This window comes from Ctenopharyngodon idella, chromosome 7, assembly GCF_019924925.1.
Source record: "Ctenopharyngodon idella isolate HZGC_01 chromosome 7, HZGC01, whole genome shotgun sequence".
NCBI lineage: Eukaryota > Metazoa > Chordata > Actinopteri > Cypriniformes > Xenocyprididae > Ctenopharyngodon > Ctenopharyngodon idella.
Window position 1 is genome coordinate 3,205,299 of NC_067226.1, and position 144,179 is coordinate 3,349,477.

Here is a 144,179-nt window from a genome sequence, read left to right on the forward strand (position 1 = left end):
AATAAAGTCGTTTTTTTTGTTTTGTTTGTTTTTGGACACAAAAAGTATTCTCATCACTTCATAACATTAAGGTTGAACCACTGTAGTCATGTTGACTATTTTAACCATGTCTTTACTACTTCTCTGGACCTTGTGGTAATTTTGTTGCTTTCTATGGAAGATAAAAAAAAATCTCTTGGATTTAATCAAAAATATCTTAATTTGTGTTCCGAAGATGAACGAAGGTCTTACGGGTTTGGAACAACATGAGGGTGAGTACTTAAAGGGTTAGTTCACCCTAAAATGAAAATAATGTCATTTATTACTCACCCTCATGTCATTCTACACCCGTAAGACCTTCGTTCATCTTCGGAACACAAATTAAGATATTTTTGATTAAATCCGATGGCTCAGTGAGGTCTGCATAGACAGCAATGGTACTTCCTCTCTCAAGATCCATAAAGGTACTAAAAACATATTTAAATCAGTTGATGTGAGTACAGTGGTTCTACCTTAATATTATAAAGCGGTAAGAATATTTTTTTGTGCGCCAAAAAAACAAAAAAACTTTTTAACAATATCTAATGATGGCCGATTTCAAAACACAGCTTTATGAAGCTTCAGAGCTTTACAAATCGAATCAGTGGTTTGATTTCAGCAGTTTGGTGGTTTGACACGCGATCCGAATCACTAATTCGACTCAAAAGATTCATAATGCTCCGGAGCAGTGTTTTGAAATCGGCCATCACTAAATATTGTTAAAAAGTCGTCTTTTTTTTTTTTTTTCTTCTTCGGCGCACAAAAATATTCTCGTTGCTTTATAATATTAAGGTAGAACCACAGAACTCACATGAACTTTTTTAAATATGTTTTCAGTACCTTTATGGATCTAGAGGAAGTACCATGTCTATGCAGGCCTCACTGAGCCATCGGATTTAATCAAAAATATCTTAATTTGTGTTCCGAAGATGAACGAAGGTCTTACGGGTGTAGAATGACATGAGGGTGAGTAATAAATGACATTATTTTCATTTTTGGGTGAACTAACCCTTTAATGACAGAAATTTCATTTTGGGGTGAACTAATCCTTTAACATAATCCCTTACATTCCACAAATAAGGTGACAACTTATAGATTACTTTTACCTAAGTTGATTAGGGTTGGAGCTGAACTTTGCAGGAAGGTAGATCTCCAGGAACAGGATTGGGCACCCCAGATCTAGGCTATTTATTTTACAATTCGATTGAATGAATTGTTCAGTGACTCAATCATAACACACAAAAAGACCCTCGCTATAACCTACAGAACGATTTTTTTGGTGAGCGGATTTAAAAGATTTGAGTCGCAGGGATGAATCAAAATCCCCAGGCACTATTGTGAAAAGCCCATAAGCGTGTGAACTAGTGCACAGAGTCGCCAATCAGAATCGCCGTGGAGGGACGTAATGTCCCTTTAAGTGCAGACGGCAAGTGGAACATCTGCGTCTCCTCCTCTGTGACATCGCGCAGAGGAGCGTCCTATGGACGGGCTGACTCCGCCCACCAGTCAGGAAGATACAGAGCTCTCTGATCGTAAGTGGCCGTGTAGAGCGAGAGCTGATACAGACGTTTGTGTTATTAGTCCCTGTTCAAGAGAATCAACATGACTGGCGCTTGAACGGAATGTCAGATTAGCTTTCATTTGGACACAGTCATCATTCCTAGTTACTTATCGCACACACAACTGGGCGATAGCAAAGTTTCCAGACTTATATTAACCATATTTTAGTAGATTCCCAATCAGGCTTTTCTTTGTAAGACAGTTTACACATACTGAAACAAAGTGGATTTAACAGTGGCTACGTGGTTTACCCGCACTCCAAGATGCTTCTGGTCTCCCAGCGGCTAGACTCACCTCGCATGGACCCATTAGTGAGTTTATGAGTTTCATATTATTGGATTGCTTTGAATGGTGGCTCGCTCTAATGTTACGATAATTTGGTGTTTACAACTACCCTGCTTATGTGTCACTTATGTGTCACATCCAAACACTAGCTTTTTACGCAGCAGTGCTTTTTAAACTGTAACACTCCTACTGTTATGCTCGAGTTCCACAGTGAAGTTTGGAAACTTGAGTGGAGAAATCCCGGGGTTTTGTGTGTGTTAGATGGGGCAGACAGAGATTAGATGACAAGCTTGAAGACTGCATCAAAGATTAACTGGCGATGTCTCACGCATTTACGCACACAGTCCGAGGAAGCTCCATTTACTAAATTGATTTTGCTAGTATTTTTGTTGAATCTTAAAAGCAGCCATTCTGACTAGTCATGACAACTTACTCATGAAAGCTATTGTAACAAAAGAGATAATGTGTAGCAACTGAGCCAGATAGAAGACGAGGTACTAGCATGTCTTTTAAATCAGTAGGCTACCAAATATACTGCTGCTATATACAAATAAAACTACTACTTTTAGGCAAACATGTGCAGTTTGTTACTATTAGCAATGGAATGGTTATTTGTCACGATTGGGATAGGCTAGTGACTAGCAGGCAGAGCAAATACTAGTGACTAATTGAATAGATTCCAGTCATTATTGGAATAAGTCGGCTACTTAGCTAATGAAGAGATCAATTTGATTACTTTATGCACTAGTAATATAAATAATAGATACTAGTTAGTTGAAATGCTTGCCATAACTGCTATGACGACCTCTAATTCAGAAAAATAGCAGGTTAAGAGCGACTAGAGATCCTATCAGCACAGTCATTTAAACGGGTGGCTTGCTTTATCGATGCATGTAAGGCAACTTGACGATTGATAAAACCTTTGTTTTCATACATACGGCTGAAGGCAATGTGGAGTCAGAGAGGTAAAAGCCCCACACTGTTAAAGCAGCATGTGGTCTGCTTGTTGGAATGAAATGGCATTTATCAGACACCCAGCGGGGCTGCGCTCGCTAACAAAAGACTGAAAACTGGGGACTTGGACGAGAGCGCGGCTCTGGGGCTGCAGACGCTGTGTAAATCATCTCAAAATGAGCGATAATGTGAGTTTTCACTGTCGGAATTGCGGCTGCGTTTAAGCCTAGTGTTTAACAGTTAATGTGGATTGCTGAGAGATAAGAGAGACAGACGGTGGATGAAATGCGGGACAGGACTGCCAGTGTGTTCAGGATTAAGCCGAGCTATAGCAGAATACGTAATGGGATTATAAAGGTGGCGGAGGGCTCGTTCACTCTCAGAATAAGAGACTAGAAGGCAGCATATATCACTGCTTTTCATATAAATAACAGCAAGGTGTCTGTATGTCTGTCTGTTTTAGAACACGCTTGAGATCGCATGTAATTCAGTTTCTTGTCGATCAATAAACTATAAAGGAGAACGTTCAATGACGAGCCTGATTTACGCGCTGCTCCCCTTCGCTTTGTCATGGATTTGCCCAAACACATTTCCGAAAGCTATTATTGTATTTCCACAGATACGGCATGTTTACCCCCGCTGGACAGTCCCAGATTGTCAGTCTCATAAGTTTCCCTTTAGTTCAACAGGGAGTTTCCTCTGTAGGGATCGTTCTCTGTAACATTTGACAAGCGTGATGTGACTTAATTGTCACAAATAATAAAATTGCATATGATTATTAATAACATAATCCAATGCAGTTGTGGTTTACAGTTGGCCTATATCGGTAATTTTTGCAAAATGTTTGTTGACGTCATAATAGCTCATTTTTCTAATTGTTAGCCTATATATTATTATTAAATATAAATTATTAAAATAATAATGAATATAATTTTAAATAAAAAAATAAGCTATATGTGTTATATAATAACTATATTTAGCCTATATCGTATTAAAAATGTTAAAATTCGGAGCTTTTCTGAGTTAAGCTAGTTGTTTTTCTGAAAACAAATATCACAGTTGTAGATTTCCCGCACCGGATCTTTCTGCTCCACTCGATTTGAACTGATCTGTGGCCAAATGAGTCAGTGCGCTTTGAAGCTGCTGTTGACGGATGAATAAAAGGGCCGGAGTGGAATGCGCGCGCTAGTCTTCAGATCTCGTGCACGCACAGAGCGGTTCACTGTAATGCGAGCAGCGCTCGTGAATACACTTGGATCTCACCTCAAAGTTAGGTGAAAGTTTAAAACAACACATCCAACTTTTATCTTACCGACGTTTCTAGGATGAGATCACTGAGTCAGGGCTTGTGCGAAGGAATTTAACTCTGAGGGGTTTTTTCTTTTGTAGAGAGACGATGTTTGCGAGTTCAAAAGCAGTCTTCAAAGAGCGAGATTCAGCACACCCTCATACCACAAACAATCGCTCTGTCATTTTCCCGCGCTAACTAAGAATCGTTCTCAGTGCATCACCTTGAGTGACTCGTTTTTCCTTCGTGAGGAGACAAGGATGAAATTGTGCTGATTTGCAGAGAGAACCATATGGTGGATCGAGGAGACAGATAAGGATGGGAGGGAGAGATAGAGATAGCAGAGTGTTGAAGGGATTCTGATCTAGACAAAGAAGAAGAGAGAAAGGTTGGGCTGTCCTAGGTTCTTCCTCATTTTCACGAGTGTTTATGCTCAGGATGGACGTGAGTACCTGAGTACTTGGAAGTGATGTCAATAATTAATCATAAAAATACTTGTAATTGTGTCTTCCCAACTCAATCTCATGAGAAAACATAACTATTTTAAGAGTTGGCATACTCGTACACCTTTTTAAAGACCCACCCGTAAACCTGTCAGTAAGCAGATCGTATGAAAACATACAAAATGAAATTGTACAAATTCGTACAAATTAGCTACCAATTTGCCATAATGTAAATTAGCTATAAATAATTGTCATGAGGGTTCTTTTCTCAGCTTCAAAGCATCTGATTTAAGTCTGGAAGCATCTTCTTCTGGGATACATTTAAGATGCACACCTAGTTTGTGGTCTATAAACAAACACCTTTTCATAAGTAGATACATATTTAATCGATCAAATTGTCCACATTAGTCATATATAATAAGACAAACATCTTAGATTCATTCATAGAGCGTCTTTTTCCAGCATCTTTAGTCCTGTTTACCCTTGTATGTACATTCTAAGCATTTTTAGACATATTCAGAGAAACCCGGTCAGTTCCAGAGCAGTTCTTTGGTATTGACGCTTTGTAAAGAAAGGGAACTGAGAAAACGAGAATGAGAGAAAAAAACGCATAGGCTGTTGGCCCGTGAAGGGAAACCCTCATGTGTTTCTGCTATCGCTCTGGCTTCCTGATTTAACGTCAGTTGGCGAGAAGGACAGAGAGAGCGAGTTAAGGTGAGGAAAGGAGAGAAAAACTGCGTCACTGTGATCAGGCAAGACCTCACCAGGAAATAACAGTGTTGCCTAGGGATGAAAAACAAACAGGAGCACATACAGAATATTTGGTTGAGTAAGTTCTTTTCCTCTTTCCAACACTTTGCACAAAAACTCAGTCAGAAGTACTAGACTGAAGAACACTCACCTCAGAGCTTTGTCAGCTTTAAGTGACTCTCTCTGGAAACCCCTGCGTCTCTCTGACACATGGAGGAAAGCTTACAAGCACCTGATTTTTCTAAGAAATGAATGCGAAATCAGTGGCACAGCAGTGAAGTCTATATGTGTAAGCCCATGCTTACACATACATTGATGAATCAATAATCTGATTAATCAATTATTGAATGAATCAGAGAAGCAGAGCTTAACAACAAGGAAACATATGCTGCCTCTGGAGAAAACGTCAGAGGACGTGAGGGCTATAAAGATAGAGACTGCTTACTTTATCTCTGACAATCAACTACTGTAAAGCCCCCTGTGAACCCGGCATCTGTTATGGCTCGAGTGCCCAAAGGAACATCATTCATTTGGAGCCTCATTTTAGCTGCATCAGCAGCTGAAATGCTTTAAAAAGTTGCTTACTCTCCACACACCGATTTGGGAACAACCTCCGCCAAGTTTCTGTTTCTGTGCATACATGTGGGAAATTTATGACTGATTCCAGACCTCTGAGTGGAGTTGTTCTCCTTCTCAAGGTATTGCTTGTTAATTGAGGGTGAATTAGGCTAAAATGTTCTAAATTTTAAAAATTAAAAGTTCCCCAATTCAATTCTTATGCTAGTTTTACTTGACACCAGGAAAAGGGGTCATTTGAACTTGTAGATTGAAGTTAGGATGTAAACTAGAAAAAACAACTGAAATCAACCTAAGCTGATTTGCTGGTTTCCCAGCCTGCATGGTTTTAAAGAGATTTCAAACAGAAAGCAGCTTTTAACCAAGTTTAAGCAAACCATCTTAGGTTGGAATAAGTTTTTCAGCATGGTATAGCCCAAGACGACTTGTTTTATAAATACTGTCCTTGTAGATGCATTTTTCACAAAATTTACAACCATTTAAGAAGCTAATGTCATCCTCCACTTCCATACAGTCATCTGCAAGCTTACAGTCAGCTCTGCCTCCTTCCAGTTAACAACCAATGAATAGAAGTCCCCATGCTACATTGTTTCGATAATCCACTACACTTGGATGTCTGTCACAATACGGAAGAAAAGATCTGCCACTACATCTGTTTTTAATCATGACTTTAAGTTCAGTAGCATTTTAGTTTGTAGAGCATGCAACATATTCTCCAGAGTGGAGCATTTAAATGAAAAAGGGAAGGTCACGTGTGAAAAAGAGAAGGGGAAAAGCAAAACAAAACAATGAGAAATGGAAATCTCCACATACCCACTGAATCACATCATGCCTACAAATTTGCTTGGATACAGTTTGTTCTGATTATTTGTATTGCTCTGGGGGAACAGGACAGTTGCTGTGGTTAAGCTGTGTTGGTGTTTATGTTTAGCATTCCGTTTTGTCTCTCTCCCTTTCTTTGTGTGTATCTCTTAGTTTCATAGACCTTAGCAGCACACCTGATTTGCATGGCTAATTTAATAGTCAACATAGAAGATCATTCAAGACCGCCTGATTCCCTCTCTTCTCCTCTCATTATTAGACTGTTGCAACACTGTCTGTCTATAGTCTCACCGCATGGAATACAGGTCTTTGTTCGGCACCAGCAGTGGCTTCCCGCTTGCATCATCATTACACACTCAGACTGTAATGAACCTGTGGCTCCTTTTGGAGAATGTAGGCATGTGCTCAGGGTAGATGAGATACAGTTTGTTTTACCTTCCACTATAAGCCCTATAAGTCGCTAACAGTGATGAAATTAACTGCAACCGTTCTTTGATCAGACAGACAAGTGAGTATATTGAACATTCCAGAAAGCATTCTCAGAATATCATTGCAGAAAGTGTGTCGACTGCTGAAGGGCAATACGACAGTAATTGAATGAGTGACAGAAAGAGCAGCTCCAAATGTCTGTAATGTGTTTGAGTATGTTCACTGCTCAGCACTTGATTGATTAGCCATGTTTCAACTGTTTCCATTTTGTGCTGGCCAGATTTTCTAATCTACAATCGACTATCTAATCTATGTATCCGACTGTCTATTCACACTCAGAAAAAAAAGGTACAAAAGCTGTCATTGGGGCGGTACTCTTTCAAAAGGTTCTAATATGTACCATTTAGGTATTAATATGTGGGTCAGTGACAAATAAGGTTTTTAAAAGTGTATAAAAAACATAATGGGGATATGATTAATTTTGAAGTTTTATTAAGTGTTAACAATGAGATTATGTGGTTTTTATAATCAATTAACACTGCTTTTGTCATTTTTTACAAGATGGACAAAATTTGTCACCAAAAAAGTCATTCGGTTTTACCAAATGACACTTTTGGTTATACCGAATGACGATATTTTCGAACAGTGCTGACAGGCTGATATCTAGCTAGCTATCTAGCTAGCAAGCAAAAGGACAATTAAACATTTTATATTTAGTACAAGTTTTTAAAATATTACAACACTTTCCATGTTTTATTAGCGGTTGTACCGAATGACCAGGGCCCTCATTTATCAACGGTGCGTATGGACAGATTTGTGCGTAATGAGTGCGTAAGAACAGTTTCACGCAAAGTGTGGGATTCACCAACTTGTACTTATATGTAGAAATGTGTGTAAATAAAAGCACACCTCTGAGCATGCTTACGCAGAGAATCTAGTGGTAGAATAACGACACTACACATAAAAAGCATTTAACAGTGTCACAGTATGCATTAAGCAATCCACATGTCCTGTGTTTCTTTTAATTATAAAACACTCAATTTATAATTTGTCTAGTTTTAAACACAATGCGTAATTGGTGTCAAACCCTATAAAAGATGGCTGTGAAAAATGTTTGTCTCAGTGCAATGGCTTATCTTGCGTTATTGGAAGACTTGGCAAACAATGCGCTCCGCAGAGAGCGCGTTTTCCAAGATTGTGCTGATCTGCTTGGCGAGAGCACAGAGTGCTCTCTTTGTCATTATTGCGGTGAGGAAAAAATACAATCACGTGATTTTTAAAGGGAAGTGTTGTCACCATATATGGTTCATTGGAGGCGTTTCATAATGCTAATGACCGTGAACGAGCATGGTACTTACGCACATGTGGGATTTATCAACAATGATTGCTTACTCATGTGCGTAAGAACTGCGTGCACACATTTGATAAATACGGATTTTCTTGTACTTAGGCACATTCTAAATTTCATTCGTAGGACAAAATATAGAACCTTTTCTAAGCACTGTTGATAAATGAGGGCCCTGATGTTTCAGGAGCAAGTGAAAACATGAATTTTTCAAATAGTTAGTTACTTTGCTTCACAATTATGTGGTCCTTTGCAGGTGTCTGAATGATTTCACAACCTGTCACATGATACTGACCGCATGACTTGATCCAAAATGGTCCCTTTATATTGGTTACTCTGAATGACATCAATGAAATTCATTTTTCCAGACATTCTTTCTCATAACAAAGCGACGACTTCATAATTTTAATACCATTTTGCACTATGTTGATAAAAAATATATACATTAAACCTAATGACCTTTTGATACTTCAAAAACTTTAAAATATCTTTATATGTAGCAAAATATAATTAAAACCTTTTGGATTCAATAAAAGAGATCTAGTTGTACTACCTTATATACTTTGGATGTCATATCTTTGTTTTTTATTATTATTAAAGCCTTTGGACAAATAAATGACCCATCATGTCATTGACCCATGTACACTTCTGGTACCAATAGGGCTTTTCACACCCTGGGTTACTGTCATTCTAAACACTGCTTTTAACCCCGGGTAAAGGAACATTTCACACTTGTAATTCAAAAGCGGGGTTGGCACCACTTTTTACCCGGGGTTATTAAACCCTGCTCTGGAGTGGAGTTAACCCTGCATTGTAGTGCCATAATTTGTACAGTGTGAAACAATGCTTTGGACAGTCACGGAAACACTGCGTGTTGTATATAAACAGTAAATTCAGCATTTGAGAGGAAAAATATCAAATGCTGACAGAAAATGTGACAATTTGAGTGAAGAAGAGACTGTTTCATTCTTACCTTTTATAGTCTGAAATGTCCATTCACTATAAACTCAATACAGTCGGCAATATGAGGATGCGCAATGCTAGAGCTATGTTAACAGGTCGTGTTTGCATTTATCCAATCAGTGACACTGACGCCACAAATATGCAAATAAGAATGTTAACCCAGGGTTTAGGAATGTACAATGTGAAACGTCAGCTTATGAATACCCAGGATAAATTTTTAACCCCGGGTAAATTATGAGCAGTATGAAACGTGAAGCAAGATAACCCAGGATTACATTTACACAGGGTTTAGAATGACCTAGGGTTAACTATTTCAAGTGTGAAAAGCTCTATCATGTATCTTTGAGGTACTAATATGCACTCTTTAGGTACAAAGGTGTACCTTTTGATAGGATACTGCCTCAGTGACAGCTTTTGTACATTTTTGTACCAGCTTTTTAATCTCAAAGAGATAAACAACGTTTACAGTGCTTCATGCCTGTATGATAAATTGTAGCCAAGATATCTAGCCATGATTCAGCATTGACAAAATGCCGGTCCCACACACTGGACAAAAAACACTGTGATGCAAGACAACTCATACACACACCGGACGAGTCATTCTGTACTTGCGTTCTCAGGTTTAAAACGTAGTGAATATAATCACCAAACAGGCAAAAACAGAGACTTTATTCAAGCTGTTGTGCATTTAATGAATGCACAACAGGCAATCTTCTAGCCTAGGGTGAAGTCATTATGTACATTAACAATGATTTGGGACAAATATTTAGTGGAAAACTCTGTGGCGCAGCAGGACTTTCAACAGCCAGTGTGTGTACACAGAAAAAACTCATCAAAATTCATCAGCCCTATTGGTTCTTCATTGCACATGAGCTGTATTAGGAGTGCAACCTAAATTTTCGGACACTGTCAGAACTTTGTCAGAGGCTAAGATTCATCAAAAGACCATTAATTCACTATTGATGATCACACTCGCGATCAAAGATTCATGATTCCCCAACGTCAAAGTACTGACGGTACAGTATGCATCGGGCTTAAGTCAACATGACACTACAAATGCAATCCATGTCACTTCACATAATGTGAAATATTTCTGAGTGAAACGGGATACTCAATGAGCTAAAAAATGAAGGATTGGAAAATTCAAGAGCTTGGTGTTGTCATCTGAAAAGGAGACCAGAAACATGTTTCAAAAAAAAAAAAAAAAGAAAATCAACTTTGATTTCATGTTGACTTTTAGAGAAATGTAAAAACTGATGGTTGTTAAAAGTTTTTCCAAGAGTGCAGCTGAACACAGATGTGTCTGAAGATTAATCAGTACTGAGACTCATACAAGACTTCAAAGAAACCATGTTGCAACAAAAGGACAAGTAAATGTTTCTCGTTTGAACGTGTCACTACGTTACACCTTGATGAATGGTCCTGCAAAACAGTGATCATGCCCACTAGAACGCACGCGAATGGCTGCGCTTTCATCTGCGGTCCAAAGTAAAAATACCCAGAATTCCTGGCACTTCACAATGCACTCATTCCCAGAAGCAGTTGTCGTAGTAACCTTGGCAGCTTTTCACAAGTGCGATCTTTTTTTCTACTTCTTTCTAAGGGATACAAATGGAATAGGGTGTAAATTATTAATTAGTGGAGATGGTAGGGGAAGGATTTTATTTATTCATACACATAAGACATTTTTATCTATGTGTGTTCTCAGTGAAAGAAACAAAGTAATGTATGTGGAATTAAAATGATCTATGACCGTGCGATCGTGATCTTGGTAACAATCTATCTGGTAACTGCATTAATTTAGTGAGTATTATGGGCTGTCTTCTGCATTGTTTCGTTGTTGTCTTGTCTGCAAGTGGTATTCTAGGTCACTCCCTCCTCCCTTGTGTCATCCATTAACAGAGCGCGCGCATGTGTGTGTGTGTGTGTGTGTGTGTGTGTCTACGTTTGATCAAAAGTGTGTGTGCTTGCCACTTTCATGTACTTGCTTTTTGTAAAGATGGATAGACACCTACTTTTTCTAGGTTTTTTCATTGTTCCTCTATAGCCTTCATCAAATACACCTACATATATTTTCTCTTTTCTTTATTTCCCTCCTTCCTTTTATTATTTAATCCGTCATTTTTTTGTCTGTATGTGCTACAGGTCAGCGAGAGTGCCACTATGGCAGTAATGGGCCCATTCTGGAACACAGGTGTCCATTTGCAAGCCCATAGTAACAGATTGTGGTGAAGGGTTCATTGAGTAACTTGATCCAGACATAATGTTTTACCACGGTAGGCTGTGGTTTGCCCAGTGACTCGGGTTACATACACATACAGGTGTCTCCAGCCATCTTCATCCACAGAGCATGATCTTCTTGACCCTGGTGACCCCAGCCAGTAGAAGGGTGGCGTCTCCGTAATTGATATAAGTGATTAATAACTCTCCATTCACTCTGTTCAATTTAAACATAATTGCCTTTTCATTTTAGTGTCAGCTTGAAGCCTCTCAGAAGGCTAAACTTAATGATAAATGCCTGGTCTTTCTGTGTCACACCTCTCCATTGCATCTCAGTGTAATTAAGTAAAGAGGTGTGATGAGAATCCAGCATAGACTATTAGTGCATCAGCATATGTAAATGGTTTTTGTGTGTTTTGTTTTCTGTCTGTCCATAAGAAGTGTATGAGACCATGAGATGATAGAATTGCAAGGTCCAGATGAAATCTGTTAAAACTGCTTTTTGTTTTAAAGAAATGGACACTTTTATTAAGCAAGGATGCATTAAAGTGATCAAATGTGACAGTAAAGATTTCTATTTCAAACAAATGCTGTTCTTGAACTTTCTATTGATCAAAGAATCACCAAATCAGTGTATTAGAATGATTTCTGAAGGATCATGTGACACTGAAGACTGGAGTGATGGCTGAAAACTTACTTTAAACTGCAGTAATATTTTGCAATATAACAGTTTACTGTGTTTTGTATCAAATAAATGCAGCCTTGGTGAGCATAAGAAACTTACCAACCTCAAATGTTTGAATGGTAGTGAGTGGAATAGATTTAAACATTGTAAACATGGGGAAAACACATAGCCTCGGGAAATGGGAGGAAAAACAAGTCCACCATTAATTGTTTTTAAACAGTCCACATTAATCACAGAAAATAACACATTTTATTAAAATCAACACCTGAATTATTGAAAAGAACATACAATAGTTTGGGAATATGCAGATCTTTGTGAAAATGGCATTCCAATTCTGTGGAAATCTTTGTCCTTTTTTTTTGCAAAGTTCTGTGTGCGGTTTCCAAAAAAATCGATTGCATGTGTCAAGAAACCAGACAAGAAAGGTTGTAGAGACCATTGTCTTAAAGACCGCAAGTGTTTTGGCCACATTACACTTTGCATTCGCTTAAATAGCTACAATGTGCGTAGAATGCAAAACCACTGGAAATCCTAGAGAGAACAAAAGCAATGGTAGATAAACTGTTTATTGCTGGAATCATTTGTTTGAGAAACTCTACACATATCACTATGTCTCTGTGGCTCGTGTTTTTGTTTTTTTTTTCCTCCACTGTTTAGTTATTTTTAGAGAACATGGGAATTGAGAGCGTGAGATGCTCATTTTGTTGGAGGGGCAAGCTCATGTCACACTGTGATTGCATGCCAGCGATAGAGTCTCCTTATGACAGGAAAGACAGAGTGAGGGAGAGAAAGAAAGAACATGTGTGTGTGAAAATGAGAGGGGGGGGGGGGGGGGGGGGGAGATAATGAATCATTCACTACAAAAACCATTTAAAAATCAGTCATACTTGTCTGACTCTCTTCCCTCTCCTGCATTCTTCAGCCATTACCAGAATATTAAAACATTTGTTTCCAGAAGCAAACTAAGAATTCCTACTTGGGCTGATAAAAGGACCGTAAATCTGATTGTGTTTGTATTAGTCTGTATATACTGCAGGTTGTGGTTAGAGGGGTTTTATAAGTATCTTAACCTCTCGTCCCATGAGCCCTACAAACGGATGATGATGTAATTGAGAGCTGGGTCATTAGGTAAAGCTGGGTTTGCCAATGCTCTGGATTTTATGTGCACTAACACGTATAACTGCATGTTTTCTATTACACGCTTTATTGAATATGCTAGGAGTTCATCAATGTAGACAATCCAAATAAACATCTAACGAATCACCTTTTGGTTAAAGGGGTCAGACTGTTGTGAATAGAGGACAGTCAGTCATTCATGCTCTTTTTTCCCTCTTATTTTTCCATCCTCTACTTCATCTCATGTTATCATGCACACCCTAAAGTGTTTTTGAAGGGTTTGCTCTAATGGCTTCAATCACTGTTTGGCCCAGATTTCCTAAACCCCGGAGAGCTCTGAGATGAATTAAATCGCTAAAGACCCTGCCGAAACCACAAAATAGGGCGAGACATCAAAGTGGAGGATTTCTTGTGCGTTTGTTATAGTGCTCACTTCAGAAATTAGTGTAGCTAAAAGTCAGCGGCGGTGTTTTGCAAGTTTTTTAGGAATGAGACAGCACTTGATTTTTATCTGCTATCAATTTGATGTGTTGCTCATAAAGAGTTTATAATTTGCATTACGGTAAACATTACCATAATTTGTGTCAAAACCGAACGCCCAAAAAAAAAAAAAAAAAAAAACGTGTCAGCTCGGGAAGGCGACCGCAGACGAGCATCACTTCAACCACTTGGCTGTCAAATGTAAGATCAATATCTGTCTTGATACAGGTGAAATTTCCTCGTTGGAAACAAAAAGCTTATCTCTCACTTATCTCCTCATAGTCGGCTTTATTCACCCCGAGTAATTGGCTTTGAGTCGAGCCATATCCGCGCTAACAGCGTGTCTGTGAAAACGCGCCGCTGGAGCGCGAGACGACGCTCTCTGAAGTGGCGTAGCGGCTGTCTCGCGGTGCGTTTCAATGTGCCGCACGGGGTTGTTTGCTGTTGCGACAGAGCTGTGGGTGGAAAGGAGGAACATATTTCTACCTCGCTCAGATGTCCAAAACAAACAGCGCTATGAAGGCTGGAGCTACTCTCCGTTAGGACCAAAATTCCACAGCTACCACGCAGCCAGGGAATCTTATTGCTCCCTTTCTCTCTCTCTCTCCCTCTCACTGAGATTTAAATAATTTTTCCAGGGGGGTTTGAAAGGATTCTGCGAGCAACATCAACAGTTATGCACCTTGTTCTGCTGCACTAGCAATAGATATTGCTTTATCTGTTCAATAGGACAACCGCTAACAATCATCGGTCAGTCAAAGGACAGCATAGGGAAAACATGATGGGAAAAGGGGGTAAATGATATTAGCTCTGTAAAGCTCCCGCTACATCAGCTTGACAGGGCATCATCTAATCCTACCTAAACAGCTGTCTGAACATAGGGATGGGGGGGCTTTATTGACAGCTTTTTTCCAGAGGTTCAGTCAAGGTAGGGAAATATTCTGAAAGAAATGAAGGGATAAAAAGTTTTAGTTGAGTGTGTGAGGGGAAGAAAGAAATGTCTGTCCTATCCACAACAACCTCTCTGAGGATTCAAATTTGAATTGGCATAATAAACAAAAACAAGTGTTTATGTCCCTTTAGGTTAGACCAAATCAGTCAGTACACTACCATTTAAAATGTTAGTGATTGTTTTTTTGTTGTTGTTGTTTAATGTGTCTTATGCTCACCAAGGTTATAAAATACAGTAAAAAAGTAATATTGTTAAATATAAATGTAACACTTTAAAATGTAATTTATTCCTGTGATGGCAAAGCTGAATTTTTAGCAGTCATTACTCCAGTCTTCAGTGTCATGTGATACTTCAGAAATCATTCTAATATGCTAATTTGTCACTTCACTGTCACTTTTGACCCATTTAATGCATTTAGTATCTGAATAAAGTATTAATTTCTTTAGGGATACACAATATATTGGCCACCATATGGGTATTGGCCGATATATGTTAATTTTTAATGTTATCGTTATCGGCCCAATAAGAAAATTTGGCCAATATTTTAAAGCCGATAAATAATGGATTATTTCCTTCAGCTGAGACACTTAAGATGTGCATTGTTCACTATGATGGTTTTAAATTGCTTGAAATATGATTGGAGTCACTTTAAAACAGAAAATACAGTTAAGTGCAACATGTGCAGCACAAATCTGTCATATAGGCAACATAAAATTATAATGATCATCATTATAATCGTGTGCTTGGGACATGGCTTTTAAAGGGTTAGTTCACCCAAAAATGAAAATTCTGTCATTAATTACTCACCCTCATGTCGTTCCACACCCGTAAGACCTTCGTTCATCTTCGGAACACAAATTAAGATATTTTTGATAAAATCCGATGGCTCAGTGAGGCCTGCATTGCCAGCAAGACAATTAACACTAACAGATGCCCAGAAAGCTACTAAAGACATATTTAAAACAGTTCATGTGACTACAGTGGTTCAACCTTAACGTTATGAAGGGACAAGAATACTTTTTGTGCGCCAAAGAAAAACAAAACAGTGACTTTATTCAACAATATGTAGCGATGGGCGATTTCAAAACACTGCTTCATGAAGCTTCAAAGCTTTACGAATCTTTTGTTTCAAATCAGTGGTTCGGAGTGGCAAAGTCACGTGATTCCAGTAAACGAGGCTTCGTTTTTGTGTTTCAAAATTTCAATGGTTCACCACTGGGGGCCGTGACTTTGGCAGTTTTATACATGCTCCGAACCACTGATTCGAAACAAAAGATTTGTAAAGCTTCGAAGCTTCATGAAGCAGTGTTTTGAAATCGCCCATCACTAGATATTGTTGAGTAAAGTCGTTATTTTGTTTTTTGGCGCACAAAAAGTATTTTCGTCGCTTCATAACATTAAGATTGAACAACTGTAGTCACATGAACTGTTTTAAATAAGTCTTTAGTAGCTTTCTGGGCATTGAAATTGTTAATTATCTTGCTGGCAATGCAGGCCTCACTGAGCTCTCGGATTTTATGAAAAATATCTTAATTTGTGTTCCAAAGATGAACGAAGGTCTTACGGGTGTGGAACGACATGAGTGAGTAATTAATGACAGAATTTTCATTTTTGGGTGAACTAACCCTTTAATGGTGAGACTTTTGTCTTTGTAATCAGTCTCAAAAATTATATAAAAAATTTGGATTTAGATTTATCGGCCAATATATCGGTTATCGGCTTTGAAATATAAAGAATTATCGGTATCGGCCAAAATGTTCATATCAGTGCATCCCTAAATTTCTTTTAAAAAAATGATCCCAAACTTTTGACTGGTAGGCTGTGTATATGTAATTCAAAAACAGCAAATGAGATGTATACAAACTAGTATACATAAAAAAACTCAACCTGTCATTAGCTGGACAGATCCCCTAATTTACTCCATTTGGTAATTTCTGCTGAACGTCTTAAGTATTTTCTTCTAATAGTATGTGTTCTAATAGTTTCATTGAGATTCTGCCCCAAGGCAGTTTAATTTGGAAACACAGCTCTAGGACTAGCTGGCTGAGGTTATGTCTCTTCTCCATGTCTCGTTAGGTTAGTTCTTTCTGGATTTTTCTCACTCACACTGCTTTCTATTATAACAGCTGGGCTGGGCTTCTCTATGCTGCCACATCAGGACCTAATAAATGTGCCATACGCTCATTGATTTCCCTGTGCATGTTTGTGCAGCTGCTGGTAATGACATCACTTTCTGAGTACATGTGGTTGTGTAGGAGTCAATGAGTAAGACAGCTACATGTTGTTTTTCAGTAGGAACAAAACGATGCAGCTAGGGTAGATGCCATCATTGCCCCTTCAACCACCCAGCAAGCAGTAACAGTAGCATCGTCTCGCAGTCTCTGTTATACAACAAGACTAAATGCCACTCAGGCTATAGAGGCACTTTCTCCCATAATGCTCCCTGTTCTCTGACCTACTGACACAACAAAATATTGGCAGCAGCGCAGTGGTGCAGTCGTTGTGTGTGCGTTTGTGCTGATACAAAGCATTTTTGTTTTTTGCCATCCCCCTTTAAAGAGTTGCTGGCTGCAGGAATACATTCCTCCTCTTTTTATCTGTCAGAACTCCCCTCCTCCCTCTCTTCACCTCCTCCTTTTTCCCACTATGTTAAATTGTTGTGACACTGTAGCACTTGAGCGTCTGGTGTTAAAATATTCCTTCTTAATGACAAATGAACATGTGGATAGATTCCTCTCCCTGGCAGGTCATTAACATTTGACACATTGGAAGCGGCGCTGATGCCGTGGTGCGGGCACAGTTCTCTCTGCATTGCAATGGGGTGATTGCGACGCTAAGCGCCTGGAGTATTAATGCATTTATTCATTCCATCAAATCCCTCTTCATACAGATTATCAGACCTCTCTTTAACCAAGAAGATGATTTTATTTTATCCCACAAGTTAACAACTGTGTGTGGCTGTCTCTAGTATGTGTGTTCATACTCGAGTGGTTCATATTTCTCTTGTATTGCCTTATTGCTGTGATTTCTGTGATGATTTAAGGCTTTCAAACATGTCAAACTATCATTGCTGTCAAATAAGTGCATAGATATCCCAAAATATTACCACATATGGAAATAAGAGTAGTTATGAGCTTTGATAGACAGATATATCAGCTTAGGCCGATTATGGACAGTATTTTGGCATTTTGAGGGCATTGACTGATAATAGTGTCCACTATACAAATATGGACTTTTTAATCAGCCTCTTTTCTATCTAGATACCATTGATCGACCATTACTGACTAGTGTTTTATCAACATTTTGGCATGCTGGTATTTTAAAGATCATTGGTATTGGCATTGGCTTGTTAAAGGGATAGAAGATATTTTGAAGAATATGGGTAACCAAACAGTTGATGGACCCTATTGACTTCCATAGTCTGGAAAAAAAAAAAATACTTTGGAAGTCAATGGGGTCCAATCAACTGTTTGGTTACTGATATTCTTCAAAATATCTTCTTTTGTGTTCAACAGAAGAAAGAAATTCACAGGTTTGGAACAACTGGAGGGTGAGTAAATGGGTGAATTATCCCTTTAATGTTTTTTTTTGTTGTTGTTTGTTTTTTGTGAATATTTAGTTAATTTGAATATTGAGTTAATATTTAAGCGTATATGTACATCTAAATATATTTGCTTTTACCAGATATATTGGAATTATATCAGCCGTTGGCCACATGGTTATTGCTGTCAGCATTGGCCATTGGAAAAAAATCTATATTCATCACCCCATAATAGGATCCATCTTGTGATACCTGTTTGTCACTAGAATATTCAGTATACTGCATGATGAAAGCTCCTTCCTTATTGCTGTTTTAATAAGCGTGGGCCCCACACTACATCTGGTGCGAGACATATGCACATCCTGGCTAGCTGCTGTAAAGGAAAAAAGTCTTTGGCAGCTTTTATTAACAAATGTTACTTCCTGTAGACATATGTGGTGCACAGTTCTTTAAACAATTTTACTTTACCTGCATTATGTTACCTTACATTTGCATTGTATAACAAAATATCATGTGCCATTTATTTGACATGCCAACATGAAATGATTTTGAAAATGTATGTTATAGATCTTATTGTGAACTATTCATCCATGCATCTCTTTCCATTTTTATTCATTTCTTTTTTTGACCTTATAATGTGAAATCAAAATATTAATCTTCTAGTGAAAATGACTTTTCTTCGGTGACTTCTCCAATTAAGTAGTCCGCTTAAACCCCGCCCCTCCACAATCGACTGCATTAATATAGTGCAGTGCCTACCTTTCAAAATCCAATCAACAACTGGTGAAGCCAACAAGTTTTACACCATACGTTTTTAAAATTTTTATAAAAAGTTTTTCATTTTTGATAATTTATTACACTCAGATGTACATCACCATATGGCAGAAAAGATCTATCGCTACTTCTGTTTCATTGCAACTTTAAAGACATTGTCACGAAAAGAGATTTAGATACGTTTCAAATACTTTACTGTCCCATGAGGCCACGGGAAAAAAGTTTTTATAATTGTTAATGGCTGCAAAAAGTGACGTCATTAAGGCTGACGTCATGGACGTGACACGACATGCATGACAGTGCTAACTTGGTGAATGTATTGGTAAACATTGCTAAGGAAATTGCTATTTGTCAAAATACCAAAAGCAGGTCTGATGTGTCCTCAAGTATTGCCTTGAGTATTGACTGAAAATTACACTCTGAACTTATATAGCTGGTATTTTGGCTGGTTTTGTGGTGAATTAAAGGGATAGTTCACCCAGAAATGAAAATTATCCCATGATTTACTCACCCTCAAGCCATCCTAGGTTTATTTGACTATCTTCTTTCAGACAAACACAATCAGAGATATATTTAAAAATATCCTTAGTCCTCCAGTGTTTTAATTGTTGTGAATGGGGGCCATGTTTTGAAGTAAAAAATCATGCTTCCATCCATTTAAAAAAAAGTAATCCATACGACTCCAGTGGGTTAATAAAGGCCTTCTGAAGCGAAGCGATGTGTTTTTGTAAGAAAAATATCCATATTTAAAACTTTATAAATTCAAATAACTAGCTTCCGGCGGACGACCGTACGCAGAATGCACAAGTCGACTTGCGCCAAATGAGTAATCCTCTGATGTGATGTATGACGCTGGATGTAGAAGTATCATAAGCTTAGACGACTCTCGCGGTTCAAACAAATAGGGCTGTGCAACAAATTTAAGCTCCTCTTCTCTTATATCGGAATCCTCCAAAATTTCTCTTTAAAAATTGTTTTAGACTAATAATCCGTGACCAGGTGATTTGTTTTGCTCTATCCTCTGCGCTCGTCATTACGTTGTGCGTCAGGTCAAAGGATACGGTTGTCCGCCGGAAGCTAGTTATTTGAATTTATAAAGTTTTAAATATGGATATTTTTCTTACAAAAACGCTTCGCTTCAGAAGACCTTTATTAACCTACTGGAGTCATATGGATTACTTTTTTTCAAATGGATGGATGCATTATTTTTGACTTCAAAACGCCATCCCCCCATTCACTGCCATTATAAACCTTGGAGGACTAAGGATATTTTTAAATATATACACCTAGGATGGCTTGAGGGAGAGTAAATCATGGGATAATTTTTGGGTGAACTATCCCTTTAAAGTGCTTTTTCCATGCAATCTAATGTGACTGTAGAAATAGTGAAGAGTGTGCCATTGTGATGGTATAGGTGAGCACCAGTCAATAGTCGATTCTATTTTGACTTCGTAGAATACTGTTGGGAGGACAAGGCAGAGGCAGTGCTCTACAAGAGAAATCAAAAGTCTATGTGTCGTACAGGGACCTCCAATCAATAACCAGCTCTTCTCATGCCCCCTCAAGGACGTTATCTCACACACACACAAACACACACACCCACCCATACACAGGGTCTAGGTCTATATGGCGCCGTTTTACGAGTGCTGTAATTGCTGTGACGCGTTTAAGGGAGAGCTACTGAGAGAGAACCATTCATGAGATTTATTAAAAAAGGGGGTCCACCAAAAGAGAGAGAGAGATGGAAAGGTGGAGGACAAGAGGCAAAAAGAACAGAACAGGTGAATGCATTCAGTCCAAAAGGGAGAGATAAGGAAAGGAGGAATGGAGCATCAGAGAATGAAAGTGAGCGGTGGACTCTGTTCGTTTGTGCTGGCAGACATTGATCAGAGTGATCTCTGCTCTAGAGCAGACCGACCCAACTAATGCAAGTCCATTATTTAGCCTGCAGAGATAAAGAGACAGGAGGCTTCTGAGGTGGGCGGCTAAGTGAGGAATGGAGGGATACACCTTAACCACAGAGGACAAGTGTATGCTCAAGTGTGTGTGTGTGTGTGTTTGTGTGTGTTGAATGAGAAAGAACGAGCTTTGTGCAACTGTCACTCTCTGTCTGGACTGTTATCCATTTAGAGACTGTTTCTGCTGTGGCTCCAAGTCTCTCTCTTTGCACACAAAACACAGTGACCCAAAACTGACCCAAACACACACACCAGTATAGCCTGTTTGGGGTCAGCAAGATTTTTTTTTTAAAGACATTAATACTTTGATTCAGCAAAGACATATTAAATTTATCAAAAGTGACATGAAATACATGTATAATGTTATAAAGCATTTCTATTGTAAACAAATGCTGTTCTTTTCATCAAAGAACTCTAAAAAAGATATAATGCAGTGTTCACAAAAATATTAAACAGCACAACTGTTTTTTTTTTTTTTTTTTTTAAGATTAATAAAAAGAAGAAATATTTCTTAAGCACCAAATCAACATATTAGATTGATTTCTGAAGGATCATGTGACACTGAAGATTGGAGTAATGATGCTAAAAATTTAGCTTTGCCATCACAGGAATAAATTACATTTTAAATACGTTACAAAAGAAACCATTTATTTAAAAAAAAAAAATAAAAAATAGTAATATTTTTACAGTTTATTTGATCGAATAAATGCAGCCTTGGTGTGAATAAGAGACTTCTTTCAAAAACTTTAAAAAAAAAAATCTTACTGACCCCCAACTTCCTATGGAAGCTTGTTTTCGCCATGAAATAAAAAATAAAAAAGGTAATTGCGACTTTATATCTCACAATTCTGACTTTTTTCAATTGCATGATATAAACTCACAATTGTGAGGAAAAAAGTCAGAACTGCAAGATATAAACTCATAATTCTGAGAAAAAAAGACGCAATTGCGAGTTTGTATCCGCAAATTCTGACTTTTTTCTCAGAATTACAAGATCTAAACTCAGAATTGCGAGTTAGAAAGTCAGAATTGTGAGATAAAAAGTCGCAATTACCTTTTTTTATTTAGTGGCGGAAACAAGCTTCCATAACTTTGCTAAATCAATACTTACTAAAAAAATTAGCTTGTATCTAACTTAAGTTAGTTTCTCCCCAATGCTGACACACATACTTAAGCCTTCTTTATCCTTAGTCCTGAAACATGGGCTGAATTCAGAATAGCATACTTCTCTTACGTTTCTGCCATATAAAGATATGCTAAGCTGTTCTGAATTTAGCTATAAGTGTGTGAATACAGACGCTTCCAGCTATGCAAGATTGATTTCATGTGTTGTTGCTTTCCATGTCAGTAGACTTCATAGAACAAGTGTTTTGCATTCTCAGCGCCTCCTGGATTAGTGGAACTGTCTGCATCTGTGGTCAAGTTTCTCAACCGTCATTGCAAAAAGAGTCTTGTTGGGTAAATTAGATCTTATAAAACATATTTAGATCAATCTACCCCAGATAATAACATAATGGGACGGATATTTCCAAGTCCCATGTTTGTATTTGTATGTCGCTTTTCTCATACAGGTTATTCAGATCACTACAGAGTAGGGATGGGCATTTTTCCAAAATATTGTATTCAAATATTAATTAAAAAACGAATATTCGTTTATTTAAATGACGTTAAATGAGAAGGACGTTATTTTTTTAAATTCATCAAGATTTTGTAACCATTTCTGAACAAGCTTACGATTAGGCAATATACACAACAAGCTTACGTTATATCTTAAGCTTTTCTTTTAGGCCCGTCCACACGGAGACGCGTTTAGCTGTATACGCAAACATTTTGTATCGTGTAGGATCCGGCGTTTTCATAAGGTGAAACCGCTATTTTTTTGAAACCGGGTCCCAGAATGGATAAATCTGAAAACGACGTCCTTGCGTTGAGCCGGTTTCAGCGGTTTCGTGTGTACGCAGATATTTCTTGAGATGAGGGGGAAAAAAAAAAATTAGATAGGGAAAGCTCTGGCTTCGTGTGGATGTAAGCCTAAAGTTTGTATACAGTGGGCAAGGTTTATGCGCATGCTCCAAGTCTTATTCTCTGTTTGAAGTGTATCGCTGTGGCAGAATTACAGCACCACATACTGGTCTGGCATGTATACTACATCGTTTTGAGCCGGTTTCAGCGGTTTCGTGTGTACGCAGATATTTCTTGAGACAAGAAAAAAAAAAAAAAAAGATCGGATAGGGAAAGCTCTGGCTTCGTGTGGATGGGGCCTTAGTATTAAACAATATGTGCAAACAAAAAAATAAAGAACAAAAGCATTTAAGCTCAAGCAGCGCAAACGGGAAAAACGCTAATAAAGCAGACAGCGCCAATTATCATACAAAACGTACATAATAGGCCTACACTCGAGTCAGTATATGGTTATCGTTTTCATATTGTTTCAGATGTTCATGTTGAGAAAAACAATAATATCCACATGCTCGGGTGAGAAAACAAGCTGCGCTGACAGACGTTGCAGAAACACAAAGATAACGATAACGGTATGCTAAGCTAAGTTTGTGTTTTCTGTTCGTAAATATGTCTCCCTCGACGAAACTTAAAGGAAGCATATGTCTCAAAATCATTTTGCTATCAGATAAGGTATCTTCTTGGCTCACTTGGGGTACAGCTGCGCTTACCTGTCGTGAATACAATGATGGACAGCTGTCTTTCCTCATTCGACGGTTGTTTTGATTTCATGTGCTTTCTCAATATGGTGGTGATGTGATAACTCGGTTTCATTAATTCATTTGATCAAAAGTAATTCCATTTTGTAAGATCATTTTCATCAAGTAATTCCAAACTTCGCGAGTCAGACGACAATATTATGTGACGAACAAATAAAAAAACTTGTTAAACACGCTCCACAGCGCCACCCGGTGCATTAGTTATAACTGCGAGTTTTAGTGCTTAGTATTTATCATGGATTTATCATGGACGAATAGCATTTTTATTTTTCGAATATTAATTACAGATCGAATATTCGCCTATTTGTGCACACCCCTACTACAGAGAAGTGGGTTTTTTGTTCTTTTCTCTCAATATCAGGTTAAAAAATGTATCACACCCACCTCATCAACAAAAACTGAGAAGGAGAGAGAGAGAGAAAGAGAGAGATCAAGGTAATCTGAATCCCTCTGTGGCTCTTTCTGAACAGCCATCTTTATCAAGGCAGATCCATTCTTGTCTGTGAGCGAAATCAAACAAGAGATTGGAGACACACACACACACCAGCTCCAAGTCTGCATAATCAGGAAAGGAGTAGTGAAAGGGGGAGAGGTTAGGAGAGGGAAAAATTGAGGAAAAGTGTGTGTTGAGAGAGAGAAAAAGAACAGGGAGAGGGAGGCCTTGAAGTCACATTCTTGTATTGGATAAGGAGAGACCCCATGGATTGGATCAAGGTCGGAGTCTTCATTTAAAACTGCCTCACTGACAGCAGCAGCCCTCGACATGAATATTAATACTGCTTTAACAACTAGCACAGGATGGCTGAGACCAGCAAGACAGCCAGTGCTTGGGTTTGTGTGTGTGTGTGTTCCAGCACTAACTCAGGCAATTTGCACTGCTTTTATTCCCTTCGCTCTCTCGTTGACTGGACTTGGAATTGGTGAACCTTGGGTGCAAAATTCCTGCCAGTTCTCTCTTTTTCTCACTCACTCACGCACACAAATATTCACTTTTCTTTGGTCAGTTCATTGGTTTGTTTAAAACATCTTCCTGGACTACGAATTTACCGATTTGTCTAATAAGATTGTTTGACTGCAGCAGTTTAACAGAATATGTTGTTCTTCAGATCACAAGAGAGACCCCCAACCGATATGACTTTAATTTTTAATCTTTTTTTGTTTGTTTGTTTTGAAGGGTTACAGTTGGTGCTCCCTTCTTAACTTTTATTAAAAACACTTTACGTCAACTTATTATCTGTATTATTATCTTGACACGACAGTATCTGTCCCCATTCACTTTCATTGTATGGAAGAGAGCAGAGTGAACATTCTTCAAAATGTCTCCTTTTGTGTTCCACTAAAGAAAGAAAGACATACAGGTTTGGAACAACATGTATTCGAGTAAATGATAAAATTATGTTTTTTTTTTTATTATTATTTTTAGGTAAACTATCTCTTTAAGTTGGTTTTGGTTTAAGTTTAGCTTTTCTTCAAGAAGAAAGGGTTATATTTATGTAATGTACTTTTAGTTACCAAACCTCACACGCACCTTCTCTTTCGCTCTCTGTCTTTCTCTCATTGTTCCTGTTGTCCTTTGTTTGACTCTGAGTGTGTGTGAGTGTGTCCGTTGGGACTTCCCTTTAGTAATGGTCTAAGGGCAGCCGGTGCAACAGACACAAGCACTTCCTCTTTTTCTCTCCATCCTTCACTACTTCCCTTCATTTATCATCTCACTATCTATTCATCTGCTCCTCTCTTTACATTCTATCCTCACAGTCTAAAGCTCTCTCACACTTTTAAAAGACTCTTGCACGTAGTGTGTTTTTATCTGTGGATTATATGTGGTTACTTAGGTTAATGTTTGTAGGAAAAAAGATTTATGTTGTTTAGCGTGTATGTATGTGTGTGCTCGCTAATGCGTTTTATGATTGTCTGTATAACCATCCTGTTGATTTATAGGTGTGTGTTTGAGTTATGAGCACAAGCGTGTGTGTGATGGCAGACAGCAGGTTGTGTTAATGTCACAGTGAGGTGAAGCTCATTAGTGTTACTTTCCTCACAGTCTGAAGACCAGCCATGCACTGGTAATTAGAGAGCTTGTGTGTTTGTGTACATTTGTATTTTGTGTTTAAACCATCACAGAGCTCAGAGCTGCTTTTGTGTTCAATAATATAGACATTATAATTAAGAAATCATTATGATTAAACAGCCTCAGTATTCATTTTACATTTCTAATTTTTTTTTTTTCTTTTGATGAAAATATCTTTTAAATTTAGTCAGTATTTTGTCAAATAACGTGACAAAATTACACCAAATATTCAGTTTTTTATATTTTATATATTAATTTAATCCCCCAACTTTATTGACTGATCATTTTAATTAAAAAAAAAAAAAAAAACAGTGCATTGTTGATATCTTGCTTTAATTATCATCATGATGTGCATTTTTGTCTCATTTTGTTATCACTGATTAAATAAAAAACAGCCATTTTTTTGTCATTAACTTGAATTGGCGAGATTAACACTGAACAGCCTTAAGTATATAAAATCCATTATTTCTGTGTGTGTATATGTTGGATCTGCATTTTCTTTTGTGTAGATTGGTGGAATATGCCTGTACATCTTTGTCTTTGCTACCAGGGAGGTGTGTGTGTGTGCGTGTGTGTGTGTGTGTACACATACGTGTGTGTGTGTGTGTGTGTGTTTGAGCCCCAGGGCTCTTCTCTGCTTGAGCTGGGCCTGGTGCCACTAAACCCAGCCTAATCTGACCTATTTCCAAAGCACCACACACACACTGGCATACATATGTGTACATGATTTCTACTTCTCGTCTCTCCTGCCTGTCGGAAACAATCAGACATGCATACACATACGTTCACACACGCTCACTGTGCTACTGCACATCGCTGATCAGGACACGTGTGTTTGTTTAGCGGGTGTGTTCTCTTTGTATGTGCTCATGTATCTGTTAATGTGTATCCAGGTTCTCGTAAGAGGCATTGAGCGGGCGCTCGTGTGTTTGTGTTTGATCTGTCTTCTAGTGAAAGTACACCCTGAGCTGTGTTTTCACCCCATGCGCCTGCATTCCAACACGTCTGAGTGATGGAAATATTTTAAAAGTCTGTAGGGTGTGTTGAATGTGTATCTGTGATGAATATACATATCTGAATTTATCAGTATCTGCCAATATTGGATATTTCTTGGCCGATTTTTTATTTATTGATATTGTTTCTGCCTATTTTAAGTTTTAGACTACTTTTGCGATCATTGAGCATTCATTTAAAAGAAAAGCAATAGATTTATGCCAAATATTTTAACCCTTTAAGTACGCTTGTTTCACTTGTTACATACTTTTTCTTTAATGCATTTTAATTTTCTTTCATTATACAAAAATGTATAGCTTTATAATAGTTAATATTATAGTATTATAATATTAAAATAGTTTAAAAAATGTAGTATCGATGCATCCCTAATGCAGTTATTACGGGAAGCAAATTCACAATTACAAGAAATTAAGGCACAGTTGCATGAAAATGTGTGACTGTAATTGCGACATGATAAAATATAGTCACTATTACAATAAGCATAGTCACAATTATGAGAAATAAAGGCACAATTGCATGAAATAAAGTCACAGTTACTGGAAGCAAAGTCGCAATTACAAGTGATAAAGTCACAATTGTGACAAAGTTACAAGTACAGAAAAATTTGTTTAATTTGTAGCATACAAACTTTTTACTTTTTACAAGTATCGATGCATCCCTAATGCAGTTATTACGGGAAGCAAATTCGCATTTACAAGAAATAAAGGCACAGTTGCATAAAAATGGTCACAATTACAAAAAACAAAGTCGCAATTACAAGAAATAAAGACACATTTGCATAAAAATAGTCACAATTACAAGAAACAGTCGCAATTACAAGAAATAAAGGCACAGTTGCATGAAAATGTGCGACTAATTGCGACTTGATAAAATATAGTCACTATTACAATAAGCATAGTCACAATTATGAGAAATAAAGGCACAATTGCATGAAATAGTCACAGTTACTGGAAGCAAAGTCGCAATTACAAGTAATAAAGTCACACTTGTGACAAAGTTACAAGTACAGAAAAATTTCAGTTGCCGTAAAGTAAGGTTGTTTCATCGAATTGCAATTTTTTTTCTCAAAATTACAAGAAATTTTTAAAGGGAGTGTGATGCATTTAAAGGGATTGTGATTATAGCAAAGATTTAACCCTTTAAGAGCGCTTTCCCTTTAAAAGTGCTTGTTTAATTTGTAGCATACAAACTTTTTACTTTTTAAAAGTATCGATGCATCCCTACTGTAGTTATGTTCACTGTAAGTTCATTAGATACAGTAACTCAGGCCAAACTATTTGAATATAGACATGTCAGTATTTGTCAGTTTCAATACATCAATTCTCTCACAAATATAAACTAAGGCTGACTAAGAGGGCTTACGTTAGAAGCTGTGAGCCTGTGACATCACAAATGACGAGAATCCAGTGAAGGTCGGAACAGATGGGAACATGGTGTGTGTGCGTCTGTGTGTACATTTGACAGTCTCTTTAAGTGAGGTCAGGACACTGTGCCTGCTATTACTGCGATGTTCTCAATTCTGCCACGGCCACTTTCTCTCTTTCTCTCGTGCTCTCTCTCTCTCCTTCTCTCTCGTTCTCTTTATATGCACGCAGACATTTGCAGAGAACAGCATAATCCATTGAAAACAGACTCCAGTCCTTGTACTGAGGTAAAGGAGTCTGCTGATAGTCCTAGCACACTTGACGTACAAGCAAGTCAGTTTGCGTCAGCCTCTATCCTCAGTCTGGTCCTTGGAGACAGCCTAACGATTCAAACTGGTCAAAAAGTAACCCCAGGTTAGTTCTGATTAACATTTGTCAAATCCCACTGTAGATGAAAAAAAGAATGTTTTTGTGTATCGATTTCTTACACAGGGATTCAGTTGCTTTTAGAGAAGTGAATTCAGTAAAATATTCAACTGATTATTTAGAAAAAGTTACTGGCTTTCTTAATTAAGAGAAAAGTATGGAAAGCCAAAAAAGCAAGATAAAAATTAAACTTTACGAGAAATTGACAATTGCTAGAAATAAAGCCACAATGCAAGAAGCAAGTCACAATTATGAGAAACAAAGGCACAATTGCAAGAAATAAAGTTTTAAGGTTACAAAGTTAAAGTTACAAGGACCAACATCGCAATTACAAAAAGCAAAGTTGCAATTGAGAGAAAAAAGTCACAACTGGGATATATTTAGGGTACGTTTACACAATAACGATGTACTAAAAATGGAAACATTTCTCCAGATGACTATGGTGTCAAAACAATTCCCTGATTCCCCAAAATGATTCCCTGACTCCCCAAAACGATCAATCCGATTGATACAATCCACAAAAATGACTAAAAATGCTGTATTATTTATGCTAGGCCAGTAGTTGGTGATGCCACTTAAAGAAACACTACACGCCTATAGACTGAACACGTAATATGCATGCGCATTACGCCACCATTTACACAGATTTGCGTTTTGCACTTTGAATCCCGTTTTCATAAGTTTGCGTTTTCAGGGCCTCAAAATGGCGTTGTCGTGTAAACTAACAGCCAAAATTAATAAAAAGTTTTCCATTTTTAGTTGAAAATGATGTTGTGTAAACTGCCCCTTAGTTGCAATTAGAGAAAGTTTCATTTGCAATTAAGAAAGTGAACATCATGCAATAGCAAATTTCTTTCTCATAATTATGAAAAATAAACTCACATGTAAAGTTGGAATAACCAAGCTTCCATAGAGGCACAATCACAGTAAACTTTGAACACGCGAAATCTCTTCAGACACTGCAAGGGTCGTGATAAGACTTCAAGGTCTGCAGCATCTTTCATAAATTCAACACATAACAAATAATAAGAAATCCAAAATGTAAAATCATACAAGCCACTCCACTTTTCTGCAACGCTGCAGTTTTAAATTGATATTCTTTTCATTTCAGCTACGAGGTCACGCTGTAACTTATCAATCTTCTATTGGACACACAGCTTCACGTAAAACAAATTCGCATCATTCACATCAAACTTGAACTTTAAAATGAAGCGAAATGCAAAAATTCTTCACATGAGCTTGCATTCCCGCTCTCCCGCATTCACATGCGTATGAATGGAAGTCAGTGGAGTGCAAAGTATAGTGTGACCGCCCCTTTAGGGCTACAATCCCAAAAACTGAAAATAATAAGAATAGGGATGTGGAGGGGATCAATAAGCAGAGGAAGAGCCTTGGATGATGGACAGAAACAAAGAGAAGAAGGGGGTTAAGGAAAGCAGCTGCATGTCGGTGGCCGTAGAGCTGCAGGTGGGACTTCATCTAACAAAAGACACTCAGTCTTTCTTGCTCACCCCTGCCTTTTCACTTCTTGGCAATATCGCTGTCCGTTTTCCAGCTATGCAGCAAAAGAGTTTGTGCTCAAGCTTGTCTTAGAAAGAGAAAAAACTTTTTTACTCTTATTTCAATGCTGTCTTTTGATCATAGCGTGACACTGGCTTCAACCGCACAGGAAATGAAGCCACACGTACACCTGTTCTGGACACACACGCACACCACACACTGACACATACAGGCTACTGTAATAGGTTCAGTGCAGGTTTGTTCAGATTAGTGTGTTTATGCAACATTAGAGAGGAGTGGCTGCATTGTTCCACCTAGATACTGTTAGCCACTAAACACAGGACATTTTCATTACACCTCATACGTCTCTTCCTGTCCCAGATGATTCGCAGCTTGACACCTGATGGGTGAACACAATATGATCAAAAGACAGGTGTTGAAAATGAACAATTGAGCTTTTAGCAAAAGTAAATATATATATATATATATATATATATATATATAATTAAAATGGTTAGGTAGATCACCTGTCTTCTACTCTCGCTTCTCCTTTTAGTCCCTGAAGGTGACTAATGGTTGGGTTAAAGTGTGAATATGCATCTGTTTTCAGTGTCTGTATGTGTTTACATGCTAATGTTTGTGCATGTGTTGCTGTGTGCACTTTTGTTTGCACTTTTGTTGGCTGCGAACGGTATAACACACACACGCAACCACCCTGCCCTATAATGTTTCGGGGGCATGAATGAGGTCTTTATGAAAGGGAGTTTCCTCCGGTCAAGCTGATCCGCCCTGCTAATATCCTGACATCTGGAATAAACCGTATGAATTTTCTAAACAGACACTCATTTTCCCCATTCTTCCTATAGGTGAGATAATAATGGGAGTTAATAAGAGTGCACAAGATAAATACGAGAAAAATTGTTTAAAGTATTTTAAAAAAAAAAAAAAACTGCTTCAACACTTATTATTACTGCTTAAGATTTTCTTTTCAGACTTCCTTTGTAATGAGGCTTTTTTTCTTCAATATATTTTTACTGTCCACAAAATATCAAAGTAAATTTTAATTTAGAAATTAAATACATGTTAAACATACAAAAGGTGTTTTAAGTTGTTGTATGAATTATTCATACTATTTCCATGGCATCTTTCAAAACATGGTGATACATTTAGTACATAAATGGTATCATGGAGGCTGAAAAGAACTGAATTTCGAAGACTGAGACCTGTTGGACAGTTGGCGGATTATGAAAATGCATCTAGAAGTGCAATATGAACTGATAAATGAGACATAAAAGATATTAACAGGTCTATCCATTTGAATGATTTTAAAAGAAAAACAGGCATATGCGTTTGTGTGCTTATCTGCACAGGTTTGTAGATATTGGCCAGTCCTGCAGGGATCCGCTAGACTGTCGAGTTCAGCGGTGGTCTGCTCTCTGTGGGGGAAGGGCCCTTACAAAGCCATTTATTTTATTACTCTTCCATTCAGCCCTCAGAGGCTCTGTAATCTGCCATTAAACCATTACTGCAGGAAGAGAGAGAGAGAGAGAGAGAGAGAGAGGGAGGGATAGAGATGGAGGTAGGGGTGGGCAGTCACACTCAAGGGGGCCTTCCCAGAGGGCTGGGCTTACAGTAAAGCAGCTGGGCATAGACACACACGCTTGCTCACTAAAAACGCTCTGTTGTATGCCTGAATACACTGACTACCATTTGTGAATGAGAGCATTTGGTGTGGTAGCTCATTATGGAGTTTAAAAGGTCATGACCTTTGACCTTTTATGTTTGGTTTTGCGTGGGTTTCTGTGTTGACATACTTGATGAATAAGGATAGCGGTATAGCTGAGGGACATTATTCATAATGTAATTTATTTATTTGTAATGTGATGTGGCATTTATTCCATCTCATTTCACATTAGATTTTAAAAATTAAAAATTAATACTTTTATTCAGCAGGGAAGAACCAAATTGATCAAAAGTGAAAGTAAAGACATTTGTAATGTTACAAAAGATTTCTATCTCAAATAAATCCTGTTCTATTCATCAAAGAATCATGACAAAAAGTCAGTTTCAACAAAAATAGTAAGCAGCACAACTGTTTTCAACATGGATAATAATAAGAAATGTTTCTTGAGCACCAAATCAGCACTGAAGACTGGAGTAATGGCTGCTGAAATTTCTTACTGTATTTTTATCAAATAAATGCAGCCTTGGTGAGCATTTTAAAGAGACTTCTTTCACATACATTAAAAAAAATCTTGACCCAAAACCTTTGAATGGTAATCTGTGCCATTTTGCAGTATAATTACTGTGACGAGTGTTCATGTTCCTTTTGCGACAGCATGTTCAAATTCATACTCTCTATGGCAGTATACACAGTGTATAGTGTAAGTGCACAGTGTATAGGCAAAGACTATAGAATAACACAAGACGTTTCACTCGTATTGTTTTGAATGGGAGAAAGTGCAACACGCAATATGGCGGAATAAGTCCCGCCTACTAAATAAGAGCCAATCGCCGATTGGTAAAGTCATCGCGTCACTGCAGCGGACGTTAGAAGCTCCGGTTCCTATAGAAACAGTCAGACGTGCACTTCCTATAGATGCGCACACTTAGGACTGCGTATGCGCATTAGCTTTATCCAGCCTGAAAAATACAGTTTTTTTTTTTTTTTTTTTTGTTATGATTCGAGCATTTAGAAACAAAATTTATGAGACAGTTGTTGTCAGATTTCATTGGTGATTTCAAATGTGAAATTAAATCGAAAGCTTGGCTAACAGCTTTGGAGAATTTGATGTTTCCCCATTCAAAGAGATAGGAGCTGCACTTGGATGCCTGAGAGGTATTTCAAAGATGGCCGCCAAGTGGAATGTTTTGTCTTAAAGGGACTTTGGTATAGAATACAACTTTATTTGTTTTATTGAAACTTCTGCAGCTTTTTGATATCAAACAGATGCATCCACATGTGACCGCCCATATTTAGATGTCAACAACGTTCATTCTTTGTTCAGAAACTTAGCCCACCCAGTCACTGTGAAAGTAAAAAGAAATAAGAAAGAAGGACTAATGTTAAGAGTAATATGTGAGAAAGTCTGTTTTAAGGGCCCTGAACATTTCTGTTATTTCACAAGCAATGAAGGCGTTTGTCAAGTCTTATTGTCAGCATGAAACAGAAGTTGTGATAGTCTTTTCTTCCCTATCGTGAGTAAAACAGCTTCTTGAACAAGAAAACGTGTAGGGTGGGACTTGATTTTGTCCGTCGGGAATTGATTGGATCGTTGTGGTTTGCTATTGCTGTGATGTCATGTGAGTGACAGGTTGTCCCGCCCTCGCGCCAGTAAACACGTCATCAGAGAAGAGAAGAGATTATGCTGCAAGAGGGAGGGGAAGTTATTTTGATTAAAGATTATGAGGGCATATTAATTAAATAATGATGTGCACAGATAATTTAATTTATAATAAATACTGCAATAGTCCGTTAAAATAATTGTCGATTTTGATTTCATGGTAACTTTAAAGGCACAGTAGCCAAAAACAAAACACAAAAAATTGCCCATTTAATTCTCAGGGTCAAAAAGACAAAATTTGGTCTCAAAAAGCAGTGACATACATTCTATGGACCTAAAAGGGAAAATATGGAACTATGGCTTTGGTTACCTGCTGAATATGAATGGTAGGTTGCTTATTATTTTGGAAGAGTGTGTTCCTTTTTTCTCCAGCAGGATCAGCAGTTTCCCCTCCCTTCCCATCCTCCCTCTCTCTCTCTCTCTCTCTCTCTCTCTCTCTCTCTCTCTCTCTCTCTCTCTCTCTCTCTCTCTCTCTCTCTCTCTCTTACTGCTTTCAGATTGTCTGTCATTCTTCATTCAGCCTTGTATTCATTTTGATTCTGCTCTCGCAGCTGACAAGTGTGAAATGAATACAGTATCTGTTCACTCCCTCTGTTCCTCCCTCTCTCTCGCTCTCTCCGTCTCTCTCTCCTTTGTGTGTTTTGGAGACTAGATTCTGAAGATTTGGCGAGTTGATTCTCTTTAAGCCTTTTCTTATCTGAGGAAGACATACAAAACTGAGTATCTTTCTTTAAGTCTATTTGTTCTTTCTCTCCTGCTTAGGGGGATAAACTGTGTTTGTGTGCGTGTGTGTGTGTGTGTGTGTGTGTGTGAGAGAGAGAGAGAGAGAGGGGGGAGAGAGAGAGTCAGAGGATGAAACATACTGTAGAGGCAAGGAGAAAGGAGATTGGTGGAGATTTTTGTAGTCATGAGGTCAAAATGTCAGAGGATTAACACCTTTTAGTGAGGAAAAATAGATTGATATTTTCTTTTAAATATTGATTCCTTCAGATTTGCTGTACAATACACTGTACATATATTGCGTGTCGGTGGCGCCTGATAGATATTTCCTTCACACGTTCATCCAAATTTACACAAAAATACTCATGCACATGATGTCATGCACACCGGTGTTTAGGAGTTAATCACTTACAAGTTGCAACACTACTAGTTTAACCAGTATGTTTTCAAAATGTCCTGTAACAACGCAGATGCAATAACCAAACACGATCCACTGTCATATCGGAAAATTCAATTCATTTTACTGAATCCGTTTGTTTGAACGGTTCATGGAAAAAAAAAAGATTCATTGACTCATCTGAGTCCTGTGATTACGAAACAGTCTGTTTTTGACCACCCACAATTCACCTCAAAAACACCCAGTGTTCAGAAATGCGCAGAATTGAGTTGTGAATGTGAGTTTACAGTCTATTGACTGTAAAATAGCAACAGTCTATAGATGTAGTAAAATGGCAAACAGTGTCTTTTACTGAGTTGTCTAATTCACAAACAAATGACTCTTATGAGCAAGGTATTTTTAGTGAATCGAAAACATACAGTGCGACCAGTGTAGAAAAATTACAGAAATTAATGAGCTGGTTCTTTAAATGAATAGTTCAAAAAGATGAATAATCTGTTTGAATTTACACCTACATTTATGCATTTGGCAGACACTTTTATCCACATTGCATTAAAGATGTGCATTTTATCAGTTAATGCATTCCCTAGGAATAAAACCCATGACCCTGGCATTGCTAGCGCCATGTTTTACTGTTTGAGCTACAGGAATTGAATCAGTCTAAAACACTCTAATGAACATTAGAACACAAACAAATTGAATTGAATCTGAATTGAATTGGGAAACCGATTCCACTTGCCTTCCTATGACCGAAATGTTCAGCTTTCGGGCACTTTAGTTCTGTCTAATAGTATGTTTTTAAGTGAAAGTGAAAGTGACATGTGAAGGTAACACATACTCGGAATTCGAATTCGTGTGCTTGTTTATATGATTTATGAGGACACAAAATTGTATAATGACTTGGTTATTACATTGGTATTACAACATAAACATGGTTTATGAGGACATTTCCTAAGTCTTCTTAATTAAAATGGCTTAAAAAACATACTAAACAATGTTTTATTAAAAATCTAAAAATGCAGAAAGTTGTCTATGATGGGTAGGGTTAGAATATACAGTTTGTACAGTATAAAAAACCATTATGCCTATGGAATGTCCTCATAATGATAGATGCACCAATGTGTGTGTGTGTGTGTGTGTGTGTGTGTGTGTGTGTGTGTGTGTGTGTGTGTGTGTGTGCGTGTGTGTCTTGCTTTGACGCAGCTGGAGTGTCCAGTGAGACTAGCAGAGCTGCTAAATTAGCCCTACCCTGCAGCTGCTCTTATATATAGCCACACACAAACATACACACACACTTTCTCACGCACACTCTATCTCTCCTGTTTTATTAATAAAAGTGCTCGGATGGACGTTGAAACAGGCTGAGGATGACAACAGGGATCGCTGTGTGATTGGTCAAGATGACTACCAAATGCAGCACAAAAAAAAAAAATCACTGAATGAACACTTCCTATCTGTGCGAACACAGATGTGCCTACATGCACACATCCAAACAAAGACGGGCTGTCTTGCATTTCTTTTCTCTCTCGCTTCCTTTTGTCTTTGTCCTACGTTTATCTTTCACTATGAAAAGGCTGTGCATCTGTCTCTCTCCTCTCTCTCGCTCGCTCACTTGCTCCACGCAAGTTCATTGACATTCATTGAACACAGCAACGAGTGCTCAGACCTTCCGGCACTCTGCGCTCAGAAACTGTTTGTGTGTGTTCATCGCTCTCTAGCTCTGTGATTAGTATTGTTATTCTGTATCAATAAGTGAATTAAATCACAGTTATGCTTTTCTTAGAGAAAAATAACAGATGGAATGACTTGGTTGTCAATGTCAATGTCAATGTGTTTAAACTGTTTTAATGAGTATTTTTTTGTCTAGCTTTTCAGTGAAAACATCTTTTTTACACAATAAACAAGATGAATTCACCTAATAAACAAAACTGTGCAAGATATGAAGAGTTTTTGGAAATTGCATTGCTTGAACTGGCATATGTTTTTCACTTTTGCTTAATTTTATTTAAAAATATGATAGTGCCACAAAACTAGCCTTAATATTTTATGCTCTTTTGCTTATCAAGTGAATTTACTATTTTACTAGAAAACATGCCAGAGAAATTCAATTAATTTTACTATGATTATTATTATGATTTTACTGGAAAACCTTTTTTTTGCAGGGCTTTTTGCATGTTATGCAATGTTACTTGTCAGGGGAATTTAACTTTTATCTTGTGAAGATGTTTTTGTTGAGCAATATATCAGATATTCTCAAAGGATATTTAGCTTTTTTGCAGTGGTTTTTTTTTATTATTTATTTATTTATTTTATAAATCTAATAAATGTATAGTCCCTTATCAGGTGAAGGAATCTTGTTTTACAAATGTTTAGATATTTTTACTGGAAAGCAGGACAAAGATACTCATTACGACAGTGTAGAGAAAGTGAGCGGAAAGAGTGTTTAGGGTATTCCCTCAGTCTGATCTCTCTGTCACTTGTTGCCCGTCATTTACTGAAATCAAAACCGGAAAACATCCTAAAGCCACACAAACAACAATTCACACGTATATATGTCATATGAGAGAGATTATCGAGAAAGGAAAGAAAAACAAGTGGTGACTCAGAGTAAAAGTGCCCCAGTTATCTACATCTCTCTCTCTCTCTCTCTCTCTCCTGATGAGAATTCAAGGACTTCTTCTCACACATGATCTTATGTGTCGCCCTACTGCTGCATGCTCACTTCAAGCCTGTAATATAAAGACATCGACTTTTTTCTCACTGGTGGTAGTGAACGACAAATGAACCCAATGAGCAGAGCGTGATTTGGTCATATGGTCAATATGACCTGTAGGCTGACCATTGTCTTGACTAATCAATAGCAAGGATGTGGGATTGTATTATTTTAAGGTGATATACAAGTGTTAGAGGGGTGGACATGTCTTTATTTGTGCCGATTAGTTCACATGTTGGACATTTTTTGAGTGTGATCTGCATGGTTGACAGATTAAAAAATAATTACATTGGTCTTTCTTTGTTTTAATGGTGATTCCCTCTCTTTCTTGCTCTCTGGGGTGTTGGGGAAGGGCTCACTCCCCGCTCTCCTAATCCCCTTTATCCTGTCTGAAACCTACCCCACCTGTCGTTACACATCTGGACACACACACACATTATCTATGACTGTGTTAACATACATTTAGGGTGACAAGCTTATAACGTACTTTATTCGTACAGACGTACATACTGCACTTGTAGTCGATGTATGTACAAACCTGTTTATACAAAATATGGTTTGTTAAGATACTAGCTATTATATATTCTACACTGTCATATATAGGTAAGATTTAAAGATATGATATACATAGTTGTCATATGGTAGTAGGAATAAATACAAACTGATTCTAAATAGGCTGCAAATACATGAGACAATTAACATAATATGGTGTAATATTCAATCTTATGGTAAGACAGTTGCTAAATCAGTCACACCATAGTGTTAAGATGAGATTCAAGATAAATGACTGCACAGAAATTGTAATTAGTTTATCTCCTTATTCAATTATCCACACAATTATCGCTTTCTAATTAAGATTTGAACAGCATTGCGGGTTTCTGTGTGTTATGGGGATGGTGGTAGCTTAAAGATTGAAGATCTGGGCTAGTAATCCTTCGGTTAGTGGTTCATGAACTGCAGAATTACTGGGATCCCCCATCACCAGCGTGCCCTTGAGCGAGGCAACCCTGGGCTGCTCCGGAGGGAAGAATCCCTGCAATAAATGTGCTGTTAGTCACTTTGGGTAAGAAAATGTCTGCTAAAATGACAGTATTAATAAGTGATTGCAAGGTGTTTCCTTTTTGAAACGTACTTTGATAATACAGTGTTCGTATGCTTTTTTTTTTTTTTTTTTTTTTTTTGCAAATTTGGCAGTTACACTACTGTTTAAAATTTTAGGGTCAGTACAATTTTTGGGGGGGTGGGGGGGGGAGAAATTAATACTTTTATTCAGCAAGGATGCATTAAAGTGATCAAAAGTGACTTTTGTAATGTTACAAATTTTTTGTTTGAAATAAATTCAGTTCTTTTGAACTTTCTATTCATCAAAGAATCATGCGAATTAAAGTTTTACGGTTTCTACACATTAAAATAGACAACAATTATTTTAAATACATTTTATATTACTGTTTTTCTGTGTTTTTAATCAAATAAATGCAGCCTTGGTGAGCATAAGAGACTTACTGACCACAAACTTTTGAACCATAGTGTATATATTTCAAAAATATATATTTCAGTTATTCTCCTATTGCATTTCTATAGAATATAATATATGAGTACGCACCATATTGAGGATTTAGACTATAAAAATGAAATACGAAAACATAAGTGCAATACTTCATTATGATTTTCATATTATGTTTGCTGAGATTTATCATCCACAGTGTTAAACGAAATGACATTTTACACATTTTGCCTCCTTTTTAAAAATCTTTAACAAAATCAATGTGATCCTTTTTATTTGTTACCTCAGTTTATTTGCAGAGATTTGAGAAAATGGATTCACTTCTCTTTGTTGAGATGAATTGCTAATCAAGCTGTATTATATTTCCAGCTTCATGTGGACACATAAAGCTGGAAATATAATCGAGAAACTCTACTTTTCATTACGTCTATTGTAGCTGACTCGTTTTATTGATTGGAAGGTATTAGTATTTCAAGTTTATGTTGGCTACTGTAGCTCAATAGCTCAGGCAGTGGCGCTAGCAATGCTAATATCACAAGTTCAGTTTTGATAAAATCTTGTTTGTAGCTTTGGACAGTAGCATCTGCTGAATGCATAAATGTAAATGAACGTAACATTATACTCTTCGTTTGACAAACTATCATTAATATAATAATAAAAATAGTTCTTAGCTAACATGTATCTAACTAGACAGGTCTGAACAAATACTTATTTGCAAGGTCATCTTGTTTGTGTGCGTGTACAAGATGAGTGTTTGTGTTTGTGCTGCAAAAGACAGAGTTGGAGGCAGAAACCATCACCAGAGCCGAGCAGAAGACACTAACCCACACATACCCACGGCACACGCTCATACTAGCGCAGTGGCGCATGGCTGGCGGGCTATTCTTTGTTTATTAGCATATCTAGATGACAGTGGCATCGCAGAGGCAGCGGTAATTAAGGGCACAACAATGGAAACAGTAATGATGATTGGCATACCATTACATGCCACAGGGAAGGAGGGAGGGAGAAAGGGAAAGAGAAAAGGAGTGCAGTGGGAAAAGAGATAAATGAAGAAAGCTTGCTCTTTTAATCTCAGCAGGGCTACTACCTCTGTGTGCATGCGGGTCTGTGCGTGGGCGTGCACGTGTAAGTTTGCTCTGTTGTTCGCCCGTGTGTAAATATGCGCAAACTCGTTTACTTTCACTGGAAAGTCGCTTGTTTTCCTTTCCCCTCCCTGTCACACAAGCACACTGATTTCTTTGAGATGGCTTATTCAGAAAGGAGGGGTTTTCTTTCACCCTGTCTCACCTCTCTTCCATTTTACTGCTTTAAAATGCTCTATCCTTTAAGTGTCTTGTTAAATTTCATGCTAAAAGTCTACTTTCTCCCTCTGAGTGTTTGTGACTTTTCCTTTAAGTGCAAAACAGTGCTAGCATGAAATGTAAAGCTTCCAAATGAAAATTCCCTCATTTACTGTAAATGGTGCAGTAGGCGATTTCTGAGAAACACTGTTGATATTTGAGATCAACCCAAACAAACACATCCCTACCTTCATTGCTCTGCCCCCAAAATGCACGCAAAGCAAGAGTGGATGTGAAAATAATGCTTCGCGAAAAATAATGCAAAGATGACGAATAAACAACATGGAAGAACAAAAAAAATTAGCTTACAGTACACAAGAGTATATATACAAGCAACAGTTCATTGTTAGTTGCCAGCAGCACCTTTTATTCAAGGAAACATTAAATTAATCAAAAGTGATTGTAAAAACATAGAAATTATTACAAAATATTTCTATTTTGAATAAATGCTGTTCTTTTGAACTTTCTATTCATCAAAAAATAATGAAAAAGAAATTTATTGTGGCGTCCTCAAAAATATTAAGCTGCACAATTGTTTTCAATTGTGAAATTTTTCTTGAGGACCAAATCAGCATATTTTAATGATTTCTGAAGGATCATGTGACACTAAAGACTGGAGTAATGATGCTGAAAAGTCTGTTTTGCCATCACAGAAATAAATTTTACATTTTAAATGTTTTTAAATGTATTTAACAAATTTATTAAATAAAAAAAATGTAAAATAGAAAAGTTATTTTACATTGTAATAATATTTCACAATATTACTGTTTTTACTGTGTTTTGGGTCAAAAAAATGGAAACTTTATGAGCATAAGAAACTTCTTTCAAAAACATTCAAAAACAACATGTCACCAACCGCAAACTTTTGAATGGTACTGTATACAATTTAAATGAATGAAAACTTGGCCTTTTAAGCTACAAAATGACAAAAAAGAACATCAAAGTTTGCTTTAAGTGATCCATATGGCACATGGCCTATATTTCAAGCCATGCGATAGCAGTTATGTGAGGAACGTACTGAGATATAAGTCGTTATTCAGAATATTCACAATTTCACAGATAATTGTGCTCTCCAATGAGCTGTTAACCACTATAGCTGGTATTATTGAGTCAGTGAGTCCAACTCAAGAACCAGATCAGTCCATATCATAAATGCCTCTTTCAGATCAGCTGTGTGAACTGGATCAAATGATTTATTTAGAAGATCTGACTCAGAATAACAATTTGTTCACAATTCTGACAATACACTGCTTCTCTCATGAAATCTCAATGAAGTGCCAAGGACAAGTGCAGATAACAAGATTTTCAGTGAAAAACAACTTAAAGGTCAGTCTGTTTCTCTCACATAAACAATCTGTAATGTAAAAAGCGCTAAATAAATGAAGATGACTTGACTTGACTTGACTTGACTTGACACTTTTATGGGGCTAAAATCTAAATTTTGGAGCCTCCAGCCCCAATCCCCATTCACTTTTTTGTTATATTGAAAAGAGCGGTCAGGATATTCATCAAAAAGATATCTTTTGTGTTCCACGGAAGAAAGAAATTTGACTAAACAATGACATTTTTGGGTTTAATTTCCCCACAGGGATCTGTAAAGTACCTCTGTCTATCTCAGCTCCTCTGTTTGTCTTGGTGAGTGTATGAGAGGTTGACTGTGTTTTCCGGCACACACACACGCATATACACACACATTAGGCGTGTTTATGTTGGTCTATGAGACGAAACTCTGTTTATATGTGCAAGACCCCTCCTATTCTGTTTCTCTTGGCACAAACCCTCTCCCTTCCCTACTCTGTATCTCTATCTTTCTCTCTCACACACACTCCTCATCCTGTTTCTGTGTTCTCTAACAAGAGGGACTGTCCTTAATTACCCTTGTTGTACAGTGAAATGTACGGGTAGCTTTTCTCAAAATCTTCCACTTAATCATTGCTCTGATAACCTTCTGTACCCACAAGTCAAAAGTGGATATATTTTTGGATCCCTCTTGAAGTCAATGTTCTGAACTGATTTGAATGTATTTTTTCTAATTAGTCACTGCATATTCAGTAATGATGTCATCTTTGTCTTGGTATCCTTTAAAATAATTATGTGTTAAAGATTCCGTAACATTGTTTCGGCATCTGTGAAGAGTCCAAAAGCTTCTGAATCATTGATTCGTTTCAGATGACTGCACAGACAGGGACACCGTGGTTGAATAATTAGCAGTTGCAGAGGTTGATCGATAGCAGCCATCATGGAAAGCTGTGTGTGTGGACATGACAGCCAGGTCTAGACGCAAGAGGAATGAACAGTGAGGAGACAAATATCATAGTATAGCAACAAATGATTTGAAAATGCAGAACTAGAACTATACTCGGAGTATAAGAAAATCAGTTAATAGTATTGCCAATACTAATTTTACATAGACTTTTTGATTAGAAGCAGCATCAATGCAATCCAATGTTTTTTAATATAAAATACTACTGACAAAATGCATAATGCATACCTTTAACTAGTCATTGTCATATGAACAGCCTGACAGTAAATACATTTATTTTAGTCTCACAGTTATTTATGTGTTGATTCATTAAAAGGAATCAGCAATTAAATCAAAATCTTATAATAAAGCAAAACAATGAAGAATAAAATAGTGAAGTAGATGCCATGTTCATTATTTACAGCAATAATCTGGAATTAATTGTGATCTCGACCTACCCATTAGCTGAAGTTATTACTCCGGACGTGACATAGTCACTATTTCTGGGAAATAGTAGTGACTAGTAGTGAAAAGTAGTGACTAATTAATTTCTCCAACAATGCTAAAACTAAGGTAGTTAAAGGGTTAGATCACCCAAAAAATGAAATTTCTGTTATTTACTCACCCTCCAAACCCGTAAGACCTCAGTTCATCTTCGGAGCACAAATAAAAATATTTTTGATGAAATCTGAGAGGTTTTTTATTCACCATAGAAAGCAACGCAAGTACCACACTCAAGGTCCAGAAAGACATTGTTAAAATAGTAAACGTGACTACAGTGTTTCAACCTTAATGTTATGAAGTGATGAGAATACTTTTTGTGCGCAAAAGCAAAATATAAATAACGACTTTATTCAACAATTTCTTCTCTCCCCTCTCAGTCTCCTACGCTGTTTACATTCAGAGAGAAGAAATTGTTGAATGAAGTCATTATTTTTGTTTTGTTTTTGCGCACAAAAAGTATTCTTGTCACTTCATAAAAGGTTGAACCATTGCAGTCACGTTGACTATTTTAACAATGTCTTTACTACCTTTCTGCACCTTGAGTGTGGTACTTACTTTGCTTTCTATGAGGGATAAAAAAAAAACCTCTCGGATTTCATCAAAAATATCTTAATTTGTGTTCCGAAGATGAACGAAGGTCTTACGGGTGTAGAACGACATGAGGGTGAGTAATTAATGACAGAAATTTCATTTTTGGGTGAACTAACCTTTTAAGCAGCAAGTTATGTATGGGAAAAGCACACCTGGTTGTGCTGTATGTGTTTGATTCACTAAAAAGAACCAACTGCTTATAGTCATTTGTTTTGGAATCTGATTACACTGGTTGAGCTGTATGTTATTGATTCACTACAGAACGAATGACTCTAATGAACTGATTCTTTTTGGTGAATCAAAATGAATCAATTCTTTTAAATCTAACTACTACACTGGTCATGCTGTAGGTTCTGTTGCAGTGTTGCCGTGCTTCTGAATAATTAAATCAGGGAACTCTGTGAGAATATTTTTGTACAGTATGCATTGACGGAAGAATGCACATGTGAGAACTGTTAACGGAACCAAATGTCATTCATGTCACCCGATGTCGATCATGGTTTTGACTTGGTATCATGTCCAGTAAACATACCAGTGTGCATTTTTGTATTTTTTGTTAGTGTTTATTGGTTAAGTAGTTGTAGTGGTGGTCCGTTGTGTGTAATCCTAAGATGTAAATTCTCTTAGTATTAATGGTGGTAGTGGTAGTATTTGTTCTGGGCATTGTGCTAATTGACACTTTGGTCTCGGATACTATTTGATGATTTTTATTTCAATCTCAATACCCACCAAATCCATCATCCAAATTATTGAGATCTACCATTACACATACTCAGACTGCACCAATTTATTAATCCCCTCTCATCACAACCATTCTGTTTGTTTAGCATCCTGTGTGAATGTATGTGTGATGTTTGTGTATTCAGTGTGTGTGTTGTGCATTCAGTGCAGTTTTAATGAGAATCAGAACAATGCAATCAGATGTATGCCTTACCAGCCATAATTATGAGGAATATGCACAGCAGTGTGGATGATAGGTCTGCTCCCTCTCTCTCTCTCTTTTGCCAGCGCTCTGTGCTGACAGATGGTTGTGTCAGTCATAATGGGACAAATCCGATCGCTACCGAATGAAAGGCGTCCCTCCAGCAGAGAGAGAGAGAGAGAGGGAGAGAGACAGTCGATGTGTCTGTATTGATGTGTTTACTCAGGGTGAAATTGGCATCCATTAGAGAGAGGATTGTATGTGCGTGTGTGTCAGTGAGAATACAGGCTCTAAAATGAAGGCTGCATTAATTCATATTCTGTTACACATGCACAGACACTCTTCCTTTTCGTCACGTGTTCGCACTGTCTCTTTTTCAAACACAGACACACGCACGCACGACAGGGTGGACTGCGCAGACAGCTTGGCGATGCCGGGGAAGGTGTGTCTCCAGAGTTCCATTGTTCTAGACGGAGAGGAATCTATGTGGAAAACCTCCTAGATAAAAAGGGGGTGGGGAATGGGGGGATGAAGGAAGAGAAAGGAGGAAAGAGTGCTTTTGTAGGAAGTGGACTAGCAGTGTCCACAAGCCAGCTTTTTGGGAAGGGCGTGAGGTGTAGTGTTTATATATTCCCGTATCGTATCTAGGCGGATACAATGTAGGGAGCTGTCAAGAATGTTTTTTCTATATGATATGTACAAGGCAATATTCTGTAATGGTTTTCCCTATGGCTTTTACAAGTCTGAGAAAGAGCTTAAAAATGGATAATGGTGTCAGAATCCTCATAAAATAGAGAGAATGCTGAAGAAGAAGAAGGAAGAATGGAAAAAATACTGCACATTCTTCTGCAGCTGGAATGTTACAGTAAATTATTCATCCCGTCAAGAATCTGTTTCTTAGGAGGTCTCTCTTCATTCGTCTCTCTCTCTCTCTTTCTCAATCTTTTTATAAGGTTAAAAGTGGCATGGAACACACAGGATTTCTAGCTGCACTTGGACTAAAATCCACTACACTCTTTCCAACCATCTCCTCTCTCTCTCTCTCTCTCTCTCTCTCTCTCTCTCTCTCTCTCTCTCTCTCTCTCTCTCTCTCTCTCTCTCTCTCTCTCTCTCTCTCTCTCTCTCTGTCTGTCTTTTTGTCCCTCTTTTGTGGTAGTCTACCAGTCTCTTAAACAATAAAGTGGTTTTCATTAAAAAAAAAAAATGCAAAAAATGTGTTGCTCTCATGAACTGACACTGCTAATACCTGTGTTTTCTGTTGTATTTTGTAAGACTAGAATGAACACTCACTATTTGAGCTTACCAGCATTCTATTTTTTGTTTTATTCAATCCTTTGCTTTGATAAAAGGAATTCCTTGGAGGCCACATATCTAAAAAATGTCCAGACTCTGTCTTTTATATTATGTGATTTGCGAGTTTGCAAACATCTTCATTCTGAATGTGAATGAGGTGCTTTTGATTGGCAGCTCTTTAGTCTTAATCTGCTAAGAGGGCTCTCCAGAGGGCTAGAATTGGGTGGATGGGGTAAGAAAGAAGGCGTTCAAGGTGTTGACCCACGCACTAATGGAAACGGTCTGTTGAATGATCCCACTTCTGGCACCATTGGACAACAGCTGGGCCCTTGGAAGGCTCAGACCCAAAAAAGCCAATTTTGGAAACAGGCATTCGTACTGGTAATGTTTGAAAGATAGAGCCCTGAGATCCCTACAGACCATTTGTGGGCAGTAACAGACCAGTCGGCTCATAGTAACACAATTAAGTTGTTGCCAAAAAACCTAAATATATACTTGAGAAAATGTGAATGAATGTCCAGATTTAGACTGTTAGTAAATGTTGTCACATACCATCAGCTGATGTTACACAATTCTGGTTGATTGGCAATCCTTTGTTGATGTTTTATTTATTTATTCATTGAGAGTTTCACCTTTCTATTTTCCTTCAAGCAACTTGCAATGGTAACAAGCCTGTGTCTTTCTGTTTCTCCACAGCTGCCAGGATCCCTGAAGAGGAAATTGACTGGGGCTGTCGAGAGTTCTGCATCGCTAAACGGGGTCTCTGACACGTCTATGACCCAGGGAAGTGGCAAACGACCATGTCTGGAGGATGTCACCCTGGCAATGGGCCCCAGCTACCCTCAGCCCCCGTTCCCTTCTGGGATGGGCAACCAGGGGAGTGTTCTGGAATCTAACCGACTGAACAGTAACAACAACAGTTTGGGCTCTCCGTATTCCGTACCCCCGAATACTAGTCCTGGATCAACCCCAGGGACCGGGGGAGGCTCAGGGGGCTTGACGAGTAACTTCAACCCAAATGGGAGTTCAGCCACACCTTCAGTGGAACAGGAACTGCAAGAGATTTTAGATGAACTTACAAAGAATCCCGATCCCTCTTTACCAGAGCTTGACATTGAGAAGATCTTAGGAAAAGAAAGCGATGACCAGGCAAGTAGTGCTGGAGGTTTTGTCCACCCGGAGGGTAACGGCACCCCTAAAAGATCCCCACAGAGACAGTCGCACCTGGAGGCCCACCTAACACAGTCCCCTGGTTTCTCTCAATCTGGTTCCCCTCAAGTGGGTCCAAGTCCTGCTGGGGCACCATATACGCTACCACACCCTTCCAAACCAGTTCCATCTCCACTTTCAGCATCACCCCTATCGTCCTCATCTTCACAAGGGCAAAATCAAGCACGGTCACCCATGCTTTCTGCCGCCCTATCAAGCCGGGCTGGATCCAACTGGCATGAGGTGTCCCGGGCCCAACAGCTTCAGCAGATGGCGTCGAATAATAAGCACCATTCTAACAGCAGTGCTGGTCCCCCACCTGCACAGTCAGGGTTGTCTGGATTGGGCCAGCAAAATACATCCTGGGCTGGTCCCTCTCCACCCTACCGACCAGGGGATAAACTGCCTAACTCATCACCTCATCAGCAGCCCTTCAGCCCAGCAGGTAATATTCAGAGCCCCCAGAGCTCTCTAATCTCTAGCATGGCTCCAGCCCCATCCACCGGACCTTCACCACCCTACAGGCCAGAAAAGCTTGCCAGCCCAGCAATTGCTCAGCCTCCTTTCAGCCCCCAGAACAGCCTTCTGTCTGGAAATGCCCCACCAGGCGTTTCAGGCACCGCAATCCAAGGTTCTCAGGCAAGTTATCTTCCTGGTGTGGCCCCAACATCAAACAATACTCGACCATCACCTCCTTACAGACCAGATAAACATCCGAGCCCAGCTGGGCAATGCCAACCAGGAACACAACCTCCCACACAAGGACATCTTTTCAACTCACAAAATAATCAAGCACCTGCAATGTCTAGTCAGCTGTTCAAAGCCATCACATCCAACCAGCCACCCAGTAGCCTCAAGCTCCTCATGCAGGCACAGGGAAAACCCTCACAGCTGCAACTAAACAAGACAACCACAGCTGGTATGGGTCCAGAACCGTACTCCTTCAGCAACACCAAGCCATTACGACATTTTGACCCCGATCCCTCTGTTGCCAAACTGGGTCCTCTAGCTGTGGGAGTATACCGCAATGCTAGCATGCAGCCCACAACGGCCACGTCGGCCACAGGACATGGACATCTTCTGCCACAGCGTATGCAAAGGGGCATGCCGACTGGTGGTATCGTGCCTCACTGCAGAGATGTGAGTATCATCACTTGCTTGTTAAACGGATGTGTAGAATGTCATATATTTTGCAGTATAAAAGTCAACTTTTAGAATGAACTTTAGGAGTTTTGTTACCTTGAGGATTAGTGGTTTCCCTATGTGTAACTTCAGGTGTTTTTTAACATTGGGAAAAGTTGTTGAATAAAGAACAGTTTCTGGTAGTTTATACAAGTTTCAATATAGTGTATATGTGGGGGATGTACATTTTTCACTGTTAAAATATTTTCTCCTCCTATCCCAGGTTAATGTACAGAAACAAATAAAATAAGCCGTACTTGAGTTGACTGTCCAAAGTGTAAACTTTGTAGCTCTTCGATGATTTCGATGAGTTATCCACCATGTCAGTTTCTGCATGATGTGTGAGTTTAGGGCAAGACTATGGGAGCAGACAGGAGCAGGGTGGAAGGAGATTATTTTTGTGCCAATAACGGTGCAGAACTGACACACTTTACCTTTAAGTGCAGACAATAAATGATTTCTGTTGTTGTTATTTTCACAGACTGTATTGTCTATAATTTTTGTTTTATAGAGTGAACAGATGAGTGCATTGGAAAAGAGACAAAAGAATTATGTTTTAGACAGGGATTCTAGAATTACATGATTAAAAAAATCCAAAGATATAAGATGGTGGAACTACAGCCCTGTGTTTTTCCATTAGCTTGTGGAGCTTTGGGTATGTTCACTTCATACAGGGGGAGACTGGGCCTGTTTCTGAAAGGTGGAGTGGAGTGGGCACCCTGTGGTGTGTGCCATGGGAAGGGAGGGGAGTGGGTGTTCCGACTCTGATGTTTGTGTATAAGGGGGGGCAGTTAGGAAGCTCCAAAGGTTAATTGAATGGACAGCTGAACTGAGAGTGAAGGAATGTGAGTCTTTGTATGTGAGTTGCATTCATGAGACTGAACATGCTCAGCCCGTCTCTGTTAATTAGGATAGGGCCAAAATTACTGTTCTTATACTTGTCTTGTTAGTGTGTGATGTCTTATGATTTCAGTTTTTGTATGTGGGTGGAAAGAAAGAGTTCGGCACATTTTAAGTTTTGTTTTGTGCTAACTGAGAGAAAACTTCTAAAAGTTTTATTTGTTTGCTCTGAAGTGAGAGAGATGTGTGTGAGTTTGTTTACACGGTGAAGAGAAAAGGCTTTGTGTGTGTGTGTGTGTGTGTGTGTGTATCCGCACTAAAGAGAGAAAGACAGTGTGTGTAAATGTGTGTGCTTATAGAGTTTCAAAGTACCGCTGTGCATTCTGTCTCTCTGCGTGGCGGTCTGTTTGAAGACAGAGTCCCCCTCTTTCAGCCCAGTAGTCCTCTTTCATCACACCAATAAAAGATAATGAATTTTAGAGGAGAGGGAGATTGAGGAAGAAAGAGAAAAGGGGGCCGGTTTCTTTAGTGTCTTGGCATGCATGGTTGCAAACTAAAGAGGGACTCAAACCTTCTATCCCTGAACTTCTATCTCTCTCTCTCTCTCTCTCTCTCTCTCTCTCTCTCTCTCTCTCTGTCTCACAGACACACATAGACACACACACATACAGGTTGGGTTTTCCTGTTTTATGGGGACATTCCTTAGACATAATGATTTTTATACTGTACAAACTGTACATTCTATCCCCTAAACCTACCCATCACAGAAAACTTTGTGCATTTCTACGTTTTTTTTTTTATTTTATCACTTTGTATAATTTATAAGCTGTTTTCTTCCTGGGGAACAAAAAATGTCCCCACAAGGTCAAGAATTTTGGATATTTCCATCTTTGTGGAGAAGTTTTGTCCCCGTAACGTAGGGTTAACAAGGACCACACACATAGTTTTATTCAATTTAACTGCTCAACTCAATTTATCTACTCAACTTGCAGTAATTTTTGTTTATGTACTGAGATTATAATAGATATATGTACATATTTTAGTAATTTTTAATTGAGGGCTTAAATGTTATTGGTTGATCCAAGTTGCATTGCTTGCATATTAATGTATTTACTTTAATTCAATTTATATAACAAAAAAAAACTGTGTGTATATAGCTAATTTTATGTGCATATACATGTATTTTAATATTATAAATACATAATTAAAATAATTTTAAATATAATTCATATTTTAATATATATTATATTAAACTAATATATATAAACAAGAAATGCTTAATTGTAAAGTGTTTGGTATTGGCTTGGTTTGGAAAAACTTTATGACGCTTCTTATTATGAACAGAAAACGTACCTCTATTTCCTTTAGGACCACAAACAAGAAGAAAACAAAAGTCTGATTATAATCAAGAGACATGATTCACAAGAACCCTACAGCAACACAGGTATTTCCCAGCAGGAGCAGCTTTCTCGTATAGTCAAGTGGGGATTCCCTCCTCCTACGGAACATCTCTCTCTCTTCTCTCTCTGTCATGCTTACAGTTTGTGGAGGAAGTCTGTTTGCCTGTGAGTTCAAAAGCAGAAGTGAGATTGTCTTTTTATCTTTGTAACACTCCTCAATTAGAGAAAGTAAGAAAGAAACCTCTGAGCGATTAGTTTATTGTAAAAAGCCCAGAAATAATGATTGTAAACCAGGAAGAAGCGACAGAGAGAGAGGAGATTGGCAGGGGCTGTTAAATATCGAGCATATAAATTTTTGTGTGAGATTATAGAACAAACACATTTTCTCCTCATCTTAACGTCTGTTTGTAGTCAGTTCCAGTTATCTAGACATGAAAAAGCCTTTTATCATTCCCTCTACATGCCTTTTTGACATTGGTGACAAATTCTTTGTTTCAGTCTATCTCTTTGTGCTTCTTTTCTCCCCCCTTTTTGCTCTCCTCTGTGACTTGGTGTGACAGATTGGATAACCCTAGAGGTGTGTGTGTGTGTGTGTGTGTGTGTGTGTGTGTGTGTGTGTGTGTGTGTGTGTCTGTGAGAGAGATGTTCAGCCCTCACAGCTGCAATGGACAAAATATTTTTTTTACCCGTATCCTCTTGACCACATATACTGAACGCATACACACACCACACATAGCCTACAGGTTATAAACATGTCTGATTTGTGTCTGTGGTGTGTGCTGTCATGTCAGAAGCATGGCTGCTTCTATCCGTGTGTTTAAGTGGTTTCTGGAGAACCCCAGGTGTAGCTTTGAGCTGAATGGTTCATATGACTAGAGACGTTTTGATGTCGTTTCTCTAGTGTCAGATTGTTGTTTAAGTGACTCAGTGAATCTGAGGTCAGAAGCAAAGCATTCGAGTGCTGCTGAGGCGGAGTAGAGACATGGTTTTCTGAAGAGTTTAATTGATAAGGGTTCAGTTAGGAACTGTGCTGTCTGCACTATTTCCGTTTCAACTTTGACGTATCCTAAAAGCCCTCAGGAGAAATTTAAAATAAAAACTAATGAAATAGTTGTTTACTCTCAGATGTTTTGGTTTCGGAAGAATTTAATGATGAATGTTGTTTATGAAAATTCATGTTAAGACTTTTGATTGCAAACTTTGGTATCTGACCACAAATAAGTACGTTTACATGTGCATAATGCCACTACAGCAGGTTTTTGTGTATTTAAGCTACAATTTTCATCTCTCTGTCCCAGTATACATGGCACAATGCATAATTAAAGTTTATCAGAATAAATATACATCTTTCAGAGCAGGCCCACAGCACTGAGGCCAGTTGTGGTCTAATTAACGTGCAAACATGCTGCAAAGCGGTGGTATAATTGTGTTTATCTAGATCTGTTAGTTCAACTAGTCCGTAGTTAGTTTGTAAAAACAGGGCTGGTATGACTTTAGTTGGACTAGAGTGTTTATATGACAAATTGCTATTTTAGTTTTTTAAATGCACTTATTGTTGATATGAAATGTCTTGCAAAAGCAAGCATTTGCTCTCCATTTAATCTCACTGTGAGAAACAATTGAGAACATGAGTGTATGGGGTGGTTTTTAGGGTTATGTTAGGACTGGGTATTGATTGTACCATATTTGCAGCATGTATTCATGAACATAGTCCGTTTCTCTTCCACCATTACAACAGTCAATTAATCAGTTAATATATTTATTTTATTTCAACTTTATTTCAATATTTATTTTTAGCAAGCAATAACACCACTGATCTCCACTTAGCCCTGTTGGTATGTATGCATCGCTGTCTTCTCTCTCTTGTGTGTGTTTGTGTTCATGTCCTTCCTTCAAGGCTGAAGTGGTGGCGGGGGTTGGCTACATACACGGGAGAGAATATTTCATGCCAGCACCACACACACACACAGACAGACACACACAGCAGTCTTCCCAGCAGGGTGTGGAGAGTCTAACCTTGTTTTGCGCCTCTCTTCTGCTTGGGCACATTCACTGATTTTAACCATTTTTAAAAGCTCTAAGTGGGTCAGCTGTACATAAATGTGTCTGAGAGAAATACCGAGACAGACAGACAAAGGGAGAACAGGTCACTGCTACCACAAGAGCACATTTTATCTATAGGACTTTGTGTCATGCATGTGTTTGTGGTTGTTCATAGGTACTTTACATTAAATACTTTTAGAAAGTTGATGTGTCCCGCGGTGTGATGTTATAGTCCATATAAAACTACTGTTCGTGAACGAATGACTCTTCTGAACCAATTCTTTTCAATGATTTGGTCAAAAAGATGAAACAGCCTTGACTCGCTCAGTCTGTAAATCACAACTGATTCTCACTCACCCTCACAAAACCATGATTATTTATTTATTTATTTATTTATCTCTGATTCGAAATGAACCAGGAACCATTTCTGTGATTGGTAGTTTCATACACTTTAGAGTTTTGGTGGATAAATGAATAATTATATTGTATAATAAGCAACAGTGTTCTTAAGAAAAGTGAAATAATTGACTAAAATATTAGGCCTGTTGGTTATTATTTAACATTGAGGTTGTAATAAACAATCAAAACTTGAGTTATATTTAAATGGTACAAACACAATCAGGATTACTAGAGTGACAACATCAAATTGGAGCTAATTTATACTAAATACAACTATAAAACCACCCTATAGTTTATATAACTATAACTATATAAATCATTGTAGTATACCAAAACATCACTTCATCATAGCATACAGCAGTGACGGTTGTTAAAAGCTAACGTAAGAAGCTGTTAACTGTCTAGCAAGTCATTTGGCTCTTAAAAGTTTTTTATTTTATTTTATATGTTATTTTAGTCTAGTCTAGTCTCCTCCTGATGCATCAGCTATCTTTATGTCTTACAGCCCAGCCCTTACTGAAGAGTTCATATTAAGGACACAAATGATATCTTGATTTATTGTAATGAAACTGACAAGGAGGTCTTAGACTAAATGCCTCCTTTAATTTTATTCAGTTTGTGTAAGAAAGAAGCCTTGTTGTGTCAGCTTCTGTGCTTTGTGCCCAGAGGAGACAGAAAAGAGATACAGAGATAGAGAGGACATTCAGCAATCCAGCTCCTCATCAGTATTTTATTAAGAGAATGAGAAGGTTTTGCAGCCGAGACCTGCTTTCCACACGTACAAATGCATATTCCTGCTCTTCATACTCGCATTTACAGCTGCCAGAATCTACAGACGTACTCTCAGTCAATGTCAAACACATTTACCTATCCTCTCTGATTCTGTGTGTGTGTGTTTGTGTTTGTGTTTGTGTGTGTGTGTGTGTGTGTGTGTGTGTGTGTGTGTGTGTGTGTGTGTGTGTGTGTGTGTGTGTGTGTTATGTTGCTGTTTTAGCAAGAACAGCAACGATTAAATCCATCTGCACCAAATGCTCCCTCTCTGTCTGTTCAAAGGCAGCTCATGTTTAATTCTCTCATTTTTTCATCTTACTGTGGAGGTGGGGAGAGAGGAGGGGATGGATGCGAGAGAGAGAGAGAGAGACAGAGACAGAGACAGAGAGACAGAGACAGCATAGAGACACTGAGAGACAGAGACAGAGACAGCATAGAGACACTGAGAGAGTCTGACTCCAGACAGGAGAATGAGGCAGACATACAGAAAAAGCATAGTGTGTGAGCGTCGCTGGGAAAGAGAGAGTATGTGAGTTTAGTGGTGAGGGAAGAAGAGAGAGAGAAAGAAGGAGGGAGGGAGAAAGTGGAGGCGGAAGGGGAGAGACAGACAGGAGGCAGACAGAGTGAGACAGTCTTGGCGACTGAGTTCTGGGAGCTGCTTTACACACACACACACACACATGCTCTAAAAGTATGTAAGTAATATACACACTTTCTAAATAAATCCACCTCCACAAGAACTCTGATTGTTTAATGTCAATGGACTAGCTCAGATTTATTCAGTACTGAGACAAAAACAGTGTCTCTGATGTTCTTGTTAGTTGTTTTCTTTTGTTTTGGATGTGTACACTATGAAGATATGTCACAGCAAATTACAATTATCTTAGCTTGGGCACACTTTTCAAGCATTTAGTAAATTAGGTCTTAAATGTAAAAACAATCAACATGTACTATCTGGTGGTCAGTCTTTGCTATGGTTGCCCGTTTCCACCATATAAGATCATCAATTATGACAAAAAAAGTTGAAATTATGAGATACTAACTCATATGATTAAAAGTCATGTCTTTTTATGTCATAATTATGACTTTTCATGTCTTATGAAAAGCAATCTATAGTAATGCAATGCCATTCACCAAAAAGATTAGCTTATGTGCCCTTTCTTGCTAGTTACATCATTGTCAGTAGGTGGCAACGACGAGTGTTTGTAGCCGGTGAATAGTTTACTCATTGACCGATACAAGTCAATCATTGTTCACTACCGAAAACAAGTATTATTATCCTTTGTATCATTGCTATTGTAAACCTAGGAGTCATCAAATCCTCGTTCATGAATGAGATGCCTCATTCGAGTCTTTGAATTCACATTCAAAAAAGTGTGTTCGGTCAGTCGTTCCAACCAATGAAATGCTTGTTCACATCCCATACTCAAATGCTATTGGCTTGTGTTCTAGTCAGACTTTGAACACAGGAAAAGCCAAGCAATCAAGTGTTTCAAACGAGAGAGACTGTCTTACTCTGCATCGTCGTACTGTAAATTCCTGTTTAGTCTATAATTCCCGGCTGAAGTTGCTAAACTGCTCTCTTTGTATATTTAGCATCAGTTTATACAAACTAGGCTACATGTGTGATGACTTTTGGATTTGGTTAGACACTATGTTTGTGTTAAAGTGGGTTATATAAATGTCAGATTGAGTCTAACTCGACCGTGTGGTGACAGTGATGACTGGCTGTTTGACAGCTCTAGTGTATCTGCTTGCCAGATATGGTACCTTTATGTATATAGATGGTGCTTTTTATCACGTGTTTGTTGATGTCTCTGTTATTATGTCAAATCTATGTAACTTTAATAGTGGCCATGCCAGCTCTGTTTCATGTCAGTGCCTTTTTAATATGTGATGGTACAGATGTGTATTTGTATCTTAAAGACAAAACAGCATTCAAAAATGCATTTAACTAAAGATAATGTGATATATTTCTGATTGGAACGTGACGGAACTTGATTTGACCCATTGGGATTTGCTTGGATCATTAAAAGTTAAGCTTTGATATTATTGGATTATTTTACCAGATAGTGTGAACTACCAGCTGGTGGCAACGTTAGCAGAAAAGAAACAGAGAAACAAAGAGGCACAGAAATTACATGTTGGGTATAGCAAAACCTTCAGTGTGTGTCCTGTTCTTATTTCTGTGTTCAAATTTTTATTATAGTTCAGTATGATGAAAGGGTTAGTTCACCCAAAAATGTCGTTCCAAACTTGTAAGACTTTCGTTAATCTTCAGAACACAAATTTAGATATTTTTAATGAAATCTGAGTGCCCTCCATTGACAGTCTACGCAACTACCACTTTGACGCTTCAGTTCATAAAGAGTTATAAAATAATCCATATGAATTGAGCGGTTTAGTCCAAATGATCTGAAGAGACAAGATCGCTTTTTATATGATGAATGGATGAACCTCATTGGTCCTCGCACGTCAAGCGAACATGCTTGAGCTTCCATTTACCACAACTGATGTGTGCATTGATGAATGTTTATTTGTGAATAAAAGCCTAAATTCAATCTGTTCATCATATAAAGCAATCGTGTCTTTTCAGAAAGTTTGGACTAAACAGCTCAATTCTTACGGATTAGTTTTACGATCTCTTTATGAACTTTTTGAAGCCTCAAAGTGGTAGTTGCATAGACTGTCAATGGAGAGACAGAAATCTCTCAGACTTCATTAAAAAATATCTTTATTTGTGTTACGAAGATGAGCGAAAGTCTTATGGGTTTGGAACAACATGAGGGTGAGTAAATGATGACAGAATTTTCATTTTTGGGTGAACTATCCCTTAAAGGATCACGAGTCCATATGTAAGTTGAGTGGCATGCCCTCATCCTCAGAAATCATGAACAAAACTACACAAGCTAAAAGAAAATATGACCCAGACATTGTTAAATACTGGTACGGGTTCACTTTCAGTGAGAATGTTCTTTGTTTAGTCAATTATTGTCTGCAGAGAGCATGAAAGTCAAAAGTTCAGAGTGCCATCAAAGTTCAAAAGACATTTAGAAACCAAACATGAACACAAATTATCCATTTATAGTTAATATTAATACCATTTAATGTTGGATTTCAGGGCATTTTTGTTTACTCTTGCACAGTTTTGAGTCTGTGTTGGGTCACTACTCTGTGTGTTCTAATATAAAATCTGAGCCTGAAGCCAAAGCAGTTGAGAAGCAGTGATCTAGACAGCAGCTCTTGCTGCGGTGGATGCTGATTCAGTCTTTTCTCCTCTCAGCGCCTTCCAGCTCCTGTTTGGGTGTTTCTCTCTCTCTCTCTTTCTCTCTCTCTCTTTCTCTCTCTCTCTTCTCTCTCTCTCTCTCTCTCTCTCTCTCTCTCTCTCTCTCTCTCTCTCTCTCTCTCTCTCTCTCTCTCTCACTTCTACCATTCATTCTGTCTGACATGCAGTCGTTTGTTGTTGTCTTTTCCTCGCCTTCTTCCAGACACCCTGTGGAGAGAGTGATGAAGGAGAATACAGGAGAATACAGAAGAGGGAGAAAATGACGAGGAGGGAGAGAAAAAAAGAGAGTGATGGCGTAAAACTAGCACTGAGCGTTTGAGCCTTTGTTCTACTTTTATGTTAAGCAGGAAGGAAAAATGTTGTGGTGTGGCTAGAGAATTACTCGATCTGAGCCTGATTTGTGCATTTAAATGTGTTCTGTAGCTTTAATAAGGACATGTTGTTTTGAGCAGGTTAAAGATATCAGTCAAGTGCAGTGTGTCACTGTTTCCACATAACTGATCTCTCTCTTTTTCTCTCTTCCTCTTCTCTCAGCCTTCCCCATCCATCTCATCTGTCCCAATAATGCACTCCCAGCTATAAATATATTATTATAAGGGTGTAGAATACAACAATCACAAAGAATCTATATTGTGATCATTTACTGGTGGTAGCACGAAACAAATGTTTGAGTTGCTAATATCAGAGCATCATATCATGGTGGAGAATTGCGTATGTTAATGTTTATGCTTCTTTTACACTGAAAAAGCAATTTCAGGCTATTTTGGAAGTAGCTGGGAATTTAAAATAGTTTTTTCAACCATGCAAAAGAGTAAAAAGTCATGGAAATTTCTGTAGTGAAGATGCATTTTGTAGTTGCGCTCTGCTCTAAATATTTAATCAGCTGAATATTGCTCTTTCGTAGAGTAAAACGTGTTCGCATAGTCACATGTCTGTCATTGCTTTGAGTATTTTTTTTTTGAATGAATCAGTCAACTGGTTCACAATTTGATTATAGTGATTCATTAACAAATCAATCTAAATTAAAATGATTTTTTAAAAAAATCATATTTTGTAACCACAGATGACTGGAAAGGTCATGGTAAATCCACTGGTCATTAACATGAGCAGACTGTCACCGTCTAAAAGATTTGCATAGCTGATTTATTGCATCTATTCAAACTACCAACCTATCAACACCCACATTTATACACTCATGCAAACATCCTCCTCACGATTAGAAATTATTCTAACAGGCGTATTGTAGAGCACAAAGTGAATTCTTTCAGATTGTGCAATGCTTAAGGTTCAGTCATAACACTGGTTTATTTTGTGAAATCTACTCGATTAATGCCACAAGCCGTAGACACACCCAATCCTTTAATCCCATTGGCTAAGGAACACACCGAGGGGCATGGCTAAGGTCCACTAAGCTACCAAGTTGACCACATGTAGACATTACACCCACATATGTGTTTGTTCCTGTCTATTACGTGTGTGTGTGTTTGTGTGTGTGTGAGAGAGAGCGCCCACAGGATGGTTTGTGTCAGTGGTTAGACTGACGTTACTTAAAAACCTCTCTCGGTTTTTAAAACCTCTGACCTGTGTAAAAGAAATATTCATCATATAGTATGTGGGTGAAAAAAATGGCAGTTGTAGATACTTCTTAAAGATACAACAACAAGCAATAGATTATTTAAAATAGTTTGTTTATACACTACCATTCAAACGTTTGGAGTCTGTAATAATTTTTTAAAGTCTCTTATGCTCACCAAGGCTCCATTTATTTGATCCAAAAATACAGTAATAACAGCAATATTGTGAAATATTATTACAATTTAAAATAGCTTTTTTCAATTTTAATTTAATAAGCCATTACTTCAGTCTTCAGTGTCACATGATCCTTCAGAAATCATTCTAATTATCCCGGCATTATTTTCAGTATTCTTTGATATATAGAAAGTTAAAAAGAACAGCATTTCTATGAAAGTGAAATGTTTTGTAGCATTATGAAAGTCTTTTACTTTTAATCAGTTTAATTCATCCTTGCTAAATAAAAGTATTTATTTCTTTTAAAAAAAGAAGTTAATTACTGACTCCAAACATTTGAATGGTGTCTATTTTTTCTAAAATTGGTTGTTTATGATAATGGTGGATGAATCTACATGTCAAAAATTGCAGTGTAACACTAACATTTCGCAATAACATACTTTATAGAATCATTTAGATGAGATTAAAACAAGGATTAAAGGTGGCAGTCCAGCAAATGTTCTGAAAGTGAATCCATCTCCTACATTCTGTCCCATTTTTATTCCCTCCCCAACAGGGGATCATCACACACGTTCATTTCTGCCTCCTCTGTCGCACTCTTGCAGAGGAACATATGGGCGAGAATGTGGCATGCATAATTAAACAGATCACCAATAACATGTTAACACCGATTTGTTTAAAAAATTCTTATTCTGCCTCATTTATTTTTTCCAGCATGATTTGTTCTTATAACTTTAAGAATTGCTCATCGAAACATTTCCTTGAATCATTAAATTGTTGTACATGAGTCAAGTGCTCCGTATAATGCCTTTTAAATTGCACGAGGTACTTGGCTGTGTTTCGACACTTAACACAAGTAGCTAATGACGGAGTAAGAGGTTGAATAAGGAAGTTTTCTTCAAGTTTCCTTCTTTAAATAGCAATAAATAAACATAATGCTATGCCACTGTGGCCCCTTAGCGTGTGATTCGTGTTTGCGTGTTTGACATCTGTCAGTTTTAATGGTAGCGGCTCCTCCGCTCATCCCATGGGGCTTTATCTTCCACTCAGCACACAAATCTCCCAATCAATTTACCAAATGAAACCGGGTGTGCAGTGCTTAAAAGAACAGTCCATGCTTACTGAGCATGAGAGTGAGATGGAAAGAGAGAGAGAGAGAGACAGAATATTGTTTATGTGACCTGTTCCCCGGCATTAACCTAATTCATTCATCCAGGATTACGATGCTTTATTAAAGGATCAACGGAGGGTAAAAGAGAGTGAAAACAAGAGAAGAGGCTCAAGAAACTGAGAGAGAATAAGAGATGGAGGGAAGAATGAGTTGAAGAGAGATGGGCGGATCAGTCTTGAAACATCAGTTTGTGTGATGCCGATTGAAAAGGTTGATTCTGCATTGAAAGTGTGTTTTAACACTAACCTTATATTTATTCAGTAAAAAAGTTCAAAGTGAAAAAAAAAATTAACTTTGTTTTATTGTTAAACAACTGATTACCCGTTTAATCCTCAGAAATCACAAAAACGTGGATGTATCAGTTAAAGGGATAGTTCACCCAAAAATTTAAATTCTGTCATCATTTACTCACCCTCAAGTTGTTCCAAACCTGTAAAAATTTCTTTGTTCTGTTGAACACAAAGGAAGATATTTTGAAGAAAGTTTGTAACCAGGCCGCTTTGGGGCACCATTGACTTCCATAGCAGGAAAAACATAATGGAAGTCAATGGTGCCCCAGAACTGTTCAGTTTCCCACATTCTTTAAAGTATCTTCCTTTGTGTTCAACAGAACAAAAAAATGTATATAGGTTTGGAACAACCGGAGAGTGTGTAAATGATGACAGAATTTTCATTTTTGGGTGAACTATCCCTTTAAGGTATTGCTATCGATATTGATATTTGATTAAGTGGTATGATAAGTGGTAACTTATACTACTATATAGTTTTTGATGCTTTGTTTGTTTAGTGGACTTAAAGGGCCAGTGTAGTGACAAATTGAGTCCCCCCCGAAATCAGATCTCCATTAGGACCCCACGCGATCCCATTGGTTCAAATTGCTTTTAATAGGTACTCTCTTTAGCGCCTGTTTACAATTCCTACAAAATAAAGTTATGATAAATGCTGTTTCAACTACATTATAATGACCATTTATGTCTGTATTAGTTAGCTTATGTACTAGCATAGCATACAGATACCCGATTAGCCTGATAGCTTATTTTATACACGTATTTGCACTTACCTTACATGTATTCACAATCATCTTTAATATAATTGTGTGTTAAATTAAGTGTTAAATGTCCAGATATTTCAGTTATAAATAAAACAATTAATGATGTTCAATTATTCACTTAATAGACTATTATAATTATTATTTATTACTTAATAGTTAATCAAGTGTAAGAAATTATGTTCATTTGGTTTTATTATGCACTAATTTCTTTTCTTATGCATTATATAGTAAGCTATATGAGCATTTTAAATTAATATCATTTGTATATACTTAGGATAATCATTAAGCAACAGTTTGGGGAGACCTGTTTTCGAGGAAGGACCCAATTTGTCATGACACCGGTTTACACGGAGCGCGTTTTTCCATTCCAATGCACTACTTTTCCATTGTTTTTCTCACACGCTAGATGGATGTGTTTGACCACTGCGTTTGCATCTCGCACAGGACATGGCGTTATAAAAATGCAACGCTCAAGTTAGAAGAAGTTCGACTTTGAGACCTTGCGTTTTATCCCCATTCCACTGCCCGCGTCTCACGTTTTTTTTAAAGCAAAAATGCGTTCTGTGTGTATGGCCGCTTAATGGACTTGTTTATGATCTCCACATCTTACTGGTAGTGACTCCTCTTCCTGATCAGACTGAAGCTTTGTTTGCCATAATAGGAAAAAGAAGTAGAAAGAGCAGCTACATAAAATTTTTTTTTATATAGATCCTCTCACATTTCTGCATAATGATAAGAGAGAGTGAAACTGAAATATTGGATGAATAGAAGGATAAAATGCTCAAGGACATGTTGTGTGTTTGTGTGTGTGTGTGTGTGTGTGTGTGTGTGTGTGTGTGTGTGTGTGTGTGTGTTATCAGTGGATTTAAATTGCTAACCTTGCATGAGGAAAGCCAAGAATTGGTGGATTCACAAGGTCTCTCTCCAATAAGGATGACAGAGTACCTTGAACTGGCTGCAAATGTCATGGAACACACACACACCTCACATATTATTATTAAGATTACACATCTCTTTGAAATACTTGATTCTGATTGGTCTTTCTTGGCATGGTGGGGTCAGTTTCCATGTAATGATAAACTATAAATGGAAAACTGTATTTGACTGTTGTCTCTGGAAAGCAGGTTTTTGTGCTTCAGTGTAGCTTTTCTAAGTAATAATGTGTATATTTAGCATTATCATACAGTACCATTCATAAGTTTGGGGTCAGTAAGATTTTTTTAAGATTGTTTTAAAGAAATTAAAATTAAATTAAATAATAAAATTAAAAAACGGTTATTTTAAGTTGTAATATTTTTTGATCAAATAAATGTAGCCTTGGTTAAGTAAGTAGTCCTGACCACCCTGTCAGGGTGTGTACCAGTTTCATGAGGTTTTAGCCAATAGAGAGGGTTTATGGTTCAGTTTTATGCTAAATCAACTCAAAGAATTAATTTGTTACTGTCTATTTCAGCATTTCTTACATGTGTATTTCACCATTCTGTTCTGAAATGGAAGCCAAAACTTAAATACATTACAAAAACATTTGCGTGCTTAGAGGAAGACAAAGCCCTCCAGAATGAGTGTTATTTTAGGGCGACAACCTGTCACGGTAGCTTTGTGGAGTGTTTTAGAGGCTAATAAGCTATGATTACAGGTTTAGAATGAGCGTCTGAGGTGTTTATAAAGTGTTTGTAAGGGATTGCCTGTTTCATGTAGCTTCTACCAGTCTGATTTAGACAAGGGTGAGTGGTCTAAGCAGCTGATCTATCCTGACAGCAGTAATCCCCCCACGATCCCTCTCAGACTGTGTGTGTGTGCGTGTGTGTGTTTCAGAGGGCATGTGTGTTAGCATAACAGCGGAATGGAGCAGATTGAATAGGGATAGAGTGAAAGAGTTAAATTTTAAAAGAGTCTCATAATGACCGGGGAATGAGAGAAGTGTATGTGTATGTGTGTGTGTATGAATAACCTCTAGGGAAGGTGTTATTCTGCTGCTCAGACAGAAGTAGCACTGCCTGATATTCATCCCTCTTTGCACACACACACACACTTGTGGTCTACAGGAAGGAAGTTCTGGTGTGCTGTTGACTGTTCTTGCAAAGTGAAAGCCAAAGGAGCAGCGGCATGTTCGCTGAGATCTCTCAGACCACTGTGGTATTGCAAACAACTCTCTTTCTGCCTCTAAACTAGGGATGAATAATTAAAAACTCAGCAAAGTTTACTAATAACTGCACATACGATGTTTGATTTGCTGCTGAAGTGCTTGTTTAAAACATGTTTTGTGCTTCACTGCTTTTTAAACTAAAATGTGGATATTTAACATTATCATATGTATTCCCAGAGGATACAGACTGAACCTGCTGGAAAGTTTTGTGTGTTTTTTGATGTGGGGAAGACTCATAGGGAGATTGCATCCTTGCATATCTGTTTTATAAAGCGAATTAACAACTGTTCCCAATTATTTCCTTGTGTGCAAGGTTTTACTTGCTTTTTACGGACTAGCCGGCAGTTCCTATGAGTAAACGGCTGAGGAAACATACAAAATAAGGCTTTGAAGGGTTAGCTCACCCAAAATTCTGTCATCATTTACTCATTATCATATAGTTCCAAACCTGTGACATTATTTTTATTTTCACTGCGGAGCACAAAAGAAGATATTTTGAAGAATACACACATTTTTTCTGACAATATATGGACCAAAAAAAAGACATCAAAATACCTTCTTTTATGTTCCACAGAAGGATTAGAATGACATGAGCGTGTGTAAATGACAGAATTTTCATTTTTGATTACTACATTAGTTAACATGAACTAAAAAAACTTTTTATTAATCTTAGTTAATGTTAATTTCAATGTTCATTAATACATTATTAAAATCAAAAGTTAATCTGTTAATATTATTTTAAACCAATAAACTCACATTAACAATTACTGTAACAAATGTATTGCTCATTGTTACTTAATGTTAGTTTATGCATCATCTAATGGGACCTTATTGTAAAGTGTAACCGATTATTTAATGAAAATCTAAAAATACAGAAAGGTTTATGCAAGTTATTTTTAGTGGTAGGGCATAGAAAATATCATTAGCTCAGTATAAAACAATAAAAATCAATGAAAAGTCCAAAATATGATATGAAAACAAACGTGTGTTTTAATTGAAGAAAATGTTTTCAAATAGGTGAGGGATAATAGTACATTGTGGCAATACACACTGCTCTTCATTTCTTTGTTATTCTTTGTTGCTCTTTTTTCCCTCCTCATTATTAGATATGAGCCGGCAGACCTGTGTGTTTGGTATTCTGCACCGCACTCATACATACACATACACCTGCAAGGTATCTGGATCTCAAGAGAACTACATGGAAATCAAACTTTCTTTCCCTCTGTAAACAGTCCACATCGGAAACAAAGCCCTCCTGTCTGTGTAGTCAAACAGACACTGTGTTTGCCCAGTAGATGAGAAACGCAAAGGCATAACATGTGATCAGATCAAAAAAGAAGAAATGCCAGAGGTCTGTCCCCCATCATGCAGGGACTGTAAGACATCACAGGGCAGCAAGCAGCCGGTTACATGAACTTGTGTTTTTCATGGAGGAGAGACATTGGAAGACACTTTGTAAAGGCATCATGTGAACAAGTAGTCAACCATTATTAAATTTTCAATTCATTTGCCGACAACTAGAGAGGTTGGTGACTAATCACTAGCTGATGTAATGCAGATATGCTTTTTTATTTATTGGTCTGTTTTTTTATTATTGTTTTTATATATATATATATATATATATATATATAGACACACATATATGGTGTATATACTGTATATATATATATACAGTATATACACCATATATGTGTGTCTATATATATATATATATATATATATATATATACGTGTGTTTATAGATAGATAACCTCTATCGTCTGTTTTATTTATTAATTAATTTAAATTCTGTTTAAATTGAGTCTTAAATGATTTAATATAGAAATGTGCATTATCCATTTATCAAATTATATTAGTTGGCCAATCAATATAACAATCTAAAAATTATTTGATTATGATTCATCTTACATCCTGTTGGTTGATATACATTGATACATTGAGAATTTGGATTACATTTCTATAGAGCTGCTTTTTGTGCTTGAAGATGTCACTAATTAGAATAATTCAGTTAACATTATTATTCAGTGTACAGTAAGAGATTTAAACAGGAGTGACACAGTGTGGAGGATATTCATGCTAACAGTATAAGATATGATAACAGTAAAATGGCTTAATAAAACAGTCAGATGCAGTTGAAGGCCGACCGTGTTGTCTTTGTGTTGTAGTGTAGCGGCTAAGGCAGAGCCCGTCCCGAGTGACCTTGCCCTGAGGTGGAATGGAGGGAGGAGGGTGGACAGGAGTGGGGTGGGTGGGGGTGTACACAGATGGTGGAGAATATGGTTCCAGGGTATTTCGGAGGGGCCTAGCTTGGACAAACGCAAATAAATAAGCCTCTGCATTCAGCACAGAGAAAGAGAGCCGCATTGTTATAGAACTGCTGAGACGGATCTTTGAAGACAGCCAAGGTAAAGTAAAGCAATTCAAGAATTTACAAAGTAATAATTAGAACGGTCCGCCAGGGCCGAAGGTGTCGAGAGCTGTGCAGACGATATCGGAGGGAAGGTTTTGACGTAGCCCCGTGCGGTTCTGTGGTTCTGCGTTCTGCAAGGTTGAGGACACAGAGCCCAGCTGCGGCAGGAATGAATGCTGAATAAATTAAGCACTCTGCCAAGTTAACACTAGCCTGGCAGAGGCTCTTTCCCTCCAAGCCCAGGTGTGTGTGAATGTGTGTACTGTACGTGTGAGAACATTTTTAATGTGTAAATATGTTTTGTGCGAATGCAGTATGCGGGCATGTGTGTGTGTGCGTGCGCACGCATCTTACTCTTTCCAGTGTCTGGCACTGGTAGGGGGATGGGTGAGTGTGTGTGTGTGTGTGTGTGTGTGTGTGTGTGTGTGTGTGTGTGTGTGTGTGTGTGTGCAGAAGTGCGTGCCAGGAACAGTTCGGGAATTTGAGGCGGTGTTTCAAAGGGTCCCAGGATAGTTAGCAGGCTTCAAAGCAGCAAGACTAGAGCTTGTTCTCTCCTTCACATCCATCCACCCACACACCTACAATCTTTATTCGCTTTCCCCCCTCAATAACAGGATTTTTTAACCTAAAATCTATTTTTACTTGTCTGAACAAAACATGTGGATATCCTCAGCGCCCCAAGGATTTTTGTGATGGGGTGTATATGGTAGGCATGGCACAATGTGGTTAACCAGGCTGGCATGAAGGCTGGCTCTTGTCTCCAAGCCACACAAATGGAGAGGGAGAGACAGAAAGAGAGAGCTGATATGTGTTGTTGTGGAAGTAGGTCAGGCGTCACATTCATTAACATCCTCCTCTCATGCCCAATGATGTGAGCCGCTCCCACTATCACACACACATGTACATGTACATATCGCTGTGTGTGCACACACATAAATCAGGGCATGCTTAGCTTGCATATTAAATATTATCAGAGCTTATCGGTTTAAGGCAGACGCTCATATTCAGCATGCATTTGTAAAAAAAAAAAAAAAAAATGTTGCTACATTGTGTCTGTCATCATTTCATAGCACTTTAACTCCACCATCAAGGCAATAGACGTAAACAAACTTGGTTACCGTGGAGATAAAAAGCAGTACTTAGTGTCTGCCTGCTCTCTGGACAGCTGGACTTCTGCCAGAACGGCACATCGGAGCGCTCTACACAACTCTGTCCCACTTTCTTTCGCACGCTTTCCTCGCATACGCTCTTTCAGTCTCGCGTCCTCTTCCATTATCCACTCTACTTTTCTAATACTACCTGTTTTGCAAAAGTTGTGTGCCTGAGTCAGTCCCTTTCTCTCCTCTTATGTCGTCTTCCTCGCTTTCTGCCCACTCCATTCATCCTCGTCTCATTCTTTCCTAAAACTTGCAGTCATAAGCTTTCCCTCTTTCTCTGTCCCTCCCCCTCTCTAACTCTCAGCAAGGTCACTTGGAGTTGCATGACAAGGCGACTTCTCTGACATTCAACAACAACCTCTCTCTCTCTGTCTCTTCCTTTCCTGTAGTCCTCAGTCATTTTCCCATGGCAATTAGCTAAAGCCTGGAAAATGGACCTAAAAATAGATAACTTTTCATTTGTTTTTGGCAAATAAAACCTTACTTGGTCTTTAATTTGGGATCTCAATCCAAGAATGTAACCAAAAGTTTAAGATTGCTGGAATGTAATAGTTTATGAATGAGTTTGACAACCAACCATAGCTCACTTTCTGTGAGGTTTTGGAGCAGGTTTGAAATTGGAACGAATAAAAATCTTTTAAAACCATGTTATATATTTAAACCTAATTCAATTTTAACTGTAATAACCCTTGTTCAGATGACAAAAACAAGGTCAAACATGCATGCTCTGGGTTAAGTGATAGAACATCCTTTCATGCTCTGTGGCACGCAAATGCATAATTGGTTTTATTTCTCTTGTTAGTTTGATATGGGTAATTATGTCTCTTTATGTGGTTTAGGGCATATTTAGTGCTGTTTTTCATCGTTACCCTTTTAAATACCTTTTTAATTAATGTTTTTGCCTACATTTGCTGGTTGTTTCTCAATTATATTCAGCATTTCTAATTATATTGTTTTATTTAGCCTAATACTATTGCTTAATTTTATTTATTAATACTATTACTTCACTCTATTACTATTGTACTTACTTTGCAATGCAAATACAATACTGCAATACAAATGTAGGGAGAGAGAGAGAGAGAGAGAGAGAGAAATCCAAATTTACATGTCTTTCCACCCCGATGGATTTGACAGGGTTAAACATATCTCTCTTTCTTTGTTACCGTCGTGTACGCACAGGAACGGCTGCATTCTGTTCGACAACAAAAGCAGCGGATTGCTTTGATAACCTCTGCTGCTGTGATATCTAATCTATTAAATGCACGCTGAAATGTGAGTTGCATGAAAAGCTGAGTGAGCGCGCGGAACGGAAAGGGGAGGCGACTTGACGGACTGCTTTACTTGAAACGTGCGTGTGTAGCTGGAGGCTCTGGAAAGCTTGTGAGGTGTTGGGGTGTAGCTCAGGACAGAAGAAAAAAAGAAAGGCTTATCGAGGGCACAATCTGAAACGCTGTTTAACTTGGCTAGCTGTGCCGGATAGAGCGCAAGCTGCGTCCTCCTGACAGACTAAAACGTGTCGGAAGTCACTACTACTAATAAGCACACTAATAATTTATGTTTATCAATACACTAGGCTGACTGGATGTAGAGCAGACTAGATTTTTTTACTATAAGGGGATCGATAAAGATATAGAAGCTCAGCGTAAACTCTCGAGGAGGATCAAGCGGTTAAACGCGCGAGCTGTTTTTGTTTAGGACTGTGAGAGTGCGCATGCGCCATCTAGCGTTCGCTTAGACGAAAAATCAAGTTTTTTTCCATATCTCTTTTGAATTAGTGAGCAAGTCGCTGATTATTATAGTAATCAACTCACTGTTTTTTTGTTTTTTTTGTTGTTGTTGTTGTTGTTTTTGCCTTGGGGATTGAGCGGCTGACGAAACATAAGTTGTTTAAAAAAATTTTAACCATTACTCATTTTATTTTTAAGGAACAGTTCGCTTAGAAAGAAATTTCGCCATCATTTACTCACCCTCATGTTGTTCCAAACCCCTATGACTTTAAATGAATGGTGACCGAAGCTGAGTAAATGATGACAGATTGTTCATTTTTGGGTGAACTGTCGCTTTAAGAAGTAACAGATTTGAGTGTTCTTTATAATCATTAGACGTTTTAGCTCTCAATGGCAAACAGAATCATGCATGGATAATTCAGAGGCACAGCCCTAACACAACAAGACCAACAAAAGCATCTAAACCAGCTCTTCATTCTTGCTGCACATACCCAAGTGCTGGATCAATATCCATTACCAGCACTAGTGCTGCAGACAAGCCATTCATTTCCACTGCAAAGCACCACGATATTCCCCTTGGGAAGCCGTTTCATCACTCTGCCTGCTACAAGCAAAGATGATTACACCAGATTCATGCTAGGAGTGTCTGTTAGTGCCTCAGATTACCTCTGCTTGTTCTTTTGCTTGATATTAGCTATGTGTGATGCTAAGCATATGTAAGTTTAAGATTTAATTTAATTCGCACAACATAATAAACTCAGTAATTTCATTTTGTATTGCTTGTGTCTTTATGACATTAAGCAGATCCTTGTGTTCTGCCATGGACGGTATGCCAGACTTGAAGTAGTTATCTCTCCACATCTTCATAATAGTCTATGATTAATGTTCTACTCCAGTTACGCATGAGTGCGAGGTGTTTTCAGGATTCGGATGGGAGTAGGGAGGGAAGAGGGTGGGGAGCATTTCTTCTGTGGGAATAGGAATATGGGAATGCCTAGCTGAACTGTTCGGGCGGAGGGGTGCATTCAGACAAAGCCAACAAAAACAAATGTCCGTGGCTCTGGGAAGGCAGGGTCTGGTCTGAATCCTCTGTGGTTATTTACAGATGTTTACGACTTTGCTAAGGAAAGAAGCCCTGTTAGAACATGTGGGCTTGGTTGAGATGACCTTTTTAGCGGTGTTGAGTTACGCTGAATGGCGTCATGTCTTTGATCACGGTGATATTATGTGCAGTTAGTTACAGTTGTTTGTGTGGGTCAAGTAAAGGTGAGATCATGTCTGTGTGAATATGATGGCCATTGTTTTGACACGTTTGAGCTATTGCACAGCTAAAATGTACATTTGGCAATTTGACACTGAGTGCAGGTTTAATAGTGATTTTGCTTTTATCGTCTGTCTTAGGATCAAGGTGCAGGAATGGTGCCTCATCTTCAGGACGCTCCGTCAGCAGTGCCACGGCAGCCCCAGGGCAGCAGCTACAACCTGATGCTTAAGAATCAGCTAATAAACAAACAGATTCAACAACAACAAGTCAGTGTTCAAACTCCTTGTTGAATGTGTCATTCTCTTAAAGTGCATTTTTGGTGTCTGAATACCTTTTCATTTGCACTATTTCAGAGGTAGAATTTATTTGCTTTAAATGTGTTCATATATTATTGTCTATTTATTAAAGGAAAAGCAAAGGCAAATGGAGCAAATGAATGGAGGGCATATCACAGACTGCCAACAGGTGGCACCATTTCAAGGTACAGTAACATCACACCACCTACAAGAAGTCACTTTCCACAAATATTGGTGAACACTGGGTCTCATTTTTTTTTTTTTAATCTGCATACATTTTGCTTCATAGAGAAATTTATCAGTAAGTTTACACAAAAATTTGAGTCTAAATTTATGGTAGAATCTACAACCAATTAAAACCACTCGTACAAAAATCACATACTCCCGGGAGCCATAGAAACAAGTAATTTATTTATAAGACAGTTTATTTAATATATTATTAGATAATAAATAAATAATATTTACAGAAGCCCTTTTGTGGACATAGTTTGAGTGTGTTTTATGCAAATTACTAGCTGTGTTCTCATTTATTAGTGGAAATTTTGAAGTGAGAACTTTTCTGTTGCACACAGAATTATTAGTGAATAAGGCCCACTGTTTATTTAGTGCCAAAATTTAGCTATATTCAGTATCATTCAAAGGTTTGGGGTTAGCAAGATTTTCTTTTTATTTGAAAGAAAATATTTTTATTCAGCAAGGATGCAAATTTAAAATTATTAAATGTAACAGTAATAGTTTTTACATTGTTACAAAATATTCCTATGAACTTTCAGTTTGTATCATGGTTTCCACAAAAATAATAAGCAACTCAACTGTTTTTAACAATTATAATAAGAAATGTTTTCTTGAGCAGCAATTCAGCATATTAGAATGATTTTTGAAGGATCATGTGACACTGAAGACTGGAGTAATGGTTGCTTGATATTCAGTTTTACTGTCACAAGAATAAATTACATTTATAATATATTGAAATAGAAAACCGTTATTTTAAATTGTAATAATATTTTGCTGTATGTTTATCAAATAAAGACAGCCTTGTTGAGCATAAAGGCCCCGATATACTCATGGCGAAGTTCTTTTTCATTCTTCGTTTAGGGGTAAAACGAAGTTCGAAATACGTGAGCAACGATATACTGTTATCGATCTGACGCACACCTCCTATTACGTTATCGGCACGAACCAGTGGTAGAATGAAGATGTTTTGCAGCTGGAGCTAACTTTTTCTGAGAGTTCGCTTTGGCAAGTGGTTTCGAACTCCCAAAACAAACACAAAACGAACTTCGTTTTGGCCTGATTTTGTTCGAAATGACGTCACATCGGTTCGTTCTTCGATTTCGTTTGAAGTATATCGGGGCCTTAAGAGACTAAAAAATTTTGAATGGTAAAATATCTAAAGGTGTGCTCAAAGTCATTTATTTTTGCTTTCTATCTTGCAGGTCCAGGTCGACCTCTCCCTCCGGAGTGTGGTGGATATCCTATGGGGGCTTCTCAACAGTCGAATTCCACAATGCTCTCCCATAGCGGCCCTTTAACCACAAACCGAATGGGTCTTTCCTCCGGCTCAGTCTCCCAGATGGGCTCGTCGGTTGGAGGATACATGTGCAGCAAAGGTTCCAAACAACCCCTCTGCCACCCTTCTCAAGACTTCGGAATGGCGATGCAGCCGGGCCAGAGCATGATGGGAATGGGCGGCCCTCCACGTCAACCGCTACACCCGGCTCACAGTGTGACACGACCGGGAATGCCTTGTCCCAACCTACCTGGCGGTCCTGTGTCGACCCACCACCTGCGGCAGGCGCTGCACCAAGGCGGAGCTCTTCCGTCACGCATGATGTTCCCTTCCCAGCAGCAGCCCACGTCACAGTCCCAGCTCTGGCAGCACCAGCAAGGGGTGCAACCACATATGGACCCTTCGAACCACCAACATCCCTTCCCCGCCGGAGGAGCCCCACCTGGATGCGGGGGTCCTCAGTTTCCACAGCGATCCGGAATGGCAGGTATGCCAGCCAACTTCCCTGGTTCCCGTCCTCCTCCTAATCAAGTAGCCCCTGGTTTGGTTGGCAGACCAGACCAGAAGATGCCCACCGCCCAGCCTCTATCCTCCATGTCCCAACAGAGCCTCAGAATGCGAGGTCCGCTTTCCGCTCTCGCTGTTATGAAACCAGGAGGTCCATCCATGATGCACCCAGCTCATGGGATGGCTCCTCCTAGCTACCAGACTGCTTCCGCAGGCAAACACTGTTCACCGCAGGGCTACAACCCTGGACATAAGCTGCCCTCCTATGACTACACGCCACAGCATCACAGCAATGGGGCAATGACTGGAGGGCTGCAAGGACCCGGAGGAGGTGGCGGTGCGGACATGGACTTCATTGACACTCTGGTGGGCAACAATGAAGACTGGCTGAACAATCTCACCATGATTGATGAATACCTTGAGCAAAACTCATAGGGACTGATCAAAAGCTTCCTAGGTTTGAAAATCACTACACACAGCACCAGAACGGGGTCGTGGGGTCATCATTCTGTAAAGGCGCGTTCACACCAAGAACAATAACTGTAACAGCAACTATATTAGTGTCCACACCAAAGAAAGATAACATTCTGTTTATTATATAAGTGTGCGCGTCTTTAAACTCAGGCAGATTCTGATTAGCTCTTATTTATCAGCTGGAAAAAAAGTTCTCCTAAGGGCTTTTCACACTTGAAATAGTTAACCCTGGGTCATTCTAACCCCTGGGTAAGTGGAATCCTGGGTTATCTTTATTCACGTTTCACACTGCTCATACTATACCCGGGTTTAAAGTCCTTATTTGCATATTTGCGGTGTCAATGTCACTGACTGGGCAAACGCATCACGTGACCCGTTTACATAAAGGCTCTAGCTTTGCGCGTCCTCATTGCTGACTGTATTATCAAGTTTTTTTTCTAAATGAACTTTTCGAACTATAAAGGTAAGAATGACGGTCTCTTCTTCACAACAATTGTCGCGTTTTCCATCGGCGTTTGACATTTTTCCTATCATATGCAGAAACGACTGTTTATACATCGCATGGTGTTTCTGTGACTGCCCAAAGCGTGTGAATATAAGGCACGCAATTGGTTGTCGGTTGCTAAGCATCTAGTTGTAACATTCTAAGGGGCCGTTCACACAGAACGCGTTTTTCCATTCCAATGCGCTACTTTTCCAATGTTTTCCTATATAAACACGCGCTAGACGGACGTGCAAAACCGTTGCGCTCGCGTCTTGCGTCTTTTGCAGCATCTCGCGCATGACATGCCGTTCTAACAACACGGCGCTCAAGTTAAAATCAATTCCATTTTTTTAAAAATGCATCTCGAGACCTTGCGTTTTTTCCCAGATGACACTGGCCGCGTCTCGCGTTTTTCAAAGCAAAAACGCGTTCTGTGTGAATGAGCCCTAACACTGCATCGTTTCACAATGTACAAAAGCTCGGAAAAGCAGGGTTTCATAACCTCGGTTAAAAAGCGGTGTTAACCCCACATCTAAGGGTACGTTTACACGACAACGATATGCTTAAAATGGAGACGTTTTTCCTCTGAGTTTTCTGCGTACAGACGACCCCATTCGCACGGATTCCCAAAAACGACTAAAAACGCTGTATTCTGCTGCCAGGCCATTAGATGGCGATGAAACACCACAGACTGAACATGCAATACGCATATGACGTCATCGTTTCCACAGATTCGCGTTTTTGTTGTTTACACGGAGAGGTTTTCAAAAACTTGCAGTTTGAAACCCGTTTTCAGGCACCCAAAACGCTGTTGTTGTGTAAATGAACAGTTTTACGTTTTTAGTTGAAAATGGTGTCGTGTAAACGGCCCCTAAATTGCAAGTGTGAAACGTTCCTTTACGCGGGGTTAAAAGCGGTGTTTAGAACGTCGATAACCCGGGGTTAAATGCAGTGTGAAAAGCACTCTAGAGTGATTCAAATGACATTGTTCTAATGTGTCATTTTTATGGTTATAGTTGTGGTGTGGACTTCACTATGCTCATAGAATTAGAACGATTATTAAAACTTTATAGTTACCGTCTTTGGTGTGAACAGGCCTTAAGGTCATAAAGCATTTTTTTCGTGGCTAGCATAAGTGAGAATGTATCGCACTGCTGAAATGATGCACAGCTGAGCCCCCTGAAATGGCTTTTGGCGGCCAATAAAACGTGCTTATATTATAAGATGCCCTTTCCTTTTCTCAATGGTTGCTCTTCCAGTGCTCTTTGCACTGTATTTTAATATGGAGTGAAACACTGATTTATGAAAACATGGGCTTTCCCCAGCAGTGTCAAGAAAGTTCTCATTCAGTTAAAGGGATAGTTCACCCAAAAATTCTGACAATTCCAAATCTTCTGTGAAACACAAAAGAAGATATTTTGAAGACTATTTTTGTCCCTACAATAAAAGTTAGTGGGGTCTGAAAACAACACCGACATTCATTGTATGGACAAAAACACTTTTTGTCATCTATTTTACATGGGGGGTGAATAAATGACAGAATTGTCATTTTCGGTTGAACGATCCCTTCAAATGCAGCGTGATAGCAGTATTGTTGGCAGTCTCATGCCAGACCAGGCAAATATGTGCAGCTTTTCATTCTTGCTATTTGAAAAGCATATGAAATCATTTCTGTGACGAACTATTTGAGGGTATTTCAAAAGGGGCTTGTGCTGTACATAAAGTATTTTGTAAAATATGGTTTCTTAAACTGTAACATACAAAAGAGAAGTACACATATTTATGCTTCTTTTCTGCTGATGAATTTCTTTGTAAATAATTATCAAAAGAATAAATAAAACAAAAATGCAATGATGTAAAGAAATGAGTGTCACATTAAAATTGCAAAAGAAATATTTTACACTAGGAAACTCTATTGTAATTTGTATTATGCAAGACGGTATGGTTAGTTTTGGAGTAATACTATGTATTACAATGGTGAAAAATTTGTTATGTTTTTGACATAACTGGACTTCTGGTACTCCAGTCTGGCTTAAGAGGGTTATTTGTTTTGTGTTTTTAAATTGTGAGGTTTGGAGTATAATGTTTCTCAGCCTTGTTACAGCATTTCATTCTGACATTGTCTTAGAGGTTCTCTAAATTGTGTCACATTGCCATAGCATAATACATTTTACACTAGACACCAGTGTCTTTGTAATAATCTGTTCCATCTAACAAAATGAGGATCTTGACGTTTTCTGGACCAAGGACACTTTTCAGCAGTTCTAGGAATGTCTTTTGTACTGTAAGTGCACACCGGCTACACTGAAACAGCAGCCTCAGAGTAGCAGAGGGACAACAATATATGATCACACCACCTATTATGTAATAACACCTTTCACAGTAAGTGCATAAAACCCACAGTCCTTTGTGCCAGAGTCTTGGGTTTCCAGTAGTTCATGACCATGTAGTTAATGCCATGAACTTTAAGACATTCTGATTTGTGATTAATTGTGATTTATTATATTTTGTCTTCATATTTTTAGATTGGAAAATAAACTGCATAAAATAAAAAAATGTCGCCTTTTGGTCTTGTCTCTCTCTCTCTCTCTCTCTCTCTCTCTCTTTAACCTCTTTTCAGTATATCCTACTTCCATTTCCACTGGTGGTGTGACTCAAATTTATGACTACAGAAAATATATTAGCACCACACCTCATTTAGTGTCGAGATGCCTGATAACTAGACTGATCTATAGGTACTCAAGAACACCAGTATATCAAAACGAGGCAGGAATAAAGTAAAAATATTTGGGACATTGATTCAAGGAAGGAAATATGCTTTTAAACTACTTCTCACTTTCATTTCTATTCTAGTCTTAATTATTTCTAGTCTCTAATTATTGTCCAAAAGTCTTGTAGACTTTTTATTATTATTATTATCAACTTTTTTTTTTATTTAAATGCAAAATAGATTTATTTACCATGCAGTGAGAAGACAGGGGAGTCATCCAGGACTTAGGCAACCACACATTGATGTTCCCTATATAAAACACTTGTTTACAGGTTAAAGATACTGCACATACAGTTTCTGTTCTTTTGAATTCCACAAATAAATATAAATCAACATTTTTTTTGGTACAGTTCCTCTTAATGGGGGTTTTATGGTTGTGCCCGTTTCATTTTTAGATCAGAAGTTTTGCTTCCATATAAAAAGTGGATGTTTTCGCATCAGTGGCTGGTGGTTTTACAAACTCACCTCCGCTACTGCAGGTTCATGTATCATGCAGTTACGGATCAGAAGATACACAATAGAATCAAGCTTGATAATCCATACTTCGAAAGTCATCACTTAAGTAATGCAAAATAACACAAAACCTTGTGTCTAACTATGTCTTCCTTTCCAGTCCAAGAACAATTAATTCCCACAAAATGCTGTGTGGACAGGCTCTAATGAAGTACAGTTAACTGCCATCTGTAAGAACGGGTGGAATGATTGATATGACTATGACACTGCAAGGATCAGACTGCATGGCAATCAGCTAGACCTCACTGTGCAAGACTCTTTAGTTTGCATTTTTATGATAGACACTCTTTAGCGCCGTCAATGAATACAGAGAGCTTAATATGCAAGAAAATGACTGCATTAATTATGTGTCAAATATTAATGACTGGTAATAGTAAAGAAGATTTGTGAAAGGAGTAAGTGTTTTGAGTGACCTGGCATTATTTAGGGAAAAACATCAATAGGTCTGCGCATTTCTGCGCTGTTTTTTAAGAGATAAACTGGTGATGGCAGCAATGCTGGACAGCAGTAGGTAACAAGTTTGAACACACTAAAAGTTGTTTGTTCATCAGGCAACAATGGCAACGGACGTAGGCCTACTGTTTGTCCAAATTAAGTTACCCTATTTCTGGCACTACAGCTGAACTGACTTGAGCTGAATAATGACACTACTGCTTCTGCTTTACAGCAGAATTTGAATTTGTCTCATATTTTCATATTTGATGAAGTTTGCATATGAGTCATTCCACGAAACCGGTACGATTTGGACTCAATGACATATTTAACTTCCAGAAAAACATATTTTCCCATCTCAGGCATCAAATCCCTATTATTATTGGTCATTATTTTAAGTTCTTAAGAGAAGATGGAGGCACTATGGGAGCTCTCTGAATATTATTATAAAATGTATTTGTGATAAAATCAACATTTTCCTATTAATCAAATGTCCCTCACACTAATTCAGTAATTGCAAATATAAAAGTTACATAAAATCTCGCACTTTTGCTTTACTAATGCCTGAAATGGGCACTTTTTGTGACAGCAACCTCATCATTTTTTATCAAAGGCTTAACTTCAGAATTTGAACTAAAATCAGTATTCTTATGATTGCTTTGAACATTTCAGACAGAATTCAACTAACTTTAAATTACTTTTTCATAAACTTAACAAAAAAAAAAAAATAATAATAAAAATGTAGGTGTGACGGGGTTGTGATTTTTTGCCCAAATTGGTCACTGCTCTAAATCTAGTGAATAAATGGAGAGCGCATGGCATGCATGATATTAAGAAATCATGAATAATGTTGAAATAACAAAGATAATTTTCACAAGTAATAGTTTTCTATCTTTAATTGATGTAACGGGGGTTTAGTCGTTAAGCTTGACAAACACAATTTCACAACATAATTTAGTTATAATTATTAAAGAAGGTGGTAATTTGCCTGTGTCTGCTCACAATGTTGTTCAGAAGACTTCTATGATGTCACTTCCTGTTAATGATGTCACATAAGTATCAGTTCATTATTTTTATAGGGGGAGAATGGTTTGTGTAACAGGGTTGAGGGGTTACTGAGGTACGGAACTAAATGATGTGATTTTAATAAATAATCATGAATTTACTTAGAAAAAAAAAACATTACCAGCAAAAAAGCACAGATGGATATTTATGGGAATGGCAAAGTGACTTTTTTCTTATTTTATTATTCATATCCCAAGTACACTTTTATAGAAGGCCTTGAGGGACATGACAAAATAGGTGGTGTCAACTGAAAAAAACAAAATAGTTTCTAATATGAAGATAAAATGTATGCCATGTTTTAAACATTATTAAAGGAGACATTTCAATTAATACAAAAAGCTTTTAAAAAAATATTTTGGTGACCCAATAGATAAAATACACTGAAAAAGGTCAGAGAGACTCAAATCGTACCGGTTGCATGGAATGACTCATATATAAACACACACATATGTATATATGTATGCCTTCACAGCTATGAAGCTATAGATAGATAGATAGATAGATAGATACATACATACATACATACATAGATAGATAGTTGGAGCTTTGAACTTTTCCCTCACTTTTACCCAAAAAAGGCATTAAAAACTCTAATAACATGAAATAAAGGGACAAAGGTTTTTTAAATCATTTTAAAATAAAAATAAGTTTAAATTATTTATAATATTAATTACTATAATTTTGTTTTGCTTTTATGCACTCTAGATCCTGGACTTGTCTTGTTATAATGACCAATGATTATCAGGCAAATTCAAATAATTAAAAAAAAAAAAATGTTCAAACCAATACAGCTAATATAATAGACCATGTTATATATATTTAATATTATTAACATTCAGAGTAGAAATGTAATATTTCATAAATACATTTTGTGTATTGAAATAATCAGTTATAGAATGATGCTTGCATTGGTGTTTCTTCAATGTTTAAAATTAATATTTAAAATATTTAAAATTTTCATGACAAAATCGTCATGGGACATGTTTCACAGTATGTTTTCAGAATACCCCTTTTATTTTACCGCCCTTATCAAAAATACAACTCCCTAAATTCCTTGCAGTGGGCTGTGCGATTTGACAAGTAGCCAATGAGCGCCGTGACCGCTGTCACGTGACTCGGGCTGAGCGCTTCCTGCGGCGGTGCAAAACAGACTGGCGATCTGAGGAACGGAGAATTGCAGTTTCTGGGTAAGTAAACACATTTGCAAACCCAAGATTGCTCGGGTTGCACGTTATGACTTTTCGGTGCGGGTCTGGTCTGTATTTAGGGCTGCTTGGGGCGGACTCCGGGGTAAATGTAGCACTTGAGAGCGGTCGTAGAGATAGGCCCGAGCTATTTCCTGGTCACAGTCCTGTGTTGGAATACATTCACAGTGGAAGTGCTTATTCGAAAGCTCTAGAAGTTATAAAAGTGGGCTTTTTAGACACTAACGAACCTTGTTTCGATTTGTATGTTCTTATCTTCCATTGTTTGACGCTATGAATGGAAGTGGGTATGTATACATATGGGCCAGATTAATACTGATCATAATTTTCCATCACATCATCATACAAGTTAGTGAAAGTGTGTAGCTTCTTGTGTCATGAATGATCAGGGCATGAAACGCCTCAGGCTGAGAGTAGATGTTAGTAGTACGTGAAACTGCTTAGGACAGATTGTTTTCATTATGTCTAATCCCCAAGTTAAAATTTATAGTCTAATCAACTTTTGTATACGGCTTTAAGGCTATAGGATTTTGTGTTATTATGTGTGCTGAATGTTGAAGTGCAGGTAGAGTTGTAGAGGCTGTAAATGTGCCCCGTCATGTCAGAGCCACAATATCCCTGTCACCGTTATAAATAACTCTCTCTCTCTCCCCTCAGACTGGGGCTGTAATCATTTACATCTCTATCTCTGACCGCTAACCTCATGTGTCATGCCCTCAGGTGTCTATTTGAACTTCTGAGCTTCATAATTTCCCCCACAAATGACTCGGAGATTTGGACTTGTTGTGTTTGCTACATCACAGTTCATTACAAAAGTGTATAAATTTAGCCCAAATAGTGGCTTCAGGCTCTGAGGGCCGGATGTGGTCTGTATGCAGACATTGTTGAAGGGTGTTTGGTGTCAACATTAAAAAGCTTGTGGCATGATTGTGTTGTTGGGTTGCTTTTATAAAACAAATGGTTTTTTTTTTTTGGTTTTTTAAAAATAAAATAAAAAAGCTTATTTAAAAATAATTCACATTATTTAATTTATATTAATATAACTTGCATTTCAGATAAAAATGGGCAATTGAAAGAATTTATGTCCAAAGGATAATGGTTCAAAATGTTAAAAAATGTTATCTGTCGCTCAGCGCATCGCTTGACAGGATATTCCGTCCCTCTCACAGCTGCGGTGTAACCATGGCGAATTAATTGCTAAATTTAATGCTGTCGATTGACAGTATGTTTCATGTTTTCTCTCACTTCCACTTTTTGCAAAAAATATATGAAGATGACTGAAGAAACGGCAACTGTGCTTCTTGAGAACATCAGCGTTCATAGAAAATACCAGGTTTGAATGAGGTGTCAGTTTGAATGAGTAGGTTTGCATATGACCAGCTTCACTTTCCAACCATATTCCCCCTCTCTCTCCCTTTTTTTTTTTTTTGCTGCCTGTCGTACTGATTTATCATTTTAAGTCAAAAAGTCTATACAAAGCTCAACAATACAGATGGAGTCAGTTGATACTACAGTCTCACTTTTTTTGATCATAACTGACAGTTTAAATGGGCTCATGTGCCACTCTAATTTGGCACGAATACAAATGTTCCCATGGTTTCGATAACATTTAATTTCTAACCTATTATTTCTTTTGTAAACAAAGCTTTGTGCTTCACTCGTTTTGTGATATTCATGTAAAATAGCATTCACATACAAAAAAAAAAAAAAAGTGTTTTTGTTTAGAACATTTTGTGTTGTGAATTAAGCGAATTTAATTGTTACCATGGTAAAGTTGGCTTACACACACTACTGTTCAAAAGTTTAGGGTCAGTATATTTGTTTTTGAAAGAAAAACAATTTTTATTCTTTTACTTGGCTTAAATTGTTCTAAATTGACAGTAAACATTTATAATGTTACAAAAGATTTCTATTTCAAATAAATGCTGTTCTTTTGAACTTTAACATTCGTCAAAGAATTGTATCATGTTTTCCACAAAAATATTAAGCGTAAAACTGATTTCAACATTGATAATAATAAGAAATGTTTCTTGACCATTAAATCAGCATATTAAAAAGATTTCTGAAGGGTCATGTGACACTGAAGACTGGAGTAAAGATGCTGAAAATTCAGCTTCGCCGTCACAGGAATAAATTACATTTTAAAATTATATTAAATAGAGAACAGTTATTTTACATTGTAATATTATTTCACAATACTACTGTATTTCTGATCAAATAAATACAGCCTTGGTGAGCATAAGAGACTTCTTTAAAAAACATTTAAAACGTTTTACTAACACAAACCTTTTGAATGCTAGTAAAGATATTGAAATTGAGAATTAAGCACTGTATACCGTTGTTGTCCAGCAAGAACATGTTTATGAATTTGTTGCTGTCATGGAGTTTCATTAGAGCTTTGTAATTTCCAGTTATAATTAAAAATGAATATAAAAATGAATAATGGGTCAATGACATGATGACGTGCATATTTTTATGTCCAAGTGTATTATTTCCTTTTGAAATAAATTTGATAAATTCATCACATATCACTTTATTTTATAAAACCTATTTAGTTTGAATTCATTTTTAGTACATTTAAATAATACATAGTATTTTATATTTTGTTATCTTAAACCCCCAAAATGTCAGGTGGTGCAACTGTCCAAACAAATGAACAGACTAAGAAAACTATTTAAAATGGTGTCTTAATAAAAAAAAAAAAAACTACTGTGGCATCATTTTAGGTTTGAAACCTTTTAAATAAACACATTTTATAAATATTAGTCGTTTTTAAAGCTGTTGAGATAATTAAAAAACTTGTATCCAATAACTTATATTCTCAAAATGTCAGGGTGGCACAATTGCAAACATGGCTCTTTTATTATGAATTGACAAGGTAATAACAGTAAACATGATAATGCATCATTCAGAGGACCACAACTGATCCTTGTGGCAGAGTGAAAAGGTTTGTAGATCTCTCTCAAATACTGGTAAAAACTGCTAATTTCAAGTATGGGTAGGTTGGTACACTTTCCATGTCAGGTGGTACAACTAAAGTATATGCATACAACTATTTGGTTGTACCACCTGACATAAAAACAGTCAAAAAATGAATTTAAACACTTTGAAATGTTATTTAACAACTGAAACTTGTTTAAACACATTGTTAATGACTCAAAAATATGTATTACTTCAGTTTTGAAAATATTTTTATAAAAACACTAAAAACACTTTTTTTTTTTTTTTTTTGAAGCTTTATTTGTCAATGACCCTAATATAAAATATACTTGTATACAATATATTTATATACATCTGAACTTTAAAAAAAGTACAATATTATTTTGTGATAAGTGTAGAGTAAAAATCTTAACTACCAGCCAGCAGAAAAAAAGTTTTTATTGTTGAGCTGAAAGAAAAATGACATGTCCCTTCATGTGTCGTTCAGTAGCGGTGGAAGAAGCAAACCCAGTGATGGCCTCGGCTCCTATAGCACCTTACAACTCCAGTCCTCTGGGGAACAGCTCCAGCCAAAACGTGAGTGAAGCCTGTGTGAAGATGTGCTATAATTGTGCTGTCCTCATGTCCTTTGACTGTAACAGATTGTTTCTCATTTTTTCCCCCTTTGCTTTACAAACTACATTATCCTGTAAGTGTGCAATGCTGTTGTAGGAGGGTTAGACTTCTGCATGAATAAATAATACACTTCACTGGTATCAATAGAGCTGCCCTTTTCTCTGCTTTCCTATAGTATTAAGCAACCATATAGATGCTATAGAAGAGACATAGATGCCATTCAAATGCTGCCTTATTCTTCTCCTTTTTCGTTTGAGCTCTTTTAAACATATACATATATAATATACAAATATAAAATATACATATAGAATGAAATTAAATACATTTTGAAATATAAAAAAATATTTCCTAACATGCATGCGTTTATTTTAGCACTTCCAACAGTGAAACTACACATTACAGCCTGTAAAACATTGAAATAAATATCAGTCAATAATGGTAACCTAAACAATATAAGAAAGTTAAATATTACAATATTACATAATATAATCAATATTACATAAAAAAAACATTAGTTTTATTTCCACACAAATATCAATGCGTCATGTTTAGCCTACCACTCTGTGCTTTTTTACACACACTGCTCTGGGTGTGTGTCCATGGTTTGCTCTGTGTGTATGTGTGTGTGTGTCTGTGTGTTCTTTACTCACTGCTCCTAAAATGTGTGCACTAACTTGGATGGGTTAAATGCATAGGAAAAAATTCCAATTATGGGTTACCATACTTGGCCTTCATGTTATGTCTCTTTAAGAGGGCTGTGGGACACGAGCAGGACAGAGACCATCTCTTGTCTAATATGCTGCCTTCACGTGCTATCGGAATTATCGTAAATATGAGTTTCCTAGTTGGACATGAACGCCCTCTCACGTCATAGTCATAGTCGGAGAGCGATTGCTGCTGTGACTGGTGTTCTTTATTAGTTTATTAGTTTACAGCTATATTGCCTTGTCTTGTCATTAAAGTAGTGCATATTTACATATATGAATAATCATTTGAAGCATATTGTATGTTTTATACACTGCAAAAATTCAAAGTAGCCTGTACTTGACCGAAATCCCAGAGTTGTTAGCTAGCTGACTAGATAGATTGCACAGTGAATGTTTATATTGTCAATGAATGGGATGCTAAATAGAATTTTGGCTTTAATAAGATTTTTCCAATACATAGGCAAGAATAAACCTGGTGTCCCTCCATGATTCCTGTTCTTTCCGACAAAAAAAGCACTTGAATGCGACAAGCTTGTAATCGCAACTTCAGAAGTGGGAAATAGGAGTGAAGATTTGGGAAACGAAACAAGAGATTCCATGTCCAGTGGAATAACTCATGGAATATTGTTAAATTTGTGGAAAATCGTGTGACCAGGTCGCAAACCACAAATACAAGGTCTTAAAATACTAAACCCATAAAATGTATGGGCTCGTGTACCGCCCTCATTGGGCACAGATCCAGATGTTTCTTTTGTTGCAATGTAACATTTAATTGCTAACCTATTATTTATTTTGTAAACAAAGCATTGTGCTTCATTTGTGTCATAATATTCAAGTAAAACAGCATTCACATACAAAAAAATGTGTTTTGGCTTGTCACTGCAGTAGGGCGGTTGTCAAGTTGACCAGCACAGCTCAAATATATGTAAAAACCAAAGTGTAATTCAAATGGGAACTTGTATTAGTGGTTTAAACAAAGTATATTGTTTATATAAAGGAGAGAGCCCCTCCCTACATGAACACATACATATGCAGTGTCTGGCTTGGCACATGTAACCTCTCTGGGCAGAGGGGATTCCAGGCAGACAGGGAGTTGGCACGTCGCTGGGGCTTGAGCCAGAAGACTGCTGCTCCATACATATGTTAGTGGAGCTGTAACACCTGGCAGGTGATAGGCAACAGAACCAGAGTCTCCGTTTTTTTCAGGGTCCCTGAGGACAGCTAGAGAGATTTTGTACAAAGGACCATCCATCTGTCTCTGTGATTGCCTCTGTTTGTCTCTTTTATCTTAGTCTTTCTTTCTTTCTTTCTTCAATATTCAGAAATGACTATAACTAAGCCATTTGAGCTTGATTTCCCAGAAGACTGTGAACAATTGCAGACGAATGTTGCAGAAAATACACACTGTACCTTTAAGATGTCTTTTAACAGCATTTCTTTTAATCCTCTTACTAGTTGGCTGTTTTCATTTCTCTCCCTTCCGCGTCTGTCCTCTCTGTTTACCCAACTACCTCTTATTTGTGTGAAGCAGGTTAGTTTCCCAGCTAGGATCACTGTGTGTGTGTGTGTGTGTGTTTTGGCTGCTCCATTTGTCATCTCGAGAACACGGGCTAGACCATTACCCAGAAGCCCTTGCTTCAATCTGCCCACAGGGTTGCGACGTGCAAAACACTGAACAGCAGCAAAAGGCCTACAGAATAAACGACTACACGCAGCGAATGGCACTCTTAGCTCGCATTCCAGTTCACTAACCTTCAACTGGCAGCAGGAAAATAGCCCAGGGAAAGACAATCTGGATCCCTGATCTCACACACACACATAGAGAATCAGACTGGTGTTCACAGACAGAGGGTGAAAGAGGACAGTGTCCTCTTACTCTTTATTTTCCTCTCTTCACTACTTCCTCTTCCATTACTTCCTGTCACTTTCAGAATTTTTTTCTCAGTAGCTATTTTTTCCTCTTGTCAGATGCCACTGAGTACAGTTCGGTCTTTTCAGACCTGTAGTGTATTATTATTGTGAGTAGTGTAGAAGCAGTTGTGATCATCCTTATATGAGAGCTTTTGTGTATGTGTGAGGGATGTACTCGTGTCAACCCAATGTTCCTGCATGTGTTGACAGGCGTCCAGAGAGAGCCTGAAGATGGAGCCGCTGGCAGATGTTGCCGTGCTGCCGGGAGAAGAGCGAGTGATCGGTGAGTGAGAGTGTGTGTGTGTGTGTGTGTGTGTTTGTGGGCTCTCATTGAATAAGAATGAATCTGATATCTTCATAAGCCTTTTGGTCATCTTTTTGTATCTTAAAATGCACTATTTTAATATTGGCACTTGTGTAATAGTAACTTGCCAGTCCTAATACTCTTGATTCAGTATGGCTGTTAAAGTAGTATTTTTTTTTTTTTATATATATAGTAAAGTTATTACATTGCAAATTTGTCTCTCATTGTAAAGCCTAAAGTATACTTCAGTTTTGATGTAAACGCTTAATGTATGCGTATAGCCAAAGGCATTGCCTTTCAAAGTATACTCCATTTAGTAGCTTGCGTGAACACAGGCGAATGACATGCACACTAGAAGGTTTCATCTTTTCGTCCAGTGTGTGCACTATTTCTCCTAAAGTTATGTAAACTTTAAACTCTAAACCCCCTCACACAAGCGCTTATCAGTGTTGCCGTCTGTGCTATTGACGTCTCAAAAAAGTTTGTTTTCTCCGTTTCTATTTTGACCGTAAAACCATAGCTCAGGCCAGTTTGTGGAGAAACTAATTAGTGCAAAAAAATTCATGAGGCATGTGTGAGCCGAGCGTACAGACTGAGTATATGCTGTTAGAAACCTATTATGCTTATGATGAAATCCGTCATATTCGCTGTACACATACACTAGTGTATGCGTAAAAACTGAAGTATGCTTTGGCCTTAACTCGCTTTAGATCTTAATAAAGCACCCAAGAGCCTTAGCGAAGTCACCAAGTCACCTCACCAAAGTCCATGTGGCTCGATGATCGTTGTTCAAATGCTTTGATTGGTGAAAAATCCCCCCCCCCCCAAAAAAAAATCATGGGGAAGCCGTTGTTCATTGGGGCGCCATCCAGTGCTTCACACTCCAGACCAGTAGGTGGCGGAAATGTTCACCTACTGCTTTTGCTGTTTTATGGTAGTTGGCAAACCAACATTTTGGCAAGAATGCAGCATCACACAGTTGTACAAGCAATAGATAATTGGATTAAAGTACTAGGCTGGTCATGTGATCACAAAATGGTAGCCCCCATGATGGAGGACCACTCTTTTGTTATATAGCTTTATGTTGACCACTGATATTACTGTCTGCATCTCATGTGAGTTTACAATGTTTTGATAAAATATATTTGTTGAAAGTACTATTAATTTCTTACGTACTTAAATTTAATGGTTTAATTTTAAGAAAGATTTTATGGGATTAAAATGTTGAGCTTTTTGTTTGTCCCACTCTATTTTACTCTTCAGATAAAGACATCATCTATATCTGCCCCTTTAATGCTGCAGTCAAAGGAAAGGTTTCCATCACCAACTACAGACTCTACTTCAAGAACACTGACTCAGTAAGAGAAGCTTTCATTTTTCAAAATGCAACGCATTAGATCTCTAAGTGTTCAGGCACAGTTATTCTGAGGCCATGCCAGGTGCTCTTCTGTTTAAAACCAGCTCATTCATTTCCTTCTGTCTTTCAGTTTTTCCTCCTCATGTTGTCCTTTAAAGGCTGGTTTCCATTCTTTATTTTGAATTAAATTTTAGTGTCCACCTTTAGTTATAGCACACATCTATTAGTCTGTGTTACCAGAGAAAAGAGTAGGATATGAGAGGACAGGAAGGAGGGATTGCGTATCACATCATATCAGAGAAAGTCTTTCATCTTGTTTCTGGCTCTGACCTTATTTGGCACATGGTAGCAGGCACCTGCAGCCCTGTTTTGTGGACGTTTTGACCGTTGCTAGGGGTCCGTTGCCATGATCTGTCAGCTTGGCAATGGGCAAGGAAAAAGTTGATGGTACACAAAAAGTTTGAAATTTCATATAGTGCTTGACCGATATTGTTTTTTTGATGGCCGAAGCCATTATCTTAGACAGCAGGGTGGCTGATATAAAATAGATTTCAAATAAAGAGAAGGTAACACTAATTTTACATACAGCACACAGTGAAAACAACATGAATATGACATATTGAGCAACTGGATATAGCGCAGAATAGTTTGAAATCAAGGTTTAAAGTTTGTCTCCAGTGAAGCTGAACTCTCCTGTCAGCATTCAGTTCACACGGACTGACCGTCACATACAGAGTAACGCGTTCGTGCAGTTTACAAATGCGCACTTCACAAGATCTCACAGCTGGATTCAACTAAGTCTGCAAGGTTTGTGAAATTACATGTTTATTAGATATTCAAAGATTTGTTTAAATGATATAAATGCATATTTGCTGAATGCCGACGGTAAATGAGTATTATATTGTCTGCTTTTGTCTGTCAATAATAATATAAAAGCAAACGCACAGTTTACAGTTCTTTCTAGTATTGGAACTCTTAAACAGAGACCATAACTAATGTGTGCTTAGGCGCTGCCGTTCTCAGCGCCATCAAAATAAAAATCCTGCTTCCAACATATCGGACAAACAGAAAATCTTATCGGCTGATATTTCAGCATTGACGATATAACGTAATGCTATGCTACAATATAACGGTAAAATAACGCTGCTGCGTGTTGTTTACCTGACTATTATAAACAGTCTAAAATCAAACCGTGCGCATCCTGGTGTTTGTACAGCCAGTGCTGCACTTGTGTTTTGGTGTTCACAGCACGGGACTATCTGTCCTTTTTGGCGATATTGAAACTGAAACGTTCTCTTGCACGCTGGGTCTTTCTCGCATGCACAGTTTTATATATTTAAATATAAAGACTCCCCGACCTGCAAGTTTTTAGGGCTGGAGTTGACCGGTCGTTCTGGCCCAGAACCCCCCTTTTCTGCAGTGGAAATGCGCGGAAAGAGCACCCTTAGTTGATACTGTAATGATATCATATAGGCAAAACAGACTTGGCAAGCGTTCCAGTGCGTATTGTGTTTGCACTCTGGAGAACGTCAAATGTTTGTATTTCCAATATGTTTTTGCAGCTGTGAGCAATTTAGCCAATCATAGACATGTTTGTTGATCTCTTGAACGCAAAGGCCAATCAGAGGTGTTTAATTTAGTCAAAATCAAAATGCCAGAGTTTTTGTTGAGCACTGAATTCTGCATGCTCACGAATCCTCGTAGACACGGTGTAAGTTAGATTCATTGTGCGGTGTAGACAACTTTATTGATTGAGTGACAGCTTTTTAGTGATTATGAAAGGAGCGTTCTATATATAATCCATTGAATAAAAGTTTTGTTTTTCATGCTGCTAAAATTTTTCGAAATTGCAATGAGTGACAGTGATAACCATAGCATGGGACAAAAATATGACGTCAAAATAGATTTTTTTGTATCAAAATATTTTTGAAATTCTATTCTAGTTATTTGTTAAAGTAATCACTTGTAAATTATCTTAAATGTTTTAGTGTAGCTTGCTATTCTTGTTATGGTTAAGCCGTTGCTTACACATTACATCTGCATTTTACTAGAGCACCCTAACTCATTTCAGAAGCACCCTTAGTGATTTGAGTCTGGGACTGGGCCTGGTGTGTTTAGAATGGAAAGCGTTATTTATAGGTGCTTATAGTGCATGCATATGTGTAAGATTGTTTATATTTTGACCTCCCTGTCACTTCCTGTCTTAAGGAGACACCAGTTACCCTGAACGTGCCCTTAGGTGTCATAAGCCGCATAGAGAAGATGGGCGGAGCCACCAGTCGAGGAGAGAACTCCTATGGGTTAGAAATCACCTGCAAGGTATTGCTCACACAAGGCCTAAGAAATCCACATTTTTATAACAGCTAATGTTAAAGGGAGCATTTAAAATGTTTTAGGTTTAGTACCACTTTTATACACTACTGCTTAAAAGTTTGGGGTCAGTAAGATTTTTTTTCTTTTTAAGAAATTAATTTTATTCAGCAAGGATGCATTAATTTGTTCAGAAGTCAAAGACATTTCTAATGTTAAAAAAGATTAATATAGTTAAAAGTAAATGCTGTTCTTTTGAACTTTCTCTTTATCAAAGAATCCTGAATGAATAAATAAATAAATGTATCACGGTTTCCACAAAAATATTAAAATCAATATGAAATGTGATCGGGTTGCCTAGAGCAGAACAAGCATCCCCTTTTTGAAAGTATGACATTTGATGTTCTCATTATTTTGTGTGTGTGTGTGTTTATCAGGACATGAGGAACCTGCGATTTGCTCTGAAGCAAGAAGGCCACAGTCGAAGAGACATCTTTGAGATTCTTTTCAAATATGCTTTCCCACTGTCTCATGGAATGGTCAGTGTTTAACTTAATTTTCAAATGCTACTTTTCACACTCATTCAAAATTTGTATTTGAATTTGAAACAACATTAATCTTTGCATTTTATATAGTGCTTTTAAGTGTTGTGTCAACGTTTCAGCATTTCACAACCGGCTTTCATCAGTAGCCGAATGTATGAAATAGTGGTTTAACTGACTCTTTCGCTTTTTTTGGCTTTTTCTGTTTCTTTGACTCTCACAGCAGCTCTTTGCCTTTCTGAGTCAGGAAAAGTATGAGGAGAATGGCTGGAATGTTTATGAGCCCATGGAAGAGTACAGGAGGCAGGTGAGGACCAGATGCCAGGACTTGTGCTGGTCTAGAAAGGGTCTTGCTGCCCTTGTTCATTCTGCTCACACTCACCATTTACTTACAGTTGAGATTGATATAATATAATATAATTATATACTATAATATGTTAATGTAATTGCATAAGACAATGCATCGTGCACAATCTACTTTTATTAAAGATTGTGTTGTTGTTTTTGTTCTCTTTGTCAGGGTCTACCCAATAGTGAGTGGAGGGTCACTTTCATCAATAAGAACTACGAGCTGTGTGACACTTATCCCACAATTCTTGTTGTTCCATACAAGGCCACAGAGGAAGATCTTAGAAGAGTCGCTACCTTCCGCTCCCGCAGCCGCATTCCGGTGAGCTCTTTTACAGATGAGCAGTATGAAAGGTCAGAATAATGGTGTGATTTTTGTTGGAAGGTCAAATTCAACCATCTGTTGCATAAGGAAAAGGCTGTGTGATGGAAAAATGTGGAGAATCCCATTTTCAGATTTTTGCGCATAAAGCAATGCATTTCAGATTTATGTAATACATTTACCTTCATGTATGTACTGCGATATAGGGTTGGATATTTATATACGTCTGTATGATGATAGTCATAGATAGATGCACCAATATTACAATTCTGGCTGATACAATAAGCCAATAATTATTTTCATGTTATGGCTGATAGCCAATAAATGGCCAATATTAAAATTCTATGTAAATAAAAAAAAATTAAATAAAACACTAAAAACTACAATCAGTCATTTTAAATGCTACAAGTGAATTTACGCATTACAACATGTACATGAAAATGGTACTGCTAAAGATAAACAGTTTTACATGACACCAAATATAAACTAAATTATTACTAAATTAGCATACACAATTAAATATTTAAACATGGGCAATATATATCCAATATTGACAGATAGCACTAAGTGTAATATTGGCAAATAAGGTACAGAGACATATTGTGCATCCCTAGATGATGTTAAAACTGTTTTTTTTCTTGTCTTTTAGAAATTCTTACAATTTTTTATAATGTTCAGTGATGACCTTACCATCTGTGATGATGATGGGTTTCCTTCCACTCTCAGGTGTTGTCGTGGTTCCATAAAGAGAACCATGCTGTGATCATGCGGTGTAGCCAACCTTTGGTGGGCATGAGTGGCAAGCGCAACAAAGACGATGAACGTTATTTGGACCTCATCCGTGAGGCCAATGGCACTATCAAACTCACCATCTATGACGCCAGGCCTAACGTCAACGCTGTGGCAAACAAGGTTAGATTCCAGAAGGTTACTAATAAATTGGAGTTATTGGCAGACCTAAGATATTCAAATTCATCTCCAAGAAGTTCTTGAGAGTTTTTGAATATGATTATTTTTTTTTATTTTTTTTTACCTCATATCTAACGTATGGCCTTATCAACTGAAGGTATGGTCTGGTTACTGTTTTCCAGTCAGACTTGGACTCTTGGTTTGTATTAAATAGACAAAACGGTGTGCTTGCATGAGTATGTTTTCAGTCTTTGTGTGTTGCCAAACTAATTAAAATCAAAAAGTGGACCCACAGTGGACCACCACAGAGGTGCTAGAAAGCTTTGCCACACTGAACACCGCTGACAAAGCATTTTGAAATGGCATTATTGATCCAATAATTTCTCTCACACAATGTGTTTAGGTACATGAAGTGTGAATGCAAGTGTGCAGAATTTCTTGTTTACGTGATCACGTACCATAACCGTTATACCTCTAAACCTTTACCCTCCAGGCCACGGGTGGGGGTTACGAGGGTGACGATGCATATCAGAACGCTGAGCTGGTCTTTCTAGACATCCATAATATCCATGTCATGAGAGAGTCACTGAAGAAGCTAAAGGACATTGTCTACCCCAATGTGGAGGAGTCTCATTGGCTCTCCAGCCTGGAGTCCACCCACTGGCTAGAGCATATTAAGGTTTGTTTGTTTTTTTCATTTATACCAATGTATATTATAAAACTTAACATCATCTAATGTAGCTACCTATCTTCCTGTTCTAGTTGGTGTTATCAGGGGCCATCCAGGTGGCTGATAAGGTGTCTTCTGGGAGCTCTGTGGTGGTGCACTGCAGTGATGGCTGGGACCGCACAGCTCAGCTCACCTCTTTGGCCATGCTGATGCTGGACTCCTACTACAGGACTCTCAGGGGCTTCCAGGTGCTGCTGGAGAAGGAATGGATCGGCTTCGGACACAAGTTCGCCTCAGTGAGTCTCAACTGAGTTGCAAAACCACATAATTTAGTGATGGAGTTTGAGTTCTATCAGCCATGTTAACAGGGTGATTGCTTTGATAGAGTTGATAGAACATAAGGGTAACACAAATCTTTTCTGTGTGTAAGATTTTGTTTTGTGTAAAAAAATAAATAAAAATAATAATCATTATCAGTCGATATTTACATCATACTTTGTGTGTGTGTGTGTGTGTGTGTAGAGAATCGGCCATGGAGACAAAAACCATGCGGATCAGGACAGGTCCCCTATCTTTTTGCAATTTATTGACTGCGTGTGGCAAATGACTAAACAGGTATGGATCTAATTGTTTAACCATGTGAACTGTCATACTGCTGTAAACTTGTATAACTTTCTTGTTTTTCTATTTTCTGTGGAACACAAAAGGAGGTATTTTTCATAATGGGTAACACTTTACAATAAGGTTCATTGGTTAACTACATTAGTTAACATGAACTAATAATGAACTGCACTTCTACAGCATTTATTAATCATTGTTAATGTTAATTTCAACATTTACTAATACATTATTAAAATCTTGTTAACATTAGTTAATGCACTGTGAACTAACATGAACAAACAAATGTATTGCTCATGGTTAGTTCATGTTAAACATGAACTAACCATGAGCAATACATTTGTTACTGTATTTACTAATCTTTGTTAACGTTAGTTAAAGAAAATACAGTTGTTCATTGTTTGTTCATGTTAGTTCACAGTGCATTAACTAATGTTAACAAGATTTTAATAATGTATTAGTAAATGTTAAAATTAACATTAACAAAGTTTAATAAATGCTGTAGAAGTGCAGTTCATTATTAGTTCATGTTAACTAATGTAGTTAACTAATGAACCTTATTGTAAATTGTTACCTCACAATGTCCGAGCTGCTGTTTTCCATCTTATAAAAGTGAATGCTGATTTAAGACCCCAATATACTCACAGCCTCTTATACTTAGAGGTAAAAAAAATTATGTGCCTATTAAAATGACTGGATTTCACCCCCACAAAGAATTGTAGAACAATGGTAAATGTGACCTTACCTTAACACATGAGACAGACAGTAACAGTCAGCATCATTGACATCATACCTGGTGCAATTCATTTTTATGTGGCATACCTTGAATGAGATTTAAGTGAAAAATTACTTAAATTTCACACAAAGCTATTATATGTCATCAGCAGTAGTATTAAAGGTGCAATAGGACATTTTTGGAGAGGCTAGCAATAGTGAGCTAGCTTTCAAATCATAACATCCCACCCTCCCTTCAGAGCGCTCTCCAAAGCCACACCTCCTTCAAAACACACACACAGTTGCTCTTGGCAAAGTGTCACAAGAGACGGTGTTAAACTACCTCATGTCTTAAAGCACATAAAATTGCAATAAAAATTAATGTAAACAACTTAGAGAGCTTGTACCTCACTGCTGCTGAATCATTTTGGTGTTGATACTGTTGACATGGATACGCATAATTCCGAGTCTGACTAAACAGCTCCTGTTAGAATGTCACGGGTTGCAATTACTTAATTACGGTAGTTATGGCATGAACGCAGCATAAGTTCATTGTTTTGATTCAGTAGGAACTGTAAAAGGTGGCTGCTGTGTGTTTGTGTTGCTCTGTGACTGATGTCTGTCTACATAAACTCTGCATAGCATGAAACACGCTGATGACGTATGATGTCTGCACAAACAGGGTGCTTGAGTGTATGTAAAAACATATACGTTGACAGGCAGGTAGGACATCATATTATTTTATTTGGACTAATAATGATTGAATGAACATTTCATGGTCCTACACCTTCCACAGACGATATATATTTATAAAAATACATATAGACCGTTTAACTTAGTGATTGCTATCAGGATATGAGGAGTCTTTCAACTAGTATAACAAAAAATGTTTCTGTAGAGAATCACCTATTGCACATTTAAGTACTTTTATGGTACTGTTTGCCATTTTTAGAGCTTCACAGTTTACTTTCATGGAAAACAGCATCTGAAGTGGCAGCTATTTCATTCTAAATGTCTCTTTTTGTGTACAGCAACAGAAACCAAATCATACAGATTTGGAATACATTTTCTTTATGTGTTTTGTAATCCAGAGTTTACAGCTATTTAGAGTTTAATGCAAGTAAATCTTTTTATCTTTTATCCCTCTCTCACATCTGCAGTTCCCAACAGCGTTTGAGTTTAATGAACGTCTCCTGGTAGTAATCTTGGATCACCTGTACAGCTGCCGCTTTGGCACTTTCCTCTACAACTGTGAGAGCGCCCGTGAAAGCAATGTAAGAAATGACAAACACACATCATAAACAATTGATATTAGTAAACCACATTGATATACAAGCCCTGAACTTCCCTCTTGATAGTGTTATCATTAATACAAACCTGACCATAATGTGCATCTGTCATAGAGCTGCACAATTAACAATCGTTAAAAGATCGCAATCTTGATTTAAACACCCACACAATCTCATTCCTAAATGACAGCAGTTCTCCTGTCTATTAAACCTTTGACAAAATCACACCGGAACATTCAAATCTGTGTTGGTGCTGCCGCTTACCCAGAGAAAGCTTTTATCTTGAAACAGCTTCACAAACAGTCTTTTCAACCACACTGTATCGTTATTTCTGTTACAAATATTCTTATTATCACAGAAGAACTGGGATAAAAGTTTATAGTTCAGATAAAAATGTTGATGTCAAAGGAAGCAATCAAAATAGAGCAAATCACCTTTTGAAAGTAACAAATAACGATTGTATCATTCGACAAGTGACTGTTAAAAAATATATTTGTCATTGAATACTTCATTCAAGAGATTCCTTCAAAAGCTGATTCATCCAGTATTGAAATAAGTGAAGTGTTTGTGAGTGAGTCAATGAATCATTCATTCAAACTGAGTTTTTTGAAATATTTCAGATTAATTAAACATTTTAAATAGACTTCAGCAATTAACATTTTGTCATAACCTCTAGTAAATCATGTTATTTTGTTTAGCTGTCTGTTCATAATCGTGGGAGAATTGTGATCTGTTGAAACAAAAAAAACTGTGATTCTCAAATCATCCAGAATCGTGCAGCTCTAAACTGTCATAGACAAAAAAAAAAAAAAAAAAAAATTTTTTTTTAAATTTTTACTTATCATACATAGTGCCAATGAATGATGTACCAGACAATGGTATATCAATGTTGGAAAAATACTGTTTAATTGGCCTTGAAGATACAGTGACTTGTGAAAATGCTTCCATTTTGCTTTTTTATATATGAAAAGTGAGTAAAAAGTTAATTAAGAAATTAATACGTTTGACTTAAAAAAAAAAAAATCTGATTTAAATTAGATTTTGAACCTCAGTTTTTAGATTTTCAGTGTTGAACCTCACTCTATATTGATCTATCACCGATACAGTGGAAATACAGCCTAGATCTATTAAATTGTGCTCCACTGTACCTTTCTTTCTTTAACTTTATCACACCTTTGTCTTTGAATCTCTAAAATCCCATCTTCTTCACCTCCTATTGAAGGCCACTTGTCATCAGTGGGATATATTGGCATTTGCTTTCTTTCTCTCACATGCACACATTGCCTTTTATTTCTCTCTGCGCTCATTGTGTGAAGTAGAGCGTGAGTAAAAGGGATGCTTCACTGACTCTCAGTCGGAGTAGAACGCACTTTGGGGAGATGAAACATTCATTCTGGTGGCCCTCTAGAGCCGTCCACCATAACAACAATGTTAGGGAGCACAGTCCCACTTTACATCTACTGCTAACCAAAGAATTCAACACCTTACCATCTGTATTACTAACATATTCAATTGCTTAACAGCTGATTCTTTGTTACCAGTATATTAAATCACCTGTACTTTGTGTGTGTTAAATGTATATGTGTATATATTATAAATATAGAAAAATACTCTTTAAATAATAGTGTTTATTCAAAATACCAACTTTTGGATTTTTTTTTTTGTCCGTATTGTTTTACTAGAATGTTCGGATGAAGACGGTGTCTCTGTGGTCTTGGATCAACAGTGACACATCCTTGTATATAAACCCCTTCTACACACCAGAGTCAAGTCGTGTGCTTTACCCTGTAGCCAGCATGCGCCACCTAGAGCTGTGGGTGACTTATTACATCCGGTGGAACCCTCGCATACAACACCAGGTATCGACATACATTTCACAATTATGTTGTAGTTTCTTTAGCTTTTGTATGGTAGTAAGCATTATTTAAGCTGACTTATTTGGGGTATGCATTTATACAGACCGATTTTAGAAGGGTGAAAAAAGTATGTGCCTCTTTTCTATAGTGAGTGTTTTTGCCTCTGGGTGGGATTGAGCATTTATCTGTCTGTGTGTGTGTGTGCGTGTGCGCGCACCCGATTCAGCGGTGCAGAAAATCCTCTCTCCAGTTTAATTACGTCCTGACTGGCACTGCAGTGAACTGTCCTTATCACCACACAAACACACACACACATATGGATTCTGTCACAGTGGTTTTGCAGGAGCCACTCCAGCATTGGCATAAATAAGCATTTTGCCACATTAGTCATAACAATGATTAATGCTGTTTACCTGTATACAAATTAAATGCTAAAATAAAAATAATAGACCAATGAAAACATACAAATGTAATGTGTACAGACCAAAGTGCCATTTTTGAGTATTAAACTGCACATTTTATCATAATTATCCAGCAAATTATTGATTAATATTGAGAACTAGTATTCCAGCTTCTTATTAGCATCAAAAATGTTTTGTGATGCAGATGTGATTGGTTTTCCTTATTGGAAGTTTCTGCTGCCCTCTGGTGGATTTTCAACACAGATGTCAGTTCACATGTATGAACCTTTGTGTATATTTGTGCCTATCAGCAACAGAGTCCAGTGGAGCAGCGCTATAAGGAGCTACTGGCGTTGAGGGATCAGTACCTGAAGAAACTGGAGGAGCTACAGCTCTCAGACTCCGCCCCATCCTCCACTCACTTGACAAACAGCTCCACCCCCAATGCTGCCACGGCCAATCAGCACATCACACACTTACAGACACCGTTTTGATCACACTCACAAACTGTTACAGACATTGGACATTTGTACATAGCAATAGCGATAATTATGGTAACACGATTAGTAGTGATGTCGACGATAACGAGTAACAAACCAATTATGCAATAAACCACAGTACGGCCTTCATTGCGGGAAAAAAAAAAAAAAAAAAAAGTTAAGCGAAAAGAGAAGCCTTAAGTGACAGTGCTGTTTTTTCGTGCCGCATACCATGGACGAAAGGGAGTCAAATAGTGCGTGTGTGTATGCCAGAAAACACTTGGATACTGTTTGGAATGGTCAAGTTATTGAAAAGCGATTGAGTCGGACGGACGTATGTGATTTATGTGTTGCGTTATGTGTGTTATTAGTGTTCTAAAGTGTCTAGATCTGAGTGGAGAACATTTTTGAATGTTGAGCACTGGTAAGAATCTGTTTAAAAGGTATTCAAAGAGAGCTGGTCTTGTTTACGGAGTTGTAAACTTTAGTCTACATTATGTCCATTCAATGTGGTATCAAGCAGGGTCTTCAACCTTTGATAGAGCAATCATTTCATTAGTCTGTATGCTTGGTTTAACTGTTTGACTCAAATGGCTGACCTCATAAGGTAAAGGAAGCAAATATGTTGTCTAAATGTCGTACTTTTTTCCTCCACGAATGTCATTCGCTGCTCAGGTGAGTGTACTAAATGGAAGGAAAATGTTCTGAAATGATAAACATTAGTTTGTTGAACAGAACCAGGGTTTTTTAAGCGAGCGACACAGATACCGTTTCGGTGCCTTTACTCATATTTGAGGTTTTCAGGTGTATATTTTATAGAGAAACATTTTTTTTTTCTTTATGGCAGCATCAGTATAGAATGATTTCCATTCACTGTGCATTTGAGCGACAGGTTGTTTCCTCTCCTGCTTAGGTCTGGGAGTTGAACAATTTTAAGCCCTACATGTTAGTGGCTTTGGGTTATACCCCTTAAAAATGACATGCAGTTGCCACGGAAAGCAAATACTTTGTATAAAAGCAAATATTCTGATGGAGCTGACAGTATTGCTCCCAATGAGACGTAGCTAGTCTGCAAAGTCTTTTGGGTAGAATAGAATGGCTGGGATATAAAGCTGTGTGTTTGTGCTGTCCCAAATTCAGTCTTTTCTTGAGGAAGAGAGCGGTGACTGACACGGGGGGGATAGAGGAGAGTTATTGATAATGCTGCCTCGGAAAACTGAACTTCTAAAGACTTTGACCTCAATGAGGATATGAAGTTTATCCATAGTGTGCGAAGAAGACAAAAGTTCAATAAACAAACAAACCATTTGCGGTTGGTTGTTTTTAGGGGGGGAAATAAGACAGAAATCTATTTTTTATTTTGTACAAGTACCAGAACTATGTAATTACCTCAAACAAAAACCTATTTTACTGTTGAAAGTTCTATTGTTGTAAAATATAATTATTTTATTCAGTGTAAAATTTGACGGTTTTATAAAAAGGAAAGTAATTAGAAAAAATTTTTTGGTTGGTTTTGGTAATTGGTAACTGTAGGTAATTTGTTGAACATCCTCATATATATATATTTCTTTTCTTTTTTTAATGGGCATTTAGTTTTGCTTTGTAACATTTTAAAGATCTGGAAATGGTCTGATTCTGTAGTAGGGAATTCTTTTGCTCTCAATCCCATTGCTCAGTGCATGAGATTGAAGGAAAGCTGCACTCTGATTTTTTTTTTGTCTTGACATTATCTTAAGTTAGATATAATAGTTTAAAGGGATCTATTTGTGTTTTGTATTCCCACATGTATCCTTTATTTGTTGGCCAGCTATTGTTCTGTACATAATGCTGATTAAATTAATTTAAAGAGTTCACATGGAAAAGACTGTATGCTCATTATTGTACCCAGGCATTCTGATTGTATGACATAGCGGGCTGTTTAAAGGTTGCTTACAGTGCTATTACACATAGTACTTGTGTCGTATAAACCACTTGTGTGACTCTGATAACATTTAAAAAGGTTGTTTAAGACATACAAGCATGGATGACTGCAATGAAAATGCATACTATAATCACCAAATTAATCATCAAATCTGCCATGGCAGTGATATGAACACAGCATAGTTAAAAAGATGGCTTTATAAGGACAAGCCTGAGCTAAAAAGTAAACCGAAGTTTACTGGGTTATATTAATGACGTACATGCCACACATAATCTATTACAATGTTCTTTTTTATTTAAAATCAAAGGAATGTATAAGAAATGATCATCTGTTTTTAAACTAGCGATGATGCAATACTATACTAGCTGCATGTAACACATGGATCTTTGGTCACTTAGATCATTTTTATGTTTCAAACTCAAATATTTATCCTTTGATAAGCCTTACATTGATTAATAGTTAATGTCACTTTTCGTAAAAGAGAATTCAGGCCTTTCCTCAAAACCTCTCATAAAAAAAAAAACCATGCTTCCTGCTGCTGACCAACTTTATGGAGATGCAGATTTCATTTTCCAACAGGACTTGGCACTTGCACACAGTGCCAAAGCTACCAGTACCTGGTTTAAGGACCATGGTATCCCTGTTCTTAATTGGCCAGCAAACTCGCCTGACCTTAACCCCATAGAAAATCTATGGGGTATTGTGAAGAGGAAGATGCGATATGCCAGACCCAACAATGCAGAAGAGCTGAAGGCCACTATCAGAGCAACCTGGGCTCTTATAACACCTGAGCAGTGCCACAGACTGATCGACTCCATGCCACGCCGCATTGCTGCAGTAATTCAGGCAAAAGGAGCCCCAACTAAGTATTGAGTGCTGTACATGCTCATACTTTTCATGTTCATACTTTTCAGTTGGCCAAGATTTCTAAAAATCCTTTCTTTGTATTGGTCTTAAGCAATATTCTAATTTTCTGAGATACTGAATTTGGGATTTTCCTTAGTTGTCAGTTATAATCATCAAAATTAAAAGAAATAAACATTTGAAATATATCAGTCTGTGTGTAATGAATGAATATGATATACAGGTTTCACTTTTTGAATGGAATTAGTGAAATAAATCAACTTTTTGATGATATTCTAATTATATGACCAGCACCTGTATGTGTGTATATATATATATATATTTTACATTTAATCTTCAAATTAACAACATAAAGAGAGTATATTTAAAATATATGTTTAATGGCATCTTTTTATGGATGAAGGCCAGTATCACCGATAGCAATACTGATACTTGTGTCTCTATACAATTGTTTTTTTCCCTCAGTTTTAGCCATTAATTATAGACGTTCAACATTACAGTATAATTGAAAGCTATCAATTTGAACCTCTATTAGGCTAAATGTTATAACAATTTTTAATTTAAGTGAACTTAAAACAATCTTCACATAAACCCATTTTAATAAATGTCACATTTAGCTGTGCCTTTAATATATCGGGGCTCAACACAGGGTCTTTTTCTGCTGGCCCAGTCAGACTGGTTTACTTGCCCTGCCAAAATGCACAAAGTTATTGTTTTCATTGTTTTTGATCCATGTAACCTTGTAAACAGTGCTTTAAGGTTTTCAGGTATGTCTAACAGGAAATAAACAGAAATAGCCTAGTCAAACACTTTACAGCCTTCACTAAATTATGAATTGTATACAGATCAATCATTTTTAAAGCTAAGTTATTAAGTCAAGTGCAGTGAGTGATTTTCTCTTGTTCTTTTGTTCTTTGACTTTGATTATCATCAATGACAGACATCACAGCAGCAGGTTAGTAAATATATCAGGGCAAAGAGGTTCAGCTGACAAAAAAGTTGGGGAATCCCTGCATTGCATGCAAATATGAAATGACGTGAATTTGTACATTTTAATGTGTTTGGGAGGCAAAAGACAATAATACATGGTTAAATGACTCACTAGGTGATCATTCAAATAATAGTTTGTCAGAAGTTGATTAGATATGCAATGTTAAAAACACTTCTTAAAAGTGAAATGATTTCAGAGTATTTTAAAATGTAATATCATCTAATTACAAGTAGTAATTAATTATTTAATTTTCGGTATCTGATAGTACCTAGCACGGAGTATATGCGCCGATATTTTAGCGATCTAAATATGGCTTATGGCGGGAGGGGGTTTCGTCATGGCTGCTTCCTTGACATAAATAAAGAGAAACGCTCGCTATTTGTCAGCGGCAGCAGCAGAGCAGGAAGCAGAGACAACCGCAGACTGCTGCACACGTACAGCCACATAGAGATGACTTCCTAAAAACAGAAATTCAGCTCTCGGACTGGAGGAAGCTAAAAGACAGTCACATCTTACTAGACTGAGTTCGGGAAGGTGGGAAATGGAGAAACAGCAGCATTCGTCGGGTTCGGACAGTCCGGTGCTGCCGCCTGTGCCGCGAAAACCGCGAAACCTCGGAATAGGAATCCCTGCATCTCGACAAGACAGCGTGGATTCGTTAGACAGGTGCATGCCTTGGTTTTATCCTCAATTGTGCGGTGATGTGTGAATTTTTCATTAAAAAAAGCGCTGTACGGTGTGCACGCGCGTTATTAAAGGGACTGTTGTGATGGGCAGATGAGCCCGTGTTATATGCCTATTGTTATAATAATATTAGCCCTTTATACTGTACATTATAGTTTATTTCTGCTCAATACTGGAATCAAATCTATTTTTATTAAAACTGAGAATGCTTTCTATCCATCTGAAACAGAATGCATCTTCTCGTCGTTTTAAGGTTATTACTTTTGGTACCAAGAAGTGATACATTAACTAAAACGCTGAGGAAGATATATATTTTTAAAGCCTGGATGGAAGTAGTGCAATATGTTGTTTCGTTTTTCAGCGATGAAAGATCAGACTGTATGGCACATTTCTCTGACCTCATATCGCCATCTGTCATCTTTAGTCTATAGTAAGACCACAGGATGTCAGCACTGCACATTAATACAAGCATCTGACTGCCAGTATGGAGTCTGTAGTTTCACATCATCAAATACATTGACTGAAGTACTTGCTTGAGTGTGTTATATGTTAATTGTTTTTTCTCACACAGTCCTACCGGATCTCATGTAGAGTGGTGTAAACAGCTGATAGCGGCCACTATCTCCAGCCAGATCTCTGGCGGTGTCCCTCCAGAAGCCATTACCCGCGAATGCAAGGTTAGAGGATGTTTTTCACTTACAATCATATTCTCTAGAACAGGAGTTTTCAAACTGGGTTCCCCCAGGGGGCCACAAGGAAGTGCTAGGGAAAAACAGTGTAAAAATAAATAAATAATAAGATGCACTGTGAACCAACATTAACAAAGGTTAATAAATGAACATTTGCTCATTGTTAATTCATGTTAAAGGGTTAGTTCTCCCAAAAATGAAAATTCTGTCATTAATTACTCACCCTCATGTCATTCCACACCTGTAAGACCTTCGTTCACCTTCGGAACACACTGATGTAGAACCTGGAAGAGAAGAGAAGATATTGTTGAATAAAGTCATTATTTTTGTTTTGTTTTTGCGCACAAAAAGTATTCTTGTCGCTTTTTTAACGATGTCTTTAGTACCTTTGTAGACCTTGAAAGGGGTGGTTAAATTGCTTTTCTATGGAGGAGTCATATACAGTTGCAAGAAAAAGTATGTGAACCACTTGCAGAATCTGTGAAAATGTTAATAATTTTAACAAAATAAGGGAGATAATACAAAATGCATGTTATTTTTTATTTAGTACTCTCCGGAGTAAGATATTTTACATAAAAGATGTTTACATATAAAAAAAAAATAGCTGAATTTATTAAAATAACCCCATTCATAAGTATGTGAACCACTGATTCTTAATACTGTGTGTGGTTACCTGGATGATCTACGACTGTTTTTTTGTTTTGTGATGGTTGTTCATGAGTCCCTTGTTTGTCCTGAGCAGTTAAACTGAGCTCTGTTCTTCAGAAAAAATCTCCAGGTCCTGCAGATTCTTCAGTTTTCCAGCATTTTTTGCATATTTGAACCCTTTACAACAGTGACTGAATGATTTTGAGATCCGTCTTTTCACACTGAGGACAACTGAGGGACTCAAACACAACTATTAAAAAAGGTTCAAACATTCACTGATGCTCCAGAAAAAAACATGATGCATTAATAGATGGGGGGTGAAAACATTTGGAATTTGAAGATCAAGGTAAATTGTATTTAATTTGTCTTCCGGGAAACATGAAAGTATCTTCTGTTGCTTCGGAAGGGCAGTACTAAATGAAAAAAAAAATTATATTCAAGCGAAATAAGAAAAATTTGGACCTCTTCATCCTGTTCAAAAGTTTTCACCCCCCGACTCTTAATGCATCGTGTTTCCTTCTGAAGCATCAGTGAATGTTTGAACCTTTTTTAATAGTTGTGTTTGAGTCCCTCAGTTGTCCTCCATGTGAAAAGATGGATCTCAAAATCATTCAGTCACTGCTGTAAAGGGTTCAAATATGCAAAAGATGGTGGAAAACTGAAGAATCTGCAGGACCTGGAGATTTTTTCTGAAGAACAGAGCTCAGTTTAACTGCTCAGAACAAACAAGGGACTCATGAACAACCATCACAAAACAAAAAAACAGTCGTAGATCATCCAGGTAACCACACACAGTATTAAGAATCGATGGTTCACAAACTTTTGAACTGGGTCATTTTAATAAATTTAGCTATTTTTTTTGTCTTATGGATTATATGTAAACATCTTTTATGTAAAATATCTTACTCAGGACAGTACTAAATAAAAAATAACATGCATTTTGTATGATCTCTCTTATTTTGTTAAGATTTTGCACATTTTCACAGATTCTGCAAGTGGTTCACATACTTTTTCTTGCAACTGTACCTCTAGGATTAAAAATATCTTAATTTGTGCTCCGAAGATGAACGAAGGTCTTAAGGATGTGGAACGACATGAGGGTGAGTAATTAATGACAGAATTTTCATTTTTGGGTGAACTAACCCTTTAATGCATTACCATGAATGAGACCTTATTGTAAAAATATTGCCAAATAAACAAATAAAAAATGCACTATAGTGAGTAGAAAAACGGATAAACGAAATATTTTCCAAATAATATTTTACACATATTTATAATATTTGTTTTTCACAGTATGATTGGGTCTTTATAAAATGAATCTTTATAAATAAAAATTTATATAGCTGCCTTTAGAATTTTAGGATAGGGTCCCTCGCATGAGAATGATCATATATGGGGACCCGTGACATTTTTAAAAGATTGAAAACCCCTGGTCTAGAATATGTAAGGGGTGATGTACAACCAGTTGGTTGTGACTCATTACCATAAAATAAACCTTGACTGTGTGATAAGCAACCATGAATGGGTTTGTTTTGTATTAAAGGCATAGTTCACCCAAAAATGAAAATTCTGTCATCATTTGCTCGCCCTCAAGTTGTTCCAAACCTGCATACATTTCTTTCTTCGGTTGAACACAAAGGAAGATATTTTGAAGAATATGGGAAGCTGAACAGTTCTGGGGCACCATTGACTTCCATAGTATTTTTTTTCCTACTATGGAACTCAATGGTTCCCCAAAGCAGCCTGGTTACAAACTTTCTTCAAAATATCTTCCTTTGTGTTAAACAGAAGAAAGAAATGTGTACAGGTTTGGAACAACTTGAGGGTGAGTAAATGATGACAGAATTGTAATTTTTGGGTGAACTATCCCTTTAATGACCAACTGACTCTACATGATCCCACTTGTTACACTGCTGCTTACCAAATAAATAAACAAACAAACGTATGGAAGTGAAATATTGAGTTGAGTTAAAATGATTAAGATTAGATTTGCATTTTTATTGTGTTACTGTAGTAGATTATCTTTAAGCTTGGAAACGTGGTATTCAGAATGAATGTGGCCCAGTTTTTCAAGTTCTTGTCTCAGTGTGAGCCATTATGATATTGTGTTTTTGATTGACAGGTTGGGAAGAAGATAGATTTCAGGGTAAGGGTGATGGCAGTGGGGTGTTTGTCATTTTGCTTTAACGGGACCACTGCTCTGCCCTGCTTTGAGCTGTAAATTAGAGAATATATATTCATAAAAATTGTTTGTGCACACTTGCTGTAGTTTGCTTTAGGTTTGTGTGTGTTCAGTATGTTTGCATTATTGTGTTTTGCTCACTGTCTTTTTGTACAGTTTTATATGTTTGTTCTCTGTTCCTAAGCCCTTGTTTATGCTTCATCCAGGTGTTAAATGAAGAAATGTCTCAGTCATATTTCACACCAAATTCGAAATGAAAAAAATAAATAATTTTCATACAAAATGAAGCCTGTTTTTAGGATACAGCTGTTGCCACCTACCATAGACAAGCTTTTGCTCTTTTCTGATGTAAATCTATTTTAATCAAATGTAAGAATAATATACGTGCAATTTTAACTGCATTATATGCACATTTTAGTGAATTGTGCTGCTCACAAAAATCTCCAGTTCATTCCTATGGAATGTTCGATAAAGCTTGCTACTTACTGTTTTTATTTTTAGCAAACTGATACAATTTTTTTTAGGATTAACAGAAAGTTCAAAAGAACAGCATTTATTTGAAATTGTTGATTTTTTTTGAAACAATGTAAAAGTCTTTACTAACAATTGAAACAATGTTAAAGTCTTTTCACTTTTGAATCAGTTTAATGCATCCTTGAGTAAAAGTATTAATTTCTTTAAAAAAAAAAAAAGTTCAACACCTTTAAACAGTAATGTATAGCTTTTTAACATTGTTCTTTACTAATGCACTTGACAGTTAAAAAATTATTTTTAACACATTACAGTAATGAGAATTATTTTTATATTTTATTATTTTGTTTTTACATTACAGTAGATTACTCAAAAATATTAATGGTCCTAAAAATAGGCTTAATATTTATTTTCTTAAAAAAAAAAATCTGATTTTGGAGTTAAATATGACCTTATAAATTTCTTGACATTTTCACTGAGATTCAGTCGGTGTGCTTTTGTACCTACATGTTCATGAAAGTGTGTGTGTTTGTAACTAATTTTTGTCTGATGTCTGATGTGTGATCTCCAGGTATCCAGGAGGACAAACTTAAGGGTAAGGCTCAAGATCAAGAGTCTGAGATCTGTAGAAACACACCATAAGTATTAAAGGGTTAGTCGTTAATTACTCACCCTCATGTCGTTCAAAACCTGCAAGATCTTCGTTCATCTTCGGAACACAAATTAAGATATTTTTGATGAAATCCGAGAGGTTTTTTTTATCTCCTATAGAAAGCAACGAAGTGGTTCAACCTTAATGTTATGAAGCGACAAGAATACTTGTTGTGTGCAAAAACAAAACAAAAATAACAACTTATTTAACAATTTTTCCTCTTTCCTGTCAGTCTCCTATGCAGTTGACGCAGTGAACGCAGTGCAGAGCTTCCGTGTTTTTGGTATTGGCCAACGCTGTTCACGTGAGCACCATGACGTATGCATGTGATGCTGACACAGGAGTCGGCGTTCTGACGTAGAACATGGAAGTTCTGCACTACGTTCACTGTGTCAACTGCGTAGGAGACTAACAGGGAAGAGGAAAAATTGTTGAATAAAGTCGTTATTTTTGTTTTGTTTTTGCACACAAAAAATATTCTCGTCGCTTCATAATATTAAGGTTGAACCACTGTAGTCACGTTGACTGTTTTAATAAAGTCTTTACTACTTCTCTGGACCTTGAATGTGGCAAATTTTTTGCTTTCTATGGGAGACAAAAAACCTCTCGGATTTTATCAAAAATCCTAATTTGTGTTCCGAAGATGAACGAAGGTCTTGCGGGTTTGGAACGACATGAGTCTTAAAGGATTAATCCACTTTCAAATAAAATTTTCCTGATAATTTACTCACCCTCATGTCATCCAAGATGTCCATGTCCTTCTTTCTTCAGTCGAAAAGAAATTAAGGTTTTTGATGAAAACATTCTAGGATTGTTCTCCTTATATAGTGGACTTCAATGGACTCCACTGTTGAAGGTCCAAAGAAATTAATGTCAGTTTCAGTGCAGCTTCAAAGGGCTTTAAACGATACCAGACGAGAAATAAGGGTCTTATTTAGTGAAACGATCAGTCATTTTCTAAAAAAATACAACTGTATATGCTTTATAAACACAAATGATCGCCTTGCAAGTGCCATATTCTTCAAAAAGCTTACGCTGTATGTCCTACGCCTTCCCTATTCAACTTACGGAATGAACGCAGCGCCAGTTCCGTTTTTTCCGTAAGTAGAAAAGGGAAGGCGTAGTACATACAGTATTTTTTTACAATATTACGGTTGTATTTTTTTAGAAAATGACCGATCGTTTCGCTAGATAAGACCCTTATTCCTCTTCAGGTATTGTTTAAAGCCCTTTGAAGCTGCACTGAAACTGACATTTGGACCTTCAACAGTGGAGTCCATTGAAGTCACTATAAGGAGAATAATTCTGGAATGTTTTCATCAAAAACCTTAACTTCTTTGCGACTGAAGAAAGAAAGACATGAACATCTTGGATGACATGGGGGTGAGTAAATTACCAGGAAATTTTCATTCAGAAGTGAACTAATCCTTTAATGACAGAAATTTTATTTTTGGGTGAACTAACCCTTTAAAACAAATCCATTTGAATTATTTAGTTACCATTAGCACAGATGTATTAGTGTAGTAGTGATGGCTGCAGCTGTATTTTTTCTGTGTTCTCTCGCCTCCTCAAATCACACTTCCTGTCTCTGCGTGAGGAGGTGACCTATCAACCCCAAAGAGCAACTATTATCTCGGTTGCATTCTTTCTCTTTCTGTTTCTAAACTTCTTTATAAACTGCAGGAACTTTAAAACAAACTTTTTCTTTCTCCTCTTTTTCTTTGTCTCATATTCTGTATTTCTTCTGCGGCCGCTGCTCAGTCTCTGGACTCTGGTGAAGATGGCTGTCAGTTTGACAGTGACTATGAACTGCCGTCTCACACTACGGCAAGTTTCTCTCGCTTCAGCTCTACTTGCTTACTCTAACCCTCCTCTGGCTCTCTGCTGTCAAGCCCTTACATCAGCCCAGACTTCATGATATCAGTTATTTTATTATGAGAAACTTACTCCACCGTTCAAAATTTCTTGTAACCATGTAAAAATATTTACTATTTCAAATAAATGCTTTGTTTGAACTTTCTTTTTAAAATATTTTGAAATATTTTAAAATAGAAAACAGTTATTTTAAATTGTAATAACATTTCAGAATTTTACTGTTGAACTGTATTTTTGATCAAATAAATGCAGCCTTCTTATTTCAAAAACTGTAAAAAATCTTACTAACCCCAAACTTTTGAACGGTTATGTATGAACCGAATATTTAGCATGATAAAATAACTGCTATTTTGAGAGGTTTTGGTGTCTTTTTACCCTGTAGCAAATATTCAAGGATGCACGAAAGCAAGCGCCCATGGATGAAGTCCCACTGGTCCCTGGAGAGACGATCACAACCACTGGTATGTCAAATCATTCTTGTTGACTCTTGTTTCCGGTTTCTGCTTGTGTCGTAGTGTTGGGTAACATTTGTTTTCTTCTGTCTCTGCAGTTAAAGATGTGATGTATATCTGTCCTTTCTCTGGAGCTGTGACCGGCACACTCACAGTCACGGACTACAGACTCTACTTTGTCAGTCTAGAACGGGTGCGTCTCAAGAGTGGAACAGAATTTAATCTCTTTGTCTATTTCGAGATCAATATAGTGTCTTGATATTGTGTAATATGGCCACACAATGAAATTAAACATTAAAGTTAAGCAGATGTCTTATTCTGTTCATCACTTTGCAGGACTCTCCTTTCATATTGGATGTGAACCTGGGTGCTATCAGCAGGTTGGAGGCTATCAGTGTACAGAGTCTTGGGGAGAATACTAGTGGCATGGAGATCGTCTGTAAGGTCAGATGCACCACCATTCACCTACGTCCCGGTCTGTTCCTCCCATAGTAAACATCCACCACAACAATAGAGCTGAGTGTCAGTGTTTGGGTTAAACACAGAGACTGTCTGCAGGGGTAATTATTGTCTTAGCTGATTCGTGGTAGGGCTGTCGCAATAACCGCAATATTGTAATACAGTGATACTGACAAGCCAACCGCAGAGGAATGCAAGCATCCATGATGTTCCCTTTTTTCATAAAGCTATGCCCTTATTGTTTTACACTTCATGCATGGGTATTGAATGTTAAATAAGTTTAGATAATAAGAGTTAGTTCACCCAAAAATGAAAATTCTGTCATTAATTACTCACCCTCATGTCGTTCCAAACCCGTAAGACCTTCATTCATCTTCAGAACACAAATTAAGATATTTTTCATAAAGTCTGATGGCTCATTGAGGCCTGCATCGCCAGCAAGACAATTAACGCTTTCAATGCTCAGAAAGCTACTAAAGACGTATTTAAAACAGTTCATGTGAGTACAGTGGTTCAACCGTAATATTGTAAAGCGATGAGAATACTTTTTGTGTGCTAAAAAAAACAAAATAACGACTTTTATTCAACAATATCTAGTGATGGGCGACTTCAAAACACTGCTTCATGAAGCTTCGAAGCTTAACAAATCTTTTGTTTCGAATCAGTGGTTCGGAGCGTGAATCAAACTGCCAATGTCACGCGCCATTGAAATTTCGAAACACTTATGACGTAACGAAGCCTCGTTTACTGAAATCATGTGACTTTGAGATCTCCCATCACTAGATATTGTTGAATAAAGTCATTATTTAGTTTTTTTGGCGCACAAAAAGTCTTTAGTAGCTTTCTGGGCATTGAAAGTATTAACTGTCTTGCTGGCGATGCAGGCCTCACTGAGCCATTGGATTTTATGAAAAATATCTTAATTTGTGCTCCGAAGATGAACGAAGGTCTTATGGGTGTGGAACAACATGAGGATGAGTAATTAATGACAGAATTTTCATTTTTGGGTGAACTAACCCTTTAATAATGATAACAATAGTGAAAAATTTATTTTTTTCCCCGCCAACTGGCTATTTTTTACTTAAAGGGGACCTATTATGCCCCATTTTACAAGATGCAAAATAAGTCTCTTATGTCCCCAGAGTGTGTATGTGAAGTTTTAGCTCAAAATACCCCACAGATCATTTTTTATAGCATGTTAAAATTGCCACTTTTTTGGGGTTGAGCAAAAACAAGCTGTTTCAGTGTGTGCCCTTTAAATGCACATGAACTGCTGCGCTCGGCCTAAGAGCTGCGAATAAAACTGCGAATATATGCTGCATGGAGAGAGAACAGGTATAGTTTAGTTTAATTATGGTTATAACTTATATTGTCTTCTTCCACTATATTAGTACAAGCCTTTTGTACCAGACCCCGTCCGAAATGATGGCCAAAACTTTACAGATGAGTTTTATAACGTTTATTGTACTTTACACAAAAGATGAAGCGTCTGTTTTCACTCTAAAAAATCACTGTAAGAGCTTAATAAAACACAGTGCAAATGTGCATTAAAATTAGAGGTCGACCGATATATCAGGTCGGCCGATATATCGGGCCGATATTTGTCTTTTTTTAATATATCGGCATCAGCCGATATCCGTGTTTAGTAGCGCCGATTTAAAGCCAGGCACGTCCGCGGGCAGCCCTGTGTTATTGGTGCGGTGGAATGTGCTGCTGCCGCATGTAAATTTCCAAAAGTTTCAACAACAGTCCTGGGAGATAAAGGTAGCCTAAGGCATAAATTCTGATATTTCCAAGTCCTATGACCATATATTTACTATATATTACTAGTAAACTATGAAGTGTTGCTCCACTTAGTGAAAGAAACAACGGATAGCATAAAACCGTCGGGAACTGGCATAATGCTATACAGCTGGTTGAAGGTTCGCTTACTTGTAGTTAACTTTAAGGACTTCACTTAAACTTGTCCAAAACTACCAGCAGCTTGCTTGCTAACATATTAGCCCCAATGTTATAAGTTCTGTTTTATTTTTCCTGTATCGGAGTCGGAGAATTTCACTCTGTTCTTGGGGTGGAGAAGGCGGCAGCTCTCACAAACACTGCAGCGTGATTGAGGGCTACGTTACTCCGACAAATATTGGCAATATTAAGAGGATTTGGCATTTCCAATTAATGTAAACCTGTTACATTCTTCTAGTCTATTATTATTACTATTAGGTAAGCTACTTTTATTATTAAATTAATATTATAATAAATTTGCCCCGCAATAATTTCACAGCGCATCACCGCATAACTGACGTGCTGTAAGGATAATAAAAGATTAGGCTATCAGCTCCTCTTTGAAAATGTTTTAAACATTTTTTTAGGTCTATTATACAATGAATTAGACCTATAATTAAAATTATTAACAGTCTATAATATTTCCACTGCAGTCATAAATGAAAATTAAGAGCAGCTTAGGCTACTTTAAGCACCAACTTTAAAAAAAAAAAAAAAAAAAAAAAAAAACAAGCTGTTTAACACGAAATACTATTCTTCTCATTTGTTTCACTATATGTACGGGCCACAAGAGAAATAATGGAATAAATTAAGACAGTTATATACCGTTATCAGCATATTATGTTGAAATTTGTCTCTGAGAGAAAATGCTCCGTTAATGCAGCGTCAGGCAGCTCCGTCACTTTTACTTTCACTTTAAAAAAAACTGACCGAGGTTAAGCTTTTACCGGCATAACTTTTCCGCAAAGTTTGCACGACTTGAAAGTTTGCACGTTGCTGTCTATATATATATATATGTCGCAGTTATTATCCTCATTAAACCTGTCTAACGTTAACCGTCAAGAATGTCAGAAATCACTAAGAGTTTAGCACTGTCCTTGCATACAAGGCTGTGCAACATGACAAAGTTTTTAATTGATTTTTATTTATAAAGTTGTATTTATTTTATTTAAATGTATATTTAAGTTTACATTTTTTACATTCAGCTTGATAAATGCTCTAAAACTTTTATGTAAATCAAGTCAGTGTTCAATAAATGATGTTAAGTTTAGAAATGTTGTGCATCCACTTATTATTAGTGTGAGATTTTAGCATGCAAATGAAGGGGAAAACTTCAAGATATCGGCCCTAAAAATCGGCAGCACATATCGGCCATCGGCTGACCCTGACCTCTAAACATCGGCATCGGTTATAGAAAAACCCATATCGGTCGATCTCTAATTAAAATATTATCCATAAATTCACTCTCTCTCCCTTGCATTATCATCAACATACACAGCGAATTACACAGAAACACTCGTTACAACTAACAGTAAACAAATATATAAAGATCTTATGCCTTTTTGGGTGGTGCTTAATAAACTGGTAAACTTTATATCCGTAAATCAACTCTGATGAACTGTAATACTCCGATGAACTGTAATACTGTCATATCCAGCATCACTATGTGGATTAATCCATCCAGCTACAGAACACCGAAAATGCTTGGGAGACGTTCTCGTCAGTGCAGCCATGGCGGACTGTGTAAACTCGCTGTGAACTCGCTCAGGGGTGCGTTTCCCAAAGCGAACTATGGTCGCAAGTTCCGTCGTTACCAATAGAGTTCAGCGGGACTTACGACCATAGTTGGCTAACGATGCTTTCGGGAAACGCACCCCAGGGCGGTTCTATGTTAAAAAGGCAGTGTCTGTAAACATTCGTGGGCGGGGCCTGTGGCTAATGTGACGTCACATTGCCAGGGATCTGGAAATGGCTTGTTCAGAGACACTCCTTATGATTTATGGGGATTAAAAAAAAAGGAGTGGTTGGATTTTTATCATTAAAGGGTGGTTGTGTACACACACTGCCAACACACATTTATATCCAAACACCATGCAATAGTGAATTTTGCATAATAGGTCCCTTTTAAAGGATTAGTTCACTTTCAGATGAAAATTAGCCCAAGCTTTACTCCCCCTCAAGCCATCTTATGTGTATATGACTTTCTTCTTTCTGATGAACACAATCAGAAATATATTAATAAATATCCTGACGCATCCGAGCTTTATAATGGCAGTGAACAGGGTTCACAAGTATGAGCTGAAGAGAGTGCTTTCATCTACATCCATCCATCATAAACGTACTCCACATGGCTCCAGTGGGGTTAATAAAGGCGATACATTTGTGTAAAAAAAAAAATTCATATTTAACAAGTTATGAAGTAAAATATCTAGCTTCCGCTAGACTGCCTTCCGTATTCAACATACGAAGAAAGTGTTTTTGAGTGTATTAGTTGAATGAAGGGTTTAATGACTCACTCAAAGATAGTCCTTTGCCGCCACCTATAATTTAACCTGCACTGACTGACAGCCTGTCTAGAACCTGTAGAGATTTCCAAGTACACCTGGTTGCAGCCTGCAGAATAGGGTGGGGCTGCACGTGTCACTCTGCTCCATACCTACTCCGATTGGCTTGATCGTCTTTCATAGGCATACATGATAGGAAATGTGTTCTTAGTAGGTGAAGGACGGAGTATGTGTCGTTCAAATCTGTATGAACTGGAAAAAGCTGTGCAGTTTCACAAAGCCTTCATTATAATTCACATAAGAAAAAAACATTAGCCTGTATATTGTAATGTCACTGAAATTATTGTTTTGCTAAATTAAGCTGGTCTTTAGGCTAATGCACAAACAACCCCACAACATTTAAACAAAAATGCACTGGTTGATTATCCACACCAGGAGGGTCAGGTCTTCAGGTAGAGGAATGAATTATGAATTAAATGATTCATGAAATGTGATTTCTTATCACCATAGTATGAGAAAGGAAATGAAAAAGATGTATCAGAACCATTTTAATTTAAATAAAATAGCAAGACGCACAACAGAAGTTCTTATTGGTTTTTATAAGCCATGTTGGGTGCAGTTGTATTATAACGAAATGACACTACAATAGGCTAATGTGTCTGCCTTGTTAATTTAGTTTTTATGAAACTTTCTTGGTCTGTACTACATTGCAAAACATAATATCAGACTTTTTCCTTCACTTAATTTCAGGAAAACATGCTGTATCTCTTTATTTTAAAGAGAAGAAATCATCATTTGCTCATGAAACCATTTCATGAGCAAATCTTTTGGGCAGATTCTTTTCAATCAGCTGGTTCACAAATAACACTGAATAGTTCATTTGTGAATTCGACTGATTCTGAAGATTAAACTTGCAGCAGTTAACAAGCAAGTCAAGTGAACAATAAACACTTGATTTGGTCTTGTCCCACTCAAATGAGCCAAGATCAGGGAGTAATATGATATTCTCACATCAAGTGTGCTCCTAATAATTCATAATAAAGTCAGACTGACCTCTAACCCATTTTAGGTCTGTCTTACATGTGTCACATTAGAAACCTCTCTTTTACTGGAGTAATATTTTAGTGTTTCTCTACGTTAACTTAAGTACAGTGTTTGTACACCGTCCACCATGAATAAACATTCATAATTATTTTCTCTTGCTATTGCGGGATAGGCTAATGTTGTATTTTCTGTGCATTATAGAGAAGACAACTCCGTTGTCAAACACATTTCCTATTATGTATGCCTATGAAAGACGACCAAGCCAATCAGAGTAAATATGGGGCGGAGTGACATGTGTAGCCCCGCACCATTCTGCAGCCAGGTCCTTCTCGAAATATCAGCAGTCTTATTGTCAGGTTTATGTTCTGTTACCTGGACCCTAATTTTGACATTCTGTTCTGTTTCTTTTAGTTCCTGTTTCCCCGCTCTGTTTAGTTTCGATTTTATGAGTTAATTATTTTATATCCTCGTTTGATTCTAAAGTTGCATATTAGTTTCACATGTCTAGTTTGCCTTCCTTTGTTCTACTCATTTATATAGCCTTGTTTCAGTTGTTCTTGGTCAGTTCTCGTTTATGAATTGTATGGTTTGCGTTATTCTCCTGCATGTTAATTGGAGTGTTTGGATTATTAATAAAGCCTGTTTTGTTTTTGAATCTTTGTGCCAGCTGAACACGTCGTAACATATATTTATATAGCAAAAAAAAAAAAAAAAAAAACATTTTTAAAATGCCGAATAATATCACATATTGTAATACTGAGCCAAGATAGCCCTAATTCATGGTCCAATGCATCTCTGTTTGGCTGGAAATAATAATCATAATCGGTTCTATTGCTTCATCTTGTTTATTGATTCAATTACAGTTTTCTTATTAAAAGGTTTAGTCTGAATGTTAGGCCTGTATGGTTTATGTCTTACTAATGTCTTTGGTACAATGGATGAATAAAGTTCTCAAATTAAAATTTAGATACACTGCCGTTTAAAAGCTTTGATCAATTTAATGCATTCTTGCTGCTAAATCAAAGTATTAATTTCTTTCAAAAAATATTTTTTTTAAATTATATTTTAATTTTATATTGTGTACTTCATAATACTAGGTAAATAAGCAAATCGTTAACAGCCACTTTTCCACTGTCGGCCAAATGGTTCTTAGAATGGTAAGGAAAAGTTCCAGTTTTGTTTCCACTTGAGCCTGGTACGGCACGGCACAATTACAAACCGTTCTCAGCCCGGAATTCTCGGCACGGTTGTGTATGGTTATGCAATGAGAACCATTCGGCCTGACAGTGGAAAGTTTACATCCATATTTATAGGAAACATAATAAAATGTTTTTGGTTTTTAAATTGGTGTCTAAAGCATGAAATATCTTATTTTCATAATTTAATCTGATTTCAGTCTCCAAAACTGTAATTTTTCCATGCCAATGATCTGTGTTTTGTCTTAATAGGATATGAGGAGTCCCAGGTTTGCTTATAAAAAGGAGCCACAGAGTAATTTGGAGATTTTAGATGTGTTGACAAAGTATGCCTTCCCCCTGTCCAATGAGCTGGTACGTCATGGCTCCAGTCAGAGCAGTGATTGGTTTGAGTGCAGTTGGTTCATGGATCCTCAAATCCATTTGCTCCTTTTCTCTTCCAGTCCCTATTCGCCTTCCAATACAAAGAGCAATTTCCTGAGGATGGATGGAAGGTTTATGATCCAGTGGCTGAGTATAAAAGAATGGTGAGACTTGCATGTTGCATAAAAAAAAAAAAAAGTAGAGTTGTCTGACTGAAAACATGAAGTCAGAATAATACTGCTTCATTCAGCCTCTTTGTAGTTTCTCCTTTCTCATTTTTCTGTCCCCACACTATCTGCAGGGTTTGCCGAATGAGAGCTGGACTATCAGTAAGATCAACAGTAATTATGAAGTGTGTGACACTTACCCTGCTCTGCTCGTTATCCCAACCAGTATTACAGAGGATGAAGTCAAACGAGTGGCCTCTTTCAGAGTGAAACATCGTATACCAGTAAGTGAGCGTGTGTGTCTATGGGCTGTGCAGTGTTACCTTACAAATCATCTTTTTTTCCATCTTTTATTTGATTTTACACATTGGGTTGTTACCACGTAATATTAGTTACAAATATACTACCATTCAAAAGTTTGGGGTCAGTAATAATTTTTTTAAAAAGAAATTAATACTTCAGCAAGACATTTAAAGACATTTATAATGTTACAAAAGATTTTTACTTCAAATAAATTCTGTTCTTTTCTAACTTTCTATTCATTAAAGAATCCTGAAAATATACATATAATAACTGGGGGGGCGGGTGAGGGGGGGATGGGGTCCTTGAAAAACAGCAGTCCACAAGTGCGCATGAACTCTTTCCGCGCTTAAGGCCAAAGGAAAGGCTCGTGCGCTTAACTGTGCACAAGATGGAGCGGGATGCAGAAAATGAAGTAAGGCCTAAACACCACACAAGATATAGAATAAAATGAATAAAAACATTTTGGATTAATAATAAATCCAAATAAAATATATAAATAATCGCAGAAAGGCCACACTGCAGATAGGTTTCACATGTATTTCACATGTCGGCAAATCAAATTAAATCGGCTAAATTGCCTGTGCGAGCAAGCTTTAACTAATCTACAGCGCAACATCGATGCACCGAAAAACAATCAAAAATTAATTTACAGAATTGAATTAGAAATGACCGTTCTAAAAACTAAAAATAATAATAATTAAAAAAAAAAAAAAAAAAAAAACGAAATAGCCATAATCAAGTCACAAGTGCAAAATGCTTAAAGTGCAGGGGAACATATATTCAAAACCCAAGCCACAAATAGTTAAATTAGTGACCAAGAGTGATCAATAAATAAATTAGAATTAAAGAAATTATTAAAATAACAAAAGTATAGCCAGAATTGTCAACTTTGTCTTTTTAACTGCAGCAATAAACACTAAACTGGAGTGGTAGTCTTTTTAGCTAAATGTTCACAGCATCCAAAAATCAAATTAGAACCGGCTGAAATGTTTTTAAATCAACTGTAGCCTACCTCATCGGGGAAAAAAAAATTTAATCTTTCACTCGATCTGCCTGTGTCCATTTGAGTCTTTACAAATAGTGTGCTAGTCAACTCGTTAACGTTGGCCGGCAGAAGTGCGCCACAATGTTTGTCGATGTTGAGTGGAAGGACATGAGCTGTTGGCACAACTTGCATCTTACTTTTTTTGGATCATCTTTTACCATTTCAGAGTGCATCCAGTTCTACACTTTAGATTTTCTTATCCGAGACATTGTTAAAGATTTAATCCCTGCCGCCAAGATGCTCCTCTTTCAGTCACGGATCATGGAAAGTGAAACTTAACTCTGTCACAGGGGTGGTTGGATTTATTCACGCACATTAAAAATATTTATTAAAATCTTCTGTCTTTTCACATTTTTATTTACAGTATTATCATAATACTGTATATTAACTTATTGGGAGAAAACCGATAGGTCTATGTAAAATCAGATATTGAGCACCCCCATATCTCATTTCATAACACCTCTGCGAAGATTCGACAGTGAGATTGGTAGTCGAATCAGGCTCCTCCTATCGAAGCATCGAATCCTCAACTATTCAGGGTCACCCCTAATAAAAATACAATATACGCACACACACACACACATATTCATACGGAGCGGTCACAGTACGGACGTCATGGTTCGGTACACACAGTCAGGCGAAGAATAGAGTCAGTCACAGGCGATCCACACTCCAATCCAGAAGGGGGGCGCGCTTTAATGCAAAGCTGTTTGCTAACCGCCACAACAGGAAAAAGCACAGAAGGAGAACAGACAATCCGAGCATAGTCATGCCATGAAAACAAGTTATGACAGTAATTGTGTAAGTGATTATATTTCAAAAATGAATTGGAGTAGAAAAATAATTTTATAATTAGATTTAGAAGTTAATGCAAAACCTGCCTATGTGCAATTTTTTTTTGAATGTTGATTATCATATCTAAAAATAAATAGCAACTGAATTAAATAGTTTAGACTCTGTTGTAACCTTTAATATTATAGTTGTAATGACGGGTCGACAGAATGAGGATCCATTTGCAGCTTTATTAAGATAATTACCAAAGCAGACAGGGGCGAAGGCAGAGGCATAAACAGGGACGGGCAATGGTCGAGGCAGGTGGCAGACAAACACAGTCCAAATAACAGGCAATGGTCAGGGCAGGCGGCTAACAAACACAGTCCAAATAACAGGCAAGGATCAGGGCAGGTGGCAAACAAACACAGTCCAACGGCAACAGAAATACAATCCACAAGAAAACGCTCAGTAGTGATCACCGGGGCAAATCAAGACTTCGCAAAGGGTGTGTGTGTGTGTGTGTGTCTTAAAAAGTGTGAGTGTAATGAGGTGCAGGTGTGTGCGCAATCAGTCCCAGGAATGAGGGCCTATGGGAAACGTAGTCCGAATGTAAACCAGTCAATATTCAGGTGACGGCTCCCTCCGGTGGTGCGGAGGAGGCGGCGCGAGAGCCACATTCGTGACAGAGCCCCCCCCCCGCGAGCGGCTCCAGACGCGAGGAAGCGGGCGCCCGGGGTCTACCGCGTGGTCGAGGGGCCGGTCTCTCCGGATGCGTCCGATGAAATTCCACTATGAGTGACGGGTCCAGGATATCATCCGAATTGACCCAGGATCGCTCCTCCGGGCCGTACCCCTCCCAGTCGACTAGGTACTGTAGCCTCCTACCCCGGCGCCTGGAATCGAGCAGTTCTCGAACCTGATAGGCCTCCTCGCCTTCGATCGTCAAGGGTGGGGGGTTGCGGGCCTCGGCTCCCTCCGCCTCTCCTCTCGGACCACCAGAGGGTTTCAGCAACGACACATGGAAAGTGGGAGAAACACGGTAATTAGCAGGTAGGTTCAAACGAAATGACACAGGAGTAATTTGCTTGGTAATTTGAAAAGGCCCTACAAACCTGGGACTGAGCTTTCTGCATGGAAATCTTAGACGCAGGTCCCTGGTTGACAGCCAGACCCACTGCCCCACGGTGTATTCGGGATTGGGACGACGATGTCGATTGGCCTGTAGCTCCTGTCGTCTCACAGCTCGTTGGAGGTGATGGTGGGCCAGGTCCCAGGTCTCCTCGCTGCGTTGCATCCACTCGGTTACTGCGGGCAAGTTGGATGGTTCCCCGGACCAGGGGAAGAGTGGAGGTTGGAAACCCAGGACGCATTGAAAGGGCGTGATGCCAGTGGCAGGTTTTTGAAGCGAGTTCTGGGCATATTCGGCCCACAGCAGATAGCGGCTCCACTCTGACTGGTTCTGGTGACAGTACGTGCGTAGGAACCTGGCGAGTTCCTGGTTCAGGCGTTCAGTTTGTCCATTGGACTCGGGATGGTACTCGGAGGTGAGACTGATATTGACGTTTAGGTGCTTGAAGAAAGCTGTCCATACCCGGGATGTAAACTGTGGGCCCCTGTCAGACACAATGTCCTCTGGAAGACCATAGAATCGAAACACGTAGTTGCATAAGATTTCGGCGGTTTCAAATGCGGTGGGTCGCTTGGGGAGTGGTATGAGACGGCATGCTTTGGAGAACCGGTCAACTACAGTGAGGATGGTGGTGTGACCACGGGACTCAGGGAGATCAGTGACAAAGTCAACGGCAATATGGGACCACGGACATTGGGGAATGGGCAGCGGTTGCAACAGACCCGCTGGGGCTTGGTGGGATGCTTTAGAAGTTTGACAGGCTGAGCACTGGTTGATGAATCGGGTGGTGTCTAGTACCATGGTGTCCCACCAAAACCGGTTCTGTAGGAGGTGTAGTGTGGCTGTGATACCAGGGTGGCCAGAGCTGGGGAAGTCGTGAACTTGGTGTAACAATTTGTCGCGGAGGTGTGCAGGTACGAAGGTGCGATCCGGTGGGCAGTTTGGTGGTGGTGCTGTTAGTTCATTTGCGTGGGTGATTTCGGTCATGACATCCCACTGAACCGGAGCGAGCAACAGTTTGACTGGGATTATGTTTTCTTCGTTCTCTGACCGTTCCCTCTCCTCTGTCTGACGAGATAGGGTGTCTGCCTTGACGTTCTTTGACCCGGGTCTGTAGGTTACTGTGAATTGAAACCGGGTGAAGAACATGGCCCACCTGGCCGGTCGGGGATTCAGACATTTGGCAGACCGGAGATATTCCAGGTTCTTGTGGTCGGTTAGTATGGTGAACGGGTGTTGTGCTCCCTCCAGCCAGTGGCGCCACTCCTCCAACGCCGCCTTCATAGCCAAGAGCTCCCGATTGCCTACATCGTAATTGTGCTCTGCCGCTGACAATTTCCTGGAGTAGAATGCACAAGGGAACATCTTTGCGGGATTACCTTGGCGCTGTGAGAGTATGGCCCCAATGCCTGTGTTGGAGGCGTCGACCTCGACTATGAAAGGGAGTTCGGGGTTTGGGTGGCGGAGAATGGGTGCTGTGGTGAATCGTTCCTTTAGTTCTTGAAAGGCGTCCACCGCCTCGTGGGACCAGGAGAGGCGTGTGGACTGTCGTTTGGTCATGGAGGTTAACGGAGCAGCGATGCCACTGAAGTTCCGTATGAACCGCCTGTAGAAGTTGGCGAACCCCAGAAACCGCTGTAGTTCTTTTAACGTGCGTGGTTGAGGCCACTCAAGTACCGCCCTCACCTTGTTGTCGTCCATCGCCACTCCCTCTTGACTGACGACGTAACCCAGGAATGAGGTGGAGGTGCGGTGGAACTCACATTTTTCGGCTTTGGCATACAGTTTGTGTTGAATGAGCCGCTGCAGTACGGACCGGACATGTTGGACGTGTTCCTCGAGGGTCTTGGAGTAGATGAGTATGTCGTCAATGTAGACAATGACCCAACGATTGAGCATGTCCCGGAAGACGTCATTGATGAAAGACTGAAAGACGGAGGGACTGTTGGCCAGCCCGAAGGGCATAACGAGGGTCTCATAGTGGCCGGTGGTGGTGGAGAAAGCCGTCTTCCATTCGTCCCCCTCTCGGATGCGAATCAGATTGTACGCACACCGGAGATCCAGCTTTGTGAAGTACCTGGCCTGTCTCAACTGCTCCAGGGCTGCGGGGACTAAAGGTAGAGGATAGCGGAACTTCACAGTGATATCATTCAGACCACGATAGTCAATGCAGGGCCGAAGAAGAAGCCGGATGCCGCTGGGGAGGTAGAAGGTCGAATAAATCCTTTGCCCAGCTCTTCCTCGATGAATGTTTTCATGGCGGCTGATACTCAGCGGGTATGTCGGGCTCAGTGGTGTCGGACTCGTGAACAGAGACGGTCTGCACAGGTATGGGAGTGATCCGTTTCAAACAGCGATTGTGACAAGCGGCGTCCCACTGAACGATCTGGCCCTCCTTCCAGGAAATTAGCGGGTTGTGGGTTCTGAGCCACGGGAGACCAAGGATGACTGGGTTGCTGGGTGAGTGGATGACGTAGAATTGGATGAGCTCGTGATGAAGGGCTCCCACCTGTAGGGTCAGTTCGACAGTGATGTGCGCCACTCTACCACCACCGACGGGTCTCCCATCTAACGCCTCCACTGTCAATGGAGAGTTACAGTCTGTTAATGTGATGTTGTGTTCGTTGATGAATGTATCAGACATGAAGTTGCCCGCTGCACCAGAGTCTAAAAGAGCGTGCGTGGTTATGCGTAGATCATTCAGAGTTACTTGTATGGGAATTTTGAGGCAGTTAGAGGAATAAGCGGTGGGAGGTGGAGAACTTGCCGCTTTTGGGTTAGACGGAGTGGGTCGAATGGGGCAGTTGATCTTGATGTGACCAGCTTGGCCGCAGTAGAGGCACAGATGAAGTTGTCGTCTCCTCTCGCGTTCCTCTGGGCGAAGCGGAGTGTATCCGAGCTGCATGGGTTCCGAGGGAGGCGTGGTCAGAGCGGACAGCTGAACAGGGCGTCGTGAGCGGAGAAGATTGTCAATGTGTATAGCTAGGTCGATGAATTCGTTAAGCGATCTTCCCTCGTTGCGGCATGCGAGCTCGGCTTGCAGTTCCAGGGACAGCCCCTTTCGAAACAGCAGTTTCAACGTGTCCTCGACCCAGTTTGTCTGTGCGGCGAGGGTTCGGAAATTTAAAGCATAATCCGCCCCCGTGGTTTTACCTTGACTCAGCGACAGCAGTAGATCCCCAGCGCTCTTGCCTCTCTCAGGATGTTCGAATACTTCCTTGAAGCTTCGCAGGAAGGCAGAGAAGGTGGGAAACACGGAACCATCCTCTCGGCATACCGCCGTGGCCCAATCCAGCGCTCGACCAGTCAACAGGGAGCATACGAAGGAGATCCGACTGGATTCAGTGGGATAGAGAGATGGCTGCTGGTTGACAAAGAGAGAACATTGGAGAAGAAATCCCTTACATTTAGCGGGGTTGCCGTCAAACTTCTCCGGGAGTGCGAGGCGTGGATTCACGGCGGGAGCGGCAGTGAAGGCTTGACTGACGGAGGCCACAGGCGGTGGCGTGGCAACCTCGGTGGCGTTGAATCGAAGGCCCTGCAGAGTTTTCACCAGCTCCTCGGTAAGGGAAGTCAATCGATTCAATTGGTGTTGATGAACCGCGAGCTGGTTGGCTTGGGCAGACAGCTCGGTGGAGATTTGCATGATCGCTGCTGGATCGCTGTTTGGCGAAGTCTTCTGTAATGACGGGTCGACAGAATGGGGATCCATTTGCAGCTTTATTAAGATAATTACCAAAGCAGACAGGGGCGAAGGCAGAGGCATAAACAGGGACGGGCAATGGTCGAGGCAGGCGGCAGACAAACAGAGTAAAGTCACAGGCAATGGTCAGGGCAGGCGGCTAACAAACACAGTCCAAATAACAGGCAAGGATCAGGGCAGGCGGCAAACAAACACAGTCCAATAAACAGTCCAACGGCAACAGAAATACAATCCACAAGAAAACGCTCAGTAGTGATCACCGGGGCAAATCAAGACTTCGCAAAGGGTGTGTGTGTGTGTGTGTCTTAAATAGTGTGAGTGTAATGAGGTGCAGGTGTGTGCGCAATCAGTCCCAGGAATGAGGGCCTATGGGAAACGTAGTCCGAATGTAAACCAGTCAATATTCAGGTGACGGCTCCCTCCGGTGGTGCGGAGGAGGAGGCGCGAGAGCCACATTCGTGACAATAGTAATGTGCAAGAAAGGGATCGCTGTATATAGTTTACAACATTAGCTTAGATAAAAAATGTTAATTATAATTTAATTTATTTAAAGAGACACAATTTGTTCAATAAACCACTGTTTAATAAAAAAGAAGAAAAAAGACTTATGTTTCGTTTTCTCCCCCCTTCTGTACCGAACACGTACCGAACTGTGACTTCAATACTGAGGTACATACCGAACCATAATGTTTGTGTACCGTTACACCCCTAATATACTGTATGTATGTGTGTGAGTGTGTATATATATATATATATATATATATATATTAGGGGTGTAACAAATGCAGAATGCAAGTACGACATGATGACATCACGAATATGCTAATTGGCCTTTAGGGCAGGCTTTAGCTACTTTCCTTTGAAAATAGTTGGCAACACTGGTTGTCTGCAACAACTGCGGTTAGTGTTAGATCAAATAACTGCAATCAGATGTTTTTTTTTAATTAGCATGACAAGCCTATTTCACACATCTGTATCAGGTAAAAAACAGACAAACTGGGAAAAAAACACCAAAATAAAAGAAGCAAAAAAAACTTTTTAAATAATTGACACTTGAGCATTCAAAAGCAGTCTGGACTTCTGTACCTCATGTTCTCTTTCAGGTCCTCTCATGGATCCACCCAGAAACTCAGGCCACTATAGTGCGCTGTAGTCAGCCCATGGTGGGCCCGACAGACCGCCGGTGTAAGGAGGATGAGCATTACCTCCAGACCATCATGGATGCCAATGCACAGTCCCATAAACTCACCATATTTGATGGTCGGCAGAGCAACGTGGCTGATAATCACAAGGTAAAAGTGATTTCCTTGACTGATATTTTTTCAGTTCCGTTCATCAATGTTGCAGAGTGAAGGGAAATGCAGGAAATGTGTCTCTTTCACACATAACGCACACACTCACATGTTGTTTTCCACAAATGTAGTTTTGAATTATTGAGTAGCCATCTGTGCTAATGTGGATCTGCAGATCCTGTCAGAAGATGAAAATGGAAGCTGTAAATCTTCTCTACCTATTTTCTGCTCTTTAATGCCTCAGGCTAAAGATGGAGGTTATGAGAATGGAAGTTTCTACCCCAACATGGAGCTGAAATTCCTGAAGATCCCAAACATTCATGTTATGAGAGAGTCTCTGCGTAAGCTGAAGGAGGTGGTCTACCCCATCATTGATGAACAGCGCTGGCATTCAGCCATAGATGGCACACACTGGCTAGAGCACATACGGGTAAACAGCATATCTGATATTTAGCGAACAAATGATGCAAGGCTTTTCTGACACCGTGTCTACACCGGACGCAACCATTGTCACATCGCTCCGCGCCACAACAACTAGAAGCAGTCCACACTGGACATGACAAAGTGACCGTTGCAAATCCATTTGTCCTTTTGTGTCAGAAGTAGCACGAGTACATCAGAAATAGAACGGGGCATCAGTTTACGGTTGGGAATTTGTTGTGTCGTGCTGCTCCACATCCAGTGTAGACAGCATCGCTGATTATAATGAATTCTCTTTGTTTTTGTCACGTCACGCCGCTCGCTTCTGGTGTAGACACAGTGTAAGAAATTTTCTGATCCCTTCCATTTTTACAGAGTGGATTTAGTAGATGTATAAAGTCAGTTCCGCTCAAAGTTTATGGGTGTCCCAGAAGAGTGGGAATCAGAAAGCAAGACAATTAGATGCTTTTAAAGCAGCTGACTCTCTCTCTCTCTCTCTCTCTCTCTCTCTCTCTCTGTAGCTTTTGCTTGCGGGTGCAGTGCGAATTGCAGATAAGGTTGAGTCGAGTAAGAGCTCTGTGGTGGTGCACTGCAGTGATGGCTGGGACCGCACAGCTCAGCTCACCTCTTTGGCCATGCTGATGCTGGACTCTTACTACAGGACTCTCAGGGGCTTCCAGGTGCTGCTGGAGAAGGAATGGATCGGCTTCGGACACAAGTTTGCTGCGGTGAGAGATGCTGAGTGTGTCAGTGATATGGGGGGCAGGGTAGAAAATCGAATGTAGCCTGATCTGTGATATGTAAACTGTGCTTGAGTGTGTAATGCTAGGCCTGATATTTAATATTATATTTATATTATATGATATAATTAATTTTTTTATGTTTTTGAAATAAGTGTCTTATGCTCACTCACTACTCATTTATTTGATCAAGAATACAGTAAAAACAGTAATATTGTGACATAGTACAATTAAAAATAACTTTTCTATTTTAATGTATTTAAAAATGTAATTTATTTCTGTGATGGCAAAGCTGAATTTTCAGCATCATTACTCCAGTCTTCAGTGTCACATGATCCTTTAGAAATCATTCTAATATGCTGATTTGACGCTCAAGAAACATTTATTATTATTATTATCAATTTTGAAACAGTTGTGCTGCTTAATACTTTTGTGGAAACCTTGATACAGTTTTTCAGAATTCTTTAAATAGAAAGTTCAAAAGAACAACATTCATTCGAAATAGATATATTTTGTAGCATAAATGTATTTACTGTCACTTCAGATCAATGTAATATGTCCTTGCTGAATAGAAATATTATTTTCTTTGAAAAAAAGAAAAGAAAAATCGTACTCTCATCTCTCTATATCGTAGCGTGTTGGTCATGGAGATGAAAATCATGCAAACTCTGAGCGCTCGCCTCTATTTGTGCAGTTTATAGACTGTGTTTGGCAAATGATGAGACAGGTAAGCTGTACCTTTTATTTTTATCTAATCAGTATTTTCATTTATAATGAAATTTTATTTACAATGTTATGTGTGTGATTTAACGTTGAGCCAAATTCCTATGAATATGAATTGCCATGAAATGGATACTGATTTTTTGGAACTCACTATGGCTGTCTTTATAATGTGTTCTCAGTTTCCCACTGCCTTTGAGTTTAATGAGCTCTTCCTCATCACCATCCTGGATCACCTCTACAGCTGCCTGTTTGGTACATTCCTTTACAACAGTGAACAGGAGCGAGTGGAAAAGGCATGTACCATTGTGCCAATCCAGGGACCTACATGTGGCATAGCTGAATTTTTTTTTAATTGCTCTTTTTTTTTTTTTTTTTTTTAGGAAGTGAACAGTAAGACTGTGTCTTTGTGGTCTTACATCAATAGCCAACCAGAGGACTTCACCAACCCCTTCTATGTGGACTATGAAAACCATGTGCTGTACCCCTTGGCCACTCTAAGGCATTTGGAGCTGTGGACTGGATACTACGTACGCTGGAACCCCCACATGAGACCACAGGTGCAAAACACATTAGCAAATGTTAGGATTACATTAAGATTGGGTTCTTTGCCACCGTTGCCTTTGGCTTGCTTACTTGAGGTTTAACCCTTATTAGCTAGTTGGGGGCCTTTTTGACCACCCCCAAAAAATATTCCCTTGGTGCAAATGGCATGAGACTTTGTAACTTTGTCAACACTGTCTAGATCCACATAAATAAATTGGAATGATATCTGGCTGTATGTTAGCGTGAAAAAAAGTACCTCTCAGGATGTTCGGGGTCTCCCGAGACCCCACATTGAAATTAATGGGGAAATTAAAAAAAAATCTCTACTTTTTTGAAAAAAATCTCTACAGAACACAAATACACATAAATGAAGTGGCAACCCTATAGCACATCCACAATGTGTAACGTTCGTGCTCACACACACATACACCACTCCACCCCCCAAAAATCACCCATAGACATCGATAGGAGACTAAAAAATATAAAAAAAATAGTTTTTTGTTACATAATTTGTCAAGAATATTCAGTAACAATGCAGAAAACACACAAAATTGAAGGGGCAATACCACAACACATCCCTGATGGAGTAAACACACACAAATGATACTTCAGAACAAAAAAAAAAGCTAAACATTGACATTTGTTTTTAAAAAAAATTACATTATTATGTTACAAAATCACATTTTATTGTCTGGGGTCTCTGGAGACCCCAGTATCCTGAGTGTACATTTAAAATGAATAGTGCATAAGGGTTAAAAGACACTTAATATTCAGCAATATCATTGATTTGACTGCACTGACAAGACGATGACATCACTGTTTTCTGCGGAGCTGCTTTATAGCTGATTTCGACTTTGTTTCATAATTGACAAATTTTGCAACATCGACACTGCTATTGAACTGAATTAAATTAACACTGAACTGACACTATTGTCTTCAGTAGAGCTGCTTTACAGCAGAATTTGAATTTGTCTCATATTTGAAAACAATCTGGACTGTATAAAGCGCTATATAAATAAAGGTGATTTGACTTAAGACCCTTTCACAACGTGCGTTGATCCCAGAAAATTGCCATAAGATTGCTAGTGTGCCTTCTGTGTTAGCGCAAACACATCCCGGGATGGATCCCGGAATCGATCCCGGGATGGGGACCTAGTAACATTGCCAGGATCAGTCCCTGAAGGCTCCCAGTGTGAACAAAAGGCAGGACCAATGCCGTAAGGGCTGTGTGGTAGTGATGAAACTGAGATCATTCGCCAGGTTAGTGGAACGGTACGTGATGCGCTGGTTTATGATTAAATCAGAAAAAAAAATGCACAAGTGTGATTTCTCGAGAGAGAAATCGCAGATCATAAGAAAACTTGAGGCGCTGTGGAGACATTACACATCAAATCCTGATGTCACGTGTCTTTACGGATCTTTACGGGATGGATGTGTGTGAACGCACACACGGATTCCAGAAAATCACTGGCAGTGTGAATGAACCAAAATCAAACGATCCCGGGACACATTATCCGTGTATTTTCCAGAATCTCTGTGTGAAAAGGGCTTTATTCTTCCTGAATCTAAATTTTTGGCCCTCAATTATTTATTCTGTTCTAAGACATAGCCAGAAAATGAAATTGAACTTAATATGGGCAACCACTACATAAAGTATGCACATAAGCAGTTAGTATGATCATTTGATTCTTGTTGACAAAAACAACTAGAGCTTTTTTAAGCAACACTGAGCTCTTTTAGGGAACTGAAATGTTGTGTGTGTTGACCTGTGTTCAGATGCCTGTGCACCAGAACCTGAAGGAGTTGCTGTATCTGCGTGCAGAGCTTCAGAGGAAGGTGGAGGAGTTACAGAAAGAAGTATCTTCGTCCCGCTCAGTCTCCTCTTCATCAGAACATGCGTATTCTCCCTCACATGGTGGTACACCCCTACACACCTCTGTGTAACATACATGCAGTGCTCACATTAGAGAGAATTCATTATTAACAGAATGTGTGGTAGGAATCTATAGGTTACAGTAAACATGGTAATGTGATGTCTAAGTCTATCGGTCATTTGTCACTGGATAATGCTTCGGGCAGAATGTATTGAGGGCCGGCGTATATACATGTGAAAACCTGCATTAACACCCAAAGAGAGGACAGTCCGTGGAAACAATTATGTGGGAAGACTTTTCGTTGGAGTTTCATTTCAGTTGTGTTTTTTAAAGTGTAGACTTCCTTCTAAACAGAGAATCAAAGAAGCTTTTGATTGCGTTTCAGTTTCTGAAAAATAGGCCAGTATTTTAACTTGCGTTTAACTTGACTTGTAAATATACTCTTTAATAATTTAATGTTTTTTTTTTTTTTTTTTTTCTATTTTAATCAGTGTTTCTTTGTGACAGTGTACTTTTGTTGTTGTTTTTGTGTAATAGTTTTTTTACTGCCTCAGCATTGCCTGCCTTTGTGCCAGTACCTGTACACAACCTTTCAACATTCACCATCACTTTAGTTCTTTAAAACATCTTACATAACATTTATTTCCCTACCTATAAACTTGTTCATGTTTTAAGTTTTAATATTATTTTATTAGATTTTACTCATTCATTTTGGGTTCTTGAATATTGCTGTTGTGATACTGCCATTTTGAAACCACATATTGCATTTGTCTTTGTTTTTCTGTTAGTATGAAAGTTTTTATGTGTGCACCCTAATATTGCACTACTATTGTACTTCCTGTACTACTGAAATGTATGTAAATAAGGACCATCTGATATTAACCCCTCCTGTTGATTATATGTTATACATTTAAAATATAAAAAACTTGTTTGGTGATCTGAGTGCAAAGAAAATGTCTTTGAATCGCGCTATTACTTTTTAATTGTAGTCACGGGTGTTTTTACTTAAGTAAAAGTAGATTGTGCAACCATTTCCACCAATGGTCTCTACACAGCCCTGATCATTTGAACAGAGGATGCCATATGATATTTAAAAAGCCAATTACAAAAAAATTATTTATGTACTTTTTTTTTTTCTATGAGTGTATGTGTGCAACCCTGTTTATTCTTTCTACATACACATTTATTAAAAAAAAATGACTCCAAAAACCAGGTTTTAAGAAAAATAAACAACCAAAAGAATCAAAGACCAGATAAACTGTTTATTGTTGGGTTTCTTTATGCTGATATTTTACCACCAAGTATAACCAGTGAGATACACAGTGAAATTTGATTAAATTTGAGAACTACAATGTTTAAAAGAGGATTGCCAGATATCTATAATTAATTGTGTTTTCATCATTCTTAAGTAGGCACTAATGAAAACTTGAGATTTTATGACGGTCAATATTTCTGAAGTTCACATCAATGCCGAATTTAAGTTCATTAAACCTACAGCATTACAGTGTGATATGTGGCAGTATCATGATGCATGAACTAAACTGGCAAAATCAAGACACTTCAGAAACCAATTTCTTCAATTTCACATTTCTCAAGTTCATAAATAAACCCAGTACACAAGAAAAAACCTTTAATATCTACAGCTAGAATCCAAAACATGCATATCTGTACAGTTCAGCACATACACCCTTGTTTTGACAAAATTGCAACTATACTGGCCAAACGACACCAGAGAGCCCAGAGATCCTTACAAACTAAACATCCACCATATGAACTACTAGAACCCAAATGTAGATGGTCAATTCAAAGAATTTTAAGGAGTTTTTAACAGTCAGTTTAACAATGTGTCCAAGCAACAAATCTGAAAGCAGTTCAACAAACAGATGATAATGTTGTCGAACATATTCAAGACACTTGTGAATTTCCACATTTGCCTGTATATTTTACTCAGCTGTTTCAAATTCATTCCACTGGATCACAATACTCACACCAAAGTCAAAGAGCATGCAAAAAGGCAAAACCATCACATTTCATCTTTGGTGTTCTTAATTTCTGACAAGTGTAGCACCAAAAAAGCTACATTGTTCTGGTAGCCAAAGCAGTAAAAAGAGCTACATTCAGCTAAAATTCTGTTTGTTCGCTTTCACCCTAGATACTGTACAAAAGCCTTATTAGAACGCGCCGTAAAGTACCAGGGAACATTCTGCGCCTAGTTTCTGACATCAGTGCCATTTGCAAGACTTGTAAATCTACTTTATCTTGGGCATGTGAATTAACAATATTTCAGAAGTGTTCAAACTGCAATAGAGTGTTAAGGTGCGGTCACATTTACTGTTGTTTGGCAAAATTTCCAGCCATTTTATCAGGAATTGACAATGGACCTTGATTCAGAGTTCAGTGAATGTGACAACACCTTTAAACTAGAACAACGTACTTAACCTGGTACGTCTGGTTTGTAGACATTCAAGTGAGGCAGCCCTTCTTACTAGTGCTGTGTTATGTATTCATCCCTAGTAAGCTAGCGTGTCTTCCCTAATGTTAGTGTGGTAAGGCATTGGGAAGGAAAGCACCATTGGCAAGGGCTTAGGTTGGAAGTAACAAAGGTGGACCTGAATTCACAGTGACGAACAACAACTACAAGAAAATCTGGAGGATCTCAAGTAGGGGAGAAGATGGTAAGGACTGAGCTGCTGCTTTCCAATCCAGTTTTGCTAACTCTGCTTGCTAGTTCCAGATGGTGGCCTTCCAAATTAGAAGAAATTAAGGGTCTCGTCAAGCTCTGTGGCACAAACGCCAGACCCAAATAGAGTGGGAAAATTAGCAAAACGGGAAAGCAGCTAGGGACTCATTAAGGCAATAGCAAAACTAGGAAGGGTGCAACAGGTCTCAAAGCTAAAGCTCAAACATGCTACAAACGATACAAACACTAAGCTAGGGCGAAAAACTACTCCCCATAATTCAAAACGAGTGGGGGGCACAAACATTTATGTACATTTACTGCTACAAGTGTAAATAGAGATACACTGATACAACGGTTTGAGTACAAACTTGGAAACAGTACGCGATTTACAAGCACATTAATCCCTTAAAATCCCGGAAAAGGCAATCGATCAGAATTAGCGGTACGAGAGTTTACTACACTGCTTAAGTATTGCGCTAACATGAAAACACAACTTTTTGGTTACTTTCACCCACAAGTTACTTCACGCTAATGCATCTAGTCATTCCGATCACGTCGAAATTTTCTATTCCTCAAAAGGAATCGCAACCACTGACATCCAACTAACACACACAAAAGCGGTTTCTTCATCAACACACGTCACATCTTCACAGTTATACCCATTTTAGTCATCTTTTAAAAAAGCAAATTAGAAGGAAGCAGCTGTCGGTTAGTTTCTGACTTTAGTTGTTCGTCAATTTTTTTCTCTCAAAAAGTCACTCTAGTAAAAAGTTAGCTAAGACACAAAAACCTGCATATATGTGTAACAATCTTTTCACATTGCTCTGTGAAAGCAAGGCAAATATATACAGATCATAAACAAACCCTTCATCACAAATCCTTCATCATCTTGCAGATTCCACAACCGATCTGTTAAGCCTGTCTTGCTTTTAAAACATAAGAGGAACACATTCTTGACCTATAAAAGCATATTTCTATGATTATCCAATCAGCTGTTTTTGTAAACCTTGGATTAATCAGTTGTCTCATTGTATAATATGCATTTGTGCACAATAGGAATGATGAGCTAATATGACAAACAAAAAGACTGTAGTGCAGTATGTGTGGGACTTTTTGTATGGGCTCCATAAAAAGACCCAAGTGTGATTTCTCAGGTCTCAGCAGATCTAAAATTCATTTTTAAGTGTATTCCATTTCATAGCGATATTATTGCAAACAGGCTTACTAGCATTGCTGCATGTGAACAGCTGGAATATAATAAATTAAAAGATATTACACTATGTTTAAGGTTGATTCAACAGTCACATTGGTATTTAAAAAAACGGCGTTGTGGTGCAAATGTCCAGGGAAATACAGTGGCATTCAAATAGGAGAACAACGATTTAGAATTGCGCCCTCTTCAGTTTGGACGATGCTTACACAGCATTTTCCTCTGTCGGCGGCTCAGCGTTGGGAGGCTGGAGAAGAGTTTGTTGAACTGGAGTAGGAAGGAAAAAAACGTAATTATCATTCTGTATGAAAAGAATTATTTATCATTTTATGACCTTAAAAATAAAAGCAGACTAAATTGAAGGTGCACTAAGTCCAATTAAAAAGGTTTTTCTATTATTGCACATTTTTGGTAGGAGAATAATTGTATGTGATAAATATGCTAGCGAATAGGGTACTTCTACAATGGCATCTGTGACTGAAAACATTAGCCTCATAAACAAGGGTCAGTACCTTGTGGCTCCTGTGCGACTACAGCATCTGGGGCGTCTGCCTTCACCATATCTGCATTCAGACTCTCTGTGGAGAGATGAAGCACATGATGAGGAACAAATGAAAGAAATACAAGCTGTGTAATACAGTTAAGAAGGAAATGTGTTTTCTTACGCTGTATGCTGAAGCACAACTTCTTTTTCTGGTAGGAGATGTAGCCGCTCACTGCACCAACCAGAGCCATGCCAACAGCGCTCACAATACCAGCGATGGTTCCAGTCTCAGCCATGGTGTCTAGGGATGAATACATAAGCGACTATTAAAAGATCTAACTGGACCAAATGAGTAAATTCTATACACATTTTCTTTTAATATCCCTAAATACTATTTAACTCACTCATACCGTAGTTATTGTCATCAGCAGGATCCAAATCACCCCCACTACTGGCACCTTTTCCACCTGTAGAAATGTGAACACTGAAATGACACTTCTGTAGTTGGCCAGTCATTGTTTCTTATATTTGAAAGGTCTCTCGATGTGAGGATCTGTCAGTCGGTTTAAGTTAAGTCACCTTTGCCTTTGTCGGGTTTGTAGGAGTCATCATTGCCCACATCAAACAGGTCATCGTCTGACAGTTGACTACCTGAGATGTTAAAAAAGACCATTAGCTTGGGAACAACACCGTAAGTACTCATGCATGGGTCAGTCTTGGGTTTACTAATCCTATTAGCTTTCGATTAGAGACTCAGATCTAAGAACTAAAGGTGAAGCTTTTGTTATCCCAAAAGATGAAAAAGCCCAGCACCATGCAAGAAATAGAAAGCCGAGCTGGCGATTAGGGCTGGGCAAAAAAATAAAATGCTTGATTAAAAATGATCTCGATTTCTATATCGATTCTCAAAATGGATAGATAATTTTCTGTGTTTGTTTAATATACAATCCTATTATTTCCAATCTTCTCCTCTAGATGCCCATCTCTTATTTATCTTGCGGTATGATACAATGCTTTTTGACGCTCTTTTAATGCAGTTCAACAGCAGCAATGAGTGAGCGAACCAGTCAACTTTTCCTCTTTGCTAAAATATATTATGTTCTCATGTAATCGCTCAATCAGTGTTTCAACCGCTCAAACTGTTTCAAGACATCAGTGAAACACCTTGAAAACAATGTCACGGAACAGTCATTTACCTCAGGAAAGTCATTCATGGTCCATAGCTTGTTAGTTATCTAAAAAAATAACTCTGAAGAGGAGCATTTTGCAATTTTATATACACTGTATTACATATTCAGTATATTTTTAGTTTTTACTTAAAGGTGCAATATGCAATATTTTCTGTCCGCTAGAGGTCGCTAGAGGCCTATTCAAAACAAAGGTGTAGCTTGATGATGCCAAGTTTGAGCGCGGAATCTTGGGACATGTGGTCTTCACCTCACAGCCGGTGGAAAAGAATTGGGATAGGACTCGGGAAGAAATCATGTTCATGGATGCGATTATTAACGTTACTGTAGTATGAAGCAGAGCAGGACCGAGTGTTGTGGGAGCTGAACGAGGCCGCTGGAGCGATTGCGCAACACACGCCGCGAGCAGCGGAATTTTTATTATGCCACAGTCGCCGGCGCCGCTTCCGCTTTTCCGGTCATGAGTATGAGGTAACACAGCTCTGTTTATCATATTAGAAACATTTGAGTGTGTTGAAAATGTTATAACATTACTCATGTGCGTTCGCTCGGTGGCTGCTGTGAGACACTTGTTACAACTGCAGTAAGCTAGGTCGATTTTAGAATATCGTGTTAAATGCTGGATTGTGTTGATAAATAGCATGCAATTAATTTTAAAACATACTGTATGATGGAGAAAATGCTGTATTACTGTTACTAAAAATAAAGCTGCATCTGATTACTTCACAAAACAGTGTTTTTCTCTGAGGCATGGTAAAGCATGGTACTCGCAAAAAATCAAGAAAATTAGATTTAAACAATAAGACTAAATGTGTTGAGCTATATAACAATAATTTGTTTTCTGTCTATAAATACATCAAAACAGTTGTTCCCTTGCCTATTAAAACATGTAAATATTAAAGCGTCTTTGGTGTTTTCATGGTTTCTACAAAATAAAACGAGGGTAACGCGGGTATGGCGCAATTGACAGGCGACTCCTCACACGTCCCGGAGCCTTAAAATTGTAATTTTCGATTAAAACTGAGTTTTCAAACATTTGGGATATTGTAAGTACTCAAGTGAACAAAATATATAATACTGGCCTAGTGGTTTTTGGATATTTTACTGCAAAATTCTTACATATTGCACCTTTAACCCATTCATGATGTCACAATTATGTATTGCATGTTTTTTATGACAGGCAATTTTTAAATTATTATATTTCGACAACAAAATTTAAAAGTAGAGATTTCTTTTTTATTAACCCAATAAAACTAAAAATGGCATGGCAAAATAATGGAGCAGGTCACTGAATTATTATTATTTTTTATTATTATTGATTATTATCTGAAAATAAATAGCATGAATGTTATCATTTAGGCTCTGTTGTTAAATGTAACCTTAAATATTATAGTGAAGTACCAATTAACAGTGTTCCCTGTATAGCTCACAGCATTAGCTAAGTTTTTTTTTTTTTTTTCCTTAAAGACCCCTGTGGTGAAAATCAAGTTTTTAATGTTGTTTATATGTCTATGTGGTGTTTTTAATATGCTTTAAGACAAACCATGTGCAAATTTATAAGTCAACACCATTGCTAAGTATTTTCTCCTTAAAACTGCAGTGAACCAAATACAGTCACAAAAATGAGGTTTGAAATCGCCCTTGTTCTCTACGTCACAAATATGTTGTAACCAATCCCATCAACATGCAGGCGGGCTTTAGCATATCATTAATTATGCTGCGATGCAGGGGTGTGTCAAAAGAAGCCAGGTTATTCCGGTATATTTTTCTGTTGGTATGAAAAAGTCATTTTGGTAATCAAAGATGAGTTTTAAGGGATACAATTATTGACTACAGGGGGACTTTAAGAAAAATTGACGTACCTAAAATATTTCTGAATGAATCAAATTGAATATTGAATTGAATCAAGATTGGAATCAAGTGTTATCTAATCGAGAGCTTGTTAAGCAGAATCAATTTGTGAAATATGTATCAATACCCAACCCTACTGCTGCATACAATCCAGAGAAAGCAATGGAACTAGAAATCTGACTGATTCAACTCAAAATCCATGCAAAGTTAAGATGCAAGAGATCAGGAGCCATGGTGGTCACTATGTTAATGCTTCAATCCCTAAAAGCCTTGTGCCGAAATCAGAAAGCCGATTAGATTTTAATAAGAGTGAGATCAGCTTTGATTTGTGGGTACAAAAGTTGATTCTTCCAGCCAAGAAGATAAGGAGAGGAAGAGGGTGGAAGAAGTATGTTACTCTATTTCTTACCACCTCTGCTACCGGGTTTGCCGTCATCACGGCCCCCTCCACTGAGGTCTTTATCTGCCAGGGACAGAAGATGCCATCAAGCCTGGCTAGCTTGGGTTAATCCACGCTGACTAGCAACAGTAGTTTCACAGTGATAGATTGTAAGGACAATATTCTTGTCTTACTTCATTGTGAGATTCCTTTGGCTATGCCTTTGATGACTTTCAAGATTACACAGGCTTTTACAGAAACTGGATGATGCACAACATGTTATGATGTTCAGAAAACAGAGGCCTTAAAGGGATAGTTCATTCAAAAATGAAAATTATCCCATGATTTACTCACCCTCAAGCCATCCTAGGTGTATATGATTATCTGACTATTGTGATATATAAATATATCACAATCGGAGGTTTATAATGGTCGTGAATGGGGGGGGGCGCATTTTGAAGCCAAAAATAATGCATCCATCCATAAAAAAAAAAAAGTAATCCATACGACTCCAGTGGGTTAATAAAGGCCTGCTGAAGCAAAGCGATGCTTTTTTGTAAGAAAAAAATATATGCATATTTAAAACTTTATAAATTCAAATAACTAGCTTCCGGCAGATGACCGTACACAGAATGCGCAAGTTGACTTGCACCAAATGAGTAATCCTCTGATGCGATGTATGACGCAGGATGTTGGAGTATCATAAGCTTAGACACCTCTCGTGATTCAAACAAATAGGGCTGTACAACAAATTTAAGCTCCTCTTCTCTTCTCGAAATCCTCTGAAATTTCTCTTTAAAAATTATCATTTTAGACTAATAATCCGTGACCAGTGATTTGTTTTGCTCTATCCTCTGCGTTCGTCATTACGTTGTGCGTCAGGTCAAAGGATACTCTTCCTCCACAAATCGACTTGCGCATTCTGTTATAAAGTTTTAAATATGGATATTTTTCTTACAAAAACGCATCGTTTCGCTTTGCTTTATTAACCCCCTGGAGTCGTATGGATTACTTTTTTTTATATGGATGGATGCATTATTTTTGGCTTCAAAACGCCACCCCCCATTCATTGCCATTATAAACTAGGACTAAGGATGTTTTTAAATATATCTCCTATTGTGTTCATCTGAAAGAAGATAGTCATATATAACTAGGATGGCTTGAGGGTGAGTAAATCATGGGATAATTTTCATTTTTGGGTGAACTATCCCTTTAAACTCAACTTTCTTTCTTCTGAGAATCTGCCATTTGGACCTATTTTTGCTTTTGTCTCTCTTTTTGGAGAGACCGCCTTTTGAGACGAAAAGTTTCATTTCAGCTCACCATTTCCTTCTGTCTTCAGAATGTAGAAAAAACCTCAGAATTAAATTTAGAATTAGGCCAACATAAACTGTTTCAAAATGAGTAGTTTATTACAACTCAGTTTTGCAGGCTATCTGAAGGTGGCAAATTTTAGATTATTATTTGCGGCAGATTTTGAAATCTTGAAGCCAGCATTATTCTTATTAAATTACTTTATTCTTATTAAATATGAATGACTGAACCACTAAATTGCAAAAATGAAATACGGAGAAGAAAATACATACCGCCTTTGCCAGAGTCTTTGCCATTTCCTTTTATGTCATTGTTGGGATCCAGGGCATCTTTAAGATCTAAGTCCTCCAAACCTGTCAGCCAAAATAATTACTCACTACATTACAAATGGAATATGCACAGAACAAACTGTAATTTTAATACAGCTAAGTGACAATGAAAAACAAATATTTCTGTGTAATATTATATATGAATGTTTGAAACAAAATAAAATGTTTAAATGCTTCATATTTTTATGAGGTGAAGATGGAACCCACACAAAGTCACAAGACAAGATGACAATGAAGACAAATGAAAAAGATGCCCATGTGATCATAATGTGCTATGATATTGGGGTATAAGACATACCCCATATTTTGACAAAGATTTGAGTCATAAAAAAAAGAAAAAGATTTGAGTCGACATCCACCAGAAAATCAGTGCTTGTGGCCATGACTTATTTCATCTGCCGTAATTCTATTATCGTTTTTATCGCATGAGTACAAGCTAAATTACTTAAGCAGAGCGGCTGAAGAAAGTCATGGTTTTTAATTGATGTAAGCTGTATGAAAGGCATGCATTATATAATGATGTAATACCAGGGACTTCCTCTTTCTTCTGAATATGGAAGAACATTTAGAGCATTATAGAAAATGATCCATGATCACAATTATTTACTAACCTCAACCAAAATGAAATCTAACGTGATTTTTGGCCATTATTTAAAATTTGCTTTGTATACACAAATATTCATGCAAACACGCACGGACAAACACGATGAACACTTCTACAGGGGAACTGACAGCATGGTACAAACCAGACTGGTCTTTCTGAGGAGCAACAGAGGTTCGGAGAGGATTATGGGTTGTTCGGGGCAACAGGCCCGGCCGAATGGTGGCTTCAAATAAATCAGTGTATGTCTCTTCTGTTAGTGGAGGTTAATATGTTAGTATTGTAAAGCAATTCACATTCAGAGGGTGCTGGGTATTCAAACCTATGACGAAGAGTGATTAGTGAGCACCAAAATTAATAACAAAAAGTATTTGGGAGATTTTTCTTTTATGGTATGCAGCATTCAATGTTCAAAATAGACTACGCCCCAACCTAAACTGTCCCATACAATGTTTTTTGGACCATATATAAATATATGAGATCTATCAGGATAAATGACTCAGCATAACACATGATATAAAAACTATGGCCTGGTTTCACAGACAGGGCTTAGACTAAGCCAGGATTAGGCCTTAGTTCAATAAGGACATTTAAAGCTGCAGTCTGTAAGTTTTGCCTCTTTGTCACCATCTCTGTTTGAAATCTGCAATTGCAGTTATTTGCAGAATTATCATCTTTACGTGCGTTGTGGATTGGCACAGCTCCTCAGCGCGGATGAATCTAATGTTTGCTGTCAGTCACCACATCGGTGTGGATACTGTACTTCGGAATCACAGATTCTACGTCTTGGAAGTATGACCAAAATAAGAATCTTCACCGGAAAATATCATCTGAACAAGTAAGTAACATGTCTGCCACTTTTGTTCTGACCAACTGAGAAAAAAAGCAATAAATCGCACTGCCAGTGGTGGTTCTCAAATTGTTAATGTTACAACATCAGCATTGCGTGACTATGTGTATTTAGTGTGTATTAGCGTTACCTGTAGATTTCAATTTCTGTAGCCACTCCGACCACAGTCCGAGTTCGAGTCCGAATCTCCAGTTGTCACTGATGATTGTCATTTGGACCTTTCTGGATTACAATCCGTCATCAAAATGATAAGTTTAATTATTGCAGCTTCTGTGAGAAAAGGCTATAAATGATCTGCCATCTGTAGCATCCTCCACATGCCTTATAGCCTACTAGCTAGAAACTCCTTCTCTAAACAGACGAGACGTAATGACGCAAAGACGAACGGCTGCATGCTCTAATTTCCCGCAGAAACCTACCAGTACCATGCGGATTAGGAAACATTATTACAAGCTTACCATTGTGAATCAGGCTAAGGTGAGGAGATAGTTTTAAACAATGGCTGGTTATGTACTTGCTCAAAAATTGATTTTGAATAATTTTTTACCAAAAAAAGTTACGGACTGCAGCTTTAAGTAGGTTTTATAAATGTGCCTTAGAAAAAAAAACATTACTGATGTGCATCTTGAGACAAAACAAATACATTAACATATTTTAAGATATTTCAGTTAAAACAGCTCAAACATGCATTTTAGTCTGGGGCTAGCTGAAGCCTTGTCTGCAAAGCCGTGGGTATATGTTTTAGCACTCAAAGATACCAACAGCTCCGATGTTTATTGAAGAAGGTTAGTAAGGGGATTTGATTTGTGTTCATTTCAAGCAGAACAGACAGCTGGGATACAGTCAATGCCTCTCACCTGTTTGTTTGGGCTTTGCTGGTTCCTTGACTGTGGGCTTAACAGGTTTAGGACTGGGTTTCACTGTTGAACAAATGAACAACTTTCAGATTTTTTAAATCAGGTTTTAAATTCCATCAATCCCATTTAAATTTCATTAATTAAAAGTCATAAAAGGTGATGAACGATCACATTATTTAAAAGGTGAAGTATGTAGTTTCTGCAACACTAGTGGCACCTAGCAGAATCACAAAAATACAGCATATTTTGCATACACTCCTTTTGCCCAAGTGGTGCTCACTTGGGCAATGCGACATGACATCCAGTTCACCCTCTCTGGACGTAATGGGTGGAGCATGACCTAGTGAACCTAATGTGTGGTGTTATGTTTAGCGATAGGGTTATGGGTAGGGTTAGGGTGTGTTTGGACCGACTAGCTCCCCCATTACGTCCAGTGTGGGGGTCTGGATGTCAAGCTCCAACCATTGACTCTGCAGTGAGCAGCCTGTCCTTTTGCGCATCGTGCCTCCCTCAACTCAAACATCACAAACAGGCTACCTTTAATAAAAGGTCCAACATATTATGAAAACTTTTAGCTGTGTTGCTATGTGTCATGAGTAGGCTAATATAACGGAGTCCAGCTAGCAAGAGCTGTGCAGGTAAATCTCACTCCCCTGATCTCAAGAGGTGCACTAGCAACTAACACTAGAGACTGCAGTCTTTATCGTCCTTGTTAGCGAGCCCACCTCCCATGTCGGAGACACTGGTTCGAGTTCAGCTCGGAGCGGGGCGTGTAGGACCGGAGGGCTTACATTGGTGCCGTGACCCTGATGGGAGTGAGGTTTAGGGGGGTGAGTGTAATGGAAGCCAGCTAGTGAGAGCTGTGGAGGTAAACCTCACTACCCTGATCTCAAGAGGCACACTAGCGACTAACGCTAGAGACTGCAGTCTTTAGCATCCTTGTCCTCCCAATGCTGAAGATGCCGGTTCGAGTTACGCTCAGAGCGGGGCAAGTAGGACCAGAGGGGTTACATTGGTGCAGTGACCCAGATGGGAGTGAGATTTAGGGGGGTTAGTTTAATGGAAGCCATCTAGTGAGAGCTGTGAAGGTAAACCTCACTCCCCTGATTAGGCCTGTCGCTATAATCAATACATCGACTTGTCGCGCAATATATGTATATGACCTCAATCATCTTTGGTGATGCAATATATCGCCCATTATGTTTACATGATGATGAATGTCACCAACATTTTGCCGATCATGCTGTCATCTGCAGTTCCTACACAGAGCAGTCATCAAAAGGTGAAAAAAGGCGTTATTTGAAGCGTTATAGTGTTTTGCTGACAACTACAAATGTCCAAATGCTCTCGAATCCACTGTTCCGGTGCAAATATAAATGTCACAGTGCAAAATAGTGCACACAAAAAGTAGTTATCATGACAGGCCTACCCCTGATCTCAAGAGGCACACTAGCGACTGACTGCGGTCTTTAGCGTTCTTGCCCTCCCAATGCTGAAGACGCTGGTTCGAGTCTACTCTAAGCGGGGCGAGTAGGACCGGATGGGTTACAATAACACTCTGTCTAGAAAATCTATTTTTTTGACATGATGCCCCACAACTATTTGGGGCTATCTACATGTCAAAGTAAACAATATAAACCGGAACATTTGTCTCTCTGAACAAGTCCATGATGGTGCTGTACTAAAGTGTCCATTGTTGCGCATTGCATCACAATGCCTCGTTCGCTGTGATGTGTTCACAGAAGGAAGCGAAATTTGGCTTGCACTCCTGTACCCGAAGCTGAATGTCAGTCATGCTCCCACACCGGCTAAACACCCTCTGGCTCTGCGTGCTATAGTAGCCTTGCTCCAAACTCTCACTATAGGTTGAGCTGGAAAGAGAATGACAGATCTGAGCGGATAGCTCTTAATGTGGTGCCTGGGAGGTTTAATGTTTACACTTTTGGGGGGGATAAACCCATGAATGGCATACTAATAGCACAGTGAACAATAAATTGAGTTAAGACAATGTATTTTAACATAAATCTTACATACTTCACCTTTAATTTTAACCCTCTTGTGACCTTATGGACATTTTTGTCTTTTTCAGTTTAATTTTTTGATCGTTTTGCCTGTGTTAATGCTAACTGCATACATTTTGGCACAGGTGTGTATTTTTATTGGAATTTTACTATTTCACCCCCATTTCCTTTAAAAAATCTATTTTGCACTAAGTACACAAAATAGTTTCACTCAGGACTTTTTGGACAAAAATGTCCCCATTGAAACCCATTAAAACTGCAATTTTTAATCCCAGGGCCAATTAACTATAAAATGTTGCCATCTTTGTTAATAGGCTTTTATTCTATTGGCAAGGATTCAAAATTTTAATTTTTACTATTTTTTAGCAGATGGTGCCATTTTCTCAGGTTTCGCCTATAAAAAAGCAAATACTCACTTTTTTCTTGTTTTCTGCTTATTCATATTATAGAGCCAATTTGATAAATTATGTAGCTATAATTGTGTGGGTGTGTTGATATGGATGTTTTAACAATCTTAATTATATTTTTATAGAAATCATATATTTTTGAGTGAAGATTGAAAATGAAGATGTTTTTCTTGCCCATAATCAATCATTTAATTAGTTATATTGTAACCATTTATTGTTTTGTTTTTATGATTTTTATGGCAGATGTACACTGTTTCTCTCATGAAGAACCTTTTAGAACCCATTACTGACTAGTGTGTTTTGTATGTGTGTAACACATACAATTGTATTATTTTTTATTCGCTTTAATAGCTCTTGTGGTTTACTGGTGTTGACTATGACCAAAAGAGGAACTTGTTGGGTCTAGTTTTGAGGTATAAGAAGGTCAATATTTCTCCTGTGTCTTTAGTCTCTTCTGACATCATCTCAGACGTGACTCAATTTCTGCTCTTTGCATATCAACGAGATCTCGTCAAACTCTATTTTTCATAGGCAAGGGAAAAAAATTTGGTACTGGGCCCAAACAAAATCTTACTGAAAGCTCATTTTTTGATATATCAACCTCAAATTTGGAACACAACTTGTTTAGATTTATGGCTTTGATTTTCTAGCAGTTTTAGAGTTTAACATGTTTCATAAAATATATATTTTATATAAAATGATGTTCATAAATCATTTTCATAAACTTAAAACTCTAACTTTTTCGTTTGTTTGCTTGTTTGATTTTTAAAACTTTTTTTTTTTCTTCAACAAGATTCTGCCTAGGGTCTTCTTTAAAATGAGACCAAACTTTTTATGACAGTCTTTTGACACTGACATTTTTGTCCACTATGGACATATGTGTAACTTTTTTAGTTAACACACAAGAGTTAAAAGGCTCATTTAACAGCAACTGATCTGCTTATCACAGTGCCATTATTTATATCAAACAATTATTACTCTCACCTGCTCCTCCTGCACCACCTGCTGGGTTCACTTTAGGTGGTGAGGTAGCTGTGGGATTTAAAAAATGTAAATACATTTAATCTACAAAATAAAATCAGTCTGACACTAAGGCAATGCTGTTTATACAAATCCCCAATACTGCTGTATAATCCTTACATGGTTACATCATCATAATTGTCATACTTACGTGGTAGGTCATCATCCAATGCATCTGCCAAGTTCAGATCCTGACTTATGCCTGTAAAACACACAAGAAAATAAGACATATTTGTGCAGCTCATGCATAAACATACACTAAATGAGTATTCAGATCATGAACAAGCATGTAATTTGTATTTATGTAAATCATGCCTCAACACACACT

The 144,179-nt window shown here is 38.1% G+C and overlaps 4 protein-coding genes across 22 annotated transcripts in view; 3 read left to right on the top strand and 1 right to left on the bottom strand.

Moving 5' to 3' along the window:
* The first annotated feature begins 1,534 nt into the window (after positions 1–1,534).
* On the top strand, positions 1,535–75,453 carry si:ch73-211e3.1 (trithorax group protein osa). 2 transcript variants are annotated; one of them, XM_051899615.1, is made up of 5 exons: positions 1,535–1,889; positions 46,518–48,170; positions 69,764–69,892; positions 70,035–70,107; positions 71,359–75,453. In XM_051899615.1, the coding sequence occupies exons 1-5, from the start codon at positions 1,842–1,844 to the stop codon at positions 72,372–72,374; spliced, it is 2,919 nt and encodes a 972-aa protein (XP_051755575.1). In that variant the 5' UTR covers positions 1,535–1,841; the 3' UTR covers positions 72,375–75,453. The 2 variants fall into 2 exon arrangements, with proteins under 2 accessions (XP_051755575.1, XP_051755576.1); XM_051899616.1 differs by lacking the exons at positions 1,535–1,889; positions 46,518–48,170 and adding an exon at positions 65,386–65,473.
* A 3,256-nt stretch (positions 75,454–78,709) lies between these two features.
* On the top strand, positions 78,710–99,036 carry mtm1 (myotubularin 1). 3 transcript variants are annotated; one of them, XM_051899635.1, is made up of 15 exons: positions 78,710–78,864; positions 82,310–82,398; positions 85,266–85,338; positions 86,623–86,717; positions 88,925–89,035; positions 89,464–89,565; positions 89,792–89,875; positions 90,089–90,238; positions 90,965–91,150; positions 91,641–91,826; positions 91,910–92,113; positions 92,340–92,432; positions 94,310–94,423; positions 96,121–96,297; positions 97,007–99,036. In XM_051899635.1, exons 2-15 carry the CDS (start codon positions 82,336–82,338, stop codon positions 97,187–97,189), a joined length of 1,821 nt encoding a protein of 606 aa, XP_051755595.1. In that variant the 5' UTR covers positions 78,710–78,864; positions 82,310–82,335; the 3' UTR covers positions 97,190–99,036. The 3 variants fall into 3 exon arrangements, with proteins under 3 accessions (XP_051755595.1, XP_051755597.1, XP_051755596.1); XM_051899637.1 differs by having other exon boundaries at positions 89,795–89,875; XM_051899636.1 differs by having other exon boundaries at positions 78,743–78,864; positions 82,313–82,398.
* Positions 99,037–101,262: 2,226 nt separating this feature from the next.
* mtmr1a (myotubularin related protein 1a) lies at positions 101,263–129,598 on the top strand. Of its 12 annotated transcripts, XM_051899618.1 has the most exons (19): positions 101,263–101,616; positions 101,996–102,064; positions 102,206–102,311; positions 105,094–105,117; positions 106,196–106,219; positions 108,038–108,103; positions 108,534–108,612; positions 108,702–108,796; positions 108,940–109,047; positions 115,838–115,939; positions 116,029–116,112; positions 116,250–116,399; positions 124,173–124,361; positions 124,606–124,791; positions 125,303–125,509; positions 126,156–126,248; positions 126,424–126,541; positions 126,629–126,801; positions 128,564–129,598. In XM_051899618.1, the coding sequence occupies exons 1-19, from the start codon at positions 101,492–101,494 to the stop codon at positions 128,729–128,731; spliced, it is 2,166 nt and encodes a 721-aa protein (XP_051755578.1). In that variant the 5' UTR covers positions 101,263–101,491; the 3' UTR covers positions 128,732–129,598. The 12 variants fall into 12 exon arrangements, with proteins under 12 accessions (XP_051755578.1, XP_051755579.1, XP_051755580.1 ...); XM_051899619.1 differs by lacking the exon at positions 106,196–106,219; XM_051899620.1 differs by lacking the exon at positions 105,094–105,117.
* Positions 129,599–129,903: 305 nt separating this feature from the next.
* The window catches only part of cd99l2 (CD99 molecule-like 2), a 16,913-nt gene continuing 2,637 nt past the window's right edge, over positions 129,904–144,179 (bottom strand). For 2 of the 5 annotated variants that reach the window (XM_051899639.1, XM_051899638.1), the window contains 11 exons: positions 144,003–144,053; positions 143,816–143,863; positions 140,404–140,466; positions 138,842–138,949; positions 138,039–138,119; positions 136,483–136,536; positions 133,615–133,686; positions 133,446–133,502; positions 133,217–133,336; positions 133,064–133,129; positions 129,904–132,818 (listed from right to left, as the gene is read on the bottom strand). In XM_051899639.1, the coding sequence (XP_051755599.1) occupies positions 132,757–132,818; positions 133,064–133,129; positions 133,217–133,336; positions 133,446–133,502; positions 133,615–133,686; positions 136,483–136,536; positions 138,039–138,119; positions 138,842–138,949; positions 140,404–140,466; positions 143,816–143,863; positions 144,003–144,053 (782 nt within the window). In that variant the 3' untranslated portion in view covers positions 129,904–132,756. The remainder of the gene's footprint in view (positions 132,819–133,063; positions 133,130–133,216; positions 133,337–133,445; positions 133,503–133,614; positions 133,687–136,482; positions 136,537–138,038; positions 138,120–138,841; positions 138,950–140,403; positions 140,467–143,815; positions 143,864–144,002; positions 144,054–144,179) is intronic. The other 3 variants (XM_051899641.1, XM_051899640.1, XM_051899642.1) reach the window with 3 other exon arrangements.

What these genes read in the sequence shown, in the direction of transcription:
- mtmr1a (XM_051899618.1), top strand. Translation starts at nt 101,492, where the DNA reads ATGGAGAAACAGCAGCATTCGTCGGGTTCGGACAGTCCGGTGCTGCCG. An exon ending in GGAAGAAGATAGATTTCAGG is followed by an intron (nt 105,118 to 106,195) that starts GTAAGGGTGATG and finishes TGTGATCTCCAG; the next exon opens with GTATCCAGGAGGACAAACTT. An exon ending in AGAGACGATCACAACCACTG is followed by an intron (nt 108,613 to 108,701) that starts GTATGTCAAATC and finishes CTGTCTCTGCAG; the next exon opens with TTAAAGATGTGATGTATATC.
- mtm1 (XM_051899635.1), top strand. Translation starts at nt 82,336, where the DNA reads ATGGCCTCGGCTCCTATAGCACCTTACAACTCCAGTCCTCTGGGGAAC. An exon ending in GGGAGAAGAGCGAGTGATCG is followed by an intron (nt 85,339 to 86,622) that starts GTGAGTGAGAGT and finishes TTTACTCTTCAG; the next exon opens with ATAAAGACATCATCTATATC. An exon ending in TCGGACACAAGTTCGCCTCA is followed by an intron (nt 92,114 to 92,339) that starts GTGAGTCTCAAC and finishes GTGTGTGTGTAG; the next exon opens with AGAATCGGCCATGGAGACAA.
- si:ch73-211e3.1 (XM_051899615.1), top strand. Translation starts at nt 1,842, where the DNA reads ATGCTTCTGGTCTCCCAGCGGCTAGACTCACCTCGCATGGACCCATTA. An exon ending in AACAGATTCAACAACAACAA is followed by an intron (nt 69,893 to 70,034) that starts GTCAGTGTTCAA and finishes TATTTATTAAAG; the next exon opens with GAAAAGCAAAGGCAAATGGA. An exon ending in ACAGGTGGCACCATTTCAAG is followed by an intron (nt 70,108 to 71,358) that starts GTACAGTAACAT and finishes TCTATCTTGCAG; the next exon opens with GTCCAGGTCGACCTCTCCCT.